This window comes from Ixodes scapularis, unplaced genomic scaffold (genome assembly GCF_016920785.2).
Source record: "Ixodes scapularis isolate PalLabHiFi unplaced genomic scaffold, ASM1692078v2 PGA_scaffold10__122_contigs__length_95168666, whole genome shotgun sequence".
Classification (NCBI taxonomy): domain Eukaryota; kingdom Metazoa; phylum Arthropoda; class Arachnida; order Ixodida; family Ixodidae; genus Ixodes; species Ixodes scapularis.
In genome coordinates, this window is record NW_024609836.1 from 5,422,561 (window position 1) to 5,566,739 (window position 144,179).

General features: G+C 46.3%; 1 protein-coding gene and 1 non-coding gene across 2 annotated transcripts; one reads left to right on the top strand and one right to left on the bottom strand.

Annotated features, from left to right (window-relative positions):
• Positions 1-15,893: 15,893 nt before the first annotated feature.
• On the bottom strand, positions 15,894-93,738 carry LOC115319997 (dysbindin). Its single transcript, XM_040219651.3, has 9 exons — positions 93,537-93,738; positions 93,403-93,435; positions 93,283-93,339; positions 93,169-93,229; positions 92,980-93,112; positions 78,678-78,833; positions 74,990-75,130; positions 28,661-28,771; positions 15,894-16,603 (listed from the first exon to the last, which is right to left on the bottom strand). Exons 1-9 carry the CDS (start codon positions 93,590-93,592, stop codon positions 16,599-16,601), a joined length of 753 nt encoding a protein of 250 aa, XP_040075585.1. The 5' UTR covers positions 93,593-93,738; the 3' UTR covers positions 15,894-16,598.
• Trnac-aca lies at positions 53,832-53,918 on the top strand. Its single transcript has one exon. It is a non-coding gene; the product is annotated as a tRNA-Cys (tRNA).
• Positions 93,739-144,179: the final 50,441 nt, after the last annotated feature.

The window sequence follows — 144,179 nt, forward strand, 5'->3', positions numbered from 1 at the left end:
GTTGTCATAGGGCGTTTCCCGGTCTGCGTTGCGCCTCAGGGTGGCAATCTTTACTTCCGTAAAAGTACCCCTTTTGTTCGAGAATTTTTGGGGGGGAAACTCTAGGAAACAAAAGGCGCCTTTGGGAAGGCGAGTTGAAAACCTTCATTGTACAAACTTTGGGCTGAAATATGAGTCACAATCGGCAAAAAAGCGATGTTTTCACGAGCTCAATCAAAGTCACCGTAGCTAATCGAAGCTAGCAACAGGATTTGGTTGCTCGAAATAACGTTCACGTTTTCTCGTGCCACGCTGTTAATAAGTAACGAAGGATTTTGTTAGAAATAAGTAAGATTTGTTTTAGAAAAGTCTATCTTTCTACAGTTGCGTCGGCATCGTTTTTTTTAGCTTTCCTTGTGAGTGTCGGCGTTTTGCAGGGAGCATTTGCGTGGGCGGAGCGGCCGCGAGGTGGGAGCGGTTCCCCCGCGGTCGTTAAGAAACGTCTCGGGTTTCGGGAGTCTGCTCGGACAGATCCCTTCTTGCAGCTGGTTGTAGCTTTTAGCCGAATGTGCCTGTATATTGAGGGTTTCGCCGCTTAGTGTAAAATTGTCGCTTTTTGCCCGATGCAATAACTTAGCCGTTGGCGCCAGTCAGACTGGGAAAATTTACAGAGAACTACTCTACAAGGAATTTATGTTTGGCGGTTTTAGCGCCAGGATGACAGCTCGCCAACCATTGGATAACAGTGTACCTCGTGTGAGTGGTGGAATTTGAAGTGATTGGTCCGTCTCTGGAGGGAAAGGAGGCCCCTACGAGTCTATAAAAGGGCTGCCGGGAGGATTTTCGGGGATTCGGCTTTTGAGATCAGGCAGATCCGGCTCTTGAGACTGGGGGACTAAATTATGGGTTTTAATTTTGGGAGTTCTGTAAATTATTGTTGACTTGTCGTTTTGTTTTGAAATAAACGTGGCCACACTGGCCATCGTAAACCAACCAACGTCGCAATGTGTCCAGCGGGATCGAACAACTTTTAGTCTTTTTTTTTTTTTTTTCTTATTCGACTTTCCGGGGTACTTGCATCGGGCGAACATCATCATCGGTCATCACCATCCTGACCGGCCCCCTCTGCCCCCTCCCACGGAAGGTTGACTGGCGCAGTCGACAGGATCCTGCTGACTTCCTGCGACGGGTGGTGAGCGAAAACGACGGCATCAACGGAGGTAGGCGGAGCGTACCTGGGCTCTGTGCGACAAGTGTTTCGAATGCTGGATTGCGGACAAGGGTCGCGTCTGCTGGACTGCGGACAGGGGTCCCCTGCTGGACTGCAGACAAGGGTCGCTCCTGCAGCAGTGAGGACCGTGGCAATATCTACGTGAGAAGCCCGGGTGGGGGGGGGGGGGGGGTACAGTTACCCAAAAGAAGTCGTCGTCTGCTGGACTGCGGACAAGGCTCGCTCCTGCCGGAGTGAGGACCGTGGCAATATCTACGCGAGAAGCCCGGGGGGGGGGGGGGGGGGGTACAGTTACCCAAAGAAGTCGTCTGCTGGACTGCGGACAAGGCTCGCTCCTGCCGGAGTGAGGACCGTGGCAATATCTACGCGAGAAGCGCGGGGGGTACAGTTACCCAAAAGAAGTCGTGGCGTCTGCTGGGCTGCGGACAAGGCTCGCTCCTGCCGGAGTGAGGACCGTAACAATATCTGCGTGAGAAGCGCGGGGGGGTACAGTTACCCAAAAGAAGTCGTGGCGTCTGCTGGACTGCGGACAAGGCTCGCTCCTGGCGGAGTGAGGACCGTGGCGATATCTGCGTGAGAAGCACGGGGGGGGTACAGTTACCCAAAAGAAGTCGTGGCGTCTGCTGGACTGCGGACAAGGCTCGCTCCTGCCGGAGTGAGGACCGTGGCAATATCTGCGTGAGAAGCGCGGGGGGGTACAGTTACCCAAAAGAAGTCGTGGCGTCTGCTGGACTGCGGACAAGGCTCGCTCCTGCCGGAGTGAGGACCGTGGCAATATCTGCGTGAGAAGCGCGGGGGGGGTACAGTTACCCAAAAGAAGTCGTGGCGTCTGCTGGACTGCGGACAAGGCTCGCTCCTGGCGGAATGAGGACCGTGGCAATATCTGCGTGAGAAGCGCGGGGGGGGGTACAGTTACCCAAAAGAAGTCGTGGCGTCTGCTGGACTGCGGACAAGGCTCGCTCCTGGCGGAGTGAGGACCGTGGCAATATCTGCGTGAGAAGCGCGGGGGGGTACAGTTACCCAAAAGAAGTCATGGCGTCTGCTGGACTGCGGACAAGGCTCGCTCCTGCCGAAGTGAGGACCGTGGCAATATCTGCGTGAGAAGCGCGGGGGGGGTACAGTTACCCAAAAGAAGTCGTGGCGTCTGCTGGACTGCGGACAAGGCTCGCTCCTGGCGGAGTGAGGACCGTGGCGATATCTGCGTGAGAAGCACGGGGGGGTACAGTTACCCAAAAGAAGTCGTGGCGTCTGCTGGACTGCGGACAAGGCTCGCTCCTGCCGGAGTGAGGACCGTGGCAATATCTGCGTGAGAAGCGCGGGTGGGTACAGTTACCCAAAAGAAGTCGTGGCGTCTGCTGGACTGCGGACAAGGCTCGCTCCTGCCGGAGTGAGGACCGTGGCAATATCTGCGTGAGAAGCGCGGGGGGGTACAGTTACCCAAAAGAAGTCGTGGCGTCTGCTGGACTGCGGACAAGGCTCGCTCCTGGCGGAATGAGGACCGTGGCAATATCTGCGTGAGAAGCGCGGGGGGGGTACAGTTACCCAAAAGAAGTCGTGGCGTCTGCTGGACTGCGGACAAGGCTCGCTCCTGGCGGAGTGAGGACCGTGGCAATATCTGCGTGAGAAGCGCGGGGGGGGTACAGTTACCCAAAAGAAGTCATGGCGTCTGCTGGACTGCGGACAAGGCTCGCTCCTGCCGGAGTGAGGACCGTGGCAATATCTGCGTGAGAAGCGCGGGGGGGTACAGTTACCCAAAAGAAGTCGTGGCGTCTGCTGGACTGCGGACAAGGCTCGCTCCTGGCGGAGTGAGGACCGTGGCGATATCTGCGTGAGAAGCACGGGGGGGTACAGTTACCCAAAAGAAGTCGTGGCGTCTGCTGGACTGCGGACAAGGCTCGCTCCTGCCGGAGTGAGGACCGTGGCAATATCTGCGTGAGAAGCGCGGGGGGGTACAGTTACCCAAAAGAAGTCGTGGCGTCTGCTGGACTGCGGACAAGGCTCGCTCCTGCCGGAGTGAGGACCGTGGCAATATCTGCGTGAGAAGCGCGGGGGGGTACAGTTACCCAAAAGAAGTCGTGGCGTCTGCTGGACTGCGGACAAGGCTCGCTCCTGGCGGAATGAGGACCGTGGCAATATCTGCGTGAGAAGCGCGGGGGGGTACAGTTACCCAAAAGAAGTCGTGGCGTCTGCTGGACTGCGGACAAGGCTCGCTCCTGGCGGAGTGAGGACCGTGGCAATATCTGCGTGAGAAGCGCGGGGGGGTACAGTTACCCAAAAGAAGTCATGGCGTCTGCTGGACTGCGGACAAGGCTCGCTCCTGCCGGAGTGAGGACCGTGGCAATATCTGCGTGAGAAGCGCGGGGGGGTACAGTTACCCAAAAGAAGTCGTGGCGTCTGCTGGACTGCGGACAAGGCTCGCTCCTGCCGGAGTGAGGACCGTGGCAATATCTGCGTGAGAAGCGCGGGGGGGTACAGTTACCCAAAAGAAGTCGTGGCGTCTGCTGGACTGCGGACAAGGCTCGCTCCTGGCGGAATGAGGACCGTGGCAATATCTACGCGAGAAGCCCGGGGGGGGGGGGGGGGGGGGGTACAGTTACCCAAAAGGAGTGGTGGCAGCTGACAGGTGTTCCTGGGCGTCATCTACGTCGGAGAACAGGACGACCTGTGGCTTAATTCACCTGCGGACCGGCGAAGCATCTTCAGCGAGCGGCGACAGAATATCGGGGCAAGCCTTAAGAGGAGAGACGAGATCGTCGCTGCAGTGCTGAACTTCGTTGTGGTGCCGAAAAATTGTGCGTTCTTTTTTTTTTTTGTGTGTATGTGATGTTTTTTTTTTTTTTTTCTTTTCGGTGACCGAAGAACGAACCGAGGCTTTCAGACGACGGGCACGATCGCCAGGCCGAGTGGGGACACTGCGGCAAGTGGGTGGCGGCGACTGGAGGAGCAGCTAATTGGATGTTGCCAGAAAACAGTGGGTGAGACCCTTTCCCGTTTTCTCCGAGGTTCACCATGACCAGAGAGAGCGCTGGCTCGCGGACCTGATGCAGGGTTTGCGAGCTCTTTGGAACGCGTAGGTCAGGAGAAACAGATTCATGTATAAATTAGGGTAAAGCATTTTTTTTTCTTCTTCTGGCTTTTTGAATTTGCTTGCCTGTAGCCACAGTTAATTTTTTTTTCTGCTTTTGTATAAATACTGGTAATGGTGGAATCTGGAACGTGCGGGTTTGGGTCTCACCGGGTTTTTTTTTTTTTTTTTTTTTTTTTTCTCGGTCGCTTAGCAGGTTTTTTTGCGAGGGGTATAGCTCCTTTGTTGTTGTTGTTGTTTTTGTATGCTACGCGCCAGTCTAGGAAAGGGGGACAGATGTTGCGCGAACAGCATGTGTACTTGCAACATTCTTGGTGGGGAGGTGTTAAGTAACGAAGGATTCTGTTAGTAATAAGTAAGATTTGTTTTAGAAAAGTCTATCTTTCTACAGTTGTGTCGGCATCGTTTTTTTTTTTTTTTAGTTTTCTTTGTGATTGTTGGCGTTTTGGAGGGAGAATTTGCGTGGGCAGAGCGGCCACGAGGTGGGAGCGGTTCCCCCGCGGTCGTTAAGAAACGTCTCGTGTTTCGGGAGTCTGCTCGGACAGATCCCTTCTTGCAGCTGGTTGTGGCTTTTAGCCAAATGTGCCTGTATATAGAGGGTTTTGCCGCTTAGTGTAAAATTGTCGCTTTTTGCCCGATGCAATAACTTAGCAGTTGGCGCCAGTCAGACTGGGAAAATTGCAGAGAACAACTCTACAAGGAATTTAGGTTTGGCGGTTGGAGCGCCAGGATGGCAGCTCGCCGACCATTGGATAACAGTGTACCACGTGTGAGTGGTGGAATTTGAAGTGATTGGTCTGTCTCTGGAGGGAAAGGAGGCCCCTACGAGTCTATAAAAGGGCTGCCGGGAGGATTTTCGGGGATTCGGCTTTTGAGATCAGGCAGATCCGGCTCTTGAGACTGGGGGACTAAAGTATGGGTTTTAATTTTGGGAGTTCTGTAAATTATTGTTGACTTGTCGTTTTGTTTTGAAATAAACGTGGCCACACTGGCCATCGTAAACCAACCAACGTCGCAATGTGTCCAGCGGGACCGAACAACTTTAATTTTTTTTTTCTTATTCGACTTTCCGGGGGACTTGCATCGGGTGAACATCATCATCGGTCGTCACCATCCTGACCGGCTTCCTCTGCCCCCTCCCTTCATAGCGAAAAACTCGAAAAATGGCGGAATGTCAAAAATGTATTTGAAATAATGAGTACAAGATACTCAGAAATGTAATTAAAATAGAGTTTCAAATACTCTCGATCAGAAGTATTTACGAGATCATTTGCCTCGCGCTTTGACACCAAGGCGGTTTTCGTCTGCAGCTTCCAGGCGATCTCAACCGATGATTTTATCTATACTTCAAATGGTGCAGGTGTCAGCAATCTGCAGTGTTGTACAAGATACTAGACAAAATTATTTAAGACAAGATACTAAATACCCAAGTGAGAAAGTATTTAGAGTAGTATTCAAGTGACTTTTGCGCCAAACTATCTTGATTAAAGTGCAAATACTTTGAAAAATAATCGAATTACTTTTGAAGATACTTTATAAGCGCGCGACGAGCTGAAGTTGTAAGAACTAAGTAAAAAAATGGGGGCATCTTGATTATATTAACTTAGCTGAAACGCATATCGTTCGATGACCTCCAAATGTACAACTCATTTGTCCCCCTAGACACGTGCAGACTGGAACAGTACAGAGGCGTGAACTCTAAAAAAGCCAAATGATGAAATGACAAGTGCCGAAGGTATAAATGCCGGAAAATTAGATAGAATTATGTCGTGCTAAATAAAAAAATAAAAAAAAACTCGTTCGTCCAAAGGTAACTTATATCGATACATGGGGATTTGATTCCCCCTGTGTAATTTGTTCGGGAAATTCATAATCTCGTGAAGGGAGTTTTTGTGCAATAAGTATTGTTTTTTTTTTTTGTTCATTTCCGCAGTTCAATATTGTAGCGTATCATTGTTTATGTCAGCATAAATAACATTCACCAACCAAAACAAAATCACCCTTTATTCGAACGCACTGCTACATGTTAAAAAAAAAAAAAGAAACAAAAGAGTAAATAATAAAAGACCTCGCGAACAATTATAGCAAACAACGAAGACATTATTTATTTTATTCAATCTAAGCGCTTCGATATGTTTTGCAGAATTCGGAAGAGGCATCTGCTAGAGGGTGTTCTCAGATAAGAACGGTCGACCATATCCGGTGACCATCTTTAATTTTGACTAGAAAAATGCATCTTGCTGCCTCAATGCCCAGGAAAACGGAACCGGTCGTTGTTGTTGTTTTGTTTTGTGTGTGTGTTGTGTGTGTGTGTGTGTGTGTGTGTGGGGTGGAGTGGCTTCAAGAAAAAGAAGTCTGAAACACCTGCTCAATCCGAAGCGTTGTTTGCGGATTTCGCAACATTGGAATTTCAGCCAACTTTCCCCAAAATTTGTTGCGGCTACTGGCCCAGAAATATTTACCGACAAAGTAAGTATGGGAATGATTGACCCAAATTATTTATCACGAAGTATCGGCGACGTAATTTTGAAATAAAAAATCGCACAGACGACTGCACGTTGAGCCATACTGCCAAAGTTTTATCTTTTTTTCTCCGCATTTATTCAAGCCAGGATTTTCAAACATTGTCAGCGTGTTGTCCTCTATTTGGCTAATCTTTGTGATAAATATTGTTGTCCTGGTTAGCGGGAAAAGTTCACGAAAAAGGCTCAAGTTCTTGTGTTCATGGCTTTTATTTTCAGCGCTCCAATAATACGAATGTTGAGGACTCAAATAAGTCACTAAGATTATCAAAATATTTTTCCTGCTTCTCCTGGCTCATGTCAATGTACTTTACCATTTGCGAAAATCAATGCCGCTATTCTCTAGAATGCAATGTGTCAAAAAGTAGGCGTAATTTCGTTAGACTGAACACAATTACGCGTAAACTCCTCTCAATAGTGTTACGGTAGGTCATGATAGAATTAGTATGCCATATGACAGTTATGCTCTCTTCTAATTAGTTGCTTAGAACATCTAATGACCTTGCCTTTGCAAGAGACGAGCGATTTAATGGGAAAGGGCAACTCAGAAAGATACCAACTTACGTCCACAGTCGACACGACCAAGTTCCGCTCCTTTCTGCACTCTATTCCACGTAAAAGTGCCGTGTTCAATAACCGTACTTCGGGGTCAACTGCCTTCTTTCGGAGTTGCGGTATGAGCTTGTAACAGAACAGAAAATGTGCTCTTTGCCTGAGCCATAGGAGCAGTTCCTGAAAAGCAAAGTCCAGGTCCTATATAGCTGTGCTTTGCAAAAACGCGCACACTTACTGAGTCATCGGAAAATTGCAATAGCATTTCTCGGTAGAAAGAACACGAAAATATAAAATTTAGCCAAAATATGTAGATACGTCATGTTTTCTTTGGGATCTAGTATAAAACTAAAATAACAAGACCGTGAGATAGTTGCATGATTTTCGTTTTGCGCAACGAACTTTGATGTTTGCTTCAAACGACTATTGAAGATGTCAAAAAAAAAAAAAAAAAACACGTGTTATTACGGTTATCGAACGCCGTTTTATCGAGGTTCATTTAAACGAAAGGGGTACGGTTTATCGAAGCACGGTTTAGCGGAAATGGATAAGTTTTATCGAGGCCTCCGTTCGTGAAGTGCTGCTTGTAGGCGGCGGCAAGCTAGGCTTCCAAACAGACCGCGCTTCGTGCGGTCACCCCTCGCTATCGCTCGGGAAAATTTTAATGTAAGCTCGAGCGTGGATCGCCAAGGGTTGGTTAGCATGCGAGCGGTCGCCATTTTCTCTAAAAGGCGATCCGATCTACTGTTGTCGCGAAAAAGGCGTTAGCTAAAACAAGCTTCCCTAAACTGTACTTCTCCGAAAAACAGCAGATTCTTTTCCATAGCTTACAACCATGCTGGGCTGTACTTGCAACACTTTCTTTGACCAAGGCTGACCCCCTGTCGCCATTTTGCAGGTTGTTTCCACCTACGTAGACTACCGCATAATCGAACTTCTTGAGAGGTAACCCGTCAATGTTCTCCTTGAGAGCCTGAACCGTCGCTCCCGAGAAGCTAAAGGTGCGCTCTTGTATGCACTCATCTAAAAACAAACGGTCGCGGCAAAGCCATTTCACTTGGCTGCTCCCGAAGATTGCGCCTTTCATCTTCCCCCGGACCTCAGTGAAATCTTAAAAATCTCACTTTTCTGTATAGGCAGCCGCCAATGGCCAGGCGGCGCCACGAGAGTACTGCATTCAGCGTCACAAGCGGAGGCGTCTCTGTTAACGGGGCGGCCAGTTTGCCCGTCGGGCCGTTACGAGCGGCGGCGACCCCGATTTTAGCAGTCCCCGTGTGCACCTGCGTGCCATGTCCCTGGTTCTTTTATGCGGTTTTTTAAGACCATCGGAGCCTTGATAGGTCCAAGTGTTTAGAGAATATTCTAGAGTCGTCATTTGGACACCAGTTTCAGTTGTCTTCACTACTTGTGGCCGCCCGATCGGTCTGTGCTTCGCTCGTCTCCCAGGAAGTGGCACAACACAACGAGAAGGCAGCGAATGGGTTTATTGTACATCCCGGTTGCCCGGCTTCGAGTCGGAGCCCGTGTCCAGGCCTGCGGATCGCCCTTCCCACGCCAGTGCTGCGTAGGTTAGCTGTTCCGGGCTATAACAGCCAGAGTTTCGCTGCGGAACCACTCCGGGATCGTCATGGACTAAACCAGTATGGTCAGGGTTCGCCGCTTCTGCCGGTCCTGATCCGAACTTCGCTGGTGGAATGCTCCCGGGAATCGCCATGGGCCAGAGCAGCCAGAACGGCTCTACCGTTCCTGCCCGGCCCCAGCCTCGTGCAGCACGCTCTTCCTCTTTCCTCGCCGGCTGGCCCCCGCTCGCGCCTTGCTCGGCCGTCGTCTCCTCCCGACGCCCACACACACTAGAATAAAATTTGGGTAATTAGAACCAAACTCTGCATGCTACAGAACCGTACGCACATTGCAAAGCCTGGTGTAAAATGGCGACAGGCAACAAATAAGTGTACGTGTAAGAAGGATATTTACGCTTCGCACGAGATTTTTCTAATGAAAAACTTTAGCATTCTGCTTTCTGCACGCCGTCACTTTTGTTATCAGACTCATCATTAAATTTGGTTGCTGAAACAAACAAAACTTTGTACTACAAAAAATCCACTTTTTGAAAACTCGCAGGTTTGAAAGGTTTTGGTTGCGACCACGCGTGCCGAACGGCATTGGGAGTACCAGAACGGGCCGACGGGCCTTTCGCTTGAAGACCTGATCGCCCGATTCTCGACGTCACAGCGAAGCAACAATCGGCCCGATTGTTCCTATCGTATTTCGCTAATGTGGCTGTCAAAGCGACTCGTAATACAACTTATAAAAATCTGTTATTTCGCCGAGTAGTCTGCAAAATGAGTTCCTCCGACCACTTTCAAGCCTGCACATAAATTTTCGTTCCCTCCCCCCCCCCCCCCCCCCCCCCCCCCCCCCCCAACAGTTTCTGTAAAATTCACTTACTTGTTGCGTCGCACTGCAGTAATCGACTTCTGTCGCCGTGTCGCTTCCCAAGATCTCGAACGGAGTCACCTTCGCGACTGTGGCCGTCTTTCATGCAGCAGCACCAGGGATTTCCCTAGACCCCCCCCCCCCCCCCCCCCCTAGTTTTCCTGAACACCCCCTGTTGAAGCTTAAAAAAAAAAAAAGGAAAAAATAAAATAAAATTCTTTTTTTTCAGATTAAGTAGAAAACACCACCTCTCAGGTGTATATATAGAAAAAGGGAAACATACATTACGGGTATGAGCATTTGGTTAATAGACGTCTGTAATTTAGCTAGTGGACTAAAAAAGAAAGTTTTATATTTTATCTAGCCTCGCCTCGCATCGCCTCCCCTCCCCCTCCCCCTCCCCCCCCCCCCCCCCCCCCCCCCTCCCCCGAGCCATTGCCCCTTGATTAGAATCCTGGGGAAAACCCCTGTGCAGCAATCGCAACGTTTATTTTTGGGGGGAACTCTAGGAGTAGGCGAGATGTCACAGGAACCCGGTGAGGTTATAGAGACGTGAAGTTGGGACTTACTTTTACGAAAAAACGGTTCCAAAAAGCTCACGCCGATCCGAAATGCAACGTTCACACGTGGTTTCTGGACGCGCCCGCCCGCAGCTCCGCGACCCGCGTAGCCCTGGCCTACCCAGTTTCATTATTTTGTGGCCGCTAGATGGCGCAACGTGTAGCGCCAAAGGTTAGGGAGGCTGTAGTACCCCTTCTAGGCCACTGTAGCTGTAGTGAGGGTGGGCGCAACTCAAAATCTGGAGAGCGTTTGCAATTTAGTGGCGGCGCCAGAGGGAGAGGATTCGAGAAAGGATATGTGCCAGTGTTGCCTGCACGAGAGCAGGCGCCCGCTCTGTTGCAACTCTGTTGCTCCATGCGCCTTTCCTCCTCTCGCCTCCCATTGCAAGCAACGAGCGCCTTGGCGCAGCCTCTCTCGCTTCCTTCTCGCTCCGAGAATTGCAAACGTCGAGCGGAGAAAGCAAAGTTGCCAGACAAGCAGCAACGTCCAAGATGGCGGAATTTACGATTTTTCGCGTTAAAAAAATACTTAACCTATCGCAACAAAACTGGTGGCTATGGAAAAGTAATCATGTATACCTTGTGTAAATTATTCAAGCACCTTAATGGGCCTTTATGACCCGAGTTAGGAAAGAAAACGACCCTTTGCCCCATAGACTCCCAGCAAAATTTAGCAATTAAATGGCGTCCATGTCCCGTGATCGCCGACCTATCAGTTGCACCCACCCTCACTTGAGCCTCCCTACCAACCAAAGGTCGGACCCGTCGGACCAACATGGACGGCAATGCCGCTCTCGCGAGCGAATTCGGGCTCCCGTAGAGTGATCTGACACCAACAGAACGGGAGATGGTCCTAAGGACACGGAACTTTGGAATTCCTCTTTACGAGGACGCCCCAGAATTGCCGCCGACCCAGAGTAATTCGCCCCACACCTACGCCCAGACTCCGGCTAACCTGAAGGTTCTGTTCAAAGTCTCCTGACCGAAAATGCAGCGAACAAACACTGACGCCATCGCCGAGACCTCTGCGCAAGACAACGCTGTTCAATCAGAGACTTCGCAATGCTTCATCGCTTGGGAGCAGGTGAAAACTAGCGTCGCCCGAACGATCACGGGTCTTCAGTCGACCGTTTGAACATCCTTCTACCGCTTTGCAGAATCAATCGAGTGCCGTGTTCCTAAAGTAAACACGGCACCGACATCTGAAACCAGAACCAAAAAACTCCCGCGTGCTCCGCGCTGTGTTCTTTATTTTTTGTATATTTTGTTTGCCCATAGTTTCTCGTTGCACCTTTCGCGTGCAGTGTAGCAAAGAGAAAAATAATTATGGTGTTTTATTTACGGTTTAGTTATCGTTTTCGGTTCTACTTATAGTTTTCGTGGTTATTCAAGTGGAATTAGAACAGTTGATAAAGACCACAAACCAAAGCGTGACCGAGAGCACGTTTCTCGTTTCGACCAATCGCTGACACGTCTCTTGTGACGTCACGCTTCCAGGCCCCGCAAGGTCACGTGACCTTTGCTTCTGCTGGTTTCTCCCGCAACGCTCGGGGCGTCGCCTCGATCGATCCTGGTACGATTATTACGGTGACTGTTTAACTGATTTGCGCCGCACACAAGCGCCGGTTTTGGCTGGAATTTGGGCAACGTGGGCTGAGGCGTGCCGGGAACCCAGTTCAATCGCCAAAAAAATATCCGAAATTCCCTTCATTGTCCCTTTAAATAGGTAATCGGAAATAAACCGCACGCAGAAATACAGACAAGGACAAAGGGAAGATGCTAACGACGAAAGCATTGGAATCACTACTAAACATTTATTCAAAAAACAACAACGAAGTAAACCGCACTATCACTTCAGCCCGTGCCAAGATAAACAATTTCTTTTTTGCCTAGAAAAGACGATGTTTGGCTGACACATGCACCTTGTTCCTCTTTTATTATTGCTTACGCTTCCAATAATTCCCTGGTGGTTTTCTCTGTGCCCCTCCCGATGAGGCTGATGTTGTTGAATTTGGGCTGACATTTGCAACCAGCACAAGGTAGAAGCAAGTGACTTCAGCGGTCGACTGGAGTGACCTGTCATTATTACATCGGCCAGCTTGGCGATATCCGCTCTTTTGCAACTTAGCGGGACCTTGTATACGACACCAACCACACAATGGGAACGTCAAACCGCCATCATGGGGGGGGGGGGGGGGGCACAGATAAAACCACCACAGAAGCGTATGCAACAACCACGGGGGCAAATAGAACCGGGGTCATTGAATGCGGGGATTTTAGCATGGGGGCAAATAAATGCGGGAATTTTAGCATGTGGGTCAAATAGAACGGGGCCATTGAGTGCGGGGTTCCTGAAACGCGCGGCGAGTGGCACGGGGCTTTTGTGGCAGGGATTCTGCACCCAGGGCAATCGTGCTACACGCGGTGCAAACATACAGACGCTTAAAAAACTAAATCATGTAAAATTTATTGAAAAGACAGACATAAGGGTACTTCAATTCTTATTACAAATGCAACACTGACATTAAGCACATTAAAGTTTCACTAGGTGATATCTCGCTATGCTTAGACGTGTTTCTGATATTTGGTGGCTTAGCCTGGATTGCCTTTTCCCATAATGGGACTATACTGAATTTGTACAAGCTGCATTTTGTGCAAGACTTGCTACTCATGGTAAAAGTAAAGTGAACAAAGCTTAGAGACAGCTAGCCAGGGCCGTGGAAAAATAAATTCATGAAGCTATTCAACGATAGCTGTTAAACAAAACAACTGTGTTGAAGAAAGTGTTGTGGGGTTGTTAGCTTATATTTCAATGTAGTGGGTGATTATGACCTACCAAGCAATATGTTGTAAGCAAGACCTTCAGAGTTATCAAGAAAGTAGCCTGATAAGTAGACTTTTAATTATGTAGTTCCTATAACTCACTGCAAAAGTGTGCAATGGGACAAACCATCAAAGGAAGCTTACAGTTGTAATTGTTGATATAAGTGTCTTTAACTTCTATGGACAATTGATTCTCTTCAATTATTAACATATACACTAGATAAGTACATATTTCCATAGTTCAACAAATGTGTGTTTATGAAATGGTAACTTAGAAGTTCCTAATTCACATATAAAGACAAACAGGTAGAAAGACAAATATGAAAATAAAAAAAAAACAGCATGATGCTTTTGATAAGGGCGGTCTTTTATGTATAAAGGCAGAAGAACGAGCAACAAGAACTTTATTTCGACTAGCTCAAGCCTCCTTTCGACATGACATCCATTGTAGATTTTCAAGTTCATAATCCAAGAGCTTCAGTGACCGAGATAGCTCAAAATTTTCCGGATTATGAATGTTTTAGCTTGTTTCCAGTATGCCGACAGCCTAGCTTCCGCTTCTCACCCTTTTGCAATTTGCAATAAATGCAGTCAAGGCCATAAAGAGGTTACAGGAAAAAGCCTGGTGTAATTATTTTGTGTATTCTTTCGATTATATGCTAACCAAACGACTCGGGTTCGAGTTATTGGTTTGGGGATCCCAAGGGCGCTCAAACCACTCACCGTGGGTGCCGTTTTCAGGATATTGGTGTACTGGAGCATCTATAAAGTTGACAAGTAATCTGTGCCTGCGGAGGGACACATTGAGTAAAAATTTCACTTTTTGTTCTTTTCTGAATTCGACAGTGTGAAGAAACTGAAGTCCGTTTGAGGCTGCAGCGGATGTTCAACGACAGTACAGTGCAGGTCTGTCACCTTGCCGATAGCAACGAGTACGGTCGATGCAAGGACCTTGCGACCTGATCTCTCAACGACTTCTATTCGACAATTTCCGGGCATTTTTGGAGCTGCTGTGGAGAGTTCATCACTCTTTTGAACTTCATCGGTCTCAGGCATGACTTGATTTTAGTAGTCATCTTACCTGCCTACTTATTCTCGATAATGTTTTGTCTTCAGCAATGTATCAGGTAGAGCGTCCTTCTCGCGCTTGGCGAGATTTGAGGCCCCCGATGGCTCCTTTATCTCAAAATGTGAGCACGACAACTACTTATCAAAATATTCTGTTATCAACCGATATTAAACACACAATCACAGATGTGAAGAGCATTAATGTTTATTTGAAGCTTTGACTCCTGTTTCTAAGTTAAGCGAAAAAATGTTTGAATTTGGAGACCTTTAATTCGCTACTCACCGAAAAAAATACAGCGAAAAGCAGACGGCAACGACAACCACTACGGCCGTTTTTTTTTGTTTACATCACATGATTCCGCTCCGCCAATCGCATTCATCCCTCTGAGCGTTTCCTAGTTCACTCTGTTTGTCCCCACATTCCCTGTGCAAATCCAGCGTTTAGCTATACTTCGTTTCAGCTTCCGTCCGAGCGCAGCCAAAGGCTGAGCGGTTCGCAACTTCGAGAAGAGCATTCCTACGCACCACAAAGTAGTCCGCAAAAGTTCTTTAAATAACTGTTTTGTGCGTAAACATTGCACAATATTCCAGATGTGTACTGCTGATAATGATTTGCAACTAAAAGAATTAAATATCTGAAGTTTATGTTTTTATTGTAGTATATGAAAATCCATGTGGTTTGGTGAAAACACGTACATCCGCTGGCAAAACACGGCCGCTGCGCTCGGTTTTTCTGTGTAATTTCTTTCCCAGAATGGCCGCATCATGCGCTTCGCTGCTTTCCTCCCCGAGTCGCTCCAAACGTCCTTTCGCAAATGTCTACTTTCAAATTCGGCAGGAGACTTTGGCCACGTCATACTGCGAATGCGTTGTAAACGAGAAAAGCGTCCGGGCCACTACAATTCACCTATATGCGGCAAAATCAGGGCACCCCTTTACCTGCCGATCCCACTGAACGCCGAGAAGCTGGCGGAAATGACTGCGTTTGGAGCCCTGGTATATGCAGACAACACAATGAAACATAAACGGCCAAGTCATCGGGCACCTTGCAATGTGTACTTACATTTCGAAACTATGCCGAAATGCCGAACAGCTGGAAAGCTCGGACACAGACGCCAGCGGCCAGCCTACGTACTGAAATCCCCTGTGACTAAGTTTCAGAAGGTGAAAGGGCACTTTTTTAACCTGTAGCAGACGATACCGTTGAAACATCCGTAGCAGACGAAATACTCGGCGAGCGCAAGCGGCGTGGACGACCAGCGGCGCAGCGGACTGATACAAAAGCAGAGGCGAGATTGCGTGACTTATTGCCGGCGTGTGATTGGCTCTGGCCACACATAGCTTTGGCTGCGCTCGGACGGAAGCTGACACGAAGTATAGGGGCGCGTCTGTAAAGTGGGATCAACGTTGGTGCAACCGGAATTTAAACCCGTGCTTATCCGGGCTCGGCTTAGGGCATTAGGAAAAAGCCACTTTAGGTTAAGGTAAGCGACGTTGGTGCAACCGACCCTTAGTCATTTAGGGACATTTCAAGTCGACCTCGTCAAAAATTGACGCTTACTGCCAATTACGGTCACTCGGATTTAATCCCATCTGATAAAACGTGTCTCAATAGAAATAAAACAGAAGTCAACAAGGTCAAAAAAGGTCATTATAATTGTTAAAGAGATTGTACAAGATCGCTACGCAAATCCCGATACGTGTAAACAGCACACACTGCGTTTCGACATTACGAGACCCAGAAGTCTAATATCGTAAGCTTCTGCTCCATCGAATAAAAAAATATTTCTTAAATTATCCATTTCTCTACCAAGTCACACCCACTTGCTACATTTCCGCTGAAAATGGTTAGTTGTCCACTAAATATGATGAACGCTTGAACAGTGTTCGCTGCTTGCCAGACAAAATCATCAACATTCATAAATTCGTTATTGCAATTACCTCTAAAATAGCAAAATTTGGTGTACATACTCAATAGCCCATGAGCATCCCATTTCAGGAATAGTCTACTAGTTTATTTTCCCGTCCTAACCGCTAAAAAGGACGTGGACATAAAATGTACCTGCCCCGGGAAAAAAAAAAATGGAGGACGACATTGTTAGCGCAGTACTTGCCAGAAAGCAGCAGAAATACGCACTGGGCTAACCTTTTCTCCTTTTTTAAAGAAAAAATCTTTTCCGAGTTGAGTGTGCCTATGTCATAGTGTTTTTCTTCAGCTCTTGAGCGACAGGTATGACTAGAATGTATATTTGCCGTCCCAAAAGTTTCCTAGAGTAGTTGCATGTTCAAAGACCCATTATAAGGTAATGCGATCATGGCTGCCGTCGGGCGGTTCTCTTGCGTCAATCTGAAAGGAGAAATGCAAAAAGAAACGTATGCGTTAACAGAAATATTAAACAAACGGTCGCCCAATGAACAAACAAAGCATGGGGAAAGAGAAAAAATTAAAATGTATTTGGCACCGTCGTTGACACAAAAAGATGAAATTTCGATTCCGAGTGGAAAATACGCGTAGCTCTCTCTCAAAACAAGATTTTTGACACATTTTGAAAATTTGCCGAGCAATGCGTCCACCGCGTGGCACTGTCGCGAAGCGTACGGGACTTGGGGAATCTTTTTTCCTGTTTTTTACTTCAAAAGCATTCCAAGTGCTTGGGTCTGTAGCCCAACTGAGCACTTTGCAACACTATTGATGAAAGTCCTTCAATACTTTGAGGAAAGCAGCATCACAGCTGTATTCTATAGTCTGTTGCAACCTAAGAACGAAGGGCGAGGGTAAGACGGCCCGGGGAGGAGGAAACAGACGGAACGCTGGAGAAAAGAGGGGGAAACCTCCTGCTCTCTTTAGCGTTCCGCCTGCTTCCTCCTCCCCGGCCCGTCTTACCCTCGCCCTTCGTTCTTAGGTTGCAACGGACTAAAGGAAGAAATATTCCACTTAAAAAAAAACAACAGGTCTGGGACACGACACTCTCATATTATTCAATCCAGTCCTCGACGCCTTCATACACCTAGCCACGAACCGGAGTGCGAGGTGCGCCGGGTATGCAAAAAATGGTGCCAACAAAACGTGAGGCAGACCGGCCGATTTCATACCAACTGCAACAATTGTGCTCCGTGAAAGCACATGCCTCCACCGAAACAATGCAGGAAACCATAAAGTTATTACAATAAATGCTAGAGGCTCAGCTGGCGCTAGTGTCTACGGGACTTCCAGTTGCAAATTGAAGCAGACAGCATGTAGTCTACCTTTCCAGCCTCCCTGTGTATTCCTATGAGAAAATGCGCGTGAATTTTGTCTCTTTGCCGGAAAATAACATAAATAACTTTTGTCATTTCAGGTGTACCGGATAGTAAGTACCTTTATTGGTATTGTGAAAGTGTAACTGCTTTAGTTACAGCATTTTCCTTTACCACTGAACAACGTTAAACTTTGCTCTATTTCAGGCCCAAACCTCTTTTTCAAGGAAGGTATGTGAAAACGAGCGACGATTCTAAGCAAACTAACGATTGAAAGGAATGTAGAGTGTGTTCAAGGTTTGCTAGCATTTCGGTGGATGAAAATGACTCCGTCGTGCATTTTTGTGATCGGTTAAAGAAACAATCAAACGCAAAAAATAAAGCATGTGAGCTACGAAAGGTGTGTGTTTTTATTATTTCCTATGTCGGGCAGTTTTTATCGCGCACCTGTTCTCTGGCCCTCCCTATTATCAAAGATTTGGAGCGTGCGGGTGGTGATTTTAACCCAGAACAAGCATCTTCGCACATATTCATGAGCAGAAAGAATAAAGCAGGACTTATTGCAAATCGGACTATATTACGTAGCTTTCAATTTATTTTGATCGTCTGCGTGCACAATGAGTTACTTATCCAGTGTTACTGCATAGTTCTTGCCATCTCGCTTGGTTTGCCACATGTCCTTCGTTCGTTTGGCACATATATCCCCCATGTTGGAAAGCATCGACGGCGTGCTCGTACTAACAGTGTTTGACAGTGCACATAAATACACGTACGAAGCGGTTTTAACATTATTTTTCATGCCACGAATTTCAAATAAAAATGCTCTAACTGACCATTTATGTCGCCTGCGTGACTGAGAAATGTTCCAATGTGCCTAGTACGTAAAAATTATTCCTGATACTTGCTCTTATTAATCGAGCGCAGAGAAACAATGCACTCGCTTTTTCCCGTAGAAATGCATCGGCGGAAGTCCATTTCTGACTGCTTGCTGTCTGCTTCAAAATGCAACAGCATACTAGCGCCACCTGAGCCTCTAGCGTTTACTGTAATAACTCTATGTAGGAAACGGCAAAGCATCGTCTAGCAAGCCACGGGAACTACAAGTTCTCCGGTGCGCCATGTAACCAAAGCAAGCCTACGGTCGTTCGAACGAAGCAACACCACGATTACAGACTGCCAAGCACGACTCACGCAATTTCCGCAGCTAAACTGTGTATCCAAATACATCACAAACACTTCACTGCACACCTCAAGGACTCCAATGGTGAACAAAAGCACAAAAACATTGTGTTACAATTCATCCCGGTGATATGCGAATCGGTCCGAGGTCTGAGCAACGCAAGGCCGGTTGTCTTTTTCATGGCAACGTCCCCATCGAACACGGGCGAAATGCACGCGTTCCTCCATATTTCCACGTTGTACCTACGCAGTGCTGCCAACCTTAAAGATTTTTACTTAGATCTAGGGATGTCTGTTATTGTTTAGGGACAAAGGGAAATTTGTTCAAATCTAGGGATTGTTTTTTAATGGGTTTCAGAGGGCTTTGGAGACATGTTCCTTTTTCCTCATCGTGCCAAACGAGTGGAAAAACGCTTCTTTGTATATTGTTCGGGCGAGAGAAAATCTCCAATGGGAACAACAGCCATTTTGGGGGGCCACAGAAGCTCAAAGTCTTTAATTATGCAAAAAGGTATTAACGAAGCAAATGTAACCTTTAAATGCCACCCAACTACAGGAATCGGTTCTTAAGCTACTCCATAATGACAACCCCAATACTGACACAAATTAACACATTTTCTGAAAATCTAGCGAAATGTAGGCAAGTTTTTGATAAAATTAAGGGAAGAAACGATTGTGGAGGTTGGCAACATTGCACTTATGTGAGATACCACGCTAAACTCTCGAGTTGCTTTTGACCGGCCTCGTACGACGGCTCCCGCGTCCGAAGTCGACTCGCCAAGACCGACGACAACAAACAACGATCGGACGACGAGTTGTCGCCGTTCTTTGTCGTCCGATCAAGAGCCTTGATCGGACGACGAGGTTCTTGAACTCACGAGAATGCCGAGTCGAAGAAACAAACGAAAGGAGCTTCTGCTTCCAGGAATCGAACCTCGGACCTCCGCGTGAAAGCCGAGCATGGTAACCGTTTGTCGCCCACTTGTGTTCTTCTGGAGTCCCATAGCTTTCGAAGGAATCACTTGAAACATCTTAAGAGTTGTTCTGCATTTTTGAGTGTTTTCTTGAGATTCAAGGACCACCTTAGTGGGGGGCATTTGGAGTCGGTTGGTTTGCACATGTCCCCTGGCGGTCCTCTTCGCCCGGGTGCCTCAAATAGCGGCCAGGCTTTTTACATTGATGGAAAATAGGTTTCTTAACCTATAGATTTAGTGCAGCGTTGCCCACAGGTGGTGCATTTCTTCCATAAAATTTACAAAGACCGAACTTGCCCGAGGAAAGAGTAAAAGGTCTATGGAAACGCAGCAAAGCAACCAGTCTTCAAACAACAGGACCCCCCCTATGGTTGGAAGGCTTCGCTGCATTTCCATTGGAGCCTTTTTCTTTCTTTACTTTTTCCAAAGGCAAGTTCTATCTTCGCAAATTTTCTAGAAGAAATGCACCACCTGTGGGCAATGCTGCATGAAATCGTAGCGCGATAGGTAAAGAAACCGATTTGTGCAGTCGATGTAAACACTTTGGTACGTGTGCAGCTACGCACATGCCAATGCCGCATTAGGGAAGAATGCCAATTCAAAGACGCGTTCGGCTGTTTTTGTATCTGCGTTCGGCTACACGAGGCCTGCTACTGGTGAAAAACGCCGAGTCATTCCTCTTGCACGTGTTCTTCACGTGTGCGACAACCTTGGTCCTTTGCACGTGCGTGCCGTCTCGGAGACGTCTGACTGAGGGAGTTTCCAGATGTCACTTCCAATCAGTTGATCAGTGCACATTTCTTATCAGCTGCAATCTTTTCTCTGCACCCCCCCATCTTCGCAAGTTAGGGTACGAGACATACGTTCGCCATGTACTTGAATTTGCTTCCGCTGTATGAAACCCCCACCAGAAATACCTTATCAATCAGATCGAAAGCATCCAAAATCGTGCAGTTCCTTTTATAATGTCAGCCTACTCTCACCAAGCTAGTGTCTCCTTTCTTAAAAACTCTATCCTCTTACAACCACTTAAAGTAACCGCTGCCCTTTTATGCATCATTCATAAATCACGCTATTCTAACCCTAACGTTAACGCCCCCCTGCTTGAGCCTCCTAAGCAAACATCTCGTTGCTCAACTAACAGCCAAAGTTATAAGCACATTTTTGGTCATACATTTCCGTTTAATAACTCCTCACTACCACGCGCAATCATGCATTGGAATTCTCTTCCTGATCCCATAATTGCACTTTCCGACCCTACAGCGTTCAGAGTAGCTGCTTTAGATTTTTTAAGTACTAATTAGTTTTCGTTTACAGTGATCTTCTTGCCCAGATAATGAAATGTTATATGTGCTTGGACCCTACAATTTGTATAATACATAATTTTGTTAAAGTGGTTTTTCAGTTGTGATATTGCTATCCTGTTGGTACTGTTCTTTTTTTTCTTCTTTTAAGTGTTGACTATACTGCAATTTGACCAAATCCCCCCCTTGTGTAATGTCCAGAAATGGACCTTCAAGGTATTATGAATAAATAAATAAGAATATACTTGAAAAAACAAACAGGAGCATTCGTGCAATGTAAGAAAACAAAAAAAAAAATCAGTCAGAGACTATCTGATGTAATGCGTGAATACAAATCAAAAGTGAAAAGCGCAAAAGAACAATACTTCGAAAGGCTTAATCGAAGAAAAAAAACCAACTCCAAAACGTTTTCGGCAATATACGAAGGGAACCAGACAAAGTATGCAGGAATAAACGAGATTCTACACGATACTACTAATCAGGTTTTTTCCAATAATTACTGAGAAAGCAACATGTTTAAGTAATTACATTAACTCCGTCTTCTTGCCAAAACAAGCAGTCCTTTTGCGTACGCAAGAACTACAGCTGAACCTCGATTTAACAAAGTCACCAGGACGCGCTAATTATTTCGTTAAATAGGGAACTTCGTAAAATCAAGGAAGGAAGACCTCGCGTATAGGTTGCGCGGGGAATCCAACTTTGTTCTTTAAATCGGGAAATTTGTAAAATCGGGTTTCGTTAAATCGAGGTTCAACAGTGTACCGCCGATGAAGCCATTAAACTTAGTCCATGTAGAATTCAAGCACTGTTAAGAAATAGAGATGAAACAAAGGCAAACGGTCCAGATGGTATTTCACCCCGTGTACCGAAGCAACGACTGATTTTGTTTCATTTTCATTTAATTTACGCAGAGTCACCGTCAACAGACAACTGCCAGACAACCGGAAGGTGTCGTCACAACGGATAATTCGCAAAAAGACAAAGCAAAGCCCCATTTCGCGTCGATATCGTGCAAAATCATAGACCATATTTTATACTCAATTTCAATATATTCGATTCAACACTCAATATACTCAAGAAACGCGACAGACAACAACTCGCCATTTAAAAGTTGTTGTTTATCACTGTTCATATTCAGTACCCTTAACAACATTATCATCTATTACACATTTTATATTACAAAGATAACTGGACATGTAACAGAAAGCAATTTTTTGTAAAAGAATGGGTTTTCGGAAAGGATTATCTCGCAACAAGGCAACTCGTAGGAGTTTATCGCGACTTGATATCAGAGGTTGATGAGAGAGGGCAAACGGATTGTATTTTTTAGAGTCTCGCACCCATTAATTATTAATCTATTAAACATAGGTTCGACTGTGCTTAATTGAATTGAAAAGTAGCTTTTTCGGTGTAGACAGTGCGTAATTTTGAATGGCAAAAGTTTGCACTACGTTGACGTCGCGTCGGGGGTCTGTGCTGGGACAGCTTTTGTTTATAATCTAATCTTATTTAATGATACTATATCAGTAGGCATCTCTTCCTGTATAAGGTTGTTTGCTAACGATTGCATTGTGTACAGAAAGGTTAAGAGACTGATGTCACTGAGCTACAAAATGACTTGTGCCGTATTCACGCCTGGTGTTCCAAGTGAAAAACAAACTTGAATCCCCAGAAATGTGTACAGCCATATCTAAGAAAGAAAAAACTTGAAAACAAGTTTTATTTAAAAACATAAATGCAAAGAAAAAGTAGAGGCTAGAAGACTTTGAAGGCGTTTTTCTCCGTTCCACTTTGCGGCATAAAATTTCGTTTTAGCAAAACTATTGTTTGGTCGCGGGATAAAAGAAAAAGCTTATTTATCGTTTTTCTTAACTAAAAATTAATGGGCAAAAAAATTTGTTTTTATTTTATCAATGTTTTTTATAAAAGATCTTGAGATTTTGTTCACGACAGAAAAGGCAGGAATTGCGTTTGATTTTTCGGCGCAACGTTAACATCCAATAAAATACATTTTGAAAATTTAGTTTTTGCAGTTGCACCCTCCAGGCATTCTGCTAATGAAGAAAAACGTTGGTTATTAGATTAGCTTTCTAACGACAGTTTTTTCTAACGATAGCATTGTCTACAATGTCAGTGTGTTTCTAACAATAGCATTGTTTACAATGCTATCGTTTTTTACTGATAGCATTGTTTACAATGTCAATGTGTTTCTAGCGATAACCTTGTTTACAATGTTATAGTTTTTTTATGATAGCATTGTTCACAATGTCAGTGTGTTTCTAAAGATAGCATTGTTTACAATGCTATCGTTTTTTGATTATGGCATTGTTTACAATGTTAGTGTGTCTCTAACGACAGCATTGCTTACAATGCTATCAGTTTTTAACGATAGCATTGTTTACATCGTCAGTGTGTTCCCAAAAATGACTATAATTTCTTTCACAATTCCTGTACGCAAATGAAACTTTGGATATACAGTACTTACTCGCATAATGAATGCACTCGCATATTGAGTCCCAAAACGGGCGCCAATATTTTGACTTTTTTTGTTTCCCCTGGCATAATGAGCGCAACTCCGATTTTCAGCTCCCCAAGTCCCGAACTGCGTTGAATGCACGGTGGAAGAAATACATTTAGGTGGTGACTCTGGCCGCTCTTCCCACGGGGAGCGAGCGACCAGATCGTGTTCGGAGCTAGCCTCAAACAAGGACTCTGTTTCACCTTATGATGTACCGCAGGAAAGGCTGCGCTAGCTCCTTGCTCTGGGGCACATCCCGGTGGCACAAGCTCTCGTGACTTAAGAGCAGCTGCCAACGCTATGAGCTCGCGCATCTAGCCTTCGCTGCGGTACAATATAAGGTGAAATGAAGTGTAGTTGTTCCGCGCCGGCGCGGAGGTGTGAGGTCCCTCCTCGGCGGCCACGGTGTCGGGGGCGTAGCTTGCTCGCCTTTTTCGCGGTGTGGTGGTGGTGTGCGGTCAGTGACTGGCCTCATGTTTTGCTTTGGTGCTGTGTCAATCACCGGTGCCACCATCGTGCACGAAGGTGAGTCTTAACCCGAAGAAGAAGTTATGCTATAAGGATGGGAAAGACGTGCTTCGTCCCCAACTGCAATTCGGGGTACTGGAACTGCGCAGAGCGAGTGTCCTTGTTTAAAGCTCCATCGAATGACGCTCGCCTGGAGCAGTGGCGTCGTGCAATCCCGAGGGCCGATCGCAAATTGCTACCTAGTCTCCTCATCTCGTTGAACAAGTGAAGACCAAGCTTGACCGTCTAATTTCTGTCGAAGACTGGGAATGCGAAGATGTCTGGACAGAAAAGGCTCAAGAAACCAAGGCTGTGGACTGCATGCTATATTATGTAACTGGGTTTTTGATTGTGAAAATAAAAAAAAACAAGCTACACGCTGCCCTGCATGCCGATCCGCTGTCAGCATCGACAAGAACACTTCTACTGAAGCAGCACTGACAAACGTGAAGAACAGAGGAGGCCTTATACACCCCAACAAGAACCTTTTCCAGCTACTGGAGAAAGCGGAAAAGCTCTTCGTAGAAAATAAAAGCCACCAGACTGTCTACTGGGACACAATTGACAGTGTTCTTGACAGATGCACAATAACGTTTTCATGCGCTGAATACAAAGAAGAAACAACTGCCCAGTTGCTCCACTACTACTTCAGCATGTGAATGCAACAACACTGTAAGCATGTTACCATGAGTAGGAACAAACAAGCTCAAGAAAAGAAGAAATCGGCAAGCAGCGCTCGTCTTAGTTTAAGAGTATGGGCGAGAAACACAGGAGGCAGGAGATGGCGTTCTTTGGTAGTATGCAGTGAAATCAGCTTTTCGGTACATTTTAAAGCAAAAATATTTGTCAGGTATTTTTTTTACCTGTAAGACGGGGTGCCACCATATTGTGAGAGTATAGATGAAAAGTGATTTATGTTCTATAACCGCTACTATTGTTTGACTTGCAGTCACTGTGTCATCATGTCAGTCAGTACAGTCTAAGCTCGTTATAACAGACCTTGATTTTTACCGACATTTCGGTCTGTTGTAAAAGGAGTTTGTTGTATGCAGATCTGAAGTTGAGTCAAAGGTACATAGAGGAAAAGCACCCAAACTTCACAAATTGGTATGTTATATCCAAATGTCTGTTGTAACCAGGTCTGTTGTAATGAGCTTAGACTGTATGTCATCATACTGTGTCATCGTTTCAGTCACTGTGTCATCATATATAGGAATTGTTTCTGCTCACCAGGTTTGTATGTTCCCAGTACAAGTGTACATTGTATGTATAAACCATTTTTGCCCTGCTATGTAACATTATTAGAATTTTTTTTTTCAATAAGGCAGGAAATAAGGCAGGAGCAGGGTGGAAAAAATCACCCGACCTCATATAAAGCCACGCAATGTGTGTAAACAATTTACGGAATTTACGGAACGGCATGCTGATTGACAAAACATGCGAGCACGACCCAGGTGTTTACTCTAAATTATTCAAGGCCCAGTCGATTACGCCTGAAAGTTTTATATCTATACGAGTATTTTGTCACGTTGAGTCATCATCGGAATGTTCTCGTTTAAAAAAAAGAAAAAGAAAGAAAAAAAGAAACAGGAACTGTACGGGGGAAAAGGCAATTTGTGCCAGTGCGCCAACATAAATCCATCATTTCACAACACAGTACACAGGGACCAAGTAAGGAATGCATAATTTCCTTCACAAGCCCTCTATACAAGCCTTCACAAGCCCCTTTATACGTGGGCTCCATCTATCCCCGTGCAAGTGAAGTGCTCTGTGCGCCGAACACAATATGGTCGCCGCGCAAGACAGAGAGTCATCACCTAAATGTATTTCTTCCACCGTGGTTCAACTTAGAAAGCCACCAAGCCAATTTCCTTTTGCCGCCCAGCGGAGAGGCCAAGTCAAGCCAAGCCAAGCCAAGCCGCTCTCGTAATGGTTGCAAGCGCAGAGTCGCAGAAGCGATCGACTGCGAAAGCGGATGCATTGATGTCCACAAATGTGCCGTCGTCTGCGGTCTGCTTTCGGACAGTAGAATCGAAAAGCGGTTAGGCCTACGAATGGCCACGTCGCCCTCTACACCGAGCGAGCTTCGTGGGGCGCTTTTCCTTTGGCATAAGGCACACTCTAAAAATGGTTAGGCCTAAGAACGGCTGAAAGCACCCTAAAAAAGATTTGCAATTTACAGAGCATAGTTACAATGGCCACCCCCAACTTTTTCATACCTTTTAAGAAGTTCAACAATAGTATAGTGGTTAGGATTGCCGTGCAGTTTGCTTAGTTCGGTGCTGTTTTATAATGTCAAGCGTAACCCTAAAAAAGGCCCCTAAAGCTGTTTGGGAAAGACCATAAAACTCCGATTGATTGGTTGATAGAGCACGGTTACTACGGCTTGCCCACGACCGGCTCTCATCACCCTGACATGTCATAAAAACTCTGATTGATTGATTGATTGATAGAGCACAGTTACTGTGGCGTGCCCACGACCAGCCCTCATCACCCTGATATGCCATAAAAACTCTTTAATTGATTGATTGAGCACGGTTACTGTGGCATGCCCATGACAAGCCCTGGGTGTGCGTCCGTCAGCGGGGACGTTTGCAGAAAGTGTGTAAACGCGAACATTTTACCCCTCGTAATGAACGCATCCCCCAAATACGTGTCAATTTTTCGGGAAAAAAAGTGCATTCATTACGCAAGTAAATACGGTACAGTAAATTTCATTTATGTTAAACAAAAGCCTCTAAAGTTGACCCTTTTGGGTACCCTAGTAGTACACTTTGTCCTGTGAACGTCTTTAGAATGTCTTTATGTCCTAGGGATGTCCTGTGGACATTCAGCACATTGGTCACAGGTGTCTAAACCATGACCAAAACATTGTGACAGACATATGACATGTAAAACATGTCTACAATGCCAAAACATTGTGAACATGACCATGACAGGTGTCTAAACCATGACCAATGACATGCAAACATGTTCACAATGAAAAACATTGTGAACGTGACCGTGACAGGTGTCTAAACCATGACCAAAGCATTGTGACCATGACCAATGACATGCAAACATGTTCACAATGATGAAACATTGTGAACATGACCCCGACAGGTATCTAAACCTGACCAATGACATGCAAACATGTTCACAATGACAAAACACTGTGAACATGACCATGGCAGGTGTCTAAACCATGACCAAAGCATTGTGACCATGACCAATGATATGCAAACATGTTCAAAATGATGAAACATTGTGAACATGACCACGTCAGGTATCTAAACCATGACCAATGATGACATGCAAACATGTTCGCAATGACAAAACACTGAACGTGACCACGACAGGTGTCTAAACCATGACCAAAACATTGTGAACATGACCATGAAAGGTGTCTAAACCATGACCAGAACATTGTGACCATGACCAATGACATGTAAAACATGTTCACAATGACAAAACACTGTGAACATGACCATGACAGGTGTCTCAACCATGACCAAAACATTGTGACCATGACCAATGACATGGAAACATGTTCCCAATGACAAAACATTAGGAACATGACCATGACAGGTGTCTAAACCATGACCAAAAAAAACTGTGACCATGACCAATGACATGCAAAACATGCTCCCAGTGACAAAACATTGTGAACATGAACATGACAGGTGTCTAAACCATGACCGAAACTGTGACCACTAAACCTTATGGTGGTCGCGCTTATTTTCGAGTTTTGGAAGGACCAAACATGGGCAACGTTGACTATTGGGACGTCCTGTCAACAAACATAATTGATTAAGGTGAAAAACCGAATGTTTTATCAAAGGTCTGCACTACTTTAAAGAATGTTTCTAATCCTTTTCGCAAAGTAACCGCATTACTAGTAACTGCAACAAGTTATAGCCTTCTGATTTCGTAACTAACGCAGTTAGGACCCTGCCACAAGTAACTGTAAACTTTTTAGCATAACGTGCCCATGACTCCAGCTGACACTTGTCACTCAAAATGTTTTGTAAAGTAATGGCATTACTAGTAACTGCAATGAGTTAGCCTTTCGATTTTGTACTAACGCAGTTGGGATCTTGCCACGAGTAACTGTAAGCTTTTTAGCAGTAACGTGCCCATGACTCCAGCTGACACATGTCACTCAAAATTTTTTGTAAAGTTAGTTAACCTTTTGTAAAGTTAGCCTTTCAATTTTGTAACTAAAAGAGGATCTTGCCACGAGTGACTGTCAACTTTTTGGCGGTAATGCGTCCACCACTGGTTCTTTTTTTTTTCTTTCTTCATTTCCAATACCACCAACTCCATTTGGGGTTGTTGTAGGGTGGTACAGTTTGAAATATTACGAGCAAAGACAATATTCAATGCACGATTTGCGGGTCAGTATTCGATGCAAATAGAGAAGTCCAGCATGATAGATTAGTAAATAACTTCAATGCAATAGATACATCGCACTTTTAAAAACAGCATAAAAATATTAGTTTACGATGAAATGCGGGTATCTACGTAATCGAGAAAGATTTTAATAAAGAGGAATGAACAATGTTTTGAGGCAGGTGGTTCTCTCCGTTAATGGTTCAGGGAAAAAAAAAGGTTCTCGGACCAGAGCTTCTTGTGCCAGCCGACACTTGTCACTCCAAAGTGCTCTGGGAAGTGTGAGTGCAAACTCTGGAAAGTACAAGGCCTACCCGCAGTTGTGCTTGCCAGGAACTGGTCCAGGGCTTCCTGCTCTTCTTCGCTGCCTTCCAGGTCAATGTCTTCCAGGTCCACGCGCTGCTGCTCCGGGCACGCCTCGATCCCTGGGGGACACCCGCAGACAAGTTACTCAAAAAAAGTCATTCAGTTAAGGGGGGACGCGGGTCTTAAAATATAAAAAAATTGCGAAAAATGCTTTTTCTCAAAGTCCACGATTTTGAGGTCTATATAGTCCAGAGTATGTCCTCACAAAATATAAATGCTTAATTCGATCTCTAGATATTAAACTAATGACAATTTGTAAGCGTTGACAGACCTGAATTCAAGCCTAAACTCTAAAAATTTGAACAAACTTTCAAGCCGTCGGAGCACCGCAACGGCTCAACTGATCGGAGCCATCTTGGTCTTGTTCGAAAGGTGGTTTCCCGTGCTTATTTTTTCCGCGCTCCAAAGCGGTGTACCCCACAAGGCCGCAACGTCATTGATGCTGTACAGAAGGCCGTCACCAGCACTAAAAAAGAAGCTGATTGGGCAAAGCGCACTTCTCCGAGGCGCAGCTCCCTCATTGGCCGAAACGCGCGCCTCCTCTCCTGGCTTCCCCGGCGCGTCGTTCCGGTAGCTCCGCGGGCTCCCACGTCGTCTGCTTTCGCTCGCTTTGCCATTCAAGACGCACACTGCATTCGCATTTCTCCACTTTCTATATCAATATTTTCAGTGTTTTTCTTGTGCTTCCTAGTGTTTTTGTTTGTTCCCTGTCATCTTCGCATCGTTCATGTAATTATTTGATACCTCCACTATGTTTAGCTTTCCCTTTTCGTATATATTCGCCCTCCTGCGTCGTCGTTCTTTGTTTCGTTCTGCGCGCTTCGAGTTCTGACAGCTGGGGACGCCCGTTTGAAGGCAACACGCAGAGACTAAACACAAAGAGGAGACGTGCCTGGAACAAGAAGACCTCCGCATCAAGGAAAACGACACCATCGACTTTGCCGATGCCACAAGCCGCTCTACCGCTGGTGGACGCGACTGGATCAAGTTTGTGTTTGACAACTTTGCCGATGCCTCAAGCCGCTTTTCCACTCGTGGACGTGGCTGGACAAAGTTTGTCTAGAGATCGAATTGACACTGTGTTCTATACGGAGGAGTGTGTGGAGCGTGAACAATGTGCGGACGACAAAAAGGCTTCGTTGGCAGATCAGTTGGCGACTTCACGAAAGTTTGAGCTCCTCGACGTCTGCATGGAGAGCGACGGCACCGACCGCGGCACGGAGTACGTCATCGTGGACATGAAAGTGCTACAAAAACTCTTTGCGTCCACGGCATGCGGCAAGTGCGGAATGGCTACCGTAGGACTTTCAAAGTGCGAAGAGAGGCAGTACAACCTGGCAGTGAAGTTGGTTCTCACAAGTTCGAGCTGCGATTTCGCCGAGAGTCGATTTTCTTCCCCACGTGTCGCCGGGGAAGCCAAGATTACGCCCTTCGAGGTCAACTTGAGGGCAATGAAGGGAATACAGAGCATAGGAAAGGGGGCGACTGCACATGCAGACTTCTGTGCAACCTTAAACCTCTCCCACCAAAGGCTTCATCATAAGACGTTCAAAGGACACATGGACACCATGGTGCAGGCTTGCCAGGCAGCAGCAACAGCCACAGAAGCAGCGAGTGTTCAGGTGGTGAAGGACGTCTACGAGAGCTTCCTCAATTCTCCCGGAAACGTGGATATAATTTTTGACGGCACATGGAAGACACGCAGACACAACTCCAACATCGCAGTGGGGTGCATCCTCGAGCTTTACACTGGCCTTGTGCTAGACCACGCTGTCCTCTCAAGGTACTGTCGTGGCTGCCAGGGTGCACCTGACCCAAACGACGACAGCCATGGGGACTAAGTGATCAACCGCAAGTGTATGAAGAACATTGACTGCAACGCAGGACGAATGGAAGCCGAGGCAGCCCTCATTCTGTTCAGGCGGTCCCTGGTGAGGAATGGACTGCGCTACACCACCATCCTTTCCGATGGTGCCAGCCGCACCTTCATGCCCTGACACAAGACAGCGTCTATGGACACCTCGACATTGAGAAAAAAGACTGCCTGAACCATGTACACAAGCGGATGGGAGCAGCTCTTCATACCCTGGTGGAGAAGAAGAAGGCACAGGGAGAGTAGCTCAAAGGAAAGGGAAAGCTGACCCAGGACAAGATAAAAAAAATAACAAACTACTATGGGTACGCCTTGAGAAGCCACAAGCATGATGTGCCAGGGATGGAAAAGGCAATGCAAGCAACTTTGTTGCACATGACCTCGACAGATGAAGCCCTGGACCACAGCCACTGTCCCGAGGGGGACAGTTCCTGGTGCTCCTACAACCGGGCTCTGGCCAACCACGAGGAGCCACCACCACACAAGAACCCACTGCCAGGCTTCATTCGCACTGCGCTGGAGCCAGTCTTTGAGAGGCTGGGCGACCGGGCACTCCTGAAGCGCTGCAGTGATGGCATGACGCAGAGCGCCATAGAGTGCCTACACTCTGTGAACTGGGGCCAGAACTCTAAGAACACACATGACTCTTTACTGTCAGTGCAGAGGGCTGTCGCTGAAGCCATGTCACACTTCAACCAGGGAATGGCAAAGACGAGCAAGGCTGTAGCAGCACAGCTTGGCTACAGCACAGGTAGCTGCCTGATTCGCAGGAGTCTTGAGAAAGACAGGCGGAGGCTTCGCAAGGCCAACAAGGCTCACCCTGAGAGTGAAAAGGTCCAGAAGAGGATGGCCAAGAGACACAAGCCTGCCAGGGCCCAGGACTACAGCCGAAGACTGCTATGACCGTGTGTGCATATCGGAGACTACTTAACTAATTTCCCGTTTTCCCGTTTTTTTTTTGTTTTTGGTCAGGTGCCATTTTTCTACGGAGGTTTTGATTATGTTTCCATAAGCCGATTGCAATAAACTTGGTGTTGTTTTCAGTAACAACTGAACTGCACCCTAAAGCTTTCTTTTTTTCTCTAGACTTGATATATAAGAGTGCCAACATCGGAGAAACTTCAAGTGTGATTTTCTCAGCTTTGTCTTTTTTGTCCAGAGCCACTGCCTTACGGAAGTTTTCATAATGTTTGCATGGGCGGATTTCAGTAAGCTTGGTATCATTGTTTTCAGTAACAACTGAGGTGTATCCTAAAGCTTTTCTTTTTCATCTAGAATCTGTAGGCAAAAAGTAGTTAGCTGAAACATGGATTATTTAGTGACAAGTTTTTGCTTTGAAATTTCATGATTTATTTCTGGTAGACAAAATGGCTTTGTAAACATTCAATTAGCTTTAGGATATATGGTGAACCCTTGGAAATCACTGCATATTGTTAAAATATAAATTTTTTGATGTGAAATTACCATAACGACCCGTAAGAAATTACCTTACTGGAATTTTATATTTTGCCATATTTTTTATTCTAAAAGATATCTGAAATTCAATTGCAGATTTGAAATCACCATCCAATGATATATATGCATGCCAACCTTCCAGCAAGGTATCTCAATAAATAAAAAAAAACATATTTAAGTACCCTAGTCCCACCTTAAGGTACTGAATAGTGGCCTCAAAAGTAATTTGAGTAGAGTAGAAGTCACTCAAATGGAAAGTAATTTAGTAAATTACTAATTGCCATAAAAAAAGTAGCAAATTACTTTTGAAATTACTTTTATATTTTTTATGGTACCAAGAAAAAGAAAGTAAATAGGTTTTGGTAGCCAAGTATAAAGCGGCTTGTGTTTTCACAGAAATGCTTTAATAGTTGGTTCTGCTTCTGTGTGCCTAATTGTTTTGTACTTCTTTTTGGTTTTCGGTCAAAAATGCACTCTAGATGTATTATTTCTACTTTGATTTTTAGCACTGCTTGAGCTTGATCTTGAAGACAGTGTTTGCTTGTTTACAGTGTTACATCTAAAGAGTACTTGAAGTAAAGTACAAAGTCAATTAGAGGTTATGTATTTTAAGTAAAGTAGTAAGTATACCTGATGCAGATACTTGAAGTAAAGTTCTATAAATACAATATGTACTTTCAAAGGAAAGTTCAAGTACTTTTTAACAAAATCTTTCAAGATGACCTGTCATCCCCCATACAGTTTTTTTTAAACTGGAATGCATTGCTCCAGTAGTAATTGGAGGTGCATCAGGTTTTCATGGAAATGGCAGCAAATATTGGATGAAGTCAAGTCGCCAGAGTGGTTGTTTTACTTTCGCTGACAAGCTATTCAACACAACCAAATTAGAGTACACTTATTTGTATTGCCCTTACAGGTGCCATTACAGTAGACTCTCATGAATTCAAACTCCAGGAAGTGACAGATTTTCGTTTGAATTCTTAGAACTTTGAATGATCAGAAATTCATCTAAATATGATACTAGACAATATTATGATTTGTTACACGGATAACTACACATACAAAGCAGATTTTTGACAGTTTCCTCTACATAGGCCTAATTATAAGTAAGTACAGGCATAACACATTGGTGAAAGAACTGTGACGTTAAGTTTATCCATCTGGCAAAAAAATTGTCGTTTGTGGACTTTTAGTCAGCACATGAGATCTCAAAACAAAATTTGCAATGCCAGCCAACGCAAGTAGCTCTTTTCGGGACTCTTCCTTTGTGGACAGAAACTTCCGGAGCTGAGCGATGTGCTCAAAGGCCTCATTGACAGTCGGTAGTGGGTCATCCCTTCCTTCATCGTCATCTTCACTGTCACTGCTGCACTGTGCTGGCATTACTTCCTGCACTATGTTCTCTAATGAGTCATCACGACAAACACACACATAGCATATTCCGCCAGCTCGGCGTTCACATTATGTGCTTCAAGGCCAGGAAGCATGATGCCAATGAGCTGGTCCTCATCCTCGATGTCGTCTTGGTGTCATCATTGCTAGTCTTGAAGCACATAATGTGATCGCCGTTTTTCACTAACCTGTGCCTGCTTGAGCCCCGTTGAGTGCGCTTCTTTTCGAGCACCAGTGCACTGCGGAGAAGCCACACTCGCGAAAGCAAGCTCCGCAGGTTTTGCTTCTCTGCGGTGCACCGGTGCTCAGAAAGAAGCGCACTCAACGGGGCCGCAAGAACAAAAAAGTATGAACTAAGCGAAAACGTCGTTCGAATTAAGCGGCCTATAAATACATTAAACATATAGCGGGAGAACCAAGATTTTCCAGTCTGTTTGAATTAACCAGAAGTACGAAATATCCGAGTTTGAATTATCGCGAGCCTACTGTATTGACCCGGTGCATAGAGCAGTCTTTGGTTTGAACTGGAACGGATGTTGGCTCCGTTCGCTGGCTTGTTATGTCCGCTTTACGTAAGAGGGAAAGCGTCTTCCCGCACGCCTCCGGCGCCACCGTCGACGTGCACTCCTCTAAACAAACTCTCCGGCGTGCACAAGGGACGCGACAATGTGAAGCCGAAGTAATGACCCCGTTTGCACGACACTCGGGAGGAAAGACTTCCAAAGTGTGCACAGCGTAGGCGGCGATAGAGAAGAGCTGCACCATTTGCAGCCCAAACCGCCGGGAGAACAGACTGGCTCTTCCAAGATATTGATGGCAATCAGTTCATCGACAAATTATTTGATTAGCCCGCCATGTCAATACAGTGAAATCTGGTTAATTCAAGCCCCCTTAATTCAAACTTCTGGATAATTCAAACTAACATGCAGGTCTTAAGATTGTTTCATTTACACGCCATGTTTCATCAATAGATTGTTTCATCGACAGCTCAGACAAGCTTTTTTCTCTACTGAGCCGTCGCAGGTCGACATCCCCAAGCAGCGTGAAACATTGGGCCAGGCGCGTTACCACGTGCCCCAGTGATACACGCGCAACAAAACTTCCCTAAACCGTAGGATTGGTGTAACGGGTGTTGACGAAACGTTGGTGTCGACCGAGCGTGTCCACGAAAAGTCGTGCGCAAAATAGGTTTCCACGAAATGCATTTCGACGAAACAGTGGGGACCCTACGTAAACCGTTGGGAGGTTGGCGTTCCCGCGCTTTGCCGCGTCGAAACCTCAGCACTAAATCCCGACGCGTTTCGTCGAGAGTCGGTGTGGCGATGGTGGCAATTTCGGCGTCTTTTTTGTTTTGTATTTTATATTTTTCCCATCTGTTGAATTTTAATGCATGTATTTTGCGTAACAGAGTTCTACATATTTAGTCGGGATGTGAAGGAAAAGAGAAGTGCCAGAGGAAAAGATTGGAAACAATGTTTCGACCAAACGGTCTTTTTCAGGTACACTAAAAGGGGAGATGACAGATGAAAATATATATACGACGCATACAGAAAAGGCGGAGGTAAGACCTGACAGACGTGACGTCGTGGAGTCGGAGAGGAAGGAAGTCCTCGAGTAAGGTGCAAGAGGTCTGAAGTCAAAAAGTGAAGGAATGCGGACTGCTGACTTTGCTCGCCGGTACCACGCTGTGCGGCGCCCCGAAATGCCTTGCGTGCAAACATGCCGGCCCTCCTCTGGGCCTGCTAAAGAGAGCCCCCAACAATCACGCCTGGAAATCTTCTAACCTGATACACATCACTTCCCGCACACTTTGTCCGACATTATTACACGTCGGCGAAGCCGACCGCCGACTCCACGAACGCTTCCGAGAACGCCGCAGACTTGTCGTGCCGGAAAGAGCGGGCCAACCTAAATGCGACCTCTCCACACGCGTATCTAAACAGTTCTCCTCCGCGAATTGTTCCCAACTCGACGTGCGAGCATGCGTCATCGAATCGGGCTTTCATACACTCACCTCGCGCCAAAAAATAAAAATAAAACAGATTCGTTTGTAACCTAAAGACGGAATTCCCTTCCAATTTAAACGAGAATGTTTTCATCTCTCTCTCCCTCCCCCTTTTTGTTGATAATTTGGGTGGTCACACAGGGTGCCCTAGGTTATTCTCCCCTTCTCCTTTTTTATTTTGTCGATTGATAATGAGCTTACCGCATTCCTCCCCTCGTTGACTTCAGACCTCCCGCACTTTCCTCCTCTCTCTCAGACTCCCCGAGGTCACAACGTCTGTCACTTCCGCCTTTGGCATCTATGTCGTACATTTATTTTCATCTGTCATCTCCCCTTTTAGTAGAATTGAAGAGGACCGTTTGGTCGAAACGTCCTTAGCCTCCTTTCCTCTTCTCTTTCTCTTACCATCCCCACTCATATGCTATTTTAAAACCATTCTACACTCAAATCTCGTTAATAAGTAGAACTCGAAGGGGACCCAAACTTTGTTTGGATAAACCAGAACTCAAGGGGGACCCAAACTTTGTTCGAATAAACCAAAGTTTGATTCTATTGTTGAATTAACGGCGCAAATACGACAAGGAAGACAGGATAGAGCGTTGACTAACAACTGACGTTTAATGAAAGGAGAAAGAGGAAAAAGAACCCAAGAATGCTTTTAAAACATGCATAATAAAAACCCGCAAAAACATACGCTATAGCTTGAGTTGCCTGATAATGAATTGCTAAGACTACCAAGCTTTAAGTTGCTCGCTAAAATTACTTGTTGAAAACGATTGAGTCCTGGGACGACGTGAATAGAAACTCCGGTAGAAAAGAGGAGGAGGAAGTTTACGTTTAAAATATTCAAAGATGCTAAGGATTGTTAAAGATCGCGACTTAAAAAGTAAAGTTCTTTTGGTGACAAGGCCACGGACGGCGCGCTTACGCAGGCATCCCCACCGGACAGAATAACCTGTGCCTCGTAGAGCTTGCAAGTTCGTCGTTCCCCGAAACGTTTCAGGATTTTTGTTTTCCTGAACAAGGCGGAGCACTGGCAGTCCCTGACATGTATGGCAAAGTGGCCTGCTGGCGACGACTTTAGTGACACGGCATGTTCTCTTAGACGATCGTTGACACACCTTCCTGTCTGACCCACATACACTTTCCCACAAGTAAACGGTATTTCGTATACGACTGCACATTGGCATTCGACGTATCTTTGTTGATGATGAACTCCACACACACCCTGTTGCTGCTGCTTGTTGTTAATTTTCGGGCACAACTTCTTTAGTTTGTCCAGTGCAGACAACACGACTTTGACGTTAAACTTCGATGCAATCTTCTTAAGGTTGTGGGAAACGCGGTGAATGTATGGAAGTACAGCTGGTCGGATATTTGTGTCCCTTTGTATCGTCTGTCGTCCCCGTGTGGTGATAATAGACTCGGCGACGTCATACAAGATGGAACTCGGGTAGCCAGAATCTTGAAGACGCTGCATTTGATCATGAAAGCTTTCCCCCGCCGAATGTACACAGGATTTCTTTAGCGCCGCATTCAGAGTTTTTTACAATTTCTCTCTTAATAATCTTCGAATGTGCCGAATCGTATTGCAGGAGGCCTTTCTTGGACTTTGGGGAGTACTTCCAACAAGTATGATGTTCAAAGAAAGACAGTCGTAGATCCAAGAATTGAAGACGGTGTTAACCGGTAACTCATGTGTGAACTTGAGCCCTTGTCCTTTTTCAATGAAGGTGGATTGTATGGTGTCAAATATTTGTAATTCGTTGTCTGCCGGACGTTGTGTGAGGAGAACCAGGTAGTCGTCCACGTACCTAAAAATACGGGAAACTTGGCCGATGGGAAGGGCATTAGCTATTGCTTGATCACTGCGATAGAAAAATATCGCAGAGGACTGGAGCCACGCACGACCCTATACAAATTCCTCTCTTTTGCAAGTCTTGCCCTCAAACGCAATGACCGTGGCAGAAAGGTAGAATTGCAAAAGTTCTAGAAACGATTTTTTCGAAATTCCACATTCGTTTTGAAAGGACGTGGTTCCCTTTGCCTCAATAGACTCTTTGACGGCTGCCGTCGTATTTGCGCAGTTAATTCAACAATATGATCAACCAACTAGCCCGCCAGATGATCGTGAAAAAGTTTGATTCACCGGGAGTTTCCTCCCATAGAGACACATAGGATGGGGCCTGCATGTTAGTTTCAGTTATCCAGAAGCTTGAATTAACCCTTTGCCTCTCAAAACTTTTGAAAAAAAACAACTATCTGAAAATTCTGATTCTTTTATGTGCCCTATACAGTAAAACCTCGTTATAACAAAATGGGATATAACAAACTAATGGATATAACAAAGCAATCATAATACCCCTTGCTTGCTAATATTGGGAAGAAATGGACATTGGCTATAACAAACTAATGGTTATAACGAAATAATTACGACCGCTCCTTCAACTTTGTTATAACGAGGTTTTACTGTAAATTTAAAATGTGATACAAAGGCCAAAAACAAATGCCAAAATGTATATTATATGAGAAATCTATGAACACACTGCAAAAAAAAAAGGGATTAAAGTTCCGCTTCACTGCATTATTACAGAGAGTTCACATCACCTTGCACATGGACGTTCGGGCCGGGCGTAGCAGTACTACAGACAGTTCATATTACGTTGCATGCAAAGTGAACGCAAAACATGGAGGGGCTGGAGGGGGATTTTCTACACTGATTCTAGTCCATGCCGACACGATGTCTTCATCGAAATCGGAGTCGTCTGAGCTCAAATCCAATAACTCAGTTGCATTGCTCTCACTGTTCGATGAAAGTCATTTCCTCGTCTTCTGAATCTGAAGAGACGTCAAGATATCTTAGTTTTTGCCCCAATTTTGAGGCAAGATGGTCACTACGAACACAGCAACTAGAAGTTGACGTCGCCATTTTTAAATTTCGTGTGGCCTGCGTTGGAACAATTTTCTGCCAAATTCATAAATTTACCAGGTTTTTATTTTCCGTGAATCTATTAACGGCAAAGCTCACTAGAAACAGGTGGCCTAGCCCACTTTGTCCATGGTAGCGTATTCGAGCCCGAATCAACGTGGACGGCTCGTCTTCGGGGGGAGCAGGACAAACAGTGTGGACAGACTCAGTCGTCCATGGTAGGGGCAAGAGGGTTTGATTTAACCGGCCTCGACTGCACATACTTCTCTATCTGATGTAGTGCTATTGGCGTCTCTCAGTCCATGTTATGACGACTACCGTATTTACACGAATGCAGGTCGACCCTTTTTTTAATTTTTGAAAATCTGAAGCGGGGGGTCGACTTATAATCGAACCAAAGCATTCCACCTTGGGCAAAAACGAAACAATTGCGATATCATAAACACCTCGGCTTATACGAGTGCAGCCGGCTGTACCTCTGGCATTGCACTATTCCGGCATTGCACTATTCACCAGCGTGAACTTCCTAGTTTCGATAACGCCTGGGCATCTCATGCACCTCGCACGTGCATGCACAGCCAAAAAAAAAACACACCAGGAGGCATCGATCGCGTGTTGGAGGCTCTGCTCTCGAAACAGGTAGCACTTTGCCGTTCTCACGTGTTCGCTGTAAAATGCGCATCGAAAGATTTGTTGTGTTTTTTTTTTGCTGATGTACAATGTAGGGGGGGGGGGGTCGACTTACAATCGAGTCGACTTACGATCGTGTAAATACGGTAGGTATGAATTATGATGTCTGTATTTGATTTTCCGATATAATCACTCCCTGAGATAGGCAGTCTACTTGTACATAAATGTGGTTGCGTAGTTTACTGACGCGTGTTTTTAAGTCTGATAGCACGACTGTCCAGCCGAAATTTTCCCCCAAAACTTTTTTTCTGTAAAATATTTAACCCTAAAATCTTTTTGAGGGGTGTACATGACCACCATGGGTCACATTTTTTATATTTCTGTAAAAACTTTTATCTCAAAGCCTTGTTCTTGGGAGGTATGTTCAGATATATGTGAACATCATAGCTAAACATTTCCCAGAGATATGAAATTCAGAAGCTCCATGCATGAACGGTGCCGTAATTTCACTAGGGTAATTTCCGCAGCTGCCAATGTCGCACCGAAGCGGGCACATAGTTAAAAAAACATTTTCCATTTATTTTATAGACAATTTACGACGTGCGTACCCAATATTAAAAATTACAAATATATTTCTAAGCAACAAAAATTACAAAACACGCAAAAAAAGTTTTAGAGACACATTTACAAATTTTTTACCGACAAACGACTTCGTGCAAAACGTCGCAAAATATATCAAAAAGTGTGTCTCGAAATGCAGCTTTCGAATATATAAAAATGATTTGCTTAGCCATCATTATAGTTTTGTTATTCTTGTAGAAACGCAAGTCATTTCATTAAAAATAGCAAAATTATGCGTCAATATTTAAGAAAGTCCATCTTTTATGTCTTTTCAACTCCCCTTAACTCCTCGCAGTAACTTGAACTAACTTGTAATGGCGAAATATTAAGTATGAACTAACTTGTAATGGCTTAGTGCGTTAATATGCCATTACTGAGTAATGGCTTATTGAGTAGCATATGACCTCCAATTCAGTAACTTGAACTTGCAATGGCAAAATAATGAGTAGCTTGCAACCTCCAATTCAGTAAAGCAACAAACCTTCACTCAAATTGAGCTATCGCAGAGCGTAGAAAGTCGTCGTAACTTAAAACGAGTCTAGGAAGAATAAAAAAAAAATGGACAACAGGAGAGGAAACCTCAAGAACAGCTTAGTTCCTTGGACCACAAAAAAACAAGAAAGGTGAAGAAACACAATGTAGCAAATATTTGATTGGACGTGGCTGGACAGGCTAAATCCCTACGGCACTAGACACGCCTCAGACAACAGGCAAAGACCATCTCCGTCGAGACTTTGAGAACTGACCCAGCTCCCTGATCTCTCGGGGATTCCTTTTCTAGACAGCTCGTTTGTCTCTGTGTTCACTCTCAGAAATTCATACTTTCCCAAGCTTCCTTTTATCTTTCCCTGTGTTGTTTCCTAAAGAGTGCCGGCAGTTGTCAACTGTATGAATGGCAGATTGCCTCGAAATAAAAGGTTAGTCACCGCATAAACGAGAAGTAGTGTCCGGGGTGTCGCTGTCTCGGTGTTCACCAGGGTGTCGCCATCTCGGTATTCCAAGTCGTGAGACGAAAAACAAATGACATCAGCTTACCGTATCAAAGTACCGCCGTGTAACGTAATGTACAAGGATGTACATTGTATGGTACATTGTATGGTATGTTGTACATTGTACAACGTAATGTACACAAAACGACGACAATGTTTCATTGCTCTCTTGGTTTCGCCGCCGTGTAACGTAATGTATGAAGATGTACATTGTACATCAATGTACAATGTACAACACAATGTACACAAAACGACAGGAATGTTTCGTTGTTGCTTTGGTTTCACTGTGCTAAGCAAGCATTTGGAGCCTGGAGAGAAGCATTCGGAAACTCTGACACGAGTGTTTAGAAAGGAAACATCAGAGAAGATTGTCGTTTTACAAAGTATAGAGAAAAACACAATTCCTTCTCAAACTCAGCAGGGACACTACTCACGGCCAAAAGTTTTAAGACCGTGTGATTTTCTTCAGTGGCCCATCTGCGGAGACACGAGAGAAAGAAGTGCACGGCGACAAGCGCCTTGTGCCCGTTGAAGAGCTCAACAAAGTCAAGTTGCGAAAACACCTCACCTTCTACGCAGACAATACATTCAGAATGTGATTGCTTTAACCGACAACGCGAGCACGTCAGGCTTTTCTTTCCTGGATTCAGATGAAATTGTGGCTGGAGTAAATCAGAATCAGATTTTGTGTCGTGTTGTGTGTTTTTGATTCTTTCTAGTCTTGTGGTTTTAAGTTACGACGACCTTGTACACTCTGCAAAAGAGCAGCACCATTGTACAGACCTTGCCAGTTCTTGGACAAGGACAAGCAGCTCAATTTGAGTACAGACCTTGCTAGCTCTTGGACAAAGACAAGTAGCTCAATTTGTGAAGAAAACATTGCCAGTTCTTGGACGAAGATAAGCTAGCTCATTTTGAGTACAGACTTTGCCAGTTCTTGGACGAAGACAAGCTAGCTCAATTTGAGTACAGACTTTGCCAGTTTTTGGACGAAGACAAGCCAGCTCAATTTGAGTACAGACTTTGCTGGTTCTAGAGAATATCTCTTTGTGGAGCTGACAATGAAGAAAAGCTAGCTTAATTTGAGAGAAGTTTTGTTGTCGCTCTTCTCAATTGAAGGTCACCCGCTATTCAATATTTTGCCATTACAAGTTCAAGTTACTGCAAGGGGTTGAGGAGAGTTGAAGAGAAATAGAAGAGGGATGGACTTTTTTAGATAGTGGCGCGTAATTTCGCTACTTTTAATGAAATGACTTGCATTTCTGCCTGACTAACGATACTACAATGATGACTAAGCAAATCATTTTTATATGTTCGTAAGCTGCATTTCAAGATGCACATTTCGATACATTTTGCAACGTTGTGCGTGAAGTCGTTTGTTGATAAAAAAATTCGTAAACACATCTCTAAAACATTTTTTTTTTGCATGTCTCATGTTTTTTGCACAGAAATATATTACTGCTATTTTTAATATTTGGTGCGCACGTTGTAAATTGTCCATAAAAGAATTAAAAAGAATTTAATCATGCTTCAATGCGACATTGGCAGCCGTGAAAATTACCTTGATTGAAACAACGGCGACGGTTTTAGTATAGAGTTGCTGGCTCTTAAGTATGCAGCATGCAATAGTACAGAGTATGCTAAAAACTGCCTGCTCGGACCAATTTGAGTTGTGCGTTATCTTTACAATCTTCTCGACTCCAGTTACCAGAGCCGTAGGATCCCGCGCGCTCGAAAGAAACCTCGAAAGAAACCCTGAAAACGTTTCCAATTGTTTTATTTCCAATCAAACCTAGCGCAGCTGCCCGGTCGAGCTTGCTTTTCTGCGGACCACAGAGGCTACGTCAAGAGTGTGCAGCCCAACCCGATCGTGGAGCCTCCGCCAGTCGTCCCGCGGAACAGCACCTCCTATTGACGCTGTCGCGGGAACAAATCCACGACCTACCAACATCCGGCGCATGGCGACAACTTCGTCGATTTCTCGAAGAGTTGTTCATCCGTCGGCGACAAACTGCGCGAAGAGGCTTGGCGTCGAGCGGATCGCAACGTTCACGCACAATGCGAGCAGCTATGAACTCTTCCAGCTGCATGGCAATTCGATCGAACCACGGTAGGTCCCGGGAAGAATCGCCCCGCCGAACACCACGCAATTTCACGTAACACAGCACTTCGAGAACACCACGTCCGCCTTGCTGCGCCAGTCGAAGTAACTGCCGTCTAGAAACCGGCGCTCTCGCCGGGCCCGAGATCTCTCAAGGGCTTCCCGCAAAGCCCGCCGGCCCGCGGCGCAACGCAGTTTCTTTGCGTACGCAAAGTTTTAGCGTACGGTCCGCTAAAACTGTCTATGCGGAGAGCAAGTGGTCTGCTTCTTTCGTGGGGGTCATGGCGACGTTGGTGTGACGCCGACTTCCGATTGGTCCACCCCTTATTTCGTTTTTAAACAGCCAATGAGAGCTCGGCGTTCCGACGTCGTCGCAACTCCCATGCGAGGAGCAGATGACCTTGTGCTCCGCCATGGTTGGGCACAAATACTCAAAAATGTATTTGGAAATACAAATACTGGGATACATTAAAATAGTGGCTAAAATACTGATACTTTACAAAAATAATACAAAAATATTTGGGGACAGAAACAATCGTAAGGCATGAAGAGGTGGGCAGTTGCATTAACGTGCACTGATGGAGGGCGCACGTTTGAAAGTGAATAACTGAAAGGATAAAGTTAGAAAAATTTTAATACATTTTGAAAGCAAACTATGGGTATAGTACCTTGCTTGTAATATAAAATAATAATATTTACTTAAATTTTATTTATTGTTTTAAAAATTGCCAAACATGCCTGCTCAAACTACAAATGGCAAAATTTGGAGGCCTGTATCTCATAAAAGAAATTAATCATTACCATATAATTTGCAGGTAGTATTCAACTTATATATGGCTATTATTTAAAAAATAACTAAAGAATCTGAGTGGTACAATAGTCGGGATATATCAAGGCAAACATGGGAAAAAAATCACACAACAAAAATTTCCGATGCAAATAAAAAGACAACAAAAGGCACCACCTTCGATTTTTCTCAGCTTTCAGTACCCTGTCATACTCCATTTCCGCATTCAGTTCTATTAAAAACATGTTGCATTACTTTATTCAGAAAGAAAACACAACTCCCCAAAGTAGGGTCCTTTTTCAAAAACTACACCTAGCAGTGCCTTATACGAGAAGTGACTCTGAGTTCCAGTTTCATGAAACTTTTATATATTTTTCTTCAAATGAAGCCATTCATAACTATAGAAATCGTTCACACACAAAAATTCAGGAGAAACCACTGTGTACAGAAAGCCACCGTATTACAAACTAGAAATCCGAGAAAAGGTCCTGCAGCCATCGACCACTGGGAACTTTGTTTCCTTTATTTTCCTATGGCACTATAGGCTCCTCTTTCTCATCTCTCTCTTGTATATATAGCCCTAACTTATATCTAGAAAAATATCCTATTCAAGCATTTCCTTTCTGCGTGATAGTGTTCTGTGGCTAGCAACAATCATTTCTCGCAAAGATCACGATTATGGTACAACAGTTGACGGAAGTAGCAGACGACACTCGTCGCTAGTTCTGGCAAAACGTCCGACACAATCTTTTTTCGCATTTCCCCACACGCTGTCAAGGAAGGGGGGGGTTGCTTCAATATATGGATTCCTGTTTCCTGAGCAGTCATGCCCATCCCCCTCGCTGGCCTCGCGGGCGATAATATCAGGCACAAAGAGGCACACCGACAGAGAGCAGAACACCCAAATACTCGAGCCCCGCCTGAATAAAATGGAGCGTAAACACTGTCGCCATCCTAGGAAAGGCTAACATGGCGACAGTGTTTACGTTTTAGGTAAGAAAAAGCATGGCGGGTGGTATGAGCCTCGCACAAGGTGCAAGGTGAGCCCCGGGAGCGTGTCTGCTGCCCTAGAGTACTTCACGAAAGACGAGCTACAATGTTCGAGCCAAGGTCCCAACCAGAAGGACGTCATCTCTGTCATGCACAACGGGGAGAAAACGTTTGTGCCAAAGCGCTTCCTGACGCGCTCAATCCGAGAGGCCTTTCGTGCATACAAAGACAAGCATCCTGATTTCGGCATTGGGCTAACAAAATTTTATTCCTTGCGCCCTAGATGGGTCAAATGTATTCCACACCAGGAAGTGTGCGTTTGTGTGCACTGCGCCAACGATTACCCTTGTATTGCCGCTGTAGAGAACGTTACAGGCTCAACATTCAACACTGGTGAAATGAACTCAGCATTTCTGTGCAATCCACTAACAAGTCTGTGTCTTTAAGGAGACTGTGATCACTGCCCAAAAGGCCCAGTTTCTTACACTCAAGGAACTTCATATCCCTGAGGCTGAAGAGATCGTGCTTACAGCATGGGCATCCGGCGACCTTTTCAGAAAAAAAAAAAACATCGGATGTTGAGATTTTTCTAAAAGTTGCTCAAGTAATGGTTGAAAGATTGATATTTCACAACCATATCCGGCACCCGCAAGATAAAGTGATCTACGGCGAAAAGCAGCTGCATGCAACGTGGGAGCATTGTCTTTCATTTTGACATTGCTGAAAACTGGACCATAGTGCTTCCTCACAAAGTTAAAGCATACCACTGAAGAAAAAAAAAGTTACGATATTTACATGTGTAGTGACGACAAGAAAATCTACAAACAGCGTTGCTATCATCAGTGGGGACCTGTGTGACAATGTCGCTCTCACGTGCTTGGCTCTAGAAAAAGTGAAAGAGTGAAGACAACGTGGCGGTATACTCAGATGTGACGCACGTAAGTGACGGGGCTGCCAGTCATTTTAAGAATCGCTGCCAGCTTCACCAGTTTGCACAGAAGGATTGCCCACAAGCCCAGTGGTTATTTTCTGCATCTGGACATGAGAAAATGCATGCGACGGGGCTGGCGGACTCGTGAAGCACAAGGCCACGCTGAACAACCTGAGAGAATATTCAATAAACGAAATTCACACGCCCAGGACAATGGTGAGCATTCTATTTGAGAAACTGGGTGCATCTTGCGTATCTGCACGAAAATTAGCTTGTTCGGTGTGGTCAACAAAAAAAAGAAAAGAGTGGCTGACGGTGCGCCCCTTTCCTGGCATTCAGTCTTGGCACGCGTGGCGGCTGTGCAAGTCATCAAGAGAAGGAACCTGTGACATATATGTAGCACGGACAGTCGAATTTGGTTAGAAGAAACTTTATTAAATGGGTACATCGAGGAAAGCCTTAGTGTAGAGTGCCGAATTTGTGGCCCCAAGGACTGCTGTTTTTGAATGCAGGGACATCTTATTTACCACAGCTTTCTTCGCGGGGTATTTAACCTACTATTTTACTTGGTGATAGCTTATAATCTTTATCTGATCACCTTACGAGAATCACGAAACGTTATCCTTTTGCAGGATAAAATTTTTCGGCTGGCCACGATCCATTCATACACCGAGAGCATCTTACAGTCTGGCGCGGTGGCACCGCTCACCTGAAATGGTTTGTCTACGGAAATACATAACTAACCTAAACAACTTTAGTATTCTATCTTTATTTGTGTGTGTGGAAGTAAAGTTGTTTCTTTTATATTAAATATAGATTATACCGGAAAGTAAAACTTCACACTGCATCATCCTTTCTCGAATCACTAGTCTCTAATATGGTACCTCTGTACGCTGTATGTAAAATGCTGTATATAGTTTCTCCTCACTTTTAGTGTGTGACCGATTGCTCTAGTTGTCAGTGACCATATCTGAATAAAAATATGTGAATGGTGTGTTTTAGTTTACTGAAACTGGATCTCAGAGTCACTTGTCGTATTGGGCACTGCTAAATGTAAGCTTTGAAAAAGGACCCTACTTTGGGGAGTTGAGTCTTCTTTCTCAATAAAATAATGTGACATGTTTTTAATAGAAATGAATGCCAAAATAGACTATAACAGGGTACTCAAATTTTTAAGAAGTCGAAGGTGGTGCCTTTTTTTTTTTTTCATTTGCATTAGATATTTTCAATGTTTGATTTTTTTTCCATGTTTGCCTAAATATATCCCGACCATCGTGTCACTCAAATACCGCGTTTATTTTTTTAAATAATGGCCATATATAAGTAGAATACTATTTACAAATTATATAATAATGTTTAAATTATTTCACAAGATACAGGCCTCCAAATTTTGCCATTTGTTATTTGAGCAGGCATGTTTGGCAATTTTTAGAAAAATAAATAAAATTTAAATAAATATTATAACCTTATATTACAGTAAACTTTCGTTAATTCAACCTCGACGGGACCTTGAAATTTGGTTGAATTATCTGAATGATTGAATTAAAAAAAGGACATAAAAACGGTTAAAATTAAACTTTCTTTTATTGTCCAAAGAACTCACAGATGATCTGCTAAATCTGCGCTTAAAACGCGTGTCCAAAAGCATGCTCCGGAAAGCAACGTAACTAATCGCGCACTAAAAAAAAAAAAAGAAAGCCTGACGAGTCGATTTTGGTGCTGGGCCACACCGTCCGCAACAAAAAAAAAAAAAACAAAAAAAAAAAGGAAAAGAGAACTCGCGTTTTCCGGCCCGCAAGATGGACCGCACGCGATGCTACAGACAAGCGCTCCGAAAGCGCGCGCTCAGAAAGCTTTTACGAGCCGACTGGTGCCGATCGACCAGACCGTCCGCGGCAGAAAAAATTAACAAAAAAAAATTACTGCATCTCCACGTGATGATTGATGTTTACTGGTGTGAAGCTGATGATGATGATGATTACGAGTTTATTGGCGCAGCAGCAACGAGGGCCATAATGCGCCAAACTTAACGTATTTCGAGCATAATATAACAAAAGTTTACTTTGAGGCTACATATTTACAAATGGTATAAATATCCTGTTTGTTTTAAATAGTCTAAGACACGGCTAAAAGGAACTAAAGGTTTATCACCAAGCAAAAACGAAGGATGAAATGGGAGATGATCCCTAAACAGTTCGAGAAAACATGATTGACGGAGTGGTTGATGGGACGAACATTGCCACAAAATGTGCAACACGGTCAGAAGCTCTCCACAATGTTCACATAATGCAACATCTTCACCACGAAGCAGATACTGATGTGTCACGCGGGTGTGACCTATTCTTAGACGGCACAGAAGAACCTCCACACGACGTTCCCTGTTATATGAGCTCTCCCAAACATCCAGAACGGGCTTGATAATGTGAAGTTTATTGTTGCTCTTTGTATCCCATTCCAGCTGCCATTTGAGAAAAATAGATTTCCTCAGAAGTGGTTTCAAATCTTGGTAGGGTAAGCAATTGAATGTTATAGACGAGCCTCGGGCAGACACGGCCAATTTATCCGCCTCTTCATTGCCCAAAATCCCAACGTGGCTTGGCACCCAGCAGAACTTAATGTCCCGACCGCGTCGCAGGGCGCTATTGATCTTATAATGTAGATGTTGTGCAAGGCGGTTCTTTGTGGGCATCAGGGAGGACACAGCCAATAAGGCACTTTGTGAGTCGACAAAAATTACAGCTTTCATTATACTATTGTCGAGTATATGTTCGACCGCTAGTAAAATAGCATAAAGCTCTGCAGTGAAAATGCTTGCCCTACAGTCAACTTGTGTGGCTTTGCTGTAGGAGGCGGAATACAGAGCACACCCTACAAAAGACGACGATTTGGACCCATCTGTATAAAACTCCAGGTAGTCTGCATATTTTTGTTGCAAGGAGAGGAACTCCTGCCGGAGAATTTGTGGTGAAATGACCCTCTTACTGTATTTTGCGAGTGACCAGTCACAGAAAATCGGCAGAGCATCCCAAGGGGCAACCCTACGAGTGTTTTTAAGCAAGGGAATCTCATGAAGGGGGATATTAAGGGATTGACAAGTACTTTGCAAACGGAGGCTTAGTGGTCTAGCAATGCTCGGCTTGTTTTCGAAAAGCTGTGAGCTTCTGCAAGTATGAAGGGCACTGTAGGAGGGATGTTTTGGATTTGAAAATACAGTAAAACCTCGTTATAACAAAGTTGAAGGAGCGGTCGTAGTTATTTCGTTATAACCATTAGTTTGTTATAGCCAATGTCCATTTCTCCATACTATTAGCAAGCAAGGGGAATTATGATTGCTTTGTTATATCCATTAGTTTGTTATATCCCATTTTGTTATAACGAGGTTTTACTGTACTTTGTAAGCATAAGAGACGCTGAGGTACTGCCTCCGCTTCTCGAGGGACATTTGATGCGTATCAACATACAAACTCTTCACAGGAGATGTGCGAAATGCACCTGTAGAAAGTCGTAGTCCAAGGTGGTGTATTGGGTCAAGCATCTTAAGAGCAGATGGCCGCGCTGACCCATATACTACTGCACCATAGTCGAGGCGGGGTCGAACTAAGGAGTTATACAGTTGCAGGAGACAGCGCCTATCAGAACCCCACGACATATGCGACAGCACCTTTAGGATACTTGATGACATCAATCATTTCCGTTTTAAAGTTTTCAGATGGGGCACAAAGGTAAGTTTCTTGTCAAAAATCACACCCAAAAATTTGTGTTCTTGCTGGACTGATATTTCAATGCTGTTAAGATGCAAGGAAGGATCAAGAGACAATCCCCGGCGTAATGAAAAAGGAACGCAGACTGTTTTTTCAGGAGAAAATTTGAAGCCATTTTCATCTGCCCACTTACACATTCTATTGATTGTAAGTTGCAACTGTCGTTCACAACTGGAGAGGTTACAGGAAGACACAGAGATTTGCACATCATCCACATATAGAGAGTAATTTACTGATGATGGCATAACCTTAGCTAGACTGTTAATCTTTACAGCAAAGAGGGTAACGCTCAGCACTCCTCCTTGAGGAACACCATTTTCTTGAGAGAAAACATCTGACAGTGTGGAGCCCAATCGGACTTGAAAAGTTCTTTCACTGAGAAAACTCTGTATGCACTGAAGCATGCGGCCCCGCACACCACAGTCGTACAAGTCACGAAGTATTCCGTACCTCCATGAGGTATCATATGCTTTGTGCAAATCAAAAAACACTGAGACACAATGCTGCCGGTGTACAAATGCCTCACGTATAGCCGTCTCTAGACGAACCAAATGATCTGTGGTCGCTCGTCCCTCCCGAAAGCCGCACTGGTTTACATCAAAAAAATTCTCAGTCTCTAAGAAATGGACAAGACGACGATTCACAAGCCGCTCATAAGTCTTCCCTAAGCAACTTGTGAGTGCGATGGGGCGATAGCTTGTAGGAGTGGAAGGGTCTTTCCCTGGTTTCAAAAAAAGGGATTATGTGGGCATGTTTCCAGCAACGAGGAAAGGCAGCAGCTTGCCATAGATGATTAAAAAAAGTTAACAGACCGTTCATAGATTCAGGGGACAGTTTCCTTAACATTTCATAGTGGAGTCTGTCTGGCCCTGGTGCAGACTGCTTTTTTGCACCAAGAACAACCTTGAGTTCGCACATTGTGAATGGTCTATTGTAAAAATATGAACCACCCTCTGACATCGAGATGGGCTGCTTTTCAACAGTCGACTGAAACTTCTTAAATTTTTCGCTAAAAATTGAGGAGCTATTAATAAGCTGAAAATGCTCCCCAAGAAGATTTGCATGATCTTGCAGCGATACAGAGGGGGAAGAAAACAGAGGAGTTCGGAAAGATTGGTAATCTCCTCGAACTTTCCGCAGGCGATCCCACACTTCTTTAGCTGGAACAAAGCTATTTAGAGAAGATATATATTTTTTCCATGATGTCCTCTTCGCCTGTTTCCGTGTCCAACGTGCCTTGGCCCTATACTTTTTAAATTCAATCAGGTTAAAAGCAGTGGGATAACGGCGAAATATACCCCATGCCTGGTTCTGTTTCCTGCGAGTGACAGTGCAGTCCTCATTCCACCAGGGTTTGCGTCTCCGGGGTAGGACACCGGATGTTTGAGGAATAGAAGATGCAGCAGCATTAATTAGACATTCAGTGACAAACATTGTCGCTTCCTCGGGGGACATACTGCGAAAGAGCGATGGATCCAGTACGGCATTTAAACCAAAAAGAGCCCAGTCAGCCTTCTCTAATTTCCACTTCGGAAGGCGGGTCGCAAGCGACGGAAGAGGTATTGAGCCTTCTAAAATTATGGGGAAATGATCGCTGCCAAATGGATTATCTAAAACCTTCCATGAAAAGCACGGAAGTAAAGCTGGTGATGATATGGAAAGGTCTATTGATGTAAAGGTGTTATGAGCAGCACTAAAAAACGTTGGCTCCTTTTTATTCAGAAGACAGAGCCCGGAGGATAATAAAAGTCGTTCAATAACTCCACCACGAGAATCCTGACGAACACTGCCCCACAAAGGGTGGTGGGCGTTAAAATCACCTAAAATTAAAAAAGGCTTAGGCAGCTGATCTACGAGTCCTTGTAGCTCGTGGAGCTGCAATGGAACGTTGGGTGGCAGGTAGAGAGAGACGAGGGTGATGAGTCGGTCAAGGAGAACGCGAACTGCTACTGCCTCGAGTGGTGTTTGTAGAGGAACCTGAGCACACACAACCTCGCTCTGCACTACTACTGCGACACCACCAGAAGGGTTAGAAGAAGGGCGGTCCTTCCTAAAAACCTGGTGACGGCGTAAGACCTGTGTGTGTTTGTCATTCAGATAGGTTTCCTGTAAACAGAGTGCCACAGGGTGAAGCTCATCAAGAAAAAAATTAACGTCGTCAATATTACGAAGAAGGCCGCGGCAGTTCCATTGCATGATACCCAATTGTTTACTCATAGCAGTGCTAAAATTAAAATAAACTTTAACTTATAAACTGCAAGAATGGGTAAAAATGGGTTACTAAGGTTTAAAATCAATTTTTATGCGAGGAGCATTTTTCTTTTTCGCGCAATCATTCTGCTTCCCACTAGAGGTAGTGGGAGCAGCGAGGGAGGACTCCGATCCTGAGAGGATAGCCTCGTCGTCGGATCTGAGCCCACACTCTTCCATGGGCTCTTCCGGTGGTGTCGTTAGCTGACCCTTAGGGGCCAACTGCTTCGACGTTTCACCGGGCTTCCTCGGGGCAGTGGTTCGGGGTGGTTGGCCCCGGCCCCGGGGGAACACAGAGGCAGGGGGGGCCATCCCCTGCTTGGGGGTGGATGCTGACGGGCCAGCACCCTCCCTGGGTTTGGAACGTGGTGCCGTTGGCACCGTTCCCATGGGTTTGGATGGGGACTCTGCCGGGACCCGCAGATCGTCTGGAGACGTCTGGGTTCCCAGCGATGCCATTACTGGCCGTGCAGGTCCCCTACGCACGACCTCGGCATATCCGCCTTTCGCCAAGAAAGAAAACCGTTTTTTTGCTTCATGGTAGGGAATATTTTCCTTTGCCTTTAGAGCAAGGACTTCTTTCTCTTGCTTCCACAATGGACAGGAGCGGGAGTATGCCGGGTGCGGACCGTCACAGTTGGCGCATTTTGGACTGTTCTCACAAGTGTCAGCAACATGCTCTCTGCTGGAGCACTTGGCGCAAGTGCCGGCTCCCCTACAGCTCCGTGACCCATGGCCGAACCGTTGGCACTTAAAGCACCTCTGAGGGTTCGGCACATAGGGCCGTACACGGCACCGTAGGTAGCCAGCCTTCAGAGTTTCTGGTAGTGTAGTCGAATCAAAGGTCAGAATGACGTGTTTGGTTTTCCGTTCAACGCCGTCTCGGCGGATGGTGATGCGGCGTGCAGCTACCACCCCTTGGCCAGAGAGGCCCTCAACGATCTCTGCCTCAGACGTTTCAAGTAAGTCATCCTCAGAGATGACTCCCTGTACGGTGTTCAGCTTGCGATGAGGTGTTACACTGACTTTGTAATCTGCGACGGAGTTCAAAGCTAGGAGAGCTTCACTTTGTTGTTTTGTATTAGTTTCGACAAGAAGGTCACCTGATGCCATCTTTTTGGCATTAAAATTTATTCCAATAATACCTTCAAGCACCTTTGATACGAGAAAGGGGGATAATTTTGCAAGTGGCTTTTCGTCCTCGGAGTGAAGTACTAGAAACTTTGGGAATTTTATAAATTCAATACGCTGTGCAGGATGGTCTTTTACTTCGGTGCGGACCCTTTTCAGGGCCCGATCAGTGTTTTTTTGTTTGGAACCCATAAAGATGGGAAGGGAAGTTCAGTGCCCGGGTGCACCGCCCACCACGGAGCCCAACAAGGGGGTAGGTAATGTGCCATAGCAAGAAAGGCTTGGCTGACACAATTACACTACCAGTGCTGCCCGGGCACTATACCCTAGTGTGGTTGCAGGGACAGGACCTGTTTCCACTCAAGGTTGGCCCTTGCCGCCTAAGAAGATGAAGAAGGAAGGAAGAGAGTGTAGAAGAAAAGAGAAAGAGGTGGGAGGAAAAGTGAAAGAAGGAAGAAGAGGGTAGAGGAGGCGACTGACTGAATCATCCTGGTCGGGCCAAGCCAGGACACCCGTCTACGAGAAGCAGAGGTCGAAGCGGTGTATTGCCTCGCCCGGGGGGCCCCGAAGGGTCCAAACATACCCCGGGCTCAGCTCAACCACCAGGGTCCCCTTTTCCCCGGACACGGGTTAAGCCACGCACAGCCAGGTGTGGGTGGGTAAACCCACATGGCTCGGGGTTCGCGGTGGCGCCACTCACCAAGCACCTACCAAAGCAGGTGCCCCCTGCGTGCGGGTATGGTGGCCCGCGTGGCTGGGGTCCGTGGTGGCGCTACTCACCAAGCACCTAACACCGAAGGTGTAGGCGCCCCCTGCGGGGCTGGTGTGAAGCTCTGGTGGTGCTGATGATACAGATTTTGTTCATAGGTAGTGCTGATGGTGCTGATTTCTTTTTATTGCTCATAGGCAGTGCTGAGTTCCGGGTTGCGTTTCGACCTCATTATTACTGCTTTATGGTCAGTGAAATGCAGAGCCAGTGGTTCTTTTAGCGGATCAGCTTGGATCCGCTAGAGGCCGTGGGAACGCATCTCCACTGCTTAAGTCAACGGTCCATGTCAGAAAGAGAATGTGTCGTGTGGAACGTGGTTATATACGCATTTGAGCATTTGACCGCAGCGCCCTCTCGTCTATAAACGTTGAGCCAATGCATGCAAACTTTAACGCGATTATATACGGAATTGACCGCAGTGCCCTCTCCTTTATAGACGTTGAGAGGCCAGATGCAACATTTCATCCATGACATCCCAGCTTTTGAGTTGCTACCACATCTCAGAGCCCCCTACTCGTGGCCCAGTGGTTAAGGCGATGGACTACAAATCCATTGGGGTCTCCCCGCACAGGTTCAAATCCTGCCGACTGCGCAAACATTTTTTTCTTTTCTTTAAGAAGACAGATGGGATGGCAATGATGTGAGCACGGACGCCAGACAAGGCTAGACCCTAAGGAGCTTCGCCCCTAAAAAGGAAAAGAGAATTTGCGCTTTCCGGCGCGCGCGCAAGATGGACCGCACACGATGCTACAGACAAGCGCTTTCAGAGCGCGCGCTGTCTCCGCGCCCGACCACGTGCTATGTTCTCCGCGCTACTCCACGCCAGATGGGTTGTGCTGGCTCGTGCCATTCGCTACGGTCCATCTCAGCGGCGTAGAGGAGCAGGCGCATACTTGCGCACGTTCGGCTTTGCAGCGAAGGGCCCATGTTTCACCCTACGTTGGTGGTTTTTCTGCCGTGGTGCCGTGCAATGAGAGCCTGCGTGCATTCGCTCGGGACGAATTATTCGATCCGGAGTCTTTCCGAGTTCTAAATATCAAACTTTTCCTCCCATAGAAATATATGGGCGCTCGCCGGGACTTTTGAACACAATCGAATTAAGGGGGGATACGGCCACGAAATTCCATTTTTTTCCGAAAAAATGCATTTTCAAAAAATATTATATTTGGGTTCACTATGTTCTGAAGCATAGTTTCAGAAAGTTTTATTTATAAATGCGCAGTATTTATTTCGTAAAAAATTATTTTCGGCAAGCTCGCGGCCGCGCGCGGCGACCCGCCGAGCAAGCAGACGGCGAAGTTCGGCATTTTCAAATTAGGCCTACTCCGCGCTCGTTCGACGCAGCCGAGATATCTTACCCTCGTTGGAAGCGCCGTTTCTTCTAGTTTCTGCCCATAGAAGCTTGCTACGTTTGAGGCTATCTGTGTCCCGGGAGAACCCCGTACATACAAACAGAAAAAACGTGGGAACTATGATACCAGCAATCCCATTGGTTGTGACCCGAAACAGGGCTCACGATTGGCCGCCTGCGCGCGCTATCGGCAGCTTCTTTCGCTTCTGATCGTATCGCTAGTTTGCCGCTGTTTAGATTCGTTTTCCCTCTTTGTTCCCGGTAGTTTTTCTGCCGAGAAATGCCTGCTTCCAAAGTTAGCACTCGCAGTAGCTTTGGCCGGCGTTCTCAACGGCGGAAACAAAGGGCCGGCGGCGACGGGGACGCGTCTCCGCCGGCACCATCGTCGCCGTCTCCGCCACCGTCGTCACGATCTCCAAGCTCAACTGGTGCTTGGCGGACATCGGAGCCTACAGCTTCATCTCCGAATCGGATGTGCTGACCACGTTCGAGAGGAAGCTCAGCCTGCGCGATTTCGACGCGGGGATTACGGACGACCCGGAGCTGACAGACGCTCCCGTTGAAAAGCCCCTGAACGGCTCCTCAATGTGTCCGCCATGCAGACTCTTGTTGCGATTTTACTCTGCCTCAAGTGCCACGGAAAACTACTGAGCTTGCAAGAAGTTGACATCAACCTTTAGTTTGTTGTTAGCTGCTCGACCTGCGGAGACATCGTCGCGACACCGCACTCACCATCAATCGGCAAGTTTCGAGAGAACGAACTCGCGGTACGTCTAGGCGTCGTTGGAAGAGACTGTGGCATCAGTTTCACAAAGCTCACGAATCTCTTCGGGGGCCTCAACGCACTGCCCTCCTCATGCAGTTGAAGGTGCCACCAATGACTCGGGTAAATTTCGAGTTTCTGGCATCGTCCGAAAATAAAAAAAAAACAAGTTGAAACTTCAAACGCATTTTTCTCAGTTTCACTTTTTGGCAGGAATTCTAGTTTTAGGAAAGCTATCATTTGACATTCTGAATACAGAGGGACATCATTCAAGGTTTTCTGGGACTGAAATTTTCTGGGGAACAAGATAGACTACTTCACAGTTCAAAAAATCTACTCCTTCATGAAAAAAAAAAAATTTTTTTTTGAAACAAAAATTTTACATTTTTTTTTAAATTTTGGGATGTTCTTATTTTTGTTATAATTAAATATTTTGCAATTCATTTTTTATCTAGGTTGCACTGTGGGTATTGTTCTTCACATTAAAGCAAAAAGTTTGCCACCAGCTAATTTTATTTTTCTACGATAGACTTCCTAATGAAGTGTCTTTTTTCTGAAGTGCGAGAACCGTAGCATGCTGTAAAGTTGACCAATAATGCTAAAACTTTGCAGATTATCCTTCCTCATAGTGCTGAAATAACCCTCAAAATTTGAACCAAATTGGGTGAAGGGTTCAAAAGTTGACCCTCCCAGGCCATATCCCCCCTTAAACGAAAAGTTGAATTAACCGAGGTCGAACTAACGAAAGTTTACTGTCCAAGCAAGCTATACCCATAGTTTGCGTCTAAAAAGAATTAGAATTCTTCTAATGTTATCGTTTTAGTTATTCACCCTCAAACGTGCCCCCTCTATCAGTGCGCGTTAATGCAACTGTCCACCTCTTCATGCCTCACGATTTTTCCTCTCTCCAAATATTTTTTTTCTGGCCAAAACTAAATGTGGATTTGTTTATACCAGACACCAGAAAATAGCATAGAAAAACGTCAGTTGATTTCAAAATGTCCACCAACCACCCTTTGTTGGTCCATCTTATCTGAAATCACCCTATAACCGATCGTGGCACTCGGATGATGGCACGCTCGACTTGAACGTACCTTCAAAACCGTGGCGTCCAGCACTCACCTATGACAGCCTACCATCCTGTTGCGAATGGCCTCTGCAAACAAGCGAACAAGACGCTCGAGCAGATGATCAATTTGACAACAGCCGGAGGCGACAAGTGGGCTGACGTCCTTCCCTACATAGTCTTCTGCTATAATACTCGATTCCAGGACACCGTTCGTCAGTCACCTTTTTTCCTAGTCTACGGCCATGACCCTGCGCTCCCCCTTGATGTCGTTTATGGCCGCCAGGAGCTCGCAGAACTACGTGATGCATCGGATTATTCGGTCGTTGTTCAGGAGAGACTGAACCAAGCTCGGAAACTGGCCGCCAAGCACAATCAAGCTCACTCCACAAAAACAAAAGAGCTACCTGGACAGGGGAAGGAGAGAAGGGCCAGCTCGTGTTGTTCAAGACACCCCCCGTGGGGCTCAAGGCAACGCAACGGTGCTCTGCCCCCCCCGAATTGTGAGCCGGCTCTCTCCTGGGAACTACGAGATTGAACTCATGGACGGTAATGGTTGCGATGCAGTGCACGTGGAGAAATTGAAGCCGTATCTTACACCAATCGCTGAATTTGCACAGCCTCCACCCGAGGACTGAACTTGCGGAATTAATAGTGTGTGCACTATAAATTACGCAAGTTCAGAAATATAAATTCCTCAAATTTCGGCGGGAAAATGGGCGTACTGGGTAGACTACAAAAGCGCAGCAACGTCTTCCGTCAGTTTGGGCACGACAGCGAGCTGTCGTGCCCAAACTGACGGATCGTTAAGGCCATTTTCTACAAAAAAATATTTTTTTATTAATGTAGATGCGTAGCTAAAGGTCTGCCATGCATTATAAAGCTATATAAATTTCACAAAATTACATTATTATATAAAAATGGGTTAATTACGCCAATTATGACATTAATGAGATCACATTATTTATCATAATTTTTTTTGGCACTCTAGACTGTAAAAAAATAGCTTTACTCCGTAGTCCAGTCCTTTCTGAATAAAACAGTATACATTTCCAGAATGCTACGATAAAAACCTTATGAAAACCCCCGCAAGGGACAAAAAACACGAAGATGAGAAAATCAAAGTTAAAGTTTTGACGTTGAACATAAATTGTGTGAAGAATGATACACAATAATTGTCATCAAGGTGTAGTGTAAGGCTTCCTGAACAACTTGACATAAAAAATTACGTAATCCATTCGTGGAAGATTAGAAAAAAAATATGAAAGTAAAGAATGAGTGAAATATTGATAAAATCACATTGGGAGGGGGTTCTCCAAAAATAATTTTTGTTTATTGGTATATCAGATTTTTCAGCATAGGCATGCAGTTTACTATAATGATTCCGTAACTGCCCTATCAGATTTCAGATATCTCTCCTTTGTCAAAAGTTATCAACAATATAAAATATTAATTAGCTAATTTCAGCATGGGCTTTAAAAAACCTTATTAAAATTTTAATGCAAAAAAAGTATCAATTGCTTTCTAAAGAAATGCCATACAAGCTAAAGCTATTTTTATTTCTTCAGTACAATATAATGTAAAAGAATTAAAGTGAACAAAAGTCATATAATAGAGGCTATAAGAATGTCTAATAATGAAATGCCAGTTCTATATACCTAAAAAATATCAAAATAAAAGTAGCTTTAGCTTGCAGTCTAGTCGATTCCAAAGAAAATTGTACAGAGTTTATGAAAATCGATTGGGCACAAGTGAATCAAAAGCCTACGCTGGAAAAAGCAAAGCTGGGATAATAGACTTTGAAATTTGGATATGCATAAGTAACAATGTTTTGATGGGATGCCTTTGGTTAGAATTTCATACTAAAAAAGAGACACGGGTAGGGAAAGCAGCCCCATATGCAACAATTGGTTAGCCCTGAGGGCTAACCAATTGTTGCAATTGTTTTTTTTTCCCCTAGGCATCGGCGAAGTTGTCGAACACGAACTTGATCCAGTCGCTTCCACCAGTGGTAGAGCGACTTGTGACATCGGCGAAGTAGAAGGTTTTCGTCGATGCGGAGGTCTAGCCACGTCTCCTCTTTCTGTTTAGTCTCTGCGTGTTGACTTTCAAACCGGAACCGTCGAAGCGGGCAGAACGAAACAAAGAACAATGGCGCAGAAAAAAGCAAAGCTAAATAAAGAGGAAGTATCAAAATATTTACACGAACGATGCGAAGACAGGGAACATACGAAATACTAGGAAGCACAAAGAAAGCACTGAAAATATCGATATTCGCCTCGAGATCGAACCGTGTCGCCACCGTGCAGCCGAAATGGGAAACGCGCGAAAGCGGGGATACCGCCGTGCGTCGTCTGCTACGGGCGCACGCTCAGAGCATGGATCTTGACGACGCAAGCTCGTTTCAGGCTGAGCTTGACATTCCTTATTAAATGTTTTATGTTTTTGTTGCCGTTTCTTCTTACTAAGGGTTGTGTTGTATCGTTTCCCATGCGTAGAAATTCAGCAAAGCGATTATTATGAAGTCGGAAGCTTCGATAAGCTGGTCCCACGTATTTTTGTTATCTCGCACAAACCGTGGCTTCCATAAAGCATTGAATGTCGAGTGGGTCTGTGGTTTGATTCGAAAATTAACCCGACTGATCGCTATCCCTTTAATAGACTAATCAATCAATAAATCCGTATGTTGATTTTTCGCCAGTAATATTGCGTGAAAGGCGTTAAAACTGCACATTTTTTTACTGGTTTTACTATGTCATAAATGGCAAATCGCATTCCCATTCTAAACTTCACTGACTCCTACAGAAATATGAACACGGGAAGCCTTTTAAAGTGAAGTATTTTTTTAAAGTTATAATTTAAACAGTATAATCACCCTCGGTGAAATGACAAGCACGCTGAAGTGGTTTACCGTGCAAGCCTGTGTCACAAAAGAAATCAAGACGTCAAAAATATTAAAGCAGGCATTTTTTTACTCCTTGCTGACTTTCTCCAGCAAAAGACTCCAATTAACTGGCAAAAATAAAATGCAATTAAAGCATTACTTGAATAATCTGAACGTTAATCAATGAACTGCCCAGTCCCGATATACGTTAGGTAAGGGCGGAGGGTGATCGGAAAGTCTCGTGAAGGGCCCTCATCAGTAAAAGAGTGTCACTGCGGCCGATGCTGTTTGTGTCGTGGTGCGCGTCGTTTGTTAGGGTTGCAGTCTACTGTGTTTGAATACAAGATTATTTAGCCAGAAATTTATAGCATTAGCCTCTTGACATCCGCGGCCCTCATTAAGAAAATTGAAGCGGGTAAACCCACCCTACTGAGAACAACATTTAATAACAGGAACATTGCTGCATTGCTCGGTTACAGTCGTTGATTACAGTCACGGAAAATATATTAGAACAGTTTGTTTCACTTGCTTCAGTTGTCCTGCCAACCGTGCAGTTTGCAGGGGGGCTATGTTTGACAAATGTTTCGTTTTTTCTAAAAAGAAACGTAAGTGACAGAAGTGATGATATCGCGTCTGATTGGTTAGAAGTTCAAATGACGAAAAAGGGAACTTTCATCATTTGAGCCTCTAACCAATCAAACGCGCTATTGTCACTTCCGTCACTTCCGTTTCTTTTTAGGAGAAACGAAACACTTGTCAAACATAGCCCCCCAGATCTTAACTAGAAGAGACACACTCTCCTCATCGCAACGCAGTAGATTTGTTCAGACTCCAAAAAACTTACCCACACTATGGCACAGTAAAAGGGCAGAGGAACTCAATAGCATGGTAATTTTCAATACAGCGCTAACTTATCTTCATTTTAAATATTTATATTACTGCAAAAGCTAGAAGTTAAAAACAAAAAGCATAGAAGCTGCGATTTCACAGCCCACAGTACCAGTATTATGTTATGTGGGTTGGGATTGATTGTTTCTTTTTTTCTTTTTTTTCATTCCCACATTGATGAACCGATATATCCATTTTAAAAGGAACAAATATTTAACATAAACGCTCCAGTTAAGCCGGAGACAGGCATCAGTCGAAGTGATCCATGCTTTCCAACGTCTGCCTAGAGCAGACGACGCACCCACAGAAGCGATTATATATACCGTATTTGCACGAATATAACGCGAGTTTTTTTCCGAAATTACGTGCTCTAAAACGCACCTCGCGTTATATTCGGAATCGAGTTCAGCCACGAGGCGCGCGAGTCTGGAGAAAGCCAGAGGAGAAAGTCATCCCTCCTGCTCAATGCAAAAGATCCAATGGAAAAAGAAGTGGGGGTGTGGAGGGGCATTTTCTAGCCATGGGGCCACGTGAAGGGGCGAATAGAAAACATAAAAAAGCATTTTTATCGCTTTTGTGTTTTTACAACGCGCGCACGCCGCACGCGCGCGCGCCATGCGGGAATGCGGGTACCGGCCAATTCGAGCCAAGCCAAGCCGGGCCAAGTCAAGTCAACACAAGCCAAGACCACCGACCGCGTTTACGCAATCGTGCAACACGAGGCATTTGTTTACGAACAGGGCTCAGAACAAGAAGTGTGATCGTGTATCGGGTTCAGCAGTCTTTTTTTCTGCCTGCGCATTGTTTAGTTTCTGCTCCAGAGTGGTCTGGTGTTTGTGTGTTGGTGCTTCTGCTTCCGCGCCTTGTTTGGATTGTGGGCTGCCGTGGAGCTCGCAAGAAAAGAACTACCAGACAAGCAGGTGCCGTCCTGCTGCTGCATACCTGCGTAGTTGCCAAGTGGATTGTAAACGGAAGGACCTGAGCAGTGAGGATGAGTGCAGTCAAAACATAAACTGATATTTCTTCTATTTCCATTGACTTTTCACTTCTGCTATGCCCCCGAGTGCGAGAAATTGACGCGGCATCGGTTCGCGTTATAATAGTAATAATATTTTTTTTCTTTTTGGGCGCATCAAAAACTGCCCTCGCGTTATATTCGTGGTCGCGTTATATTCGTGCAAATACGGTATTTAGGCTGCACGCTGGCAACACGATTCGATCTTCACTGAAGCACCGAACAGTAACCGCATCCTTTTCCGCTAGAATTGTTTTGCCACCGATAGTATGCAACAAAATAAACGCAAGAATCTACGCCGTCTCGTGCGCGAACGTGGAGAGTCTATGGGGCGGCCGTTCTCCTATCCCCGCTTTGATGATGATGATAGCGCGACCGCAGCGCCACCTCTAGGTCGATCTGGAGGCCAATAGAAAGTGGAGAAATCCGAATGTAACGTGCGTCTCGAACGGCGAAGCGAGGAAAAGCAGACGACGCGGGAGCCCGCTGAGCGACTTGGACGTCGTGCCCAGGAAGCCAGGAGAGGAGGCGCGCATCTTGGCCAATGAGAGAGCTGCGCCTCGGAGGAGCGCGTATTTTGCGCAATCAGCGCCTCTCTTGCGCTGGTGACGGCCTTCCGTCTGGCATCGATGACGCCACGGCCTTGAAGGGTACGCCGCTTTGGAGAGCGGGAAAACTAAGCGTGGGAAACCAGCTTTCGAACAAGACCAAGATGGCTGCAATCGGTTGAGCCGTTGCACGAGCTCAGACTGCTTGAACTTTGTTCACATCTCAGAGTTTAGGCTTCAAGTCGGGTCTGTCAACACTTACAAGTTGTCATTATTTTCCTATTTAGAGATTGAATTGAGCATTTATATTTTGTGAGGACGTCACTCACCTGTGAACAAGGGACCAAACTGGTCCCGAAACGTCGGGTAAATGTTGATTAAATTTTTGGTTAGAGTCCCTATTTTTCGCTTCATGTCAACCCCTAACCAGGCAGAGGGCTGCCGAACGTTTACCTACAGGACGTACTCTGGACTATATAAACCTCAAAATCGTGAATTTTGAAAAGTGGAATTTTTCGTGATTTTTTTTTATACTTCAAGTCTCTCCTTAAAGTCACAGATTCAAGAAATTAGGGGCGAATGCGCTGGCATTAAACAAGTGAAAGAGGAGGTCGGAAAGGTTTCGGCGTTGACCGAACAAAACGCTACTAACCTTGATTTGTAAACCCAAAGGTGTGAGTACCTCGAGAACCAGTCAAGGCGAAATAACCTCCTACTTTACGACATCCCTGACGTTTCGGGCAAATCTTGGAGTCAGTCAGAAGAAAAAGCTATAAACTTTTGTGCAAGCAAGCTGGGAGTTCAGCTTCCTCCCCCAGCAATAGAACGCGCTCACAGAATAGGGCCCCACCGCGGGAATGGAGAGAACCCTCGTCCGATAATAATAAAATTCAGCTCTTACAAGGAGAGAGAACTTGCTTTTTCGAAGGCGCCCGCTCTTAAGGGCACTGTGTTTCGTCTCAGTGAGGATTTCTCCCCAGACACACATACTGCAAGGAGAGCGCTACTGTCGTTTGGAAAAAAGTCCGGGGAGAGAATTTAAGCTACGCCATGACAAACTTTTTATTGGAAACAGTCAATACAGATTTGACAGGTCATCTAACTCTGTGCAGCCTACACAAACCTAACATCGAAGCAATGTGCACACCTGTACGAGCCACTCTACTTCAATGTCTTTTCTTCTGATCAATGCAAAGAGCGCTTATTTTAAGCAACACAGTCTGTACTCTCTCATGCATACATGTTCTGCGGACGTTGTTATTTTAACTGTGTTAAACTCTAGTATAATGAATTCTGAGCTGAGTGCTCTGACCTCTTACAATATATTCACAAATGATAGGCAGGGAAAGAGGGGAGTGCTCACCTCTCTGAAAGTTCTTCAATCTGACATTGCGCCTGACCTGGAAGCTGTCCGTGTGAGCACTCCAACTACTCCCCTCCTTGTGCTGGCTTGTTATAAACCACCTGGCACTACTAACTTTAATACCTTACTTAATGAACATTTACAAACCCTAGTTAACCAATTTCCTATGGATACAGTTATGCTTGCCGGTGATTTTAACTATACTCCGTTTTACCTTGTGTTGTACCGCAGACAAGGCTAGAAGCGCGAGCTCATAGCATTGGGAGCTACTCTTAACGCACGAGAGCTTGTGCTGCTGCGATGTGACCTAGAGCAAGGAGCTCGTGCTTTTCACCTTTCCTGCGGTACATCATAAGGTGAAACAGAGTATATCCTGATATCGAGTGGCCTACAGTTCCCGTGTACGAAACGGCTTTTTACGGATCCTCAGTGTCCACTTCAGGCAGGGAGTTTGTTAACGTAACCGCCTCATTTTCGTTATCGCAAGTAGTAATCCAGCCAACGCGGGGGCCAGCTGTGCTTGACCTCTTTTTTATTAATAACCCAGAACTCGTCAGTAAAAGTTCATATCTAGAAGCGCTTAGTGACCACATTCCAGTTAACGTCCAACTTTCAATTCCTCCGCTACGTCAAACGCGATTTAAAAAGACCATCTTTTCTTATCCAAGGGCAAATAAAGACGCAATTCATGAATGCATGTCTCATTTCGCAGCCACTTTTTTCGATGAATTTGAAAATAGAACCGTTCAAGAAAATCGGAAACTCATTAAGGGGGCTTTGGTCGAGTCATTAAATAAATCTGTTCCCAGGATTTCAATACAGTCTGGCCCCCGAAGCCTGAGTTCTCTGCTACACTAAAAAAGCTTCCAAGGAAAAAAATGTTTTTTTCGAGCCGTCAAGTAATCAGGGTCTTCTGACAGATGGACAAAATATCATGAATGTGCTTCAAGATACAAGTATGAGGTAGAAAAATCTAAGCACAAGTATTTCAATTACAATCTTCAAAATCTTCTAAACACTAACCCTCAAAAGTTCTGGCGAACTATAGACTATAGCGCACCCTGGGCGGCACCATTTTGTTCGAGAGCAACGCCCTCTCCATACATCCGGGAAATTCAGCGGGCTCGGCGGGGTAAAACGAGAGAGAGGGCACGCGCCCGACTCCGCTAGCAGATGACAAAACGGGAGGTAGCCATTCTCCATCTTTGGGCTGTATCGGCGGGCTGTACGGAACATCAAACTCTCGCTCGTGGCTGCCGTTGTGAAGCGGATCGCGTTCTTAAAATAGTTATGGCTACTCCAAAATCAGCCTAGAGCTCTCTGTTGTTCTATTTTGCTAAATGATCAACTAGCATATCTTTTTTCCGTTACTTAAATAGCAGTTGAGTCAGCCGGCAGTACTGCGTGTATTGCGGCAAGAGAGCACGTTTCTATTTCTTATTTCAGACTTCCACTCACGGTCGCTAAAGGCCTACACCAGTACGAACTTCGTATATTGAAAAAGGTACAGCAACCGGATTTACTTTTTGCCGGAGAGACCGGCCAATCTGACACAGTTTCCCCTATTTTTTTTTTATTTGCACCCAAGTAACAGCGCAATTGGACCCTGTTAGTCTTTTTATCTAGCATAGTATTACACGATAACTGGCATACCAAAATCTGCGCATCTGCGCTTAAAATTTCCCAAATGACGCGATTTTAAACAGAGTTTGTACGCCAGCCAGATGCTAGGTACTGCCCACTCGGCGGAGCAGACGACATGCGGGCGAGAGGGGGAGGGCATTTTTTCTCTTTTTCCCCTCTCTGCTATGACCCTAATAGAACGATCTATACAAACTCCCAAAAGCTCTCTACCAACAAAATTTACCGATTCTGACAGAAATGACCTAACGGAATCCCAGGCGTCTGAGACTTTGAGCCGTGTTTTTTCTAGCACGTTCATAAAGGAAATATTTCCGTTGCCTTCGCTGCCCTCTTCACACAAAATTGTCGATGAAATGTCTAGGTTTGATATCTCACCGACTGGTATTGAAAAATTAATAAACAATCTCCCCTTCGATTCCGCCCCTGGTCCTGACGGAATCTCAACCAAACTTTTGAAACTAACAAATGAAGTGTCGTGTGCTGTATTATCCAGTTTGTTTAATCAGTCTCTTAACTCCAATGATGTTCCAGCTGACTGGAGACATGCTAAAATAACTCCAGTGTTCAAAAACGGATCTAAAATGTGTTTAACAAATTACAGACCCATTTCCTTGACTAGCCTGCCTAGTAAACTCATGGAACATGTTATAATTTCACAGATAAGGAATCACCTTTCTCGCAATAATCTACTGTTTTTTAACCAGCACGGTTTCCGGCGGCCCCTTTCATGTGAATCACAGCTCTTTGAATTAACTACTGACATTCATAGAAGCTTACAGGCCAGGACAGATATCCATGCCATTTTCATCGATTTTTCCAAAGCATTTGATCAAGTTCCCCATTGCCGGCTAACTCAAAAACTTTTCTCCTTCCGTATTGAAGAAGGCGTTATAAGATGGGTAGAATCATTTTCAACATCTAGAACGCAGCATGTTTCTCTTCATAATCAGGCCTCTTCATCAACGCTCAGGTGTACCACAGGGAACCATGCTGGGACCATTGTTATTTCTGCTTTATATTAATGATCTGCCTAATTGTATTAACTTTAAGGTTGTTTGCTAATGACTGTGCTGTGTATGCTAGAATTACCGTATTTATTTCAATATAAGGCGAGTTTTTTTTTCCAATATCCGTAGTCTCAAAGTCATACCCCGCCTTATATTTGAAGATCAGTATAGCAATATTGCCGCGCGCACTGCTGGCCAAGTAGGCAGTGCGCGTGGCCTAACGGTTATCGCGCTTGCCTCCCACGCAGAAGGCCAGGGTTCGATTCCTGGCCGCGACTACACATTTTTGTTGACAGTGTAATTTGATGTTCTAGTGAATTTGAGAACCGTCTCGCTGATTCGAGGTTAGAATGTTCTACACACCGAACCTTCTACGCCGAACGATCCAGAAACCCACGAGGGTACATAAGGCATTCCGCAAGGCGAGCGGAGTCAGTTTCGCCCCAGCGTTCGACTCTGCTGTTACGCCGACTTCGACGCCCGCGACGCTCTCTTATTATCTTTTGTACCCTTTTATTTTTGGCACAAGTTCGCCACATTAAACGTTTATTTATTCCTGTTTATTTCTTGTTTATTGGTCACCACCCGTGACATTTTGGTGGAGGTGCGGGGTACCCGCATGCCCGTGCAGCGCTCCCCTCCGAGTTCCCGCAGTGCAAGTCCGGACCCAGCCTCCCGACGACCGAGCGAAGACCAGATCGAGACCCGATTCAGTCGCTGCACCCAAGGTCTACTTCCGGAACACAAACTTCTGCTACCCCGGACCAGGCAGCCAACGAGGCCGACGATGGACAACCAGTCGTCGCAGAACCCGTCCGCCGCCGCCGTCGTATACCTTCCCGTCGCACCCCGGACTCCGACGCCATTCCACGGGGAGGTCCACAAGGACGTTGAAGATTGGCTGCAGCATTACGAACGAGTTGCTCGCCATAACGCATGGACTCCGGAGCAGTGCCTTCAGAACGTCTACTTCGCTCTGGAAGGCACGGCACGCACCTGGTTCGAGAACCACGAAGCGTCAATGTCGTCGTGGCAACACTTCCAGACGGAACTTCGACGCACGTTTGCCAGCCAGCAGCGACGTCAGCGGGCCGAGGAACTTCTTCAAGCAAGAAGCCAAGGGCCAAACGAGAGCGTCACAAGTTTCGTCGAGGACGTTCTCCGCTTCATGAACCGCGCCGACCCAAACGCTCCTGATGAGAAGAAGCTGCGGTTCCTGATGCGAGGGGTGAAAAAGACCATCTTCGGAGGCCTTGTCCGCAACCCCCCATCCACCGTCGAAGATTTCGTCAAGGAAGCCACAAACATCGAACGGGCCCTTCAAGCACGGGCCTCCCATTACCAGCGACTTCCCGGCGTTGCTGCCTTCTTGACTTCCAGCTACACCGGCCCGGGCCTCCGCGACATCATCCGGGACGTCGTGCGGGAGGAAATCAGGAAGCTTCATCCTGCAGCTGCAAGCCCGGATTTGCCCTCAATTGCCGTGATTGTCCGGGAAGAAGTTCAGAAGGCGCTGCAGCCACAAGCTCTTGTCAACGCCGCTCCCGAACAACCGACACTGAGCTACGCCGCAGCTACCCGACGACCACCGCCCCCTGCTCACCCGTACACCGCGCCACCCCGACGTGAACCTCCAGTGCTGCAGTTTCCCCAACGCCAGAAAGATTGGGCGCACGCCCACCCAGAACAGGCAGTGCCACGAAAGACTGACGTGTGGAGGACAGCGGATCGACGACCCCTGTGCTATCACTGCGGTGAAGCCGGCCACATTTACCGTCGATGCCCTTACAGACAACTGGGGCTGCGCGGGTTCCACCCGAGCGATTTGCGCCCAAGATACGACGAACGCCCTCGCGACATTGAGGAGTACCTCCGACGCTTGGCCTCCCCAGTGTCGTCTCTCCGCCGTGAAGCCCGCTCCCCATCGCCACGACGTTCAGCGTCCCCAGCACAACGACCCCGCCGAGAGAGCCTATCTCCCCTGCGTCGCCGGGAAAACTAAGTGCGGCAACGCCTGGAGGTGACGTTGCCGAAAACGACGGAAGCAAACAGCCTCCAAGAACGCCGGAGTGCTCCCACTCTACCGACGCCCAGCATCGTACCGACGTCCCTGCAACGGTGTCCAACAGCCTAAACGTTGTTATTGACGGCCTCGACGCATCGGCACTCGTGGACACCGGAGCGGACTACTCAGTCTTGAGTGGGAGGCTCTCTCGCCGCCTGCGAAAAGTGACGACGCCGTGGGATGGACCTCAAATACGAACCGCCGGAGGGCATCTCATCACACCAGTCGGAAGATGCACCGCTCGCGTCAAGATCCATGGGGAGACGTGCCCTGTGAAGTTTGTCATTCTACAAGACTGTGCCAGGGACGTCATTCTCGGCACGGACTTTCTGTCTGTATACGGCGCCGTCATCGACCTTCGTGAAAACAGATTGACGCTGCAAACCCCTGTGCCACCTTCAGAGAAACCCCAAACAGCGTCAGCCGTCATCCGAGCTGCTGCCGACCACGTGAACCTGCCACCGCGATCAAGTGTTGTCATACACGTCGTGGCCGATACAGCTATCTGCGGCGAAGTTGTCCTGGAAGGCAACCTTCAATAGCTCCTGGGAAGAGGAATAGGCGTCGCAAGAGGAGTAGCTGAACTTCAGGATGGGCGGACTGTGGTCCTCGTGACGAACTTCCGAAATGAAACGCAACACCTCACAAAAGGTGCCGCTGTGGGCCACGTCGAGAAACTTTGGAACTCCGCCGAAATCGCCGCGATTGCTGAAGAATCATCACCACCTCAGCAAGGCAGTAAGTCGCCAGCGCAGCTTGACATTGACCCTAAGCTTCCGGGCCCAAAACGACGGCAGCTGATTAACCTCCTCACCGAGTACCGCTACTGCTTTGCGACGTCATCGAGGGTGCGCCAAACTGCCGTTGCGAAGCACCGAATCGTTACCGAGGACGACGCGCGCCCTGTGCATCGATTGCCGTACAGAGTCTCCGTCAAAAAAAGGGAGGTGATCCAGGAGCAAGTCCAAGAGATGCTGAACGACGACATAATCCAGCCATCAAGCAGTCCTTGGGCTTCTCCAGTCGTACTGGTTAAGAAGAAGGACGGAACGCTTAGGTTCTGCGTGGACTACCGGCAGCTGAACGCGGTGACGAAGAAAGACGTCTACCCACTTCCCCGCATCGACAACACGTTAGACCGGCTGCGCCACTCTCGATACTTCTCATCGATGGACCTGAAGAGCGGCTACTGGCAGATCGAAGTCGACGAACGGGACCGAGAGAAGACAGCTTTGGTCATGCCGGATGGGCTGTATGAGTTCAAGGTGATGCCCTTCGAACTATGCACGGCGCCAGCAACTTTCCAGCGTGTCATGGACACCGTACTGGCAGGACTGAAGTGGCAGAGCTGTCTCGTCTACCTCGATGACGTCGTAGTGTTTTCCAGCGACTTCGACGAGCACTTGCGACGACTCCGTGCTGTTCTTCAAGACATACGGACCGCCGGACTCACCCTCAAGCCGTCAAAGTGTCGGTTCGCCTATGACGAACTGAAGTTTCTAGGTCACGTGGTTAGTAACGAAGGCGTTCACCCCGACCCAGAGAAGACTCGCGCCGTCGCGTCATTTTTAGCGCCGACAGACAAGAAGGCTGTGCGAAGATTCCTTGGACTTTGTGCCTACTATCGTCGCTTTGTTCGGGATTTCGCAAGGATTTCCGCACCACTCACAAATTTCACGAAAGACGCCGAGAGGTTCGAATGGGCCGAGGAACAGCAGCAAGCATTCGACGAGCTGAAGCGACGACTCCAGACGCCTCCGGTTCTTGGACATTTCGATCAGGATGCGGACACCGAGATTCACACTGACGCAAGTAACGCAGGACTTGGCGCGGTACTAGTTCAAGTACAAGAAGGCACCGAGCGAGTCATTGCCTACGCAAGTCGGACACTGTCCAAGGCAGAGAGAAACTACTCCACGACTGAGAAAGAATGCCTTGCGGTCGTCTGGGCAATTACGAAGTTTCGTCCGTACTTGTACGGAAGCCTGTTCCGCGTAGTCACGGACCACCACTCGCTCTGCTGGCTTGCGAACCTCAAGGACCCGTCAGGACGCCTCGCTCGATGGAGCCTCCGGCTACAAGAGTTCAACATGACTGTGGTTTACAAGTCAGGACGCAAGCACAGCGACGCTGACTGCCTGTCCAGGGCCCGTTGAAACACCTCCCGGCAGCAGCGACGACGATGACGACGAGTGCTTCCTAGGGGCAGTGAACATCGATGACATGGCACGACGTCAACGAGACGATCCGGAGCTGCGCGCCTTAATGGAGCACCTGGAAGGGCGCGTGAGTACCGTGCCCCGTGTTTTCTCACGAGCCCTGCCAACCTTCGCCATTCGACAAGGTGTACTCTACAAAGAGAACTTCGGGGACAACAACTCGCCGTGGCTGCTGGTAATCCCGACCGACCTTCGAGAGGAGATCTTTCAAGCATGTCACGACGACCCGACGTCCGGACACCTTGGATACAGCAGGACATTGGCCCGTATTCGTGAAAAGTATTACTGGCCCAAGCTCCCCAAAACTGTCCACCACTACACCCGATCCTGCCACGAGTGTCAGCGACGCTAGACACCGCCGACGAACCCGGCAGGTCTCCTGCAGCCAATTCCTCCGCCAACTGCACCGTTCCAGCAGATCGGAATGGTTCTACTTGGTCCTTTTCCACCGTCGACCCTGGGAAACCGTTGGATAATCGTCGCCACAGATTATCTCACGCGGTACGCAGAAACAAAGCCCTTCCTTCGGGGACTGTGGTTGAAGTCGCCAAGTTTTTCCTCGATTTCATTGTCCTTCGGCACGGCGCTCTCGAAGTTCTGATTACAGATCGCGGATCGTCGTTCATGGCACAGCTGACCCAAGAAATTCTCCGGCTCAGTCACACCAGCCACCGTCGTACAACTGCGTACCACCCGCAGACCAACGGGCTGACGGAGCGACTCAACAAGACAATCGCCGACATGATCTCTATGTACGTCGACGTTGAGCACAAGACGTGGGACGAGGTGTTGCCCTACGTCACGTTCGCCTACAATACAGCGGTTCAAGAGACCACTGGATTCACACCTTTCCAGCTGGTACATGATCGGAAGGTAACGACCACGCTGGACGCAATGCTGCCCCATGAGCCATCTGACAATGAGAGCGACCACGCCCAGGCGGTTGCTCAACGCGCCGAAGAAGTCCACCAGCTCGCCCGACTCATGATTCAAGACCAACAACGCGTCGACGCGGGCCGCTACAACCTTCGTCGCAGGGACGTTCACTTCCAGCCCGGAGACAGGGTGTGGGTGTGGACGCCCATCCGTCGCCGCGGCCTCAGTGAGAAACTGCTGAAACGGTACTTTGGACCATACAAGGTACATCGTCGCCTCGGCGAGCTGAACTACGAGGTGATGCCCGACGGAACACGAACATCGTCACGCCGCCCACCACGACCTGAGGTCGTCCACGTCGTGCGACTGAAGCCGTATTACGCTCGATAGGACTGTGGACCTTATGTGTTCCAAATGACCCTTTAGTTTACCGTTCTGTTTTATTTGCTTCATTTTGTTTTGGGGTTGCATCGGGACGATGCACTTTTTAAAGGGGGGAGTAATGCTGCGCGCGCAGCTGGCCAAGTAGGCAGCGCGCGCGTGGCCTAACGGTTATCGCGCTTGCCTCCCACGCAGAAGGCCAGGGTTCGATTCCTGGCCGCGACTACACATTTTTGTTGACAGTGTAATTTGATGTTCTAGTGAATTCGAGTACCGTCTCGCTGATTCGAGGTTAGAATGTTCTACACACCGAACCTTCTACGCCGAACGATCCAGAAACCCACGAGGGTACATAAGGCATTCCGCAAGGCGAGCGGAGTCAGTTTCGCCCCAGCGTTCGACTCTGCTGTTACGCCGACTTCGACGCCTGCGACGCTCTCTTATTATCTTTTGTACCCTTTTATTTTTGGCACAAGTTCGCCACATTAAACGTTTATTTATTCCTGTTCATTTCTTGTTTATTGGTCACCACCCGTGACGATTTTTTTTCTTTTTCTTGGGTCCTTCAACTGCCCCCTCGCCTTATAATCGTGACCGCCTTATGTTCGAATAAATACGGTACTAATATAACAGATTGTATTTCCTTGGAAGATGACCTTTTTTGCATTGAGTCTTGGTGTCGGAAATGGCAAATGGAAATTAACGTTCACAAAACTAAGTTCATGGTATTCAGCACTAAACAAGTTCCCTCTATATTCAATTACACTTTATTTAACGCCTGTGTAGAAAAAGTTATGAATTATAAATACCTAGGAGTTTTTCTAACCAGTAGCCTTTCTTGGGAATATCATATCAATCATATAGCTGCTAAAGCTAACAAATCTCTTCGTCATACTTTATAGTATCTCACATCTGAAGAAACTAAACTTGTAGCTTATAACTAGGGCTCCGCGTTTTCGGAGTTTCTTTTTCGTCAAATTCGAAGGGTGTTTTTCGGAGTTTATTTTTTGCCGAAGATTTGGAGTTTATATTTTTTTAATTTCCAATTCTCCGAAATTCGGAGTTTAATTTCGCTGAGTTTTCTATTATAAATAAACAATAATTAATAACCGAATGTAAACGTATGCCAGATAAAAAAGAAAACGCGCTTGTATCAATTGAAGTATCTTGAGTTGAATTTGGCATTGGTGCCATTGCCATTGGCAATACTAATTTATCCACAACAAAAGTCACACACAAGTGGCGCTGCGATAAACGCCGATACCCTAAAATCAATGAACTCCCGGAGGTAGTCGCTAGGATGCTCGTAGTCATCCCATCCTATTCCATCAATCTAGCCCGCGCGAGGTGGAGTGGTTAAAGGCCGACGTACAAGCTCGGTTTTCTGCAGGTAAGATAATGCTCTTAGCGGTGTCCTCTCCTAAGCTGCAAGGGAGCCAAGTTGGGGCAAGGTAAAAACTGGAGAGGATATAGGAAAGGGGGGCAAGAGTGGAAAACGCGAATTCAACCTTTCAGGAGGTAATAGAGAGTGCCCTTCTCTTCCCAATTTTATACAATCCCTCTGGCTTTCACTGTTACTTAAGCATACCCTTTCCTTCCATCACAAATCGCATGGCCCAAACCAAAAGACTGGCTTTTGTCTTGACCCGAATGTACAGCGAACGACCTGAATCGACCTTGAAGAGACAAGCGGCAAGACCCCTTTGTATTTTTTTTTGACGGGGGAGTGTGGCATTGACACATAAATATTCCGAGTTTATTGGATAAATCCGAATTGACCAAAATTTTACCAGCGGGTGCTTTTCCGAGTTTTTCGGATTTATCCAAAAACACGGAGCCCTACTTATAACGCCCCATTTTAGAGTATGCTTGTGCCATTTGGAACCCCCACCAAGTCTTCCTTGAAAGAGAGTTAGAATCCATCCAAAATAAAGCTGCATGTTTCATCCTAAGGAATTATAACCACTCTGTAAGCGTTCCCTCTTTCAAGTCAATTCGCAACCTTCCTCCTCTAAGTGAACGTAGAGCTGTATGCCAACTAAAACTACTTCATAAACTTTTCTATCACTCTCCATCTCGTAAGTCTATTTATTGCATACCTGTCTCTTTCATTTCTCGCCGACTTGACCACTCCTGCAAACTTCACCTAGACATTCCAAGGACTAATATTTACTAGTTTTCACCCTTGCAGCTCGCCATTAAAAATTGGAACATGTTACCAGAAGCCGTTGTCACGATAACGGACCCTCAAAAATTTTTCGAAGCTGTTATCGGTTACCTGCACCTGTGATACGCCCATTCAATTCATTCTTTTTCTCTTGTGGCATTATTGTATTGTGTTTCTTGACAATGTCCGCCCCCTTTGTTATACCCCTCGTGGGTCTTAAGGGGAACTAATAAATGAAATGAAATGAAACTTGTTTATAGCATGCCTTCTCATTAAGCATTTCGTATGTACATATTTATTCACTCGCGTGCCTATCTCAGAGCACGGTATTTGTTTAGTGTTGTTTTGTTTTTGTCTCATGAAAGCGCACTGTCGGGTCGACAGTTTATGAAACTCCGGCATGTGACGAGCCGCAAAAGACGCCTCGTGCGAGCTCCGGTGCCGCGCATGCGAGCGCGAGCAAAGGAGATATAAAATAAAAAAGAAGAGAGAAGTTCTGCATGGAATCTCGGAGGTTGACGTGTCTTTCCGAGCCCACTTCTCTTAACGACCACAGCAAACCGTCACGTTCACCTTTGGGAAAGACTTAGCTACGGCATTCCTATCTACCAGAACGTTGCTCTCGAAAGCACGGCTTTGAGATGTATGTTTTACTGACGCTGAGAGGGTAGCCTGTGGGAGCACACTCATAGTAAAAAACAAAACCAGACAAGGAGCTATAAAGGACAAGAACAACACAAGAGCCAAACGGCTCTTTTTACACCGCTTCGACCCCATTGGCTAGCGCACGTCCACAGCCAACGGCACCTTTTACGTCGCTGCGATGCCGTTGGCTCGCCCGCGACGATCAAGCACCCGTTTGCGGGATGCGCAGCGCCACTGGGTGACCAGTCGTTGAAACTGACGCAGCAAAAGTCGAAAGCCTGTCTCGTCTGCTTGTCTTCAATGTCCCTCTTTCCTCATCAAAAAAAAAAAAAAAAATAGAAACCAACATGCACGATTCTTTACAGCAAGATTGGTGTACATGCTTTTGCCTTCGCAACTCATAAGAAGTGCTTAGGCGTACCTCGATAAAGTCGAAAGCCTGTCTTGTCTGTTTGCCTCCTGCTTTCGCCTTCTCAATTCATAAAAAGTGCTCAGGTGTACCTTGATTTTTTTGCTCCCAATTGGCGTACATGCGTTCGCCTTTGCAACTCATAACAAGTGCTTAGGTGCACCTTGATCTTTTTGCTCCCAATTGGTGTACATGCTTTTGCCTTCGCAACTGATAAGAAGTGCTGAGGTGTACCTCAATCTTGTTGTTCCCGAGAGCACGACTTTGAGAAGTGCGTTTTATTGACATCGAGAGGACGACACTCATAGTAAAAGAAAAACCTGAGACCAGGAGCTCAAAAGGACAAGAACAACGCTGTCTCAGGACACTCACGCTGAATCCTCCCCTGGGCCCTGTAGGCCTCCAGGTCCTCCTGGAAGACCTCGGAGAAGGCCTGCTGACGCTCCCTCAGCACCGCCCGTTCCCTCTCCTCCAGCTGGTGGACCATAAGCAGGTGATCATCCTCCAGTTTCTCTGCACAAGGCACAAAGAGGGTCTCGAACACCGTATTTATATGGCAGATAAAAGCTATTATTATTATTATTATTATTATTTTGGCCGCAACCTCCAAACCTCTGAAATGAACGAGGTAGCCATGCCGTGGCTGCTGAACAGACACAGTGTACACACTGTGTGTCTGCAGACCAGTGTGTCGAACCGAAAAAAATACGGGTTCGGTTACGGTTCAGGTAAATTTATTTTGTTCCGGTTCAGTTCCGGTTCGATTAATTCGATCCGCAAACCGGTTTGGGGTGCTGAACCGGTTCGCAAACCAGTTCGGAAATTATAAATGACAAATTGCAACATCAAAATAAATTACAAATAAAACATCTGAAATCAGCACATACGAAACGGGATACATCGTAGTGTAAGGCTCAGGGATTTCTACCAGGAATGGTTTCTTTATGTGCACTCAAAGGTTACCTCACCGACGTTTACGCATTCGGACTTCATCTGATTGGGTCCGACGCAGTAGCTGTAAAATCCGCGACCTCCTTACAAACCCACTTACAAGTAGAACTCGCTAACTATCCCGCCACCTCGGCGTGTAAGCAATTGAAGGAACAGTGGGGAGAAAATACAGCTTTCTTTATTTGAACTTGCCTTCGGTAACTCAAATTAGACCCTTAAAGAAGTTTTCATTAAACGAGATACGGAATATGAAAAACACTTTACCGAACGCAACGCCAGAAGGACGTAATAGGATAAATATTAAAATAGAAGAGTTCGCTGCCTCACAAATATGTTAGCTTCTAAGTGCCTATACGAAACCGGATGCATTATTATCAAACTCCCACAGCCTTTTCTTTTCTCATTCTGATGGAACCAAGCTTCAAGAACTCGCGCGTTCTGGAAACGTGTTATGAAATGAGCACACAGCAGCATTTAGGATTTACGAGATTGTAGGAAAATGAAATCCCGTGACGCGATTTTTTTTTTTTTTTTGCACAGTTTTTCAATTTTTTTTTTTTCCGTGCAAGCCGCGACCAGCGCAATACTGGTTCCTATGTCAAGATTCATGGATGCAGCGTTTGTCAAGATTCATGGATGCAGCGTTTATATTCCTAAGACTGAGTGTAGAAGAAAAATATGTAAGCGAGGTGGGTGTCAGTTGTAGCCACTTAAAAAACAAATGGCATTGATAGCACATTCATTGTCAACAGCGCGTGGCCGAACCGTTTTGAGATGAGCCGGTAACCGTTATTTTTTTTTTCCGGTTCAGTTCCGGTTCGGGTTCATCGCGATAACAATATAACGGTTTGGGTTCGGGTTCAGTTCCGGAAAAAATACCGGTTCGGTTCCGGTTTTCGGTTCGGTTCCGGTTCGACACCCTGCTGCAGACACTATCTCTGTCTGTGTCTGCAGACGAAGATTGTCGCGGAGTGGGGCAAAATCAAGGAAAAAAAACTTTGCTTCAAACTCTATTCTACGGCGACGGCGCAGAGAAACGATCGCACTCCAGATACTCAGGATGACAAACAACACGCGCTCAACTTACAACTCTCACGTGTTCGACTACTTCATTCTTCTCTTCAACATCTGGATTGACTTTCAAGAACGTGATAAACAGAAGGAAATCGCACAAAATACAAGAAATAGCACAAATTACAAGGAAATAGCACAAAATACAAGAAATAGCACAAAATACAAGGAAATAGCACAAAATACAAGGAAATAGCACAAAATACAAGGAAATAGCACAAAATATGAAAAATAGCACAAAATATAAGAAATAGCACCAAATACGAGGAAATAGCACAAAATACAATACAAGAAATAGCAAAAAATACAAGCCTAGCATTTCTGTTTTTCCGAACAGAAATGCTAGACTCTGACTGGCAAGAAACGATGGGTCTGTGCCCTGTGTGGAGTCGACCCAAGACCGCTGTGTGAAACGCGGAGGTAAAAACAAAAACCAAAACAAATTTAATTGGGGCAGTCGACAGCCACTCACGGTGACACAAACGCAAAAAAAAAAAAAAGCATATGTGCGCTTTAGCTCAAAATAAAGCTGCAAAGAACAAAAAAAAAAGCCAAGCCTCCAAAAATTAAGACGCGGCGAAACGACAGTCGGATCACTGCAAAAAATGCAGCCAAGTACCCAGTGCCAGCCAGACGCCCACTCACACTAACTGCGAGGTGTTTCCGTGCTATTTATGAAAAAAAAAGATATGTCACAGCCATGTTCTTGGCAGAAGGATTCAGCTATCAGCCAATGCCGTAGCTAATTTTCTTCCAGAAATGTGAAATTCTGAAGCAGGAGGTGTGGAGATTGCCGAGGTTTCGCTCCGCTGTTTTGCGCAGTCGTCGATTTCACACCTAAGCATGCACGTAGTAAAAAATTTTTCGACTTATTTTATGAAAGGTTTACGACACGTACGCGTAATCTTAAAAATTACAATAAAAAATTTCTATGCAAAAAAACGAGCTACGAAACACGTAAAATAACATCGTTTAGGAAACTATAAGATATTTATTTCACGACAAACTACGTTGTATAAAACAATGCAACATATATTAAAACAATCGTCTTTAAGGGAGGACACGGGGATCAACTCTCGAAAAATGTAAAAAACAAAGTTGATTTTTAGAAATTTGAATAGTACAGTTTCACCCCACATCATTCTAGGGAAGATGCGCAAGTGGCAATACAAATGAAACCAAGTGCCCAAGCGCCATTGGAATTGATAGTTTTACACCACATCATTCTATGAGGTTTGGACGAGCACCGAAGCGCTGTCGAAGCGCTATCCGAACTGATAGTTTCCATGAAAAAAACAGTGACTGCACAGGCGAGCTGAGGACGTTCTTTTCCCGTCTTTCTTCTTCGACCAAGTTTCTCGTTGAGACGTTTGTTTCCCCCGTCTTTCTTCTTCGACCAAGTTTTTCGTTGAGACGTTCCTTTCCCCTGTCTTTCTTCATCGACCAAGTTTCTCTGCTTTTACCTCAGTCTTGGGTTTTCTACATCATAATAGTTTCCCCCTCTTCTGAACTACACATCTTGGCTGTTCTAACTACACGTCAAGGTTGATCATGCAGCTGAAGTAAGAATCTGCGAGCGCCTTTGAACTTAACTCTTCTTATTTACATGTCTTGGTTGTTCTTAACTACACATCAAGGTTGACCATGCAGCTGAAGCAAGAGTCTGCGAGTGCTTTTGAACTCTTCGTAACTACACATCTTGGTTGTTCTTAACTACACATCAAGGTTGATCCAGAACAAAACATTCCGCCCTTCTCCTCGTATTCAGCAAATGCAAAAACTAAAAAAAATATTAATGTTGACTTCTTAGAAATATTATGCAAAGAAATTAAGGAGACCAATTAATGAATCGATTCAAGTGTAGCGATTCATCGGGTTAAAACTTTTAAGCGACGCCTAGCCCTAGTTTTTTTTTCACAATTTTTTTTACGACCCTTCATTTCTTTTTTTGCACGATTTGAGATGAAATCACCCTTTTAATTTGCATATCTCTGGACAGTGAAGCTACGAAGCGAAGCGCAAACTTGGGAGAGGTTACCTTGGAGGCTCTCGAAGTGTCCCTTACGCTTCTCGCCGTAGAGGGCCAGCTTGAAGCGCTCGTCCAGCTGGCGCTCCTGCAATGCCTGCGTCTCGATCACGTCCTCCAGGCTAACCAGGCGCAGCTCCACTTCCTCAAACATGCCCTCCAGCTCCCCTGCAGAACACCCTAAGCTAAGAATTGCAAAACACAAAGTCCCTCCCCACCGCCCAAGTTCCACGGGGGAACAATTCTGCAATTCTTATTGTCCCGACGAGGATCCTACAGGTGGAGTCGTCCCTCCAGCTCCCCTGCGTCATACCCTAACCTCAGAATTGCAAGACACCAAGTCCCTCCCTGAGGCCAATGCCCAAGTTCCACTAAGTTCCCCTAAGCTAAGAATTGCAAAACACAAAGTGCCTCACTACGGTCCATCACCCAAGTTCCACTAAGTTCCCCTAAGCTAAGAATCGCAAAACACAAAGTGCCTCACTACGGTCCATTGCCCAAGTTCCACTAAGTTCCCCTAAGCTAAGAATTGCAAAACACAAAGTTCCTCCCTCTGGCCATCGCCCAAGTTCAACGGGGGAACAATTCTGCAATTCTTATCGTCCCAACGAGGACCTTACACGTGGAGTCGTCCCTCCAGCTCCCCTGCGTCATACCCCAAGTCTGCTTAGGCGAGACCTCGAAATCCCATTAAGAACCTAATCACATCAAGTCTGCTCAAGCGAGACCTCGAAATCACATTAAGAATCTAATTACATCAAGTCTGCTCAGGCGAGACCTCGAAATAACATTAAGAATCTAATCACATCATGTCTGCTTAGGCAAGACCTCAAAATCACATTTTGAATGTAATCCCGTCACATGCTTGCCAAGTCTGCTTAGCGAGACGTCGAAATCCCATTAAGAATCTAATCACATCAAGTCTGCTCAGGCGAGACCTTGAAATCACACTAAGAATCTAATCACATCAAGTCTGCTTAGGCGAGACCTCAAAATCACATTTTGAATCTAATCCCGTCAAATGCTTGCCAAGTCTGCTTAGGCGAGACATAGAAATCCCATCAAGAACCTAATCCCATCAAGTCTGCTCAGGCGAGATCTCGAAATAACATTAAGAATCTAATCACATCAAGTCTGCTTAGGCGAGACCTCAAAATCACATTTTGAATCTAATCCCGTCAAATACTTGCTAAGTCTGCTTAGGCGAGACCTAGAAATCCCATTAAGAACCTAATCCCATCAAGTCTGCTCAGGCGAGACCTTGAAATCACATTAAGAATCTAATCACATCAAGTCTGCTTAGGCGAGACCTCAAAATCACATTTTGAATCTAATCCCGTCAAATGCTTGCCAAGTCTGCTTAGGCGAGACGTAGAAATCCCATTAAGAACCTAATCCCATCAAGTCTGCTCAGGCGAGACCTTGAAATCACATTAAGAATCTAATCACATCAAGTCTGCTTAGGCGAGACCTCAAAATCACATTTTGAATCTAATCCCGTCAAATGCTTGCTAAGTCTGCTTAGGCGAGACCTAGAAATCCCATTAAGAACCTAATCCCATCAAGTCTGCTCAGGCGAGACCTCGAAATAATATTAAGAATCTAATCACATCAAGTCTTCTTAGGCGAGACCTCAAAATCACATTTTGAATCTAATCCCGTCAAATGCTTGCTAAGTCTGCTTAGGCGAGACCTAGAAATCCCATTAAGAACCTAATCCCATCAAGTCTGCTCAGGCGAGATCTCGAAATAACATTAAAAATCGAATCACATCAAGTCTGCTTAAGCGAGACCTCAAAATCACATTTTGAATCTAATCCCGTCAAATGCTTGCTAAGTCTGCTTAGGCGAGACCTAGAAATCCCATTAAGAACCTAATCCCATCAAGTCTGCTCAGGCGAGACCTTGAAATCACATTAAGAATCTAATCACATCAAGTCTGCTTAAGCGAGACCTCAAAATCACATTTTGAATCTAATCCCGTCAAATGCTTGCCAAGTCTGCTTAGGCGAGACATAGAAATCCCATTAAGAACCTAATCCCGTCAAGTCTACTCAGGCGAGACCTTGAAATCACATTAAAGGGCAACTCCACTCAATATTGGCTACTGAGAAAACAATGTAATTCTATTCAGTATAATCTAGAAAGGCTACAAGTCAAATATTGGAATTGAATTCCGTCTAAAAAAGTTGTACAAGCGCGAAAGTAACAATATTGGCTAACTATAGCGGGAACGTGCGGCGCAGCCAACACTGCACTTCCGCCGATCTGCTTCCGCCGCTTCCACCGTCAGTGACGTCTATAGCATGCGCAGGTGTTTTCTTCATTTTTTCGTTTCGAGGTACAGATCCCACAGGTGGCGCCACGTTCGCCGCCTCCGGCGGTCACTCTGCCCTCTGACTCTACCAACTATTGTGACTCCACCTACTCTACCTCGGAGGCGGTGTCCACGTGATCTGCGAGCGAACGCGGAGGCTCCGGTTGCGTCTTTGCCGTTGTGCTGGATGTGCCGTGCTCATCTTTCGTTGTTTCGTGTTTTATTTAGTCAAGAGGCGCGTAGATTTGTTCCTGGTGTGCCTTTGCAATGGCTGATAGAAAGCGCCAAGGGAGAGGCTCACGTTGTTGTGTCGCTGGCTGCCCGAACTACCAGCTAAACAGCCCAGGAGTCCTCGCTTCCACAGGTTTCCTGGCGACATTGAACGGCGGAAACTTGTCGCCTTGTCGCCAACTGCCCGGATATTGATTTGTTCCGATCACTTCTTGCCCGAATGCTACGAGCGAAATATGCGCGTGTTAGCTGACTGTGGCTTCTCAACGAAGTAGGCGAAACTGAAGCCGGACGCCGTGCCGTCGATCTTCGCACGCGGCACAGCTTCCCCGACAGCAGACGGCTCAACGGTGGCTCCATCATGTTCAGATCTCGACAGCCAGGAAATTGAGTGGCTAACGCGATTTTACGTCGGCAACATATGCCATCAAATATTACTCCAGCACATCGCTTTGGCATAAACAAGTGTTGAGCGATTGCTCATGCAACCAGAACACGTTTTCACTACGCGATCGCGGGCTTTCGAGATGTATCTTTCTCGCGGGGCAATCTTTCTCGCGGGGCGCACCACACAAGTTATTAGAACAACGAACAGAAGCCACACATGCTGACTACGTTGCAACAGTCCTTCCTCAGACCCGTTCGGGTTAGAAATACAGCTAATATGCACGTGCAAGCGCGTGCAGCGTGCACGAGAACGTAGCGTTGACAAGCTTGTGATTGCATCGGCTTCCCCGCATAAAATAAGATATGACGGCGGCTACAGGCCCAGCTTGCATCTACTACAATTGCGTACAAAATATACCTTGGCAAGAACTTACCTCATTGTGTGTTTCGGTTCACAACGGAAATGAAGCGGGAGCCGTCCTGTGCAGCCGATGCGATGCAGACGACGTGCGCCTGTCCGTGCGGAAGGCCACGTGACCCTTTGTATCCCACGTGGTGTGTGCATGCTCTCGACGTCGACTGTAGACGCTGACGATAGTGTTGCCCATCCTTGCCGAAGTTTCGGTTTCGTTTTGCGATTTTGCTTCTTTCAAGATTACTCGGAAATTAATTTACTTTTCGGGGAAAAGAGTATGCAGGGTCGTTTATGAGTACTTTGCAAGGTAACATCATCCACTAACTCCAAATTTTCAAAATTGAGCGGAGTTGCCCTTTAAGAATCTAATCACATCAAGTCTGCTTAGGCGAGACCTCAAAATCACATTTTGAACCTAATCCTGTCAAATGCTTGCCAAGTCTGCTTAGGCGAGACGTAGAAATCCCATTAAGAACCTAATCCCATCAAGTCTGCTCAGGCGAAACCTCGAAATAACATTAAGAATCTAATCATATCAAGTCTGCTTAGGCGAGACCTCAAAATCACATTTTGAATCTAATCACGTCACATGCTTGCCAAGTTTGCTTAGGCGAACCTCGAAATACCATTAAGAATCTAATCACGTCACGTGCCCCCATGAAACCTTCACATTTTGAATCTAATCATGTCACTTGCCCCAAGAAACCTTTAAAGTATCATCATCAACATCATCATCATTATTTACCATAAACATCATGCAAGAAAGGTGCATGGCACAGCTTTACGCTTTTTTGCAAAACAGTCTGCCTCACGCTGTCCCTCCATGTTCAATGTTGACATGAGAAGCACACGTGTGAACTAAAAACATTCTTGTTCACTGAAAACATTGTCCATTTTGAGAGTTGCGACATCCCTCCCATAAACATAAATAGATAAACCCATTTTTCCATCCCTCACATAAACATGGTTAAGGTCGTCTCGCTTCAGAGCTCTGCAAGTTTTTACGACAGTACGACCCTCGCAGTTAAAATCGGCATAGATTCTAGCGTAATTTGTACATTGCAATGTGCAAGATAAAGTGCAAATTCAGAAATAAAAATACACAGAAAGAACAAAGCATGTAAAGGACAAACACAGACACACACTCTTCTTTCAATGAGCAGCAAGCATTTATGAGATGCCCATGACACTACGACCTTGAACTCCAAAGAATTGAAGAAGAAAAAACAAGGAAATACTAAGAATTCAAAAATAAAGCCTAATTACTCTCAAGTTTTAAAGAATACCAAATTAAAATGTGTAGTAATCTCCTCTACACAGCGGTACGAAAGGAGAGGACGCTAACAGCACTCACATGATGTGGCCGGGCAGGAAGCCGCGGCCCCGCGCATTCGGGGCTTACGAAGAATGAGACAAAGACATGTTGCCTGCTGGGTGTCCCGTAGTTCTCTGACGTCGCTGACGGACGGCGGCTCTTTTTTTAACATATGTCACGTGACATCATAGATGCATAAACACACATAACAACAAGATAAGACAACCCGATAAACTCACCATCAAAGCATACTAAACAGAACACACGTTGCGCCATCTGGTGGCAAAATCACTTATCACAGATCACTACAAAATGGTAGCAAAAAAATTGCGGAAATTACCCCCAAAAGAGGGGGAAAAGAAAGAAGAAAAATAAAGGAAGGATATTAACCCCCAAGAAAGGAGGAAAAGGAAGAAGAAAAGGAAGGAAAAGAAGGCAAACATAGTAATTAATTGAAACAAGCTTTTTTCAGAAATAAGCCAAAGGTATTCGAAACTAATGACTATTAGCTGTCGTGTTCTCTGTTACTGATTCTTCAAAATGTGCATGTTTCTTGTGTCGACCGGTGCTGCTTTAGTGAAAACCAGACGAAACAATGCAAATTTTATCCGTAGGAGATATAACCCCCAATTCAAGAATGTGCCTTTCCTTTCATTGCCCATTCCTGGGCTTTACCTAAGAGGTCGCAAAATATTAATAACAACATGCCAAGGTATTTATAACTATTGACTTTCTCTATTATACGCTGTTGCGGAGCACGCAACTAGAACGTAGTCTTGCGTTTCGTTGTAAGCGACGTACACTTTGCCTTCGTTACGTTGACTTCCATCTGCTGCTCCTCGCACCGTAACACAAAGCTGTCCAGGTCTCGTCGCAAGAGGGCACTCTTTGATGTGTCAGCGATTTTTCAGTAAAGCGTGCAATGGTCGGCATACATTGGATTTGATACAATGCATAAGCTCGTTTGTGTAAACAGGATGTAACTTTGACACAAACTCGAGAACTGGCGTTGCTCGTGACGTACTGGATTTGGTTGCTTAGGAATGCTTGTATCCGACGTGAAACACTGGGTCCGACTCCCACCGGGGAACGACCGGGGTTGCAACACAGTTCTCCCCGGGACACACAGGATTTAACGGTCACAGAAACGCAAGAACTAGTGTTCGTCATGAGGTGCTGGGTTTGGTTGGTTAGGTACGCTTCTATCCGATGTCAAACACCCGGTTCGACTCCCACCGACCGTAATTCGACCCAACGCAGTTCTCCCCGGGGGCACACAGGATGTAACTTTGACAGAAACGCAAGAACTGGCGTTCCTCTTGAGGTACTGAGTTCAGTTGGTTAGGTACGGTTCTATGTGATGTCAAACACCCGGTTCAACTCCCGCCGACCCTAATTCGACCCAACGCAGTTCTCCCCGGGGGCACACCGGATGAAACTTTGACAGAAACGCAAGAACTGGCGTTCCTCATGAGGTACTGAGTTCAGTTGCTTAGAAACGCTTCTATCCGAAGTGAGCACCCGGTACAACTCCCGCCGACCATAACTCGACTCAACGCAGTTCTCCCCTGGGGCACACAGGATGTAACTTTGACAGAAACGCAAGAACTGGCGTTCCTCGTGAGGTACTGAGTTCAGTTGCTTAGAAACGCTTCTATCCGATGTGAGCACCCGGTTCAACTCCCGCCGACCATAACTCGACACAACGCAGTTCTCCCCTGGGGCACACAGGATGTAACTTTGACAGAAACGCAAGAACTGGCGTTACTCGTGAGGTACTGGATTCGGTTGGTTAGGAGTGCCTTTATTCAACAAAAAAGCACCCGGTTCGACTCTTACCAACCGTAATTTGAGAAGAAGACGTTTGCGCGGGACCTTGTCGAACGCCTTCAAAGAGTCGACGAAAGTCGCGCGGCTCGTTTCGAAGAGTGCGCATAGATTTTCGCGAACGTCCGCAACAAACTCAAATACGCTCAACGCTCATTATAACAGACCTTGATTGTGACCTTGATTTCGACCGAGATTTCGGCCTGTCGTAAAAAGAGCATGTTGTATGCAGGTATGAAGTTGAGTCAATGGTACGTAGAGGAAAACCAACCGAACTTGACACGTTACATCCAAACGTCCGTCGTAACCAGCTTTGCTGTAACAAGCTTTGACTGTAGCTGCGTTTCGCGCGACAGCGTGTGTCGGAAACCGCGCTGGTTTAAAAATAACAAATTCTTTCCGCGCAAGTGGTTCGTGATATTACAAGAATACGTTCTAAAATCTTACGAGCTACGCTCGTCGGCGATACGGGACGACAGTTATGGACACTTTCTTTGGAGCCCGGGATATCCTTACCTCATGTAAGGAAATGGTAATGAAATGGTAATGAAATGATAATGAAATGGTAAAGGTATGTAAGCAAAGGAAATGGCCTCGGTCGAGGAAAGGCATCGTTTGGGGAAGCCGCCTTAACCTTTCCTCGGGTAAAGGGGAGACCAAGGACTCCTTTGTGAAGGAAAATAATCTAAGATCGACATATTGCCGCAATTCAGTCTGGGCACTGCACGCCAAACTCTCGATACTAGGCATGGGCAAATAGAGGATTTTGGGTCCGAATTGAATTCGAAGCGAATAGTGATTTTGGCCGAATAATTTCGAATCGAATACGTCGAATAGTATAAGTAGGGTGTGTACTTTCCGGTGTTTATTTGTGAGAAAAATCGGCGGATGTTTTTCGGTGTTTATTTATTCTCAAAACACCGGTGTATTTCGGTGGAACGTCTCACGACTAGGCTAAAAATCGGTGATTATCGGTGGAAAAATTGCGATGGATCACAGACAGAGAGTTCCAATTTTATTCACATATTTCATACACTTCTTCTCTAGGAAGAATCTATTTTCACACTTGGTTATTATAGTAGATGCAAGCATACTTCGAGAGGCTTGCATCCCTCATGGCAGCACGTTCCTTGCGCTTCAGAACCCGCGATTATGAAAACGCGCGCTTTTGTACGACACGGACGTTGGCAGTGTCTTCCAGGAACCACGGCAGCCTCTGAATGCATGGCTTGCACCGACATCACTTGACCAGACACAATGGGGAAAGGGCACGTGAAAGCCTGCCCTCCACTGCGTTAACTTTTCCACAAAAGGGGGCCATGGTATACACAATGGGGGAAAGGCGTGTGAGAGCTTAGCTTCCAATGCGTTCACTAGACGCTTTTGACCGCCAGAAAGGAGGGCGGACTGACGCCACGTGCAAGGCATGTATAAACACTGGAAGAATGCAGGATCCACGAGATAACACGTTTGACGAACCTCTACGGGGAAAGGGTTTTGCTAGGTCGGAAACATGCAACAACCGGTGCTTTTTTGGTTTTAACCAGGGCGAAAATATCCAACCACCGGTGTTTTTCGGTTTTAACCGATTTTATATTTTTGTCACCCACGGATGTTTATCGGTGTTTTTCGGTTAAAACCGGAAAATACACACCCTAAGTATAAGCGACAAATACCACAAGATATGTTTAAACTATAGATTTATATTTGCCCTTATTTGGTATAGAAGTACTGTAATTGTTAATTTCAAGTGTATTGAGTTCGGGAGCACGAAATGGTCGGAAGCTTGTGCCACCTGGCCAGAAATCCAAGCCAGAGTAAGTCAAACCCGTTTATATCGAACTCGCAAGAAAACGTCTACCAGTTCAAAAGTCAAATTGGACGTTTTAGTGATTTATACAGTGTAAGGTTGGTCTGCCAGTGGGGGCGACACTGGTTTACACTGTAGATGAGCAATTTAGCCAGTGCAGTACGACTGCTAACCTGGGGTCTTTAACGTGCTCACGCAGTAGTGATACACGACCGCACGCCGGTACGATGCTCATCCAGATGGAAACGGGCAGGGGTGGGGCTCAAACCCAGTATCCTGGGTTGTGCAGCGCGAGCTTTCACTCCACGCGCGTCGAGCTGGGTGTGGGCTTCAGCCCACTCGGCCACCGATCCCCCGTCTACCAGTTCAATATGGCGGATAATTCGATATAAGAGTTTTAACGAATTAGACTATCCAAAATCCACTTTCTGCTGAAATATTACACAATGAAGTAGTCTCGCATCTTCTGCTGCTTTTTCTTCATTGCATCCGCGATAACAATATTTTCCTACGCTATCGACGGACTCCAAAAATGCGGAGGCCGCAGCCTTCTATATTCGCGCATTAGCGCCAAACTATGCCGAGAGCACTGAGCACGTCCGAGCAGGAGCACCTTCTCCTCCAGAGCCCCGTTTTGCTCTGCAAGTTGGCTTTCGCCTAAGACGGGTGGTGGCTGCGTTGCGGGAAGCCAGCTAGCAAAGCAAGCTGGCTTTTTTTGGGGGGCGGCCGCGTTAACCGCTTGGAAGAAAAAATAATATTCTCTTTTGCGAACGAAGCGGGGAGAGGGAGCACGGAGCGCCCTCTCTTCGCTCCCTCCGCAAAAGAGATTTTTTCTTTTCTTCCAAACAATCGACGCACCGCCCGGAAAAAAAAAAAAGGGGCAGCGTGCTCTGCAAGCTGGCTTTCCCCCAATGTGGCCGCTCGCGTTGGGGGAAAGCCAGCCTGCAGAGCAAAACGGGGCTCTTGGCAGTTTGATATATCGGTAGCGGCTGCTCTTTGTTCGATGTAACCGTAGTTTTTGCTATATATTATCCCTGTAACATTACTGTGCACAAAAATTGTTCGATATAAGAAATGATTGGATGCAAACGGGTTCGATATAGTCGGGTTTGACTGTATTTGGAAAGGTGGAATAATTCTGTATTGTCGAATATTTCGATATTGTTGAATATTTCCATATTGTCGAATACTTAAATTTGATTCGAAGCGAATGCCGAATAGAACAGAATTCGATTGGCTATTCGTAATAACCGAATATTCGCCCACGCCTACTCGATACAAGTATTTTAGCAATTATTCTGACATCTAAAGCCCTTTAGGAAAGCATCGATCACGAGCGTGTTTTGAGCGTCCTTTACGTGCCAATTTTTTTGTATCTTCCTCTTTAGTTAAATGTGTGTTGCTAGCTGAAAGACCTGTGCTGTCTGTCCTTGTCCCGAAGTGATTTTATTCTTTCTTTGACTAGTATTGTCGACTGCCGCTTTTTAATCTCGCAAAGGCTGAACCATTGCCAAAACGAATCTCTAGACTTTGTCGACGCAATTTGGACGGTGTCGTTAGCGGAAGCCTCCCGGGGCTTCGTCTTTTGGAAAAAACAGCGTGAATGTGCAGCCAGAGCAGGCGTCGAAAAGATGCATGCTGGAGGCCCGAAACACGTTACGTAAAAACACTCGAATTTGCCTTTTCGCTTTCATATATTTTTTTTTTCTAATATAGAATTTAACAATTTAACTTGGAAGAAAAAAGAGACAAATTGCCCTTCTCCTGGCCCATAGTTCTTACCTTAGTTTGCTTTAAAAAAACACTGAAACACCCCCCATTTGTTTTTTTGTTTTTTTCGTTAGGAGTTCTGTTATGGTTTTTAAAAGACTACCCAATCAATATTTTGCTACGGCATTACATACATTTTGTAATAAAGTACAAAGACGCAACTGCTCTAGACCGAACAGAAGAAGAAGAAATACAGAGAAGGAGAATGTTACTAAAAATCACCTCACTGTGCAACATTTTTTTCTTTTTTAAATTAACCCATTTCCAGTTTTTTAGAAGCAAAAAAAAAAAAATCGGTATGATATTTTCCGTCCATCTTTAGTTTTGAGTGTGTGCCTTTGATGACCCACAACTTTGATTGCCTTTGGCGGTTGCGACTAAACCACAGAAAACGGCTCGTGACTATGCAGAAGAGAGTAGGCGCAACTCAAACCGGCCAGTTCACGATCGGCGGTTTACGGGTGGAAAGAGCCGCAAATCGTGTTCTGGGTAGTTGGGCTCTCATATGTAATGTACCCATAAAAACCTTGGCGAGCATAAATACCCCGTCAGTGTCTCTTTTAAGAAAAACGGTCAATACTCTTGAATTTAAGATAATGACTGTTTTCTGCTAGACAGTGTCCCTGCATTAGAACATATAATTTTTTTTTAATACTGCGTGTAGTTTCATAAATATCGCGGATCAAAGTTTGATTTGGAGCGTCTCCGGCGACACCAAGACTAACTGCTAGAGGGATGGCAACGCTGATTATCAGCTGTAACGCCAAACGACGTGATGTCACAAGAGTGGACAATGTGAAGTCACAAGAGTGCATGATGTGACGTCTCAAGAGCACTGCAGTGCGCGACACAGCCAATCGACCGCAGTTCCACCGCAATGCGACATCACAAGGTTGTTGTGCCAATGTTCCTTGACTCCAAAATGGGTTTCAGTCAACGCAAACGATGTGAAGTCATAAGAGTGCTGCAATATGCAACACGACCAATCGACCGGAGCTCTGCCGCGACGCGATGTCACAAGGGTGTCACAAGCTGGTCGCATCTCTAAAAAGGGTTTTAGTGAACAAGGTATACAGGGGCTTAGAGCAATACACTGGTCTCCTACTCACCAGGCAAAAGTGACCCCCACTTGGCTGCCGCCATGTTGTACAATTTTGACCACAAGGCACGTGACCGTACCAAATTCCGAGGCTTTTACGCAAAACTGAGCCGAGGTTCGCATTCGAATTGCTGTAAAAAAACACAATGAACTATTTTTTCCATACTGTTAGCCCCAGAGATCAGTGTCTAGCTGTCCCATAAAAACCCAGTAACTACAGCAGCGCGGCTGACGGCATCTAGAGGAGTCGGTGTGAAGCTGCCAGAGTCGTAAAAGCACATTTTGGAGTTCAAACAAACGAAACTTATCTCGTCGGTACTCTTGTTAAAGATCAATAAGCAATTATTCGTGCACGGTACTTGGTTGAAATCTAGACGTAAAACTCCAAGGTCACGCGTCTAGAGGTCCAAAACGGTGCAACATGGCAGCGGTACATCGGGGGTCACTTTGAGCTGTGGGCGTATCGCTCTAAGGCCCTCAACCTCGTTGGTTTTCGTGGAGTACGCTGCTCAACTTGGACCTAAGATTTTGGTTCTCATCACATTTCCTGTTACTAAAGCAATCCCAGTAATTCATTTTAGTTTCATTTTCAACCGAAGTTGCCCTTTAAGGCCCATTCACAAAAAAAATGTTTGCTAACATTACAGGTCGGTGAAGAATCCATACCTCGAGTGTCGCGTGTCGAAAACACGCAATTCATTGCGTGTTTTCTATATGTATCGGTATAAACTTATGGTCCGCTTTATGGTAGAAAAAAAAAAAAAAAAATTATTCAGGCCAAACTTTCTAAACTAAGGGAACGTGTTCAAGTTGGGCTGTGCTTCTTTGGCATAACAAATATTCCATGCAGGCTCTAAAGTATATGCTATCTGCTTTGCTGAATTTCCTCTTGAACAAAAACTTTGCTATAATTAGGGTTCCACGTTTTTGGTTTTTCTTTTTTTTTCAAAATTTGACCTACTTTTTTCGGTGTTTATTTTAAAATTAAATTTTTTGTTTTCTTTGGTGTATAGACCTTTTCCGCCTACTCTCGCCCCCGCTGCCAAGTAGGCATATCCGGTATGGGTGACGAAAAAATATGAAAACGTTTCAACCTGCGAATAGTAAAAAAATAGAGGGGAGACAAAACGAGGATGGGTGACGCTCATCTCCTAGATGCATTCTATAAGCGTGGCAAAACAATGCTCTCACCCATACTAGAAGTGACGATATTTCAAGATGGCGGTGCCCTTAAGAAAAAGGTCTATCTATTCCCCAAAAGGTTTACCAGTTTTTTCGGCGAATAAGAAAGAAGCACCATCGGATCAGATGTTCCTTGTAGCTGCGATATTTGCGATCAGTCAAAGAATAACGGCACAGATACGGTCTTTGCTACAACTTCCGTCAGGACACCCCTCAAAATCGAGGAATTCGCAAGCATAACCTTCAGCGCGCTTGTTTTTTCTTTCCCTTTCTGACAACGAGACCATCTGAGGAGATGACTGTGCAGAAACCAGCGGAATGGCAAAAAAAAAAAAATATCCATTGTGTTTGTTTCCAACCCCAGGGAACATATAGACCATTCCATTAGGGTCATAGCAGAGAGGGTAAAAAGAGAAAAAAATGCCCTCCCCCTCTCGCCCGCATGTCGTCTGCTCCGTCGAGTGGGCAGTACCTAGCATCCGGCTGGCGTACAAACTCTGTTTCAAATCGCGTCATTTTGGGAATTTCAAGCGCAGATGTGCAGATTTTCGTATGCCAGTTGTCGTGTATTACTGTGCTAGATAAAAAAGACTAACAGAGTCCAATTGCGCTGTTATCTGCGTGCAAATAAAAAAGAAAATAGGGAAAACTGTGTCAGACTGGCGGTCTCTCCAGCGAAAAGTGAATCCGATGGCTGTACCCTCTTTTACTATACGAAGTTCGTACTGGAGTAGGCCTTTAGCAACCATGAGTGGATGTCTGAAATATTAAATAAAAACGTGCCCTCCTGCCGCAATACACGCAGTAGTTAAGGGAAGCACTGCCGGTTGACTCAACTGCTATTTAAGTAAGGGGAAAAAGATGTTTCAATTGATCATTTACCGAAGTAGAACAGAGAGCTCTAGGCTGATTTTGGAGTAGCCATAACTATTCTAAGAACGCGAACCATTTCACAACGGCAGCCACGAGCGAGAGTTTGATGTTCCGTACAGCCCGCCGATACAGCCCAAAGATGGAGAATGGCTACCTCCCGTTTTGTCGTCTGCTAGCGGAGTCCGGCGTATGCCCTCTCTCTCGTTTTACCTTGCCGAACCCGCTGAATTTCCCGGATGTATGGAGAGGGCGCTGCTGTCGAACAAAATGGTGCCGCCCAGAGAGCGCTAAATGGAATGGTCTATACTAGCCCACATCCGTATAAGGAAACCTTACACTAGCCCACACCCAAACTTTTTTTTTTATGACCGGGAATTTGACACACTAAGTCCGATCACACAAAGGACACAGATCCCACAAAGGCCAATCCAAGTCCTCTTTTGCTGCATGTTAAACCTTGGAAGAGGGCAATCACGAAAACGTCACACGGTGTCAAACCTTGCAATGCCCTGTCTCTCTCTCCCTCCACTCCCCTCCCTCCCTTCCCTTCCCCCCCTCCCCCCCCCCCACTTTGACGCGGCTCTAAAAAAACGGACCTTTTTCGGCTAATACCGAATTTAAAAAAACGAATTAGACATATTTTAGTCGATTTTTATCGGTTTAAACCGAAAACACCAAACCTACGAACTGACCTTTTTCGGTTAAAACCGAATTCCCGAAAATGGATTCGGCGTACTTTTATCGGTTTAAACCGAAAACTCTGAACCCTAGCTAAAATGTCTGTCACAATGCAAGACTTATTTTCTTATTCGAATTGAATATATTGGTTTTGTACAATAGGTTGTAATCTATTTTTTTTGTACACAATGTTATTTTTGCTTTGTACTTTAATATGGAACTGTAAAGCAGGGGGCTCCGTCAAGCTGTTGAACAGCTTTTTCCCCCCGTTTCCGTATTGAATGGGACTTCTTATTAAGGTTACCCCTTCGAGTGTTTGCCAAGCTTAATGTAAAGCACAGATGATTCAATGTGATTCGGTAAGACAATGTAAAGGGACCAAAAAGCTGTGGGGGGTTGGAAGAGGCTACCTATGGTCTTCATGAGTTCCTGGACCCCCTGCTGAAGCTTGGGCAACTGGGCGACCTGCAGGCAGAGTTGCTGGATGCCGGCCAGCTGCTGCTGGCAGTGTCGGTGCAGGCCAGCTGTCAGCGCGTCCACCGCCTGCGAGACAAGGCGATCACCGCCATGGCTCCCACTGCGCCTCGAGGGACACTCACTTCGGCCTGCCGGGCATTTGCCTCGTTGTACCCGTGCAGCTCCTCCCAGCGGGATTGGTAGCTGCGGGGCGAGCGACATTGCAAAGCTCGCCACAGCCCTCCAGAAGCGCTTACTGATGCAGGAGTTCTGCTCCGGCGTTGACCAGCTTCCTCTCGCAGCCCGGCCCGGATCTGCGGGTCCACAGCAGTTACCGCACGCGGCAGTGTTCGCTCGACGCCGAGCAAAATACTTACTTGGGGAGATCGCCGAGCGTCAGATTTCTCAGACTGCAATTCACAAGTTCCACCGAACGTGAAATGCCGTGAAGCGAATGAATGCGCTGCCCGCAACGGTTGCATGCAATGCCGGAGAAAAAAGGCGTACTCACCTCAAGCTCAAGTCTTGCTGTACGCTGTGTAACTTGTCCCTCAAGTTCTCCAACATTTTGAAGCCACGACTCCTCTGGCTGGCATCCGTTGGCTCCGGTCTGGAAGATAGGGCGGATAGGGCGCCACTAATTCCTACCGCAACCGTGCGATCCGACTGGTGTCCTCCTGGCGGCCCTTTATTTTAGAACAGGGTGGCGGGCGCTCTGCCTCTGGCTATGGCCTCTGGTACTTTTTATTGAAATAAAATAAAATCACTGAGGCACTTTAACAACTCCCGCAGAAAACGGGCGAAAAGTGATTGCAGCGCCCCTGGCGAGCTCGGAGTCTCCGCTAGCAGACAAATTCTCCAACATGCATTGGTTTTGCCTATCTACGTGCGAGGTGACCAACGAAAAAAAATTGTCACGGACATTCGCTGCTTTGAAAGTTATACACGTTTGCAAGTCCGGCTTCAGGGAGCTGCCATCTTGCCTGTCTGGGGTGCGCTTGGACCAGTCATAATCCGATTACGAAGCCTTGCTAAGGCGTCGTAATTAGGGGTGTCGCGAACTTTTGTCGAACCAGATTTTTTGGTCGAACTTTCGGGGTTCGACTGGGTCGAACCGGTTCGACGAACCTTCGAACTTTTCACCAGTTTCGACCGGTTCGACTTTGTGGACAGTGTGGCCAGACCTTGATACAAGCATGTCTAGGTTTGGAGAATTTCTTTTTTTATGCAAAAGGTTATTTTATTGTGTGAACAACTGCAATTAAAAGAAACTAATTCTATTCACTGAAGAAGTTAATAACTTAAATTTTAGTACTGTATTGACTGAAATAGCCGATCAGCGCTGCACTTAACTCATCTCTTAGCCATTACAATCCAATCCGAAGCCAACTGGCCAGCCTGTCGCGCATACGCACACGAGTCGAACCTTAATACAAGGTTCGACGAACTTTCCACTAAAAGTTCGAAAAAGTCGAACCTGGTCGAACTCGAACCGCGGCCGGTTCGCGACACCCCTAGTCGTAATCGGATTTTGGCCTCTCCCGAGAGCGCACCCCACTGAGGAAGATGGCGGCGCTCTGAGACCGGACTTGCAAACGTGTATAGCATCCTCGATCATCCACACCGGTGCGCACCGGGGCACTGAGGTGCACCCCTTCATCTTCGATCAATTGCACCGGTGCGCACCAGACATCCTCGATCAACGAAGCGCACCCTCCCGGTGCGGCTTTTCGTTGCCCCAACGCGCACCAAGAAAATCGGCGGTGCGCCGGGGGGCAGTCCCATCAGGCATTGCGGCCAGGAGCGGGAATCGAGAAGATGGCGGGAGTAGCAGACGCGCAGAATACCGAGATGGCGATCTTGCAAAAACGAACACGCCTCGCAGCTGCACTAGATGATTTCCTCGGGTCTTCTGACGGCGAGACGACAAGCCTCTCCCAATCGCTGTGATTACTGGCGATTGCTGCGGTGGCAAGGAGCGCCCGGAAAGCACGAACTTCGTGGTAAGCGGCGCGAGGCGTTTCGATGACAGCGAGGTACGGCTATTATCTGGTGTTTCGTTTTTTTGAACCAATAATGATGGCCAACATATACATGTGGAATTGTCACCCGCTTCGTGACCCCATCGACAATCACGTCCACGATGTTTATTTCTGTGGGACCGTCAAATCCGCGAGTAAAAGAATAGAAGAAATTGACAGCAGACGGGCACCGTGCGCTGAACTGCGCAAGAAAAAACGAACAAAACGTGAAGTGATGCAAGGTGGAGCTCGCCGCGGTGCACCGGCGCGGCGCAGTTTGTCCTCGATGTTGCACCGACATCGCGCTGCACGACCGAGGAGCGCTGTGCTCTGTGCTGGTTTCATGGGCGTACCAACCGGGGGGGCAAGGGGGGCACTTGCCCCCCCGGTTCTCAGAGTGGGGGGGCAAGGCATGCGTTTTGCCCCCCCCTGAAACGGCCGCCACTGGGCAGAGCAGACACAGGCCTGCGGCGCCCAAGGAATACCAAGGGCACTGCCCCCCGACCCGCGCGGGCATATTTTTAACGCGCAGGCGATACAAACCCTAGCAACGGTGCTCACGCACGCCGGATTGGCTGGTTCGTAAAGCCTTGCTCCACGAACAAGGCTACACGGTAACCTTACGGAATCCATCCGCGAGACATGGGCCCGACGGGCCGTCCAGACCAGGACGTAGGCCCTTACACAAAATAAAGTTTTGCTTGCTTGCTTGGAGATAGGCGCTGCCGCCGTCAACATAGGCAGCGGATGCAATGCGAGTTTCCGAAGAGGTAGCGTAACTTAGTGGTGAGATGTCTGCCTCATACGTGTCAGACCCGGGTTCTATTTATGGTGTGGGCCGGCTTACTTCTTTTTATTTTTTTCTCGAACATTTTGTTTTGTCGAGGCATTTGGCGATATTTACATTTCTTTTTTACCATTAACACTAAAAAAACGAATGTTGTTGACGAAACATCGCTAAACTAAATCGTATCGACTCTATTTACGGAAGTGCATGGGGGGCAGCGGGGCTTGGGTTGCCGACCGGACGCCGCAAAGCGGCGTGTACGGGGGGTGGGGGGGCTAGGTGGGTTAATAGATTTGTAATTAGCAGCCGCACACTGTCACCGCGAAGCGGCGTGAACGCAGGCGCGGGGGTGGGTTAACGCGCTTCGAGTGATACACGAGCAGCCCATCCGGCGTGAGCGTCGTTGTTAGGGGTTCTATCGCCTGCACCGTAAAAGGAGCAGTGTGTGCACCTCCTGTAGTGGGCAAGAATTCCTACATTGGAGAGAAGCGGGGACAAGCCCTTTCGTCAAATGCGTCAAGTCTCCTTGAGCTTCGGAATACAAAGAAACGCCACTATTCGGAGCTAATCCCACAGTTACTCGACCTCTCTTGCGTCGTGTCTGTTCGCTCCCCGCGCCTCGTAGCAGTGTTGTTGCAGTGGGGGGGCTCGTTAAAATTTTGGGGTTTTTTGGACTATCTAAATCACTTTCTTCCTTCCCATCCCCCCCTTTTCTATTCCGCATGCTTCCCCCTCTGCAAATATCAGCTGACCTTCCGACCTCTGTTCTCTGTTGATAGGCAAAACAACCACTAAAATTAGAAAGTAATTTGTAATTTGAGTGGAAGTCACTCGGAAAAGTAGTTAAAGTAAACTACTGATTACTAGAATAGAAATGTAATTAAAAGTTACTAAACTACCCAGAAAAGTAGTTAAACTACAGTAACTTGAGTAAAGTAGTTGAACTACGTACAAGTCTGGCCTGGCAAGCGCTCTGCGTAAGTGTTTTCACTGATCTGCCTAGCCCCGCACACCATCACATGGGCCAAGAAAGGTGTAGTTTTACTGCCGAGGAGAAATCAGCAGGGTCCAAGATGGTGACAATGGAGGATGGGGGACTGTTCCAGTGGCTGATGGCTTGAGAAAGGAATGACCAATTGAAAGCGTTCATAGAGCCAGAAGTGTGTTTGATGGTGCAGACGTTGTTGAGGCGAGATGTTCGGTCGAGGGGTAATAACAAAGTGGTTTTGAGGTCGGGAGTGTGGTAGTAGATTTTGTTAATAAGGCACAGCTGAGAGACTTTCCTGCGAAGCTGCGAAGAGGACATGGTTAGTTCAGTTTTTAGCGCCGAGACACTGAAAGAAAAGTCATAAGTGGATGAAATGAAGCGAGCAGCTCTGTTCTGAACTGCCTCTACAGCGTATTGATGAGGTACAGTCGATGGGTATTCCAGATGGTTGAAGCATATTCTATTTTTGGTCTGACGTACGTGTTAAAGGTTAGCTTAGGGACAAAGGGTGGAGCGATTTTTTAAGTTACGTCTGCTTAGTCCAAGAGTTCCAGATGAATCGGCGGTAATGACTTCAATGTGGTTATTCCAGGGAAGGTCAGATGTTAGTCTTACACCAAGGTATTTATACACAGTAGCGGTCTCAATCAGATCGGAGTCCAAGAAGTAATTAAATGACAGAGTGGTTTTTTTCTTGGTGAAGTGGATTAGTTTGCGTCTATACTTGTTTGGTGACATAATCCACTCTTTGCACCAATTGTTAATTTTATCTAGATCTTCCTGAAGCTGGTTATTATTTTGCACACAAATTACTTTGTTATGGATGACGCAGTCGTCGGCGAAAAAGCGTTTTTTTTGAAGAAATCCCAATGGGAATGTCATTAATAAATATTAAAAAGAGTAAGGGCCCAAGTACGAACCCCAGGGGAACACCAGGAGATACATTTATTAAGGAAGATTCATGATCATCATGGACGTGACCTGTACACGGGAAAAAAGAAAGTCACGAATCCATGCAAACGGTTATTGGTCGAGGCAAAAAGATGATAGCTTAGAAAGAAGGCGTTGATGGAGGACACGGCCAAACGCTTTGGAACAAAAAAAAAAAAAAAAAAAAAAAAAACTGCGTCAGTTTGGACGTGACATTCAAGGTTAGTGTGCAAGTCATGGATGAAGTCGCAGAGTTGCGTTTCGCAGGAAAGTACCTTTTGAAAACCGTGCTGCTGTTTAAAGAAAAGAAATGGGATGATAGGTGCCTCATGATGTTGGAGTAGAGGATATGCTCAAGTAGTTTGCAAGAAATTGAAGTCAATGAATTAGGGCGATAATTAGATGCGGAAGAGCGGCTGCCCTGTTTAAAGACTGGGAATTACCCTTCCCTCCTTTTGGTCAGATGGAAGGCAGCTTTGAGATGAGGACTGAATGAAGATGAGTTTCAAATACTCACTAGAAATAACACGGGTGTTTCTTTTAAATTTTAGGGTTGATGTTATCGGTTCCAGCGGACGAAGTAAGTTTTAGTTTATCAATCAATGTTTTAATACCAGCGGAGTTAACGTTAATAGGATGCATGCGCTTGTAAAGCTGTTCAGGGAGAGTGGGGACGAAGTCCAAGCACTCGTTAGTAAACACTGATGAAAAGTATTCGTTAAACACAGAACTATCATGCTCGACGTTGCACATCCGACATTCCTAACTCTCCCCATCTTCCTAAACGTCCGTGTGTGTCCTAACACCAGAAACCGGAATTTTAAAGGTTAAAAACGGCACGTTGCGAATATGGAACGCGCACTTTCATGCAAAGCTGACGTCAAGTGACTCAAATCGAAAAACATGCATATTTACAGTATTGTTATCTCTTCTGGTGAAGGCTAAACAACCGTTGCATCCGTTTTCGCGCACGAAACGGTGACTCCCAGAGAAAGTAAGAACGCAGTGATTGTCTTTATTTTAACAATGTAAACACACTTGCAGGCGTGCGCTGATGAAGCCTCAAAATCAAAACTCTCGTAGTGTGATTCGTGACTGCTCCGGCTACTACCCAACCTCGTTGTCACGCCACTTTCTGCAAGCAAACACTAAAATTGCCAGCAAACACACAAAAGCGACATCGATACAATTATCTTGTAGAATATCCCCTTATTTAATCATAACTGTTTCAATAGGTACTACAAGTTGTATTTATTTTAAGAAGAAGAAGCAAAATTTTTTTCGTGAGAAAAAACAAAATATCAATGTTAAGTCTGGTAACGTTGTAATTTTGCCGAATCATTGCCAAATCTTTAGAAAACTTCGACAAAAGTTGCGCCGAATTTTCGATTAAGGGGGAAGAGGGTCGGGTTTGCCCCCCCACTCAAAAACAAGTTGGTACGCCACTGGCTGGTTTCAGGGCGATTCCGGTGCGAGTTGATCGAAGATGCTATTAAAAAATGGGTGCCAGCTCATGCGTGAAGGACATTCCCTCCGCGTGGGAAAGATGTTACAGCTTTCTGTATGCAATTTCGGAGTTTTCCCGAAGAAAACATTCTGTCACAACTTATGTAAGCCAAGCAAAACACGAATGTATGCCTTCGCGCTGTTTCGTGAAAAAGGTAAATGTACAGTGCTAATCCGTGCGGCTTTCTCCGGGGAGCGCTAGACTGGTGGCATTCGCGGAAACTAAGCTAGTCACGTGGCGCAACATGGAACGGCCCGCTCGAGGGGTGTCCTGTCCACTCTATCAGCTGGCGGCGAACGCGGAAGGCTGCTCGCACGCTTTTTGCAAACATCATTGCTCGAAAAATGAACTAAAGCATGAAGGCGTATCAACGATGTCGTCATCAACAAACAAAAATATATCATTAAGGCTGCGGTCCCACGGCAGCCATCTTGAACAAGGCGTTAGTTCAACCAATAGATGGCGACACGCACCTGTGGGGTGGCCAAAACATTGGTTCACGGTGGGATGGCTCGAGCACCATCACGTTCCCCTCGTGGCCTTGCTCGCGCCGCGGCCAGCTGAGCTCAGCTGGTTCAAGTAGCGTGGCCCATCAAACGGATGTATGCGAGAATGTCAGGCTGGGTATAAATGCGGTTTGGCGGTTGTCACGGGTTTTCGAAATAAATCTTACCAAGAAGGAATCACTTGTTGATTGACGTATCAATATTATATCATTGAAAACTTCTTCTGCGGGAATGCACGCTCAGTAGACTCAATCTTCCAAAATACCAGTGGAAGCGGACGTCAAGTAAACTGCTTCGCGATTTACAGTACTTACCTCACCATTATAATGACGACTGAAAAGTGACGTTACAAAGTATTGTGTTTCACGGGATCCGTAAGATGTTGCGAAGGTTGTTACATTATAGTTCCCAGAAAACGAACGCCGTTCCAATATTTTTGGAAGTACCGACACACATAATGTTGTAAGTACAGCTTAGGAGGAATATGATGAAAACCATCAGAATAAATAGGAAGACGTTTATTTGCAATGAAGAGGCTACGAATGAACGGCGTTTAGCGACGGCAAGTTATGAGCGTTCGGGAATTTATAAGTTCACGTGATTGCTAACTATGGACATGCGGACAATGAAGACCTGTTTTGTCGGGAGATAAGGTAGCGGTGATGACCTGATATCGGACGACTCGTGGCAGACGAACAAGCAAGTTTCTTTTCAGCGAATGGTAAGCGTCCAGTATCAAGCACAGCACGTGGCTACCGACGTTGTCGACTTTTCGAACGTTTACGCTTTTAACAAAAGTGCTGGCACCTGGACTAACTTTGTGGAAAGACTCGAAGTCATCCTCGAGTCCAGCGCCATCATAAACAGTAATTTAAAACGATCCATTATTCGGTCAGTGGGTGGCGAAACGTATCCGCATCTGCGGAGCCATTGTCGATGCGTACTCTAAGTGGTTGGAAGTTTAAGGGCTGTTTATACTCCGACGTTGAGCGCAGTGAACGCAGCGTAGCGTAGGCCGGCGACCAGGAACTTGATATCTGCGACCAATGAGTATCAGTGTGCGCTGCGCTACGCTGCGCCAATCGACGTTACGTTGAAGTATAAACGTATACCTTTACACGATGCCTGCCAGTGCCACGACGTCCAAACGCGTCATTGACGTTCTACGCTCTGTTTTTCCTACTTTTACCCTACCGAAAACACTTTTCTCTGATAACGCTCCAAATCTTGCTTCAAATAAAATAAACAAGTTTTTGAACAAAAGAAGAAAACCGGCATCAGGCATCACCTTTAAGGCCTGTTCACACATACAGCGGAGCGCTAAGTTAGCGCTACGTGAGCGCTCCAAGGAGCGCTCATGTGGCGCTTCCTGGCGCGTGACTTAGTTCTAACACAGCGCGCGATTAGCGCTTCTGTAGCGCTTTGTTAGCGCTCCAGTAGCGCCTTGTTAGCGCTCCAGTAGTGCCTTGTTAGTGCTCCAGTAGCGCCTTGTTAGCGCTCCAGTAGCGCCTTGTTAGCGCTTTAGTAGCGCCTCTTGTACCGCGGTGCTGCGAATTAGCGCGTGCACTGCGGTTCCGGTTCCTGTGCTTGGGTGTGAATCAGCAGCACCATGGCGGACATGTGAGATGCTGAAATAGAAATGCGACCAATGCTCTTACATACGCGATTGGTGCATATGTGTGTGGACGGCTTAACGCCCAGAAGAGCCTTCTGCGTGCGCGAAATCTTTCGTCACCGAGATACCGACAGGTACCTAGTGAACCTTGTTCCTAGGCTGAGGGACCGAGACACAGAGCTCATTCGAAGGCGGTCATTTTTAACTGCGTGTCTTTGAAACCAGGGTCACGCATATCGAATAGAAAGCGATGAGGTCGTACCCAATCAATTAGTCGCTCAAAGTTCATGACTCTGGGTCGCCTGCCCGACCCTTTGCTTGGAGAGCGGCTGTTTTGCTTCCTCTTCTTTCAATGCCAAAGGAAAAACAACAACAAAGGAATCGCCGTGCACGCGCTGTTCCGCAGCAGCTAGCACGGCACAAGGAGCGTGCACGAGAGCGCTAACAGAGCGCTTCTGTAGCGCTAACAGAGCGCTAACAGAGCGCTACTGAAGCGCTAACCCATGCGCTACATCACGCGCTGGGAAGCGCTACATGAGCGCTCCTTGGAGCGCTCACGTAGCGCTAACTTAGCGCTCCGCTGCATGTGTGAACCGGCCTTTAGTGTACCATACCATCCTCCAACTAACGGGCAAGCAAAACAGATGGTGTGCGAAACGAAGAAAGCCCTCTTGAAGCTTACGGAAGGAACGCTTCAGTGAAGAATCGCCAGGTTTTTGTTCCAGCAACACGCGACGGTCTCATCTTACACGGTAAAAACACCCGCCGAAGCAATGTTCGGCGGACGAAGAGCCACACCCCTCGATCTCATGGTACTATGGCCTACGAACTAAGATCGAGAGATTCCCAAATCGGGAGTAATGGCAGTTTATTCGGTCGGACAACTCGTCTACCTGAGGAATTTCAGCTGAAGTCGCGCTGAGTGGAAAAGGCTCTTTATTAATTGACCAGAAGGTGTCATCCCTCTGAATACGTTGGATATCAATGCCCTTCAGTGTAAATATAAAGAAATCACAAAACCCTCTTTGTGTATTGTGTAACTGCCCTTGTATTTGGTAGTAGAAGCTATAGTGGTGATTTGGACCTTTCACGCCAGGCTCATTTTTCTTATTTTTCGCCTCGTACTCCTTTGCGGTTTCACCAGGGTTCAAGAATATTTTGCAACGGGGACACTTTACGTCAGCGAAGCCATTTGTTCCAAGCAGTCAATCAGGGAGTGCTGCTAGAAATCCGTCTCTCATATTAACGAATAAGCCACACTTCTACACAGTAAAGTTTTCCTGTTCCACATAAGTTGTAAAGCAGCACCGTCATTGATTCTACCATATTCTATTGCGGGTGAAGAAAGGTCTTTGGGTACACGATACTTGAAACAAGTCTAGCAATGTACGTTGTGGTTCGACACCCACTAATGTCTTCGTCCTTATAGAGCCTCATCATTTAATCATTTCCTCGTCACCTCATATTGCTCTTCATCAACAGTAAGTACAATAGGCTACCGCTTTATTACAATCCAAGAATTAAAAAATTGAGTCGTTCAGTATTCAAGATGTTTATCGTTTATATAATGCTATTAAGTTACATTACCTCGAGACGATCGACGCCCCTCGTCGATCTTCAAATACTTCTACCTGTATATAAATTAGACGCACGAAAAGGGTGTGTGTGTGTGTGGGGGGGGGGGGGGGGGGGGGGGGAAGGGGGGAGGAATTGGTGGCCGAGTGCATGGTCTCTACTCTGTTTCACTTTATGATGTACCGCAGTAAAAGGTACAAGCGCGAGCTCCTTGCTCTAGGGCACATCTCTGCGACACAAGCTCTCGTATGTTAAGAGCAGCTACCAACGCTATGAGCTCGCGCTTCTAGCCTTCTCTGAGGTACAACATAAGGTGAAACGGAGTATAGCGCACGCCAGCTCGGTGCACGTGGAGCTAAAGCTCGCACTGCAGCACCCACCCCGCCCCTGCCCGTTTTGATCTGGAAGAGCATCGTACCGGCGTGCGGTCGTGTATCACTACTGCGTGGTGCACGTTAAAGACCCCAGGTTTGAGGTTGTACCGCACTGGCTAAATTGTTCATCTATAGCTGAGACACCAGACGCCCACTAAGGCAGACTAACTTCCGGCTCTATAAACATACCCGGAACAATTTGCAATTCGACGCACAATCGCAAAGAACACAGCATGACGCCTCTTTTCTTTGGATCGTATTTTTTTAAACCAGCGCAAGCTCGCGCGTTCTTTCTTTTGAGACGGTAAGAACGGTTGCACATAAAACCTGCGTTTTTCCTACCCGGCTGCTTCCTTCTCTCATTATGTGTAGTTGGTTATAACTAAATAAGGTATAATAATAGTGTATTATTCATATTTAGTTTCAGTGTCAGTCAGGGGAAAGGAGATTTGAGGGAAGTAGAGCCAATAAATGAGCTGCGCTTAGAGTATCGGCAGTCTCTTCCCCGACAGTGTTGTGAACGCCACCATTTTCGTGCTTGAGCAGAGCAAGCGCAACTGCCGATCGTCATGATTCAAAAGTGCGACATCCTCAGCATTATATTCGGTGTTAGGAAGCTCATGTAACGTTGCTTTGCTTTGTCGCAAACTGTTTAAAGTGGAGGACGGAAAAGCGTTTCTTGTGATTTCAGATAAAGCTTCAAATAACTGGCAACCATGATTTTAAGCCAAAATATGGCCAAGTGTCGCTACTCTCAAGCGTAGCTTATTTAATGACACAATCCATGCTCTTGTTCAAGATAGGCTTGTAATATCTGGAGGGGCCATGACGTAAGCCCCGTGGATTCTTCAAGCCACTACCTTTTGACACCTGCCTCTTCCTCATTGTTCCCGCTTGTGCCAGTAAATTAGCTACGGTTCAGAGTAACGACACTTGGCCATATTGTGGCCTAAAATCATGGTCGCCAGTTATCTGAAGCTTTATCTAAGATCACAGGAAACGCTTTTCCGTCCTCCTAAAATGTTTAGACAACCCGCGACAGAGCATTGCATATTGCATCAGCTTCCTTGCACCGCATCTAACGCTGAGGAAGTCGTACTTTTGGATCATGACGATCGGCAGTAACGTTTGCTCTGAACAAGACCGAAAATGGCGGCGCCCAGAACAATTTTGGGGAACGGAGTGCCGACACCTTAGAGCTCATTTAGTGACTCTAGGCATGAAGTGAACTCGGGTGTATTCTTTTCCTCTTCGTCTTTATTGTTTATTGATTTAAATCATACGGAATAATGAACACATTATATCACGCTACGCTTGTGTAACTATTTGTCTTAGATTTATTAACCTGACCCAGTACTTAAACCATTCATTTATCGATAGTAAATCTTCCAATATATTTTTTAAATGTGAAGGTAAAAAGACACGGAGATTGATGATGATACAGACGCCAACGCCGCCCTCGGAAATTTTTTGAACATTAGAATTCAGCAGTTTGTCTGCCATCCGCCAGGTAGCGCAACAAAACGCCCAAACAGTTCTTAATTGTTTTTAAGATTAGCTAAGCACTACACCTATTAAAAAACCAAAGCAATAAGGTGAGCTGGTGGGCTAGTTGCTCGTTCATCATAGGTAAAATAGCGCAAACAATAGCAACAACCAAAGCAATATCATTCTGAGAATCTAATACATCGCAATGTATATCTATTCCAAACAATAAATGTTATTAGATGCCAATAAATCTGTTTGATGTCCAAAAAAGGTATGCATCAAAAACAGGTAAGTTTGAAGGGCTCCTGGAGCGTTATGACTTTGAAAATGAAAAAAAGCCATCGTCCACCTCTTGGGCAACCATTGTAGCTCTAAATGTTATAAAAGATTTTATCATAGTTTAATTATTTCCTCAGCGGCATTTGAAGTACCATGACTCGAAGCACAAAAAGTGCTACGTTTGATATAAAATATCTAAACAAAAAAATTTTACACAACATTAAAGAGACCATGAAATGATTTTAAAATCGAATTTCATCCTACGCACGTCGTAAAAGGTGTGAAAAGGAACACAAAAACACAAGACTAGGGAGCCAAAAAAAATTATTTGCTATAGAACTTTTAAAAGAAAACTGGACTCTTTTGCGACTTCTTTCCTTCGAAAGCTCTGCCTTTTCACTACGATGCATACGCAGAATCGGTGCACGTCAGCCGAATCCACATCGCCTATTGGGTAAGAGCCTACCTCACCAGCACCGCGATCGTAAACAATAAATAGCCGGCGAATGTTTCCTAAAAGTTTTGTTAAATAATATTCAGATCCACATTTTGTAGCATAATTAGAGATGTGTGGCGAAAATTGCCAAATTTGATAATGCTGAGAGCCAAGCGCCATCTATCGTGTGGTAAACGAAGCAACTACTGCGCGTGCGCAGTAGGGCAGGGCCAAGTTCAGAACGGTTATTTTCTTCCTCTCAAAATTCTGACTGACTGAACGTTTATTTTTCTACGTGTTCATCTCGCGCGTGCCGACTTCAAGCAGCAAGAAAGAAATGCACTTAAAACAAACCACGACGAACAAGAACGCTGGATCCACAAACACCCGAGAAGAGCGACAACAGCCGCGAATCCCGCTCCGACGAAACTCTCAGAATATAGGCCTAGCAGGCACTCCGACTCGGCGCAGCGTTGCTTCGTCGCAAGACCGTCTGCCTACGACCGGCTGGCGTACTGAATGGAATATGCCCGCGCTACCCTTGTGGACCCTTCCGTATTATAGTTTGATCGCTGACCTCAATTTTAGGTTAAGAGGTGAGGTCAATCTGTTCCCCTTGTTTTCCGAGGCAGTGTTGACGAACACTCGTCGAAAAGGGACCCTCGTCGATCCTCTCCTTGTTTTGTGTGATATAGAGCTGAAATAAACGCTGTATGGATTACCTTCGTAGCACGGTATGTACACTTTGTTATTGGTATGCCATTTTTATTCTGACAGACTGCACGTCACTGTCGAGCTGTAACAGTTCGTGGGAGGTATACGTGCAATACCGGTCCAACCTTTCTTTGCCGAGTGTCGCGTCAGTATCGAGTTGCAATTGTAAAAGATCGGTCCCGAAGCGCTTACCAACAGCGCGAATACAGCACTTCATCAAACGCGCGCGTCCGCTCCGAGTGTGAACAGGTATTTACGTGGCTCTTGCTGACAGTTCAAACGTATCTTTTTTAACGTCGGCTCGCTCCTGCATCTCCGAGACCGCGAAAAACGCCGCGGCAAATTGTTCCCATCTGCACTTCCCAACAGGCATACCGGCGTATGGGACTAGTCCCATGCTGTCGCTGTAGCGCAACGTATCTCATTGAATTTCGTTCAGCTGCGATGCGGAGATGAGAGGCGCCGATTCAGAAAATACGTCGGTGACATCGGCGCAGTAAAACCCACCGGCGCACCCCAACTCGCTAACGCTCCCATCTCCTACTGCAGAGAGAACTTCCGGTTCCGGAAACATCGTACGTCACGGCTTGTTTTGCGGTCAAGAAAAAGTCGATATTTCATTAATTTTTTGTGTAGAAGTTAATAAACCGAGACGAAAACGGATGCCTGTTCGGCATTCAGTGAACATTGACGGTTTATTGTAAAAGTTGTGTGGAAAAAGTAAAAAAGTCATTTCATGGTCCCTTTAAATTTTTTTTTTTGCATATTATCAATTATAAGCACTACACCTGTAGCTAATTTCATTGTCCTAGCTCTTGTCATTAAAAAGATATTTGTGCTGAAAAATGGCAATTTTAGGGCAATATTTGGAAGGATGAAAAAAACATAGTGGACATACCAAAAAAGTGTATCGTTACATTCTGCTCCGACATCATCTTAACAAAACTGCTCTATTGGAAGCGTGTTATCTTTAATGGATCGTTCATAAAACATGAACTAGCGAAGCAAGTGAGGGTCCGCGCCATCATATTCGCAACGCTACAAACGCGCATGAACAGTAAACACCAACACACACATAATATCAAATGAAAGAGGATTGCATTGCCTTTTGAATGACATCAATCCCAAAAAACAGTATTTAAAAGGAGATGAGTAATGACCTGCCAAAAAGTACCTAAACTGCCACATTCAGTGGGACCGTGGCCTTAAGCACTTTACTTTTATCGCTTATCAAGCTGATACGGTGGGCAGGATACCCCTCAAGCGGGCCGTTCAATGTTGCGCCACGTGACTAGCCTACTTTCCACGAATGCCACCAGTCTAGCGCTCGTTGGAGAAAGCCGCACGCTCGCGCGTTATAGACAAGTGTGATTAGCACTGTACAAACATTTCAGAACATAGCTTCGTTTCAACTTTATTGTTCTTATCAGTCAATTCGTTTTGTCGTTGCAATTCCCATTTTTCATGAATGTCTTGCTTATAACCGTTTCGTCGAACAGGCGAGCTGGGGTGCTATTCTGGTCGCAAACGGGTACCTTTCGAGTAGTGACGTATCGAGAAAGAAGGGGCGGAGCCTCAAACTAGAATGATTCTTGTTTGAGGCTCCGCCCCAACGTTCGGGTTCACGCACGCGGTCAACTAGAATCTGACGAGCACCCTACGTAGGGCGTCGTACGTCCACCCAGTTGGGGCAAAGAAATCCCCGCATTTCCCCGTTTTTTTTTTTTTTTTGTTATCTTCTTCCTTTCCTCCGGGACTTAGAACGAGCGAATAACGGAGAAAAGGCTGCCTTCCGGAGAATGCATAAGAAACAGAAAAAAATAATATTATCTTTTTATAAAATACGAAAGATTATTTCAATAATTATGACGTAAAGTAAATTTAGCTAAGATATCTCAGCTTTTTTTTCTCGAAGTCTTTCGCTACGGTCTTTGAAAACAAACATGGCGAAAACCGCGGTAACGACCTTGCGGTGTTTGTGTCTCGCTTGCGTGGTTGCTTTCCCTGTTTCTGCACGATACGGATGGCATTACGAGAAGAAAATATTATGTGAAGGTACGCTGCGACACTGACCATCCTATGAAGCCGCCGTTAACATAAGCTGCAAATGAAATTTCCTGCTCGCCTGTGAAGGAGACTCCAAATGGATAGAGAGCTGACGACTACTCTGTGGTGATTTATGACTAGTCATGAAATCGACCCAGAGTGCACCGGTTGTGAACATGGTGTGGATGATGCAGGAAAGTTTCTTCGTGCAGTTTTAATAATGCTTTGCTCGCTTTGCTCACCACAGTGATCACGACGGTAGTCCCCATAAACCATGCTCTTCTCTTTCGGTGCTGAAGAAATGGACGCGACCGCATAATCTCGGGCAGTCTTTTTTACTTATTTTTATTTTTGCAGAAAAGCTCGTGCAGAAAAACTCGTGGGAAAAAAAAAATGAAAAGAAAACGGCTTCTACGTTTTTACACGTCCCTACATAGGTACCTCGCTATCCCATTGGCTTCATTGCGCGTGACGATTCAACGCTCTTTGCCATGGAAACGTTCGTGAAACTAGAAAGCCTCTGTTTGCCGCTAACAGTCATTTTTCGATTTCGGGTTGTGACGACAAAATGACGTAAGAACAAGAATGCACGGGACTATTTGCATTGTTTTAACTACCCTTGGCGAGTTAAACTCGAAAGAACATGGCCGCGATGCTCGTCGGATCGACCGCGGCTGGGGTTTGACATGCGATCGGTCACTTGATCAACGCGCACATGAATACTTTCGTGCTGTTGGATGAGCCCATTCGGCGGCAGGACCGGGTCGAAGGGCACAGTGAGCTGGCGTTTAACGTCTCCGATGTAACGCTTGGCGAGATGCAAGACTTGGCTTCTATTTGTGCCGGTGTTATGAAGCTCGAAAGTGGTGGTGTGGTTGTGGCTCGTACTGAGATTATGAAGACAGTAATATACCTTCATTCAGCGTTGCCATGCATCAAGATTCAAAACCTCCCTTTTTACACAAAAGAAAACACGTTTCCGCGAGCACGGAGGAAGCAGCCAACGGTCTGAGAAAGAATTGTGCCGCCGCCACGACCGCCAGCGATCGCCCCAACGGCAAGAAAACAAAGCACAAGCTCATTGAGGTTTGTGTAGTGCTGAGTGCTGATTCATCGGACGACAAAGGTGAATGACGTAAAACGCAACGTAAGTTTGCCAGCGATTTGCAAAACTAATGCGTTTCGTTGAAAATTTAATTTGTGGAATTTGTTAACGCCTTGAACGTTTGACGGGGACTGCATTGTGAACGCAGGCTTCACACAAGTGTTTTCTACAGTGTGTGCTTTGCCTGCACGCATATAAAGACAGAAACACTGCCTATAGACCTTTTCTGCAAGTGCGCCGCCATCTTGAATTGACGTCACTTCCAGTATGGGCGAAAACATTGTTTTGCCTTTGCCACGCCAATAGAAGTCATTTAGGATATAAGCGTAACCGTCACACTTTCTCGTTTTGCCTCCCCTTTATTTTTTTACTATTTGCAGGTTGAAACGTTGGATTATTTTTTCGTCGCCCATACCGGATACGCTTATTAGGTGGCTGGGAACGAGAGTACACAGAAAACCGTTCCATTAGGGTCATAGCAGAGAGGGTAAAAGAGAAAAAAAAATGCCCTCCCCCTCTCACCCGCATCTCGTCCGCTCCGCCGAGTGGAATGTAGCTTGCGTGCGGCTGGCGTGCAAACTCTGTTTAAAATCGCGTCATTTTGGAACTTTCAAGCGCAGATGCGCAGATATTGTTATGCCAGTTATCGTGTAATACTATGCTAGATAAAAAGACTCACAGGGTCCAATTGCGCTGTTACCTGCATGGAAATAAAAAACAAAAATAGGGAAAACAGTGTCAGATTGGCCGGTCTCTTTGGCGAAGAAAAAAATCCGGTTGCTGTACCTTTTTTACTATACAAAAGTTCGTACTGGTGTAGGCCTTTAGCGACCGTGAGTTGAAGTCTGAAATAATAAATAAAACGTGCTCTCCTGCCGTAATACACGCAGTAGTTGAGGGTAGTACTGCCGGATGTCTCAACTGCTATTTAAGTAACGGAAAAAATATATGCTAGTTGATTATTTACCGAAATAGAACAACAGGGAGCTATAGGCTGATTTTGGAGTAGCCACAACTATTCTAAGAACGCGAACCACTTCACAACGGCAACCACGAGCGAGAGTTCGATGTTCGGCAGGGGTATTCACACGAGGGAGAAATCCCGGGGATTTCTCCCCGGCACGCGCGCATCACGAGATGGAAACGCGAGGCTTTTGCACATCAAAAAGCCTAACGTCTTCGTCGTGGGATGCGCGTGCCGGGGAGAAATCCCCGGGATTTCTCCCTCGTGTGAATACCCCTGTAGAGCCCGCCGATACAGCCCAAAGATGGAGAACGGCAACCTCCCGGTTTGTCGTCTGCTAGCGAAGTCTGGCGCGTGCCCTCTCTCTCGTTTTACCCCGCCGAACCCGCTGAACTTCCCGGATGTGTGGAGAGGGCGCTGCTGTCGAACAAAATGGTGCCGCCCAGAGAGCGCTAAATGGAATGGTCTATATGGTGCATAAAATAAAGAAAATTTCGCTTATCTTGATAATGTTGACTATCAATTGAGTGCTGTTGATAGTAGTGGCGTAGCCAGGAACTCGGGGGTGAGGGTGGAGGGGGTTTGAGGTGGCTGGGATGTTTATGACTTGGGGAGCGGGGGGGGGGGGGGGGGGGGGTGTCGAAATTTGTGTGTATATTCTAGGGCCCGCCGGATTTGGGGAGGGGGGCGAAAATAAGCCCCCCCCCCCCCCCCCCACCCCTGGCTTTGCCACTGGATGATACCATAAGGGGAGCATCCTACATTCACAGGCTGCCATAAGCATGTGCAGAGCCACTGAACTCGTACCACAATGGCAAGGTAGTTGCTGACATGCAGGTCTTTACGAGCGAGCTCGACTTCGCCTTTCAGAGAGGGCAGACGAAATAACTCGAGCGGTACGTTGTTTTTTGTCTAACAACCTGCAGACGCGCATGAAGGAGGGAAGTCAAAGGACTTACTGGCTAGGTGTCTTGAGGCGCCGATGTTTGTTTACTAAGAACCGAGAGTGAGCATGTTGGTGTCCGCAAGTTCCCCCCAAATACTTTTTCCCTCCTTTCGTGTGCGGCGAGACCCCTCATTCTTTAACGGCGTCGGCGGGTCGGCGCAGTCAACGTCGTCTGCTTTACGTCTGCTAGTCAAAGCGATGGCTGCTTTACCTTTCCTGCGTCTGTCGGAGATTCACCACTTTTTCACCGGCGAGAGTCACCGTTGCCTCGGGAAACAAGGAGATAACAAGAGGAAGAAATTGATCTCTTAATCTAAAACTGAGGTCAGCGATCGAAGTATAATACGGGAAGGGTTCACAAGGGTGACGCGGGCATATTCCATTCAGCACGCCAGCGGGTCGTGGGCCGAGTCGCGGAGTGCCTGCTAGGCCTAACTGCCGTGCTCCCTTGGTCGCGTTCGGTGGAATCGTGGCCGTTGGAGCTTTGCCCGGGTGTTTGTGGATCCAGCGTTCTTGTTCGTCGTGGTCTGTTTCAAGTACTTTTTACTTTTTTCTTGCTGCTTGAAGTCGGGACGCGTGAGAAGCGCACGTAGAAAAATAAACGTCCGTGGGTCGTCGCGACCGCGACGCTGTCGGCCATGCTGATTTGATCGTAAGAAGTGCGTAAGACAGCTTCGGAGTTGTCCTAGGATTTCGTCATAACCTACGCAAAACTCGCAAAAATTTCGTTTCGTGAATACGAATTTGTTCTTAAGTTTTGTCTTACGCACATTTCTGGCGTAAGATCGTTTCGTGAATCTTGCCTCTGCACTTTCGAAAGTCGCAGGAAAGGTAAGACAGACGCAGACAGGGTGTAAGATAGACAGGTGGGGAAACGAGAGCCAAATGAGTGACCGCATTGAGTCCCCCTCGGTTTTCTCTTTTTCTGTGGCGCCATCTATGTGGAGCACCGCGAACTCTCACTCCAGGTGGGCGACCGGTGGCGACCTGCTAAACTGACGGAGATGGTTTCTCGTGGATATTTGATGAAGAACTGTTGTGCTGTCGGTTTATTTTTCGCACTCTCCCATCAAGTTCCACGCAAATTCAATTGCGATTTTTTTTCTTCTCGCCGCAGCGCCATCTGTCGCAAGTCGGGGGTACCCGCATGCAGACGAGTACACAATACGCCGTTTTACCACCTGTCTATCTTACACCCTGGACGCAGACGACGTTGCGAGCAGACGACGTCACAAAGGAGCAGACGACGCTCAGAGAGGGGGTCGCGATCAGCCAATCAGGGCTCGGCGTTCTGACGTCACCGCTACACCCTGCGCAAGAAGCAGACGAACTTGCCCTCCGCATAAGCGCCGCAACGATCGTCGTCGTTGAAATAGTTTTTTTGCTAGCTTCTTTGTTTTATTCGCCGCTGTTCGCTTCTCTTTCCCGTTTCTTTTTATTTTCGTCGGGAATGGCGACACCACTTTTTCTGCAAAGTTCGGTAAGTGTTTGCACGGTCATTTTTATCCTTACTTTTTGTTTTGTTTTTATGCTTCAGCAGATCGTGCGCTTGCTCTGGTAATATTAACATGTCGTTTTTGCATGTTTTAATGATTACGACGTAGTTCGAGTAGCTAAACGCCATTTTTCCGCTCCCCAGACGCGCTTCAAACGCGGGTGATCCCCTGAGAGGCGTTTGAGACCGCTGAATAAACTGCTCCATCTTTGTTTATGCTCGCGTTGTTATTCGATTGTCGTTGCAGTTGCGATCAGTGGATTCCGCTTTGCATGCGGACTGACCGTAATCAATTGTTTCTGCTGTTAGGGTGACGAAACGAGGCTCGTAAAGCTCGAGGACGTTGCGGAAGTGCTCTTTTTAGCCTCGACCGCAAGGAGCAAAAGCGAACAATAATCTCGAACCCAGACGCTCACGGGGAGGGGGGGCTGCGTCGGCCAACCGGCGGACACTTCGAGCGACTTCCGGATGGATGGATGGATGGATCTGGCTAAACCCTGTGAATCGGGCGGTGGCTTGCGCCACCTAGCCAACATTATAAATCTAATTATATGTCTTAAATTCCAAGATTAAATCTCACCCCTGCCTCGATTTTAGCCACCAGTCTGATAACCTCCGCTTGGTTATTTCTAGCAGTGTAAAGTCTATTTTTCCTTCACTGTCTTTAAAACCCAATGCTTTGATTAAATCCGCCCGGTCACTGTTAACTGTTGGGTGAAGCCCTTTACAGAAAAGTATTAAGTGTTCAGCCGTTTCCTCCTGCTCCCCACACACACTACATAAAGTGTCCATCTCCTGGTACTTAACCCGGTACGTCTTAGTCCGCAATACTCCTGTCCTGGCCTCAAACAACAAAGAGCTTCCCCTAGAATTATCGTAGATATTTTCTTTGCAAATTTCCTGTTTGAACATTCTGTACGTCTCCAGTGCTGGTTTTGTCTGCATACCCGTTTCCCACAGACCCTTCTCTGTTTCTTTTATCCTTTTCTTAACCCGTAATTCCTGGTTGGCGCCCCCACTGCCGCCCAAATATTTGCTTGATAATTTTCTAGTTCGCTTTCTCCATTTGGTATCTACATTCCTCATGTACAAATAACTGAAAACTTTCCTAACCCACTGCTCTTCCTCCATTTCCCTCAAACGCTCCTCAAATTCTATCTTGCTGCTAGCTTCCCTGCCCTCGAATGACGTCCATCCCATGTCGCCTTGTACCCCCTGATTCGGCGTATTTCCATGAGCTCCCAAAGCAAGCCTACCTACGCCCCGCTGTTTAATTTCTAACTTTGCTTGAATATCTGGTCTCGTTTAGCTATTTGAGCGCCATCTCTTATCCGTTGGTATTCTATTAAGTCTTTCCGGTTTACGCCGGAAAATTTATTTAATAGGATGAGATACATATTATTGTTGCTGCTTACAGATTTCAAAAATTATCCTGGTAAGATGAAACAAATATTTTGGTTAGCTAAAGTTTCGCCCTCATACTTTGCTCTCATTGGCCGGTTGTTTTTTGTATTTTGACCGTTGAGAACAGTTGCGCGTCGGCTGCCGCGCTCGCGGATGCGTCGGCTGCTCGACGGCGCCTGTGCCAACGGTGCGGTGGTGGTTTTCGTTTGCGGCAGCGGGCAGTGGCGTTGACCTATTGGTTATCGGTCTATTTCTTCTACCAAAACACGGAGGAAACGAAACCTTGTCTATTGCTCGACTCAGTGGTGCTCTAATTCCAGTGGCAACATCTCTGCCAAGTTCTTTGGGTTCCCGGTCGAGTGACGAAAGGTAAAGACGGGCTGCTATACTTTTGGTTATACAGTTTCGGATTGCCGAAAACTTGCTGGTGCATGTTTCTTTATGGTAGAGTTATTGTAGAAGGTCACAAGGGACAGCGCATGTATCTTAAAATGAGCGGTGTGGGCGGTATCGGTGTTAGAGCACCGCAGCTCGTGCGTGGAGCAGCTCACTGCAGAAGGAACCTGCGAGAGACCGTGGCGATCGAATCACTGTCGCTAACTACCGCAAAGTTAAATGTGTTATTGCAGGTCTGTGAATACTTGAATAGTAGTTTCGTGTAGATTTTGCTACTTTGTTGTGCCGTGCAGTGAACGTTTTTTTTTTTCATTTTCTCTGTATAAAGAGCGTGCCTAATAAAAAGAGAACTTGCAAAAGAAGTTTGGACTTGTTCTCAGACTGGCGATGTGCGCCCATCTTAAGCCGCTAAACAGCAGCGGCTGGGCGTACTTTGCATTCATTGAGTGACCATTTTATGAGAACTGGCTGTCACTGAACATGCACTGTTGCCAAGCTGATATCAATCGAGCGACGCAAAGTCAAGTGCAATCGTTTCGGAGCGTCGGACATTCGCAAAAAAAAGGTAAACACATTGTATTGTAGAAGAACGAGACGGCGGCAATGGGAGCAGTTCCCTCTTCTCTCAATATCAGCGACAATAGGATGCAAATTCGTTCGGAGTTCGGAGGCTGCTCCGAACTCCGAACGAACTCGCATCCTTTTGTCGCCGAGGGTGAGAGAGAGGGAGAGGAGGGACCACACTTCTCACACCCTCTCCCATAACCAAGCGGTTGCCATGACGACGGCGCGCGTATTGTTTTGTCTATTTTTTATTACTTTTGGAGAAACCCAACGCCCGTTAGGGGAGATTTGGCGCTGCCGTCTGCAATTGTAGTCCCAATGGGTATATATCGCAACTCCAGCGCAGAGCCGTATATGTAGAGAGTTTGGTCAATGGGAGGCGCGGGCAGAGCCAGGGCGTGCGGCAGACTCGGAAAGAGGGCTTGGCATGCTCTGTTGACCAACCAGAAGCCGAAAAGAATCCCCTAGCGGCGGTAACGAGAAACAGTTCTGAGCCGATCGATCATCGAAGGTCTCTGTTCGTATATGGTTTTAATAAGTGCGTAAGAGTGAAGTGTAGTAACTCTTTGTGGTTGAAAATAGGGTTCACGTGTTGTTTTATCATGATCATGCAGAAAGATGTAAGAAACGAATGCGCCGCTCAACTCTGTTTTACGCGGACAGAGTGTGACCGCTCTGACGGCAGATTCCCGGCGCTCGGCGTTTGGCGTAAGGATTATGTCGATCTTTCCGCTAGTCGCACTCTTCCACCATCACTTTAGATGAGTGAGATTGAAACATCACGTGTACCATATTTTCAGCCATCGAGAGTTACTCCAATGCAGTTATCAGGTTTGTTTCTCGCGACCACCGCCAGGGTATTATTTCCGGCTTCTGGTTGGTCACATTCGAATTTCTGAAGACGCCCTGGAACACGCCCAGCCCGCTTTCGGCCAATGGCGCCGCTTCATTTGTCTCCTATGCTTCCCAACGAATGGCCAAACTCTCTACATATACGGCTCTGCTCCAGCGCGCCGCTCGCCCTCAAGCGGACGAACGGAGAACCAGAGGAGCGGGGACGGCAGCGGCGGCGGCGGCGCGGAGGGAGAGGAAAAAGAAGTGATCGGAACTGCTACGCGTAATTTTCGACCTCTGTACATTTTCTCTTTTATGCCATTTAATTGGTTCTTTGACTTCGGTGATCCTTAGAAGGCAAGCACTAAGGCAACTGGCACGCTGCCACCGGATAGAAGAGATGCTTGATGGCACATCGTTTTCAGAGAACGATGTTTCCATCACTGCTGTGCACTGTCATGAGCAAGATATCCACGATCCATCTCAAGACGGCAGGCACTCAAGCTGCTCAGTCCCCGTAAACATGGACAGCGAGACCTCGGACGATGGATTCCAAAGGGTCATCAGGAAACGCACTCGGCCAACGAGTGCCCACTCCTCTTCGAGTGTGGAAACCATCTGCACACCGAAAAAGCAAGTCAACTGCCTCACTGTCATTTTTGTGCCTGTGGCACAGGAAACCAGGCTAACAACACTCAACAGCTTGAAAGTGTCTAATACCCTTGAGCAGCTATGCCAGGAGTGCATCATTCAGGTACGGTACAATAGCCGACTAAATCTGATTGCCGTGGACGTTCGGAATGGGCAAGCGGCACAAACTCTATTGAACACAACCGAGCTCTGCACTGTCCCAGTGCGAGCGTATTCCCCACTCTCAAGACCCACGGCTTATGGCGTTATAAAAGGAGTAGCCGTCGAAGTCACAGACGACGAAATCGCTCAACACCTTCGTACTGAAGACATATCCAGCAAGGTTGTTCATGTTCGTAGACTTGGAGGCTCCAGCACTGTAAAGATTGCATTCAGCAGCAGCAAGCTACCCAGCTACGTGCTACTAGGTCACGTTCGCCATGTCGTGTCACCTTTCAAAGAAAGACCACTACAATGCCACAACTGCAACGGATTTGGCCACAAAAAAGTGGCTTGTCAACGTCCCAAGGCCTGCAGCCGCTGTGGAGAACACCATGACACACTGAACGCCGAATGCCAATCAGCGACAGTGAAATGCATCAACTGCCAGGGAAATCACCAAGCAACATCGCATGACTGTCCAAAATGGATTAATGAACGGAATATTCTCACGTACTCGAGGGAAAATGCAGTGGCATTCCCCGTTGCAAAATCTGCCTTGAGCCTTCAAAGTAAACAACGGGTTGATAACATTCAGCCGTTATCAAAAGAGAACATAAAAACCAAATCTGAGTCCAAAACATACAAGGCAAGCGGCACAACATACGCTTCCGTTCTCATCGGAGATCGCCGAGTAAAGCAGGCTATTAACACCTCACCGGAGAGCATTGGTCCAAGGGATCAACAAGAGACACTGCCAAGGACTCAAGCTCTCACAAAGACGCCTCCTGAACGTCCACCCGGTAGACCGGCCAATGAGAAAGGGAACGACGAGACCGCGGAATCCCCCATCGCCATATCACCCCCCTGGGTTTCTATTTTTGGGACAGTTGCGAACATAACCCTTGCTATACTGTCCAAAATTGAAACATCATGGGCCCGCATAATTACTTCTGTCCTGCAGACATTGCTTCCCATTTTGGGGGCAAACTAAGGATGGCAAGAAACACTAATGTGCAATGTCATGGGCAAACAAGCTCCCCCGGACGAAACCCTTCATCACAAGTAAAGAAGAGTACTCCTCGACAAAGACAAAGTCCACCTTTCTCATCCCTTCTTCAGTGGAATGTGAACGGCTTGCGAACGCGTTTATCTGAGCTACGCCAACATCTTACAACTGAACGCTTTGATATCATTGCTCTTCAAGAAACGAATGTCGTTCTCGGGGAGGTGCGGCTCTCGCCATATGTGTTCTACCACAGTAACCCTGTAAACATTAATGGCAGATCCCGAGTGGCTGTACTTGTTCGTGCTAATATACATCATACCCTTCTCGACCTTTCGGACTTAAGTTCGGACATTGAGGAGTATGCCGGTGTGATCGTTAGAATTGGTAGGTACGACACAACGGTTGTTTCCGCTTATATCGCGCCACGTGCTGTCTGGAATTCGAAAGCACTAGAGAAAATTCAGAAGCGAAGCAAAGGTCAGCTCATTATTTGCGGCGACTTTAACGCACACAACGAGGCATGGGGTGGCAAACTAACAGACTCCAGGGGACGACAGCTAGAAGCCACAATGACAGAGCTCCAACTCCGAGCCCTCAATGATGGGTCCTCCACGTTCCGCAGGCAAGGATGTAAACCCAGCACCATCGACTTGACATTGGTGTCACGAGGAATTTTTGCCTCGTGGACTGCGCAACCGGACACGGCAGGAAGCGATCACGTGCCAATAACTGTAAAACACCCAACCGCGAGTCCCAAGAACCTTAAAATATGCAAAGTGACAAACTGGGACCTATTCCGTCAATATGTTGGGTCTGCCATGAATAGTGGCAGCACTGAAGATTTAACGACCTGCATTGTGGAGTGTTTACGACTTGCCACGCGCACCGTCACAGTTCCTGTTACGCGCCCATCCCCGGATCTGGAGTGGCTAAACCTCCGAGCGGCCCGACGACAGGCACAGCGAAGGGCGCTTAGTACAGACGCCCAATGGGACTGGTCACGCTACAATCGAATTGACGCCCGATTTAGGCGCCACACGAAGCAATTGCAGCGATGGCAGTGGAGACAAGATTGTACATCCCTTGGCAGCCCAGGTGGTTACAAGCGCGCTTGGAGACTTGCCCGAGCTCTCACCGGGGCTAAGGTCCCACGGCATCCCATTGCCAGTCTTGCAATTGATACCGGTAGACCCCTTAAAGAGATAGCAGAGGTCTTAGCAGACGAATTTTCTCGACAGCAAGCAGCCCCACTACCACTCCCCGAACAACCCAGAGAAATTACAGATACCCCAGTCAACCCTTCTCCAGACAGAGAGGTGATGCTGGCGAACTATTCCGACTTCACCCTGACAGAGCTCACGGAAGCGCTGGGCCGATGTAAAAAAAAAAGTGCTGCGGGACCAGATGGTATAACCTACCAAGCATTCAGAAATGTGGACCCTGTCTACCACGCAGACATTCTTGAAAAGTTTAACATCATCTGGAGAACCGGCATCCTTCCGAATGTGTGGAAGGAAGCCACTATAATTCCAATACTTAAACAAGGAAAGCCGGCTGCACAGCCTTCGTCTTACAGACCTGTTTCATTAACGAGCTGTGTGGGTAAAGTCCTCGAAAGAATGGTTCTTGGGCGCCTTACATGGCTGTTAAATCAAACAAACGCATTTCCTCCTGAAATGGCCGGTTTCAGAGCGAAAAGGTGCACCGCAGACGTCATCGGAGACCTCGCCTCAACCCTCGAGGAGGCCAAAGCTACAAAAAAAATGGTACACTGTGTCTTCCTAGACGTCAGTCGAGCTTTCGACAGCCTACCCCACCTGACTATCATTCAGCGGCTACAACAACTCGGGATAGGTGGAAGGATTCTTTCCTTCATTCGGGCATTCCTTGTTGGAAGATCAATCCGTGTCAAAGTGCCTGGTGCTGTCAGCACACCTCGCCTAGTGGACCGAGGGGTTCCACAGGGCAGCGTGTTAAGTCCGCTACTTTTTAACATTGCGATGGCTGCTCTCCCCGATTGCCTCCCGGCTGACCACTCCGCACTCCGAATCAGAATGGCGATATACGCAGATGATGTTGCCATCTGGTGTATCGGACCCTCAAAGAATGCAATCGGAATTCGCAATCGGCTCCAAGTGGCCCTAGACGCCACGGCATTAATGATAGCTAAATTGGGCCTCACATTGTCGGCGGAAAAGACCGCTTCACTCCTTTACCGACCGACAGGCCGAGCACCCCAGAACGCCCTGCAGTTGAAGATTACTGGAATACCTGTGAAGAGAGTCAAAACTCACACTTATCTTGGAGTCATCGTCGACGACCGCGTGACTTGGCGGCCAGAAGTTCAAAAAACATTAAACCGTTGCCGTCGACTACTTTCTGTCATACGACAGCTAGGAGGATGCTCTTGGGGGGCATCGCAACATGCTCTCCTCCAGCTCTACAGGGGCCTTATAATGTCCCGGCTTATGTACGCGCTCCCTCTCCTGGCCATCGGAAGAGCCCAAGTTCGAGCCATAGAGGCATTTCATCGCATTGCCCTTCGTTGCTGTTTGGGACTCCCCCCTTCGGCCGAAAACATCGCGACACTTGTGTCGGCAGAAGAATGGCCGCTTTCACTGAGACTGCAGGAAAAAGCCATGCGCAACATCGCTCGCATGAATAGCTTGGCCCCGGAAACCAGCATCCGGCGTCACCTCCGGAAGCGACAGCATTCTCATCTAGGGCACCTGATGTCAAGATTTGATCAAGAGATAGGAGGCCCTGGAGAGTTTCTTCCACCTGTGCCTCCGCATTCAACACGTCTACCACTGCAAATATACGAGACAATGCCCATTCCCCAACGAAAGGCAAATGTTCCCACATTTGTTGCTCGTTCGGTTGCCCTAGAAAGCCTTAACGAGGACTACGAAGACTGGACCCATGTTTTTACGGACGCCTCTGTTAACCGAACTAGGCAGACCGCCACAGCTGCAATCACCATTCCCGAAATGAACTATGATGTCGCAGGCAGACTCAATTTCATGACGTCATCGACAACAGCGGAACTCGTAGCCATATGGGGAGCGCTAGAGTCAATTAAGAATATTGAGCCAACAGGAAAAGCGGTGATTCTAACTGATTCAAAATCTGCGTTGCAACAACTTCAGCGTGTTCAAAAACCTACACCCCTCGTGGCTAGAGTGGCACTAGAGGCTGCAACGGTAGAGGACCTCGGATGGACCCTCGCCATGCAGTGGGTCCCATCTCATGTCGGGATTCCCGGTAATGAGAGAGCGGACACTCTGGCAGCCAAAGCCCATGACGACCAAGACCCAATCTTTCTGCTCGATCGTTTCAACGAGGCACATCGACTGATCCGTAGCTGCCTACAGAAGTCGCATCCTCATCCAGGAGTGGCGACGAACAAGCCGCCTCCAAGCATTCCCCGCAACCTGCAGCGAGCCGACGCTTCACTCCTGCACAGACTTCGAGCTGGATGTCCATATACGGCTAAGCGGCTTCACAGGATGGGCCGTAAGGAGGACCCCAGCTGCCCAGAGTGCGGTGACCCAGAAGATGCCGAACACGCCCTTCTGTGGTGCCCCGCCCATGCGGAGCCAAGAAGAGTTCTTTTTCAGTTTTATGCCTCTGAAGGACTCTCAAGAAACAGCATAGAGGAACTTTTGAACCCTGAAGGATTACGAGGAGTAACAGCAAGAGCCTTCCGAGCACTTCTTCGTTTTCTTCGGGAAAGCGGCCTTGCAGATAGACTTTGATTTGTTCTCGGAGGGGACCATTGTCGACACTCTTTGAGCACCTCACTGGCCAAACGAAAGAGGCCCCACAGAGCAAATTTGCGACAGGTTCGTGGCGCGCTTCGCCCGGTGGCGCACGCTTCAAGCACGGTGCCGCAAACTAAAGCGAGCGCCACCGGGAAATGTGCGTCGTTTGTTTGTCGCGGGTTCACTTCAAGGAGAGTGAACCCGTGAGCGAAACGTTAGGGCTACATTTTTACATTAACCTCTTTTTTTTTGTATATTTTTCTCCTCCTCTTTCCTCTTTTTGTCCCTTTCCCAGATCCACCAGGTAGCGACTCGCCCCATGAACGGAGGCCCACACATCTCCTGGTGCCCCTTTCTTCTCGTCACCCCAGAAATAAACAAACAAACAAACAAACAAACAAACAACGGCGCGGAAACGGTGGCAGGGACATTCATATTAAAAATAGCGCAAAAGAGACGGGACAAAAAGACGAAGAAGCACACAGGACAAACGCTAGCGTTTGTCCTGTGTGCTTCTTCGTCTTTTTGTCCCGTCTCTTTTGCGCTATTTTTAATATGCGTTTGTCCTGTGTGCTTCTTCGTCTTTTTGTCCCGTCTCTTTTGCGCTATTTTTAATATGAATGTCCACTACCAACTTGCCCCGCAGACCAAGCTTTCACGGTGGCAGGGACTGTCGGCCTTGATGCGGGAAGCCGTTTGACGAAAAAAGTGAGTGCGTTAAAATAGGAATTCTTATGCTCCGTCTTGCAACAGCTTTGCACGAAGGGCCGGGATGTCTAATTTCATTAGTGCTTCTCGTGCATCGCATACGCTGCGGATTTCTGGTCTTGTGCATGGCCGCCAGCTCAATCTGTGCTGAACTTGACGGAAAACACTCCCGGTAAATATTGAAAAACTCTATAGTACGGACTACGGAAAGTCTATTCTTTGCCATAAGTAGGAGAAAACTCGTCGCGCAACGGTATGTCGAGCAATACAAATCGGGAATGGGTTCGCGTTTTAAGGCCATTACAAGGAACACTGCCATTTACTCCAAGCACTTTAAAAAGACAGACTACCCGTACTTGCTTTCAGGTAATTACGAAGCAAATAAAGAAATGCTCGAAGCATTTTAAGCGCGTCTGTGTTAGCCAGCCGTTCGTGACAAGAGCTTAGAACGCGCAGTTTTGGCCGGAAGGACCGCTATGTTGCAAATAACATGGTACAAAAAATGTTCGGTATATTAAAATATTTACTTTTGATAGAGCAATAAATAAAACCCCTAAACACGCCAATTATGTTAATAGGCAGTATTTGCATAGCGTACGACACCCCTAAACTTCAGTTGGACGTACAACACACTGACGTTAAACCGGCGCAGCCAACTTTCACGAGCTGCTTGATAGCCGAGTTGATTAATTTTTTTTAATTAATAATTTTATTTTTTTTTATTTACAAAAGAGGGAGATAGGGCAAAAAGCTGCATGGCTTGCAGCTTGACGAGGCCCTACTCCGTGTAGCAAAGCAGCAGAGACATTTCAAACAGGACAAGCAAAAAACAAAGTACTACACCTTATTGCATCGATTATCTACAAGAAAAGTCGTTAGCACTGTTTTTGCGATAGCATTTCGCGTAGCACACCCTTTGATTTTTTAGTAATGTCAATATTTTCACCTTCGAGCACCTTTAAAAAGGACCGTAGTGTATGTTTTAAAGAAGGGAGTTGTGCAACTTAAGTCTAAATGACTGTAAAAAAAAAGTAATATTTTTTTTGGTTTTATTGCAAAACATAAGTTTTTTTTTCTCTTTGATGCGTACTTTAGCCGTGTAATATCTTATATTGCGTCGTCATCAAACCTCTTGTAAAAGTTGGGGCCGTCAGTTTGACGTCAGTGGGCTTCACGGCGAACTGAAGATTTGGAGTGTCGTATATGTGACAAGGAATGTAAGGACTACAACATTTTTTTTAGTAATAAGCACGGCAACGCTCCTGGCGCGCACTGAAGATTGTGCTTTGTAGGCGCAGCGCCAGCTTGCAGCTGTAATGCTACACCGCACGGTAGCCTGCGGTAACAAACTTTCAATCTATAACCATAGAGCAGTTTGAGTACGTGTTGCAATACACCAGAAACCGAGACGGTCAGCAGCGAGTTCTGAGGCAGTGACGCGAAGACACCAATACAGTGAACGCTGCTCTTCCGAAGCTTGACGGTCACCGTTCGCGGCTCTTTTTTTTTTTTTTTTTTTTGAGCACTACTGGCCAGGCAAAGCGCAAACATATCTTCATCACCTCGAAAATATTCTGCCACAAACAGTAACGTGGCCGGTGCCTAAAATGCGCAGGCTCATCACAAAGCTTCGCACTTTGAGGTTTCTGCAACTTCTAAATAACAGCATGCTCGTTTTCCTAACGTGCATCAGGATCTCGGTCACCTATAATATGATCCCTCCCTAACCGCTTCGCATTTGTAAAAAAATTAATAATTTTTAGCGCGCTGAACAGCGTCAGCGAGCAGGCGCACCGGATATCCTGGAGATTCTATCCCCGTCTCTTCCGCCATCTTGAAACTACCGCCCCGCCACCTATTGGGCAGGAGATCGAACTATAGGGGGCGCTCTGACCCGTTTGTTTTCCCCACGCTCGGTGTTTACTCAACACAAGGCCCGTGCACATGCCAACAGGCCTTATGGGCATGGCGATGTCATCTTCTACAATAGAGCGCGGGGCACAGTTTAATGTAAAAAATACTAACAATCGACGAAGCGACGTTAAGTGCCGGATCTATCCTCAGAGAATGGGAGCTTGACCCACTTCGGCTTTTGTGCTAAGCTGGGATCGTGCATGCTGCATTGTTCATGCAGGCCGCAGTGGAAACAAAAGAGGCCCTCCTCTCCCTCGCTGGAGAACACGAACTCCAGCCGAACACTGACGCCGCGTTCGGTTATGTCGGCCGAGCGCTGCGTCATTGTATTTGTTGTCCCCATCCGTGTAGTTGATAAGTTAACCGCTTGGGGCGTCACGGTCTGTCCTCCTCCTGCTGTTTGAGGCAAGAACGGGTGTTCTGCGAACCAGAACATACAGAGTGAAGTACCAGGAAATTGATACAGTGTGCACTGCTTGTGGAGAGGAGGACGAGACGGCTGAGCACTTGATACTCTACTGTAAAGGGCTTCACCCTATGCCTACCGAAGACAACATAGATTTAATAAAGTCATTGGGTTTTAGAGACAGCGAAGGGAGAGTGGATTTCAAGACTGTAGAGATTACCAAGCAAAGATTAAGTGAATGGTGGCAGAAATCGAGAGAAAACTAGGTATTTTCTTAATCACTGATGGCAAGGGGGTTTCATAGCCTCACTTTCTTTGCACTGCGGAGTGAATATAGATTTCACATTTAAATATTCTAAGCTTAAATGGTAAAACAAAATGGCTAGGTGGCGTAAGCTACCGCCCGATCCAAAGGGCTCAGCCGTATTCATCCATCCATCCATCCATCCATCCATCCATCCTCCCCAATAGGGCGTTGGAGTTGCGAATAGGAAGAGTCCGCCGGTTGCGTCGGCCTGCACCGCCGCTTCCCGGCTTCCCGTTGAAGGCTTCTTCGCTGGTGTGCCGACTGCAGTTTCGCCGGCATCGGTCCTGTTTACCGCGGTATGTGAGTATAGTGCCCGTAATGGGAGAGCAGTGTGTCCATACGCCACTTTGCCGCTATTGGTTTCCATCTAGCCGAGCCAGAAAACATCTCGCGACGAGTTGACCGCGCCGCGAGTGACGAAGAAGAAGCAAACATGGCGACGGTTTGTGCGATTGCTTTGGTGGCTCCGGTGTTGAATGTCTTCAGCGTCCTCGTGAAAAGATTCCCCTGCCCTTCGAAGTTATCACAGGCACCACGAGTGGCACGAAAGATGTGGAATCATCGTCTCAACTACAAATAAGCAGGCCTGCACGAGCAACAACGACGCCGAGCAGGCGCTCGGCACAGTTGTGTCGTCAGATGTTCTACAACGCCGAGATATTTTCATATATCATTTAGAATGGCTTCAAGAGTGGGAAATTAATCTATTTCGCAGATTGTTAACTCCGAGGTGAGTGCCCTCCGTTGCAGTGCCGTTGTCGCGCAAAGTGCAGAGAAAACCCGGTGGCGATGGCGGCGGTGCTCTTTGATCGCTTTGATCTTGCGCCGTCGGGTTCATGGAATCCGGAGTAAACGTACGTACTATCGGGGAAAAATGAAATGCGAACAGAGGAGCGCCTGGCTCGCGGTACAGGCTGCGCCGCCTGGAAGTGAGCCTAGGAGCGAGGTTGCGTGGCCTCGCTTCTAGGATCGGTGTTTTGGACTGCCACAAAACTCTTTCTCGCGGGCATTTACCTTGTGAAGCTTAGTAGCTCATTACATTTCGTCGTCGACTTCGCTCATTTGACTACGACGGACGAGCCTGCGTGATGTGAATTTCACTGCCTAAGATCCTTGGTGTGCTGTAACGAGGGCTAATAAAATATCACTGCGAACTTCTGAACAAACGAGTCGAAGTTTCGTCTGCTATCATAACTGATCGCCTGTCACAATATTAATCAGTAGCGTTCCTAGACTCCGCCCCCACAGGCACCATGCTTCGTTGCCCGATAGTAAGTGTCTCCGGGTACCTCGTAGAATTCCAGCTCCCACTTCAAGTAAGTACCATCCTTTAGAACTTCCAATTAATAGTTTCGAACCCAGACGCTCGCAGCGCGTGTGTGTGTGTGTGTGTGTGGGGGGGGGGGGGGGGGGACGCGTGCTAACACACTCGGAGCCCTCGTTTTCGCCGCTTCGCGGCGGCAGACAAGGCGGCACATTACAAAAGAAAGCTAATCCGAGCTGTCTATGGAACTAGACCCATTCGCTAGTCCTTCGATGAAACGTCGTGGTCTCGTTTTCATTCGCTAAAACGGCATTCGATCAAGTGAACGCCTCCCACTTATTTCGGCTCGGCAGAGCCGCGCTGCCGCAAAAAGGCAAGCAGATCGCGAAAATCGGTCTCAAACGTGCCACGAATGTAATGTCGTATACAAGAAGCCGACAATCAAGCATTTGAAAGCTACAAGAAAGTGGCAGCGAAATATTTACTACGCAATGAACCCGGACTGAAACGGGGATGTCAAGGGTCAGCAGACACCGAGAACCAGGGCCGTACCCAGAAAAAAATTTCGGGGGGGGGGGGGGGGGGGGGGGTTTCGGGGACAACGGCGGCCATTTTGAAAGTGTCTATTGTCTTATTTTCGCCTATGAATCATGTGCATCGGTGGCATATAATGGAGAGTTACAGGAAACCGGAGATCCGGTCCCGGTTTGGTACCCGGTAGCCGACCGGCGCCACTGCGCGTGCGCAGAGGTGGAGATTAAAATCGGCTGGCTGCCAGTGCACCGACCAGGGCCGTACACAGAAAAAAATTTCGGGGGGGAGTCAGAACCCCCTATCCCCCCCCTGGTTACGGCCCTGCCGAGAACATTTAAGACAAGAAAGGTTTTCTCTTGTTTTCTCGATCGAGATGGGTTCTCGAATGTTCACGACATCTTATCTGTTGAAGAACGGGCCGCGGAGGCTTCTGGTGAAGACATCTTTCACGATGGGCCGGTGCAAAGCAACGCCGCCAACAGAGCCCCCCCCCCCCCCCCCCCCCCCCCACCCCCCCCCCCCCTCCTGCCTGCCAGTTCTCTCCGCGTGGTTGCGCGAGCGTTGATAAACATGGCGGCGCCCTGGAATTGGCGCGGACACTGGTCTATACTTTTCCATTGCGTCGACTGCTTCCGTAGACCCCGAGTCCGCTAGAGGCCCCACTGTCATGTTTGCCGCCGCTCCTATGTGTTTTCGGAGGAGTTTCCAGTATTCCCTACCACCTCCATCATCATCGACGGAGGGTGCGACGGGACAGGGGGTAATCCCATTCTCCCCCATCTCGCCCTAAAGCAAAACTGCTGGGCCGATTTGAATAAAGTTTATTCTCTCTCTCTCTGCCGTGCACTGCCAATACCACGCACTGCTCGCGGCACATCACATTGCACGATCTCTCCCGCGTTTCAGCGAGTTCGTTTCACGGAACTCGTGCCCACGCGTGCTCACTCGCAGCGTAGAGCGGGTTCATTTCAGCCGGCACTCCATGAGTGGTTGCACTCGCCGAGTTCGTTTCATCGCAGACACCCCACGCGTGCGTGCACTCGCTGCACCGAGAAAATCGTGAGTGCGCCAAAATGCAATCCCGTCATGCCTCGCTCCGGCGACGCAGGCGAGGAGCCGGAGCAGACGACGAGGGTTCGTCTGCTACAATGTGTCGCGAAACCGAAAGGAAAAAAAAGTTGATTCTCTGATAGAAATCGCGTTCCGCCACATGACAAACCGTGCTTTATTTGGAGTTTTTAAGTCGCTCTGTTGCCGTACAAACGCTGAAATATACGAGCGTGTAAAGAAATGCTCAGAACAAACGCATCAGCAGCCCCCGAGATGTGGATCACCGTCCGTGTGCGGGTGAAAAATGGAACATTTGTCGACAAAACTCCTCCAGCAGAAACCTCTGACTGCCCAATAAGCATCAGAGAAAGCTAAACATAGTGACTTTACCCGAGGCTTGGGCAACATCATCATGTTAAACATTTACCTACGACAGCTCTTGCCCCGTCGTATTTGTTCGAGAAAGCTCTCGTTCTCGACACCAAGGCTAATATCTGATCCACCCGCGTAATGACGATCGAAATTGAAAGTCCCACGAAAAGTTTTGCTGGATATTCCAACAGACTAATCAAATACCATGGAAGCCAACACTGGCAACTCCCGCGGGTCGCGGGCGAAAAGTGATCGCAGCGCCCCTGGCGACCTCGGAGTCTCCGCTAGCAAACGAATTCTCCACAATGCATTGGTTTTGCCCATTCCCTTGCGAGGTGACCAATGAAAAAAAATTTTTTACGGGTATTCGCTGCTTTGAATGTTAAAAAGTAGGTTCCACCTCATGAGTCAAGGACATTTTCTTCGCGAGTGAAAGATGTTACAGCTTGCAGGGTGCAATTTTCGGACTCTTCCGAAGAAAACATTCCGTCAGAAGACTCGGAACTTCTGTCTGCCAGGCAAGAAACGAATGTACCTTCGCCTTGTTTCTTTGAAAAGGGCAATGTAAAAAAATGTTTTAGAACATTGCTGCGTTTCAACTTTACTGTGCATATCGATCAGTTCTTTTTGTTGTTACAGTTTCAATTTCTCATGATTGTATTGCTTAAAACCGTTTCGTCGAATAGGCGAGCTGGCTATTTCCCGATCGTCTCCGGATGAAGAAGCAAAATGTAATTCGAACCGCGTACTTTACTGCGATGTCAGTATGCTCTGGAAAACGTCAATTGTTCACATGCAAATCTCACGCTAATACTGAAACTAAAAAAAGCGGAGTTACAAAAAAGAACACCCGATGGACGGTCGTGCACCTCCTTCCATTTTTCAGTCTACTTTTTATGTTTGAGGCGACGCTACGCCGCCGCGGTCTTTCTTCCTCCTGCGTTTATATTTTTTTTTTGTTTGCTTTTTTCTTTCTTGTGCTTACTTGACGTTCGAACCATCGCGTATTTTGCTTAGCCTTGTTTGGGGTAGTTTTTACTTCCTTTCCTTCGCTTCGTCGCTTACTACCACCGGTTCGTCTGCTACGCTATGCCCGGACATTTGGAGGGCCGTCTGCAACTTTGTTCTTGTTGTTGTTTTTCCACTGTCGTCTATGGTAACCTCCTATGTTCACCTTCAATTGAGTTTCTGATCCGAAATCTTCATATGTACTTTTTAATACTTAAAAAATACATTAAGAAGTGTAAGCTCGTTATACATTTCTACTTGGATTTTATTTGAGTACGCGGTCACGTCTGCTATGAGTCATCGTTGGTTGTTCAACCGGCCGCCTTCGTGCATACACCAGCGCATACTTGGAGATGGCAGGCATGCCATGTGCCTGCCTACTCCACTGCGAAAACAAGTTTTTCTGATGTGGTGGAAAATCCTTCTTCCGCTTCCCGAAGATCGAACAAACGTGAGTACCCTAGTAGCACCATATGTTGCCATAACGTTACTGGAATGTCACAAATGTAATGTAACGTTGGGGCACATTTGGGTACGTTATAGCAACGTTTTAAAACTAACGTAACAGGAACGTTCTCCTGTAACATTGTTTGACTGTCACTGAACGTCATGTAACGTTACATCACATAGGCAAACGTTCCAGGAATGTTAGAGAAGCAACATTGGAGCAACGTTTAGAAATAACCTCTTGGTAACATTTCCATCCTGACATGCGGGCGATGTTTTGCAGCGATGTTGGCCTAATGTTACGAAATGTGACACATCACCACATCACACAGAGACTGGTCAAGGATACACGAAGATACCAAACTTGGAATAGTTCAATGTTGATTTTCTTGTTCAAACATTTTTATTTTTATACAAACAGAAAGACCGCTCTAATGCTTGTGACTGGCGTGTTTGAAACAAATGTTCAAAATGTACTCTAGAAAGATTGCAGAAAACTAAAAAAAAATCTGTCCAAAAGGGTTATAATAAAATTGAATTTATTTGTGTGTGTGGCATTTCCCTGCACAATTTTATAATCAAGTTTAACATCATAATGGCCTAGGTGGCAGTGCAAGGCTGGCAAACTGATAATGATCATGGCTTACATTTCGGGGCCATAGAATTGTCCAGTGAGCCTCAACTCAATAATTAAGGTGAACAAAATGGTTTGATGTCGCCACACTAAAGCAGACGTAAACACACTAAGGCACGCTACTGTGGTTTTCGTCATACTACGAACGAAAACACAAACCAACAGATCTTGTCGAGAAGTCTGCTAAGACTTGCCTGTTTGAGCTGGTTTCCTTCCTGGCCCTTCACCCGTCTCGGATTGGCGAGTCTGCTCAATATTCACGAGCTAGCATGCACCCTCATCGTTGCTTTTAGGTTAGGGTCATTCGGATGCCCAGCTTTTGGAACGCATGCTAAAGATAACAAGAGGGTGAAGTCATGGGGTGTTATTGTGTTATCGAAGGTGGAAAACTCACGCTGGTGACATGACGACCCAAAGACCTCCCGAACATGTATAGGATGGCATGAGTGGTAGCCTGTAAATTAATTTGGAACACGTAGCTAGCTGAAATTATCACCAAAGGTGTATTTTAGTGGTGTGCTCTATTGCATTATATTCGAAGCGTAGCTCTGTTTCTGTGAAAAATATGAACATGATTACCCTACGGCCGGGTCGCAGAGAGCTCTTGGGGTCGACCGACTACTCTATCGGACCCGAGCTTGCTGCAAAATGATTTCTACTATTTAAAATAGAAGCGAGGACTAATTTCACAACGGACTCAGGTCAAATCGAAAATCGAGCGATTGGGTGGTTCTTACTCTTGCCCGGTCTTGGTTGTCTGCGCCAGTGCTTGCCATAGAGATTTAGAGAAATCTTGGAGCGTGCAGTATAAAATACACCCTGGTTGAAAATTTGAAATAGTTACATGCGGAAGCTCATATATCAGTCCAATTTACAGCTCACCACTATATTTATTCGGAAAACTCAAAAAGTGGCGGCTCATTGCAACATACTGCAAGTGAGACGACTGGCGGTAGCCATTGTCTCATAGACGGAGGAGGGGAAAAGGGAGACGGTTGAAGGGGAAGGTGAGCGAGGAGATGGGAAGGAGAATAGAGGCAGGAAGAAAGAGGTCAATTATGAAGGTTGAAGGTCGAAAACACACGCTCACACAAGGAAGATAGGAGACGGAAGGAAAAGGGGACTAAGCATGAAAAGCTGAGGGAGCATGAAGAGAAAGATGAAGAGAAGTGGGGCAGGAAGGAGCAAGAGCGGACGGAGGGGAGGAAGAGCACACAGAGGGAATATGAGACCAATGGGGGAGAAGGAGTGGAGGGGAATGAGGAGATGAAGTGGGGTGGGGCCAGGTAAGACGTAAAACATCACAGGTATTGCTGTGATGTTTTACGTCACGGCCACGGTTGCACGAACGTCAAGATCACACATCCCTGACCACTCAAAATGAAGAGCCATATGCACCTGCCACCAAAAAGAAAAGGTCAAAGGCCATGAACACAAAATCACTCAAACGAGAGAGAAGGGGGAAGAGGGGAGGAAAGGTGAGGTGGATGGGTAGCGGGAAGGGGAAGGTGGACGGGAGAGTAGAGGAAGAGGGGAGGGAGGAATGAGAAACCGAGGAGATAGTAGGGGAGATGGCGAGGAGGTGCAGTCAAGGGTCCGAAGTCGAGATCAAAGCTTAAAGGCAACGAACATAAAATCCTATGGAGGTAGGGGAGGGGGAGCGAGGGGCCGCTGGCATTAAATCATGCGAGGAAATGAGGAGGGAAAGGTTAGGAAAGGCAACATAGGAGAGATGGGACGGGAATGGGGTGAGGTGAAAGAAAAGTGATTGAGGAGAGAGGGGGGGGGGGGAGGGGGGGGGGCAGGTAGGAAGGAGATCCAACATCAAGGGCCACGGATACACGGACGCACTCCGCCGACCACTCAAAATGAATGGCCGAAAGGGCCATGCACGGCCATTACCGTAAAATAAGAGAAGTGAAGCGCGCGGACGAGTGAGTGATGATGATAGCGCATACTATTGTTGATGAACAATATTTCCAGCGCACGGGCGGCTGTGCGTCACTCGTGTGCTTCTGCTTCGCTCGCAATTAAAATGAAACGAGTATAATCGCACACACATAGTTAGTCCTCGTTCACTTCTAGCCAAAGAGCTGTCGACACAAGTGGTCAGAACAAAACCAAACCCTCTCGGGACATAAAGCTCCAATATTTGAGTTTGAGGCTTCGAAGCTCGCTCTGCGTACATTTGTTATCTGGACACATCACAATGGCACAGCACAGTCGCATAGCTACGGTACTACCGTTTCGACGTTAACAGTTCCCCATCATTACCGATATTACGGTCGAGGTCATCCACTGATTCACTCCAAGGCGTTGCAAGATCACCAGATCACCACCGTCCACCATGATTGCACAAGTACGGCTTTACGGTTATGGCTGTACGGCTTATACTAATTTCCAATTTCTCCAACCAATCTCATGTTTTATAATTCTTAAAGGAAACTTAATTTAGAACTGTCAGATAAATTTCCAGAGTTTATTCCTACTTGACACTTCATGTTTAGTCGTTTACTCACACTGTTGACAAGCCAAGACGCCAAGATGCAGCCAAGATGTGCAAGTAGCTCAAGCCAAGCAAGGTCGAAGCCAGGTCGCCAGCCAGGTCGGCCAGGTTGACCACGTGACCGCATGTCAACGGACCCTCAAAGCCCGATTCTGTTTCATCGGACCGCTCTGCCGCTCTCTCGGCGTGGAGGATACGTAAACATAGGTATGTTTCATTTTTGTTTTTGTTGCTACTTGTGCTGAACAATGGAGCGGGCGAGGCGTTCGCTATCAGAGCTATCTGATCGCCAAAAAAGACGTAGGGTAGTCGAAAGTGTTCGCAAGGAACTTGAAATTTGGGATATGAGCAGTGATGAGTCGGTGGACACTGAGGAAGCATTCCCTCTGCCACCTGGACAACAGGCCATGGCAGCACATGCAAGTTTTTCCGGAGAGTTTGAGTACCAACGAGCTTCCGAGTGCGAATCTGAGACGAGCGATACGGGTGGTGCACGAAATAACCTAATCTCAAAACACCTGTGTCAAAATCCCCGCTGCGAATTCCCCGCGTTACCTCCCCCGTCTTCAAAATTCCCTTTCCTTTATCCCCTTGTCAGTTCCCCCGGGCCAGTGCTCCTTAGAAGCCATTTGGAAAAGCGCTTTTATGCACACTTCATAAAGCTCAGCTGTGCTATGACGACCCTAGCCGAAGTGTGCTCTGCTCAAGCAACACCGAGACGGACCTGAGCCGCCAAGCTTCAAGGGAACCCAGTGCTGTGAGCTTGTTTTAGACGGAGCGCATTTTTCTCTGAAGCCGTCCGACAACTGTGTTCAACTGAAGGGTGGCAACATTGCTGTCGTTAGGAACTTCATAGAGATGCATAGAGATAGCAATGACAAGCCAAAGGCCATTATGGGTAGCATTTTTGGACATCAAAGGGGCATATGACAATGTGAATCAGGAAAAACTTTGGGAACTGCTAAAAGGGTATGGCCTAGGGGGAACCACGGTTAAGTTCCTAGAACGGGTTTATACGGAGAATAGGGTGATTATGAAATGGGAAGCCGAAACTACAAAACCAGCAGCAATAAAAAGAGGACTTAGACAGGGTTGCCCATTGTCTCCCCTGCTCTTTATGATATACCTCAGTGGAATGGAAAAAAGGTTAGAACAGTGCAACCTAGGTTTTGACCTGAATTACATGGAGGAAGGACATAAGGTAAATCAACTATTGCCAGGGTTAATGTATGCAGATGACATTGTACTCGTATCAGAAAGCCGTGAGACAATACAGGAACTGATTAGGATTTGCAGCAGGGAAGGGGACAGTTTAGGACTAAAATTCAGTAGGGACAAGTCGGGTATAATAGTTTTCAACGATGAGAAGGGGGAACCCCTGGAGATACAGGACACAGTGATAGAACACGTAGAAAAGTACAAATATCTAGGGGTCTGGCTCAATGAGGGAAGGAAATATCTAGAGGAACACGAGGAGAATACTATTAGAAAAGGGAAAAGAAATTCATCTATTATGAAGCTCAAGGCACTACGGAACTATAACAGATATGAAGTGGTCAGAGGTATATGGAAGGGAGTGATGGTGCCAGGACTGTTTTTTGGCAATGCAGTGCTGTGCATGAAATCTGAGGTTCAATCAGGGCTAGAAATTCGACAAAGAAGCGTAGGCAGATTGGCGCTGGGAGCAGATGGAAAAACACCAAATGAGGGAGTACAGGGGACATGGGATGGTCGTATTTTGAGAGCAGGGAAGCAATTAGTAAGTTGAAATTTGAACAAAGGTTGACTGAAATGGAGGATACGCGGTGGGCACGTAAGGTATTCAAGTATTTATACATGAAAAGTTTAAACACAAAATGGACGAACCGAACCCGAAAGCTTACATTTTAATATCTACACACTGGTGATGGGGCTGAACAGACTACGTCAGTGAAAAAGAAGGTGAAAGAGGCGGAGAGGAAAATGTGGGAGGGGAGAATGCAGGAGAAATCAGCCTTAGCAGTGTACAGGTCACGAAAGAAGGAGATAAGAAAAGAAAAGCTATTTGACAATTCAGTGGGAAGTGCTTTGCTGTTCGAGGCAAGAACGGGAGTTTTGAGGACGAGGACGTATAGGGCTAAATTTCAGGAGACCGACACATTATGTGCCGCCTGCCATAATGATAGCGAGACACTGGAGCACTTGGTTTTGAAGTGCACGGGGCTTCGTCCTGCCCTCCCTGAAGGGGTAACGGATTTGGCTGGGGCCCTGGGTTTCACTGGCGACGATGGAGGGATGGTAGAGAAAAAGATTACAGTGACAAAGAGACGATTAGAAGATTGGTGGAAATTATCTAGGGAAAATTAAACGATGGACAACTAACTAGCACAGCTGGGAACAGTTGGGACAGAGGAAAATTGGGACTCCCTCCCGCGTGGCTCCGGCCCAAAGTTTCAACCCTGTCTCCCAGTGGGTCCGGTGCTGGGGTAACGCCGAAAAGATTTGACCAGAGGAAAATTGGCGACTCCCTCGCCGGGGGGAAGAGGCAGGGGGGTGATGTTTTTTAGTTTTTTTGCCCAATCCCCCGAAGGTCATCCTGGTGATATCCCATACTGCCTGGTGATAGTTAGGGGGAGAAAAATTGGTCTTAAAAGGGCGGGAGGAATCACGTTTTTGTCTTTTTAGACTTAGGCTAGGTGACGCAAGCTACCGCCCGTAACAAAGGGAATAGCCATTAACATCCATCCATCCATCCTTCATTGAGTCGGATGGGAACCGTAGCATCTGCGGACAGTTTTTCCGGAATCTCAGCAACCTTTATACTTCAAAGTTGCCATCATCAGAGCTAGGAATTTTTAGAGCTACAGGGCTCTCCAAGTAGTATTCAGTGTGGAGTGTGCAGGACATAAGGTGGAAGTGCGTCTGCTTGCAATATAACCAGGGCTATGCAGTTTTTCTTCTACTTCACTTGCAAGTGGGATCCATGTTTGCAACCGTTGCACATTGGTTGTGCTTAATTCGAAAACTGTATTTTTCGTGGCTTATGAGTGGCCTTTGAGGTAATACAGGCTTGATTTGTTGATTTCAGGAAATGTACTCTGTTGTCCATTTATTTGTTGCTTTATTTGTTGATTTCAGGAAATGTACTCTGTGGTCCATTTTTTGGCGGAAAATGATGTTGCAGTTGTTCCTACCTGTTGGGTGTGCAATGGCCGCACGGCATGGCCACCCTACAGATCAAATCGGTTGATGATGGTAATTGAGAGCGTGAAGAGCCCTTTACTGACTGGGCCACATTCTCCTGTCAGGTGATGGCATCATGTTGTAAGTATAGCGGGTGTCTAGCAACCGGGAATAGTCAGGAATATTTTAATTACCGGGAAAAATCAGAGATATTGTCAAAAAGCGAGCCCAGTCAAGGAAAACGAGCCAGAAATGCCATTGAGTGCCCTGAGCAAGGAGTTGAGAACCTTGGGGCAGAGAAATAAGCTCTAAGCAGAGCCGCGCTCTGCTTAGAGCAGAGCGCGGGCTCTGCTCACCTAATGTAGAGTGTGCTAGAGCACTGTACGAGCCAGAATTTCTAGGCACGGCCCGACCCGGCCCGGTAGAGGCATGGCCCGGGCCCGGCCCGAGCCCGATAGAATATTTCATTTCCAGGTCCGGCCAGACTTGGCCTTGAAGAGACACGGCTCGGGCCCGGCCCGGACCCGGCAGAATTTTAGACAGAAACTTGAGCCCGGCCCAAGCCCGACAAAATATTTGTTTTGTTTAATATAAGCCTGAGCTTGGCCCGATCCTGACAGATTATATACATGAGCCCGAAAAAGTTGGCAGGCTTTAACCTAAAAACTGTCTAAGCATAATGCGAGCATATTTGATTTAATGAACAAAAGGTTGGGGCACAAACGAGCTTGTGGTGGTTAAACATTTGACTGGTGTGCTCGGCTTTCTTGTTTCAGTGACATATGAAGATGCAAAGTTCAAAGAAAAAAAAATCCGGAAGCGGCGTCCGACCTATCAACGAATAATGAAGAGCGGGAGAAAAGAAAAAGGAAGAGACTGCTCCTTTTCCGTCAAGCTTGCCTCTTCTGCAGGAACGACCTAGCACTCAGCCAGCCCCTCAACTTCCAGAACGTGCACCAGTGCCCAAGCGAAAACGCACACGTGTATGTTTGCTTTTTGTTGCTACAATTTCTTAACGTTTTCTAGCTTTTAGATTTTTTATTTTATGTGATTAGCCTCAGCTTGGTTAGCCGCAATTGTGATAGTGAATGGTATCCATATTGTTTATTGAGCACCTGCTGTTTTGGTGTTTCTTTTACAGCGCAGCTCTTAGGTGCCCGTTTTCGGCTTGAGCGGTGTCGCCGTCGCCGTAACCGCGGCGACGTTCCGGCATTGTGCCGAAACGTCCCCGCGGGGTCACGTGACCTCCCGAGGTCACATTACCCCCCTTCAGGAGGGTCACGTGACCTCACAGTTACGCCGACGGCGACGCCGCTCGGAGGGAGGGGGGAGGGGTACACCCTTCTGGACAGGGCCCCCAATTACTGCCTAAAAATCTTTCTAGCATGTTATCATTAGGTCCACGTTAGGCTTCAGCTAGCTAGAGAGTTTGTTTTGCTAGCAGGTAGCTTTTTATGCTTCAGTGTAAAGACGCTGACAGAGGCCTAGAAGGAGAGTGAGAATCAGACACATGGCATGGTTTTCTGTGGGTCTGCCATATCAGGTTGTTGGCCGAACGTGTTGCCAGTGCTCAGCCATCAAAACATGCTTGAGCAGGCGCATCTCTCCTTGTGGGTAGGTCACACTTTGCGGAAAAGGTCTAAACTGGATGAAAAGAATGGCTTGTGCATGCAAAGAAACTGAGGCGAAACTGTGTTAGGACAGAGGTAGGCATTTTTTTTTATCTTGATGACACTCTGAAATAGGCACCCATTATCTGAACGCAACCAACTTTTTTGTTTTATTTTTTTGCAGGAGCAGCGTGCCTCTTCCCAGGAGTGACTGAGGGGCTGCCACAAGGGGAGAAGGCAAGCATGTTTCTGATTACAAGAATGGACAGACAAAGAGAAAAGAACACACAGCACCTTGTCCTGTGTGTTCTCTCATCCGTGCATTTTGCACTGTTTTTCAGCACGTTTCTGCCTTGATTTTTCTGTTATAGTTTTAAATGTCTGTTTCTGATTACAAGAATGGACAGACAAAGAGAAAAGAACACACAGCACCTTGTCCTGTGTGTTCTCTTATCCGTGCATTTTGCACTGTTTTTCAGCACGTTTCTGCCTTGATTTTTCTGTTATAGTTTTAAATGTCTGTAGTTGGTTACTTTGATCCCTGTTGGAAGCATGGAATTGGTTAACAGTGTTAAATGCATGGAATTGAAAAAAAATCATGCTATTTGAATCATTTAAAAGCTTTTTTGTCTAATGATTTTTTTCTCTTTTTTTTACAACCTATCCCATGAGTGAGTGCCTGTTGTTTGAATTTTTTATGGCAATTTTTAATATGCATATGTTACCTTTTATTTCTATTCATGTATACATTTTATCCCTAGCTAGTGGTTTCTTTTATTTAATTTATGTACACATTAGTATGGTATTTTTACAAGTTTTAAAATCTATGTTCTTTTCCTAGTCCTTTCTGGTTTATTGCCTCCATTATTTATTTATATGTCCTAGCCCAAGATCGGGTGTAGTTTGAGATATATTTAGAATTTTATTTCAAGCTGCTTGCTTTATGTTGCTGGGAATTTTAATATTTTGCATTTTTATTTCCATGCAGATCAGCCTTGTAATTTAGTGTGTTCTTTACAATTTTGTAGATCTAATAGCTTGTAAGAAACAGAAGAATACACTGGTACTTGTAACGTTTGTTTCGTTTTTGAAATAAATTTATTCCAATAACCTCTTGTTTTCTTCCGGAGTCTTGCTTCTAGGACTTCAAAATGCTGATTCATTAATGGCCTGTAATGCTCATCCATTTACTCATATCAGGCACCAGCTCAAAAAATGACTTCATGACAACCATATATGCAGTTTCCTGGCAACGCTTGTCAATGTTAGTAATTTTCGGGTAACATTGTTCAATAATGTCCAAGTAACACATGCAGTAATATCTGGCCAGTGCCAGCATTTTGTTAAAATGTTTACTAATAAAAGCACTGAGGACAAACACAGATGACCGCTCTTTCATTTAGTTATGACGCTTGTTTTTTGGAAGCAAAGACTCGCACACAGGTCAAGATTAACTGCAAATGGAAGGCTGGATCGAGGGAACTTCAGGAAGATAAGGGTTTAGTCAGTGACACTCCATGTGTTTTAGTCAAGGTTCCCAGATTTTTCCAGTTCTGGCCCTTATCTCCCTATCCCCCTCTTCCCTCCCGCCTTCGGTATCTAGTTGATCTCGACCTGTGTGCGACTCTTTGCTCCTGAAAAAATAAATGTTGTTGCGAAATGAAAGAGTGCTCGTTTGTGCATGTTCTTCGCGTTTTTATTCCTTCACTTTTAAGTAAGCCGTAATGTCAGTGCAACATTTTGGTGTAACATTAACATTACTGGATGGTAGAATTCGTGACCATTAACAACAATTGGCAACGTTAGCTGATGACGTCCGAGTAACATCACTGATCTAACGTCCAGGTAACGTAGAGAGCTACGTTACTGCAACATTTTGATGCGACGTTACTGGGAGGTAGAACTGGTGGCCATTAGCAACGTTTGGCAACGTTATCTAACCACGTTCCAGTAATATTATTTGGGTAATGTCCAGGTAACGTATGCAGTTACGTTACTGTAACATTGTGGTGTAACGTTACTGGACGGTAGAATCCGCGGTCGTTAGCAACGTTCGGCAACGTTACCTGACAACATTCCAGTAACATTGTGGCTACGTTTAGTGCTACTTGGGTAATTAAGTTACTTCAAATTAAACTGGAACTGCTATCCAAGTCTGGCTTCAAAATCGCCACTGACTCCTCAACAGACGAATATTTCACCAAACAAAAGTTCAGCTGAAACGCACTTGAGGCCGGTGATCGACACTCAAAACAAAGGCACGGTGTGCAAGGATTGCCTGGACATGTACGCCAACGAGTACTGGAATGTACTTTTGAACTGCTGCGCCAAGCGAGCAAACAAACAACCGGCCAAAGTCACTGGGAAAAGAAACGCGAAAGCAAAAAAGTCGCACACTGCTAGCACGTAGCAGATTGCAGCTCTTTTGTTCTTAGCTCCTACCAACGCCGCGAAAGCAAATACACACACGTGTAACGTGCAGCTGAAAAAAAAAAACAAAAAAAAAGCGAAGCTTTTTTTTTTTTGTTTTTAATAGTTTTGTCGTGTTGCTTTCGCTTTGTTTGTCGTGGACTCAAACCGAGGGCGAGCACCACCTGCTAATTTTCAACCGACGACCCGTGCGATCGTCGTCGTTGAAGGAGGTCTTTGCTGGCTGATTTGTATTTTTATATCGTCTGCTAACTTCTTCGTTGCAATCGCCGGCCGTTGTTCGCGACTGTTCTCCATTTCTTTTTATTTTCGTCTGAGATGGAGACCCCCATCTTTCTGCGAAGTTCGGAAAGTGTTTGCATGGTCATTTTTCTCGTTACTTTTTGTTTTTGTAAAGCTGCAGAGGCTGGTGAGCTTGCTGTGGTAATTTTAACATATTGTTTGCGCACGTTTTAATAGTCACCTATTCAGGTAAGAAACTGTGACAACGCAGTTAGTAACGGATGAACAGTAACTTCTTACAACGAAGTTCGAGTGGCTAAACGCCTTTTTTCCGCTTCCCAGATGCGCTTCAAACGCGTGTGATTCCCCTGAGTGGCGTTTGAGACTTCTAAATAAACTGCTCTATCTTCGTTTATGCGCGCGTTGTTATTTGTTTGTCGTTGCAGTTGCAATCAGTGGATTCCGCTTTGCAAACGTGTCGACCGTAATGAATTGTTTCAGCTGTTGGGGTAAAGAAATGGGACTCGCAAAGCTTGAGGACGTTGCGGAGCTTATACTTTTCCATTGCGTCGTCTGCTTCCGTAGGCTCCGAGTCCGCCAGAGGCGCCACTGTCACGTTCGTGAGGAGTTTCTAGCCATCGGCCATACCATGCTGAATACGCCGGTTCTCGTCCGTTTCCATTATTGGCGAAGCTATATCGTATTTGGACTAATTTTAAGCCATACCCTTTCAGTGGTTTACGCATAATACTAAGCTCAAACGGATCAAGCTTCTGCTCGGCCAGCCATTATCAGTTTTCTTCAGTGCAAACGGCTATAAGAATTGAAGGATCGCAACAGCTGCTTTGTAGACAACTGGTTGCGGAAATTTACGCCGTCTGTAACTATCTCTACGACAGCCGAGTTGCTTGAAATCATCGCAAGTATAAACTACAGGTTGCAGCGACCAACGTTTATAAATAGACGTTGGTAGCGACTGCACTTCATACATGGGTAAATTACTTTCAAAATGTAATTTAATTACAATTACAATTATTTTGCTCCAAAAGAAGTTGAACTACAATTGCAATTACTACTACGCGAAAGTAATTCATTACAATCACAAATTACTTTTAAAAAGTGATACAATTACTTTACAATAGACCCTTCCCAAAATTCAGTCTGGCCACTTTGATCACTATCATCATCATCGGAAAAATGGCATATGTGCCATACCAATGGCGGCTTTCTATTTACTGATGAAGGAACATGGTTGAAGATACTCCTAAGCTGAGGATTCGAGGCCCATACATTCTAGACGTTAGCACGTTGCGAAACCGGAATTGAATGCAAGCGCTGCGTAAGTGTTCATTTCTCTAATTCGAGCCCAGTGAACCTGTTTGTGGCACAAAATCGACTTCGAAACCCCTTGACTTATAGAACTTTATCAAGGCGTCTGTCTGTCTGGGTTGGCGCTTCGTTCTGACTGGTTGCATCGTTGTGGGAATCGAGACTGGATGAGATGATTCAGAAAAACCTGTATAGCGAAAAGTTTATCCTCGTCTGCCGTTGACATGCAAAAGTGACGGTGCCCGATAAAATACTGCAGGCTACGGGTTCATTGCCGCCATTCGTATGGCAAAAGTTAAACCGCCATTTCAGCCACCAGATGGCGCTGAATTTCGGAAAGGGTCTATTACTTATTTCTCAGAGCAACCCATCTTGGGCAATGTAACTGAGTTATATGACCGCTGTATAAATATCACCTATTGTACTTTTCGTTTATTAAATTTGTTAAATGAATGATAGAACTTAACAGTTTGGAGTAATAAACTCCTGCATTCTTACATTCGCAATAAATAAAAATCAATTTTTATATTTATATTTTATTTCAGAACAAGCTGTTGACAGTCTAAAACTGCGGTTTGTAAAGTTTTGGAATCTCGTCCAATCAGGTTGAGAAACGGTCGAAAGGGTTAGAGGTTGGAGCAAACAGTAAATAATGAAAATTTATGCGGAAAGGTAGACGAAGATAGGGAGAGGGAAGAGCAGTGTAGCAACAACGATTGGAAGTAAGGTGGGGTGAGTCGTGTTAACGAGACCTGCTGCTTCTTCGCCTCGATGTTAGAGTAGCACAACTTAATGTAAGTGGTACCAACAGACAAGCTAGAGTAGAGGGACGTGAAGAACTCGTAAAGAAAAGAGAATAATTTCGTGGACAATACCGTATTTACTCGAGTATTAGCCGCACTGTTTGTGAAGAAAGCCTGAGGGTTCGCTCTTCCTCGGAGCACGCGGATTGCCAATCATCGCTATCGACAGCATGATTCTAGCGGTTTACAGGACAGAGATAACGCCTTCGCGCGAAGATACCATCTCTGAAGATTGCATTTGTATGGAGAATCGTGTTCGCTATCTAGTTATTCGCTGTGTTATTTATGCACAAAGCGAAGATTAGCTGTATTTGTGTTCTGCGCGAAAGTAGACGCAAGGGCCTTGTTCATAAATAGTGCAGCTATTACTCAAGTAAATACGGTAAAATCCCCAACCTTGACTGAAATATGTAAGCGAATATGCTAGCGACGGACGCGTAAGGAGAACCTCGAACCTTTCGCCTCGACCGGATGTTGTGATCGGAGACGTACCAGCTCGACTTCGAACCCCGATGCCCCCTGAGGGGAATGAGAAACAAGAGAGACCCCTAGGAACACGAGCAACAGGAAGCGAGCGAGATGAAGAGACAGATTTCAACTGCTATCCGAACGAAAACCGACGGGAATGTAGCCCTCATTTATCAAATTATTTCTCAAAATTTTCATTAAATCATTTTACAGTTTACAAAACCCTTCATTCCGTTCTATCCCAGCCTTTCCTTCCCGTTCCTCCTTTCCCTCCTTTTGAGCCGGTTGGGATACACTCTCTTCCCTGTCGCTTAGGCTGTACTGCCGTCCCCGTGGTCACGGGAGAAAAAGTGCCGACGCCGTAAAATCTTGCAAAGTAATTATAATTCTGCCTGAAATGTTGCAATTACTGACGCTAGAAAGTAATTAAATTACAATTACAATTCCCTTTAGCTTAAAGTAATTAAGTACAATTACAAATTACCAGAAAAAGTAATTAAATTACAGTAATTTAATTACTCTAATTGAATTACTACCCAAGTATGGTGCACTTTCGCATTCCCTCCGATCACTTTAATCAGAAAGGCGCTAGTTTCGGTTTGAGGTCGGTACCTTTTCTACAACTTTGATGGCGGCAGCATCAGTCTGCTGCACTCGATCGGTGCATTTGGCGAGTTCATTTGAGTCCAGGGGGGCTAAGCTCGCCTCCGGCGGGAATCTCTCCGATGCCACGTCACGAGGGAGGGGAGGAGCTTCTTTTGACTCCGCCCCGGCGAGTTTCCCACTCCCCCTCTTACATTTCCGACCCCCCCGGCGGCGGCGAGTTCCCCAGCGTAGCTTCGAATTTTCCCTACGCTCCGCAGTGAAGGGTTTTTATTTTATTTAAATCGGGGGATCGGTGGCCGGCTGGGCTAGCGCACACCAGCTCGGAGCACGTCGAGTGAAAGGTCCGTTGCAGAACCCAGGATGCTGGGTTCAATCCCCACCCCTGCCCGTTTCGATGTTGATGAGCATCGTACGGGCGTGCAGTCGTGTAACACTACTGCGGGAGGGACGTTAAAGACCCCAGGCTAGCGGTTGTACGGCACTGCATGGCTAAATTTCTCATCTACAGCTGGGAGAATCTTCCCCGTTGAGAAAGACCAAGTTTTAGGCAGTATCAACATACATACAGCCCAATTTTTTTAGAGCGCAGCTCTTAGGGGCCCGTTTCCGGCTTGAGCGGCGTCGCCGTCGGCGTCGGCGTCGGCGTAACCGCGCGGTGCATCATGGGAAATGTCCCATAATGCACCGCGCGAGCCCCCCACCAAGGTCACGTGACCTCGTGGGGGGTCACGTGACCCCCCGAAGTCACGTGACTCCCCTGAGGTCACGTGGCCCCCTCCTCGAGGTCACGTGACCCCCGCCGATGTCGCGTGACCCCCCGATGACGTCATCGTCACTG

Bases quoted from the DNA above. Each gene is read 5' to 3' on its own strand.
- LOC115319997 (XM_040219651.3), bottom strand. From the start codon at position 93,592: ATGTTGGAGAACTTGAGGGACAAGTTACACAGCGTACAGCAAGACTTG. The intron at 93,436-93,536 runs GTGAGTACGCCT...TGTGAATTGCAG, and splicing joins CAGCAAGACTTGAGCTTGAG to TCTGAGAAATCTGACGCTCG. The intron at 75,131-78,677 runs GTAACCTCTCCC...TGCCTTGTGCAG, and splicing joins ACACTTCGAGAGCCTCCAAG to AGAAACTGGAGGATGATCAC.